The following is a 109,582-nucleotide window of genomic DNA, read 5'->3' as shown; positions in this document are numbered from 1 at the left end:
AGCTTGAGTCCCTGTGCTGTGCCCGCACTGTTAATACCGAAGAAGGATGGTTCTTGGAGGATGTGTGTCGATAGTAGGGCCATTAACAAGATCACAGTGTGTTACAGATTCCCGATCCCTCGAGGGACCTGATGTAGCGCATCCTCGTGCTGGGCTTGTGGCGAATACGTTCTCGGGCCTTCTCGTATTCGTTGGATTTCTAGAGTCGGTTTTATCTCTTTCCATTGGTTTTGTTATGATAACTTTCAATCTTTGTCTTCCTGCATTTTAGGATTCTTTTCATGATTTGAGTCTATCGTTTTCTCCTTTTAAGTACTTGTATTCATCGAGTCTGTGAGTCATTCAGTTTTGCATCAATAAAAAGAAAACCCAAAAAAAGGTAGCTTTAGCTACCACCAAGAGCTTGTGTTCAGGTCCTGAGAGGAGGACTCTCATTCTATCTCGGTTGAATCCGAACCCTTTCGTCTTCAACACTCTTCCTTCACACCCTCTGTTTCTACTCTGCTTACACCCTCTCAACTGCTTGGGGTTTGACTCAGTTCTTCCAGGAAGAAAACCCTCTTGTCGTTTGACAGACCCAGCAGTATAAATAACCTGATTCTCTAACTTCTTGACATGAATAATGCTTCAATCTTTCCATTCAGCTCAGTGTAGACATTTTCAATCTTCCCATTGAATGTCACTGTCAATTGCTCATGTCCTTGCAAAAGCTGCTCAAGCATGGCTTCCATTCTACTCTCTGAAGAATTCTTAGGAGGTGGAGACTGATAGGATGAGTTCCCATAGGTCCTTGTATAGCCATTGTTCTGTTGCTGGTTTTGGTCACCATTGTAAGGTCTGTTGCCTTGCTGATTACCGAATCTTTGTCCTTGATACCCAGCTCCATACACATAGTTGACATTCTCCCCTGTATTCTTTGGCTCTGGCTCAAATGTCTCAACTTCAGCAGCAAATTGGACTGACTTCTTTCCAATAAGAAGACTGTGCACTGAATCCAGCTTAGCATTAACAGAAGCTAGCTGGTTTGAATCGAACTCTCCATGCAGTCTCTTTCTCTCAGCATCAGCTCTTTTAGTGCTATTGCTAGAAGCCAAATTCTCAATCAAAACTTCAGCATCTTCTGGAAATCTTGTCTTGAAATTCCCATGACTTGCAGCATCCAAAGCTATCTGATACTTCCAATCACACCCTCTAAAGAAGATACTCAACAGTTGTACCCTTGAAAAACCATGGTGTGGACAGTCCCTTTGATAAGCTTTGAATCTCACCCAAGCTGCCTTGAAAGCTTCATCATGTCCTTGCTTGAATGAAGAGATCTTGACTCTCAGCTCATCTGACATTGCATCATCATAGAAATGGTTGCGGAAAGCCACCTTTATATCATGCCAATTTGTCAAAGATCCAGCTGGCAACTGCTTCAACCACTGAGATGCCTCTCCTGCAAGTGAGTATAGCTTGCAGAATATGAAGTCCATAGTCACTCCATTAGCCTTGATACTGGTCACAAGATCCTCAAAGTGCTCAATGTGGTACAAAGGCTTCTCATTGGGCAGGTTAGAGAAAGGTCTCTGCCCAACTAGTTGAAAGTAAGCAGGTTTCAACTCAAAATCATTCCTCTGGAATGGAGGAGGAACAATAGCAGACCGGTTCTCATACACCAGATCAGCCTGGTTGTAGTCAGTAATGGTCCTGATCAGATCTCGGTTCTGATCCTGTCTTTGAACTGGGTTCTGGACGTGGTTGGCAGCTCCACGTCCGTCTGCTGCAGGTGGGTGTCGATCGATACCACCTGGTTGGTGTCGATCGGTACCAAGATTCGGATCATCAAAGACACCAGCTTGCTGGTTCACGACAACCTGCTCGTTGACAACAGGTTCGGCAATCACATTGCCTTCTGCATCAATCTTTTGGCCTAGCTCAGTGCGCAAATGGCCCTCTTGATCCCTCAAAGCATCATCCTCATCTCGCATCAGAATGATTGGGTTAACCATCTTCAAGGATTTGGCTGCTTTTCTGTTCTCACGCTCAAGTTTTCCCAACTCTTGGTTTGAAAGCTTCAGAATTGGACCAGTCTTATTGCTCCTTGTGTTAGGCTTATTAGGCATACACCTGAAACACACAAGAGAAAAGAAAAGAAAAAAGCGTGTAAGTTTCAAATAAAAATAAAAATTTTGACAAAATCAAAAACTAAAATCTGATGGTAGATCAAAGAGTCCCCGGCAACGGCGCCAAAATTTGATATGCTCAAATTTACCCTAGAGGTACTCTCTCAAATTAAGAGGTCACTGTAATACTTAGGGGTCGAATTCCACAAGGACTCAAGTCTACACAATAAATTATAGAGTTTTATAATTATGCTAAACATATTAAATTGAATTAAAATAAACAATGCAAAATATTAAATAAAAGGTGTTGTAAATTCAATGGATCAAAAAGCTAGGCCTAGAGAATTTCTCAGGAAATTATGAAATATTAAATCAGGAAAGAAATAGGATTCAAACAATTAAGAATAGATCTAGAACTCTAAACACTTTTGTAAATTAAATCAGTTCTCACCGCAAGTAATATCTAAATTTAAAACCAGAAAATCCAAATCTCTTTGTAAAATTCTGGATTAAAAATCAGCAATAAAATCAGGTTTAGATTGTTCACAAAATTATTAAATCAAATCTCTTTGAAAGAAATAATTTTGCTCATCAAAAGATTTTATCAGAAAAATCAATTATATTCTCATATCAATCAATAATCCTAGGATCTAAATCCAGATGACTAATCAAAGATCTAGCATTAAGAACAACCTATGATGAAGATCTAGAAAGATAAAGAATCCTACATAAACAGATCTAACAATTCATAAAATCCCTGTGAAAAACTCTAAACCTAACAAGCAAACTACTCAGACATATTCAATGAAGAACAAAACTTAATTCTGAATAATAAGCAATTGAAATTAAAAAGAGTAAGAAGGAGTTCAAGAATTCTTCTCTACAAAGCAGATCTCTCTCTCCTAAAAGCTCTCAAAATCTCACAGGGTTGCAGAAAAATAAAACTTGCTAGAATAAAACTTAAGGGTTTGCAAAAACCTAAAAACTATATATATATATGTCCTAAAACACGTCAGTGATTTGTGTTGCAAATATGGAAGACTTTGGGCAAAATTGTAAAACTTCCAAAACTTGGCTCTCTCGTCGGTTTAGACTTGGTGTCGACCGATGCTAAAGAGTGTCGATCGATGCTCTTCATAAAATCAGACTCCAAATTGATTTCCTCCAGGATTAAATGCTCCAGAATCATCCAAATTGCTTCATTTCGCTCCTTTCATGCCAAAATCCTAGAAAACCTGTAAAGACTCAAAACATCCTAGAAAACAAATCAAAAGACTCTAAAAGACTCCTTATATCATGGTTAAAAACCACAAAAACCATGATATATCAACTCCCCCAGACTTAGCCTTTGCTTTCCCTCAAGCAAAACATAAGCTTAGACATGTGAAAGAGGTTTGAAAACAGGGAACTCACTCAACTGGATGATGATTCTTATTCGCACTCTTCATTTACCTGACTCAAGAACTTACTACTTATACTTAACCATGATTAGCATCAATATTCCTTACTCAAATCCCACAATCCTCTGGAATCTCTGGTCTCACCATTGCCATCTCGTTAGTCAATAATAAAGCACAAATAAGGTGAATTCTTACCTTGGGTGTATTCATCAGTGGCATATGGATTCTCTTCAGGCCAAGACATTCTTCTTACATCTCCTTTCCTCTCCCTTTTCTCACTTCCAATTTTTTTTCTTTTTCTCTTTTCTTAATCAAATGTGTAAGCGAATATCAGGGTCATTGGTAATTTACCTACCTCTCGCTTCCAAGCTTTGTGTGATCATTTGACTCAAGAGTAGAATAATGAGGTCACAGGTAATTTACCTACCTCTCTAAACTGATCAAAATCATCTCATCTTTTATTCTCTTTCTTTTCTGATCTTTTTTTTTAAACACTAAAGGGAAGAGAGAGGGGAGACATACTTTGAAAAATTGCACTGTCTTGTATGGCCCGAAGAAGAAGTCTAGTCCACTGATTTCCAACCCCAAAGTAAGAGATTAAGACCGGTTAAAATCCTGATAAAAGTTGAGACAACGTTGGTTGAATCAGATATCCTTTGAATAAGGGCTTTCAGGATTGTTGATAAGGCTCATAGTCTTTCTAAGCTTCAGTTCTGAGATCAAGCATAAACAAGTAATCATTAGAGTGTTAGCCAAATAAGAGAAATCATTAATCAAGATCATAATTCCCAAAGACAAAAAGAAATTTTTTTGAAAAATTTGATTCAAACTTTATGGTTTTGACTCACACAACTGAAACTCAAAAACAAAAACATAGTTACTAGACAACCTCTCCCAGACTTAAACAACACTGTCCCCAGTGTTATCAAGCCTAAGATTGGCAAAAGAAAAATAAATATAAATGAAAAGCAAAGGAAAAAGAAAATCCTACCAGTGGGTTGCCTCCTACTAAGCGCTTGTTTTCAGTCTTTAGCTTGACTTTGCTGGAGCTCAGGCATCCGGTGGATCAGAACATGGCATTGAGGTCCTCTTCATCCAAGGTGGTGTATAAGCTTTAGGTGCATGAGGTCTGCCAAAGATGTGAGGAATAGGACCATGGCGGGATTTAGGGATGGGTTTGCTTCTCTTATGTCCTGCAAAATCATCAACAGAAGAAACAAGCGCTCTACGATAATCTTGTGGCTTGGTTAACTGCAAAACAATTTTTATCTCTTTGAAATTCTTGTTGATGATAGGAGGAGGATTAGGTGCAGAAGAGGTGTACCTTTGCCTTACCTGAGGACTCTGGAGTGTGGAGTGGGAGACTTTCTGTTTAGGAACAGGTTTCTGACTTGAAACATCAGTCTTGGAGCTGTTCTGTCTCGGTCGTGGAGGGGTGTCGATCGATACCCTGTTGTTGATGTCAATCGACACTGCTTCTGCTGCTCGTGAATTTACTTCTCTGCAGTTTATCTGAGCAATCTTCTCAACAGAAAACATCTGTCCATCAATGGTAGGAGCTCTCCTCAGTTTATCCATTTCAAAACTTATACACAAACCATCCACATTCAGTGTTATGTGTCCCTTCTGCACATCAATGATTGCACGAGCTGTACCCAAGAAAGATCTTCCTAAGATGAGAGGATCTTTAGGCTCTTGATCATACTTCAGCACCACAAAGTCAGTGGGAATCATGAAGTTGCCAACCTTAATTGGAATATCCTCTAAAACACCTTCAGGAATTCTTCGGAATCGATCAGCTAGGATTAGAGAAATCTGAGCTGGCTTGAATTCTGTCATCCCAAGTCTCACAGCAACAGAATGTGGCATCAAATTGATACTAGAGCCAAGGTCGCAAAGTGAGTGAGCAAACCTTCCTGTGGAGATAGAGCAATCAAGTACAAAGCTTCCAGGATCTGGTAACTTCTCTACAGTCCTACATTGAATGATTACACTCACTTTCTTAGAGACAACCACCTCCTGCTTCTTTCCCTTCTTTCTCTGTGGAGGCTGGTTTAACAGAATCGCACTGACATCCTTAGTAAGCAGCGCTCCTTCCTCAGGGCTCAAACCATTTGATACCATTCTCTTAACATAGCGCCTAAGGGGTGGTGAAAGCTTAACTGCATCAATCAAAGGCATCTCAATCATCACCTTGTCCATCATAGCCTTGCATCTAGCTTCCTCAAGCTCCTGCTTAGACCTCCTAGGCTTAGGAAAAGGAACTTTAGGTTGGTACACCCTCTCAACTGCTGGAACCTGAGATTTTTCAGGTTCTGGGTTCGTCTGGGATGAGTGTCGACGGACACCCAGGTGGTGTCGATCGACACCATCATCTGAAACCGAGAGATTTGTCGATTTCTCTCCTTTTCCTGTAGAAGCAAATTCACCTTCACCTTCATCTCTCACTGATATGGCATTGCAAGCATGCTTGGGGTTTGACTCAGTTCTTCCAGGAAGAAAACCCTCTTGTCGTTTGACAGACCCAGCAGTCTGAATAACCTGATTCTCTAACTTCTTGACATGAATGTTCAATGCTTCAATCTTTCCATTCAGCTCAGTGTAGACATTGTCAATCTTCCCATTGAATGTCACTGTCAATTGCTCATGTCCTTGCAAAAGCTGCTCAAGCATGGCTTCCATTCTACTCTCTGAAGAATTCTTAGGAGGTGGAGACTGATAGGATGAGTTCCCATAGGTCCTTGTATAGCCATTGTTCTGTTGCTGCTTTTGGTCACCATTGTAAGGTCTGTTGCCTTGCTGATTACCGAATCTTTGTCCTTGATACCCAGCTCCATACACATAGTTGACATTCTCCCCTGTATTCTCTGGCTCTGGCTCAAATGTCTCAACTTCAGCAGCAAATTGGACTGACTTCTTTCCAATAAGAAGACTGTGCACTGAATCCAGCTTAGCATTAACAGAAGCTAGCTGGTTTGAATCGAACTCTCCATGCAGTCTCTTTCTCTCAGCATCAGCTCTTTTAGTGCTATTGCTAGAAGCCAAATTCTCAATCAAAACTTCAGCATCTTCTGGAAATCTTGTCTTGAAATTTCCATGACTTGCAGCATACAAAGCTAACTGATACTTCCAATCACACCCTCTAAAGAAGATACTCAACAGTTGTACCCTTGAAAAACCATGGTGTGGACAGTCCCTTTGATAAGCTTTGAATCTCACCCAAGCTGCCTTGAATGCTTCATCATGTCCTTGCTTGAATGAAGAGATCTTGACTCTCAGCTCATCTGACATTGCATCATCATATAAATGGTTGAGGAAAGCCACCTTGATATCATGCCAATTTGTCAAAGATCCAGCTGGTAACTGCTTCAACCACTGAGATGCCTCTCCTGCAAGTGAGTATGGGAAGAGCTTGCAGAATATGAAGTCCTTAGTCACTCCATTAGCTTTGATACTGGTCACAAGATCCTCAAAGTGCTCAATGTGGTCCAAAGGCTTCTCATTGGGCAGGTTAGAGAAAGGTCTCTGCCCAACTAGTTGAAAGTAAGCAGGTTTCAACTCAAAATCATACCTCTGGAATGGAGGAGGAACAATAGCAGACCGGTTCTCATACACCAGATCAGCCCGGTTGTAGTCAGTAATGGTCCTGATCAGATCTCGGTTCTGTTCCTGTCTTCAAACTGGGTTCTGGACGTGGTTGGCAGCTCCACGTCCGTCTGCTGCAGGTGGGTGTCGATCGATACCAAGATTCGGATCATCAACGACACCAGCTTGCTGGTTCACGACAGCCTGCTCGTTGACAACAGGTTCGGCAATCACATTGCCTTCTGCATAAATCTTTTGGCCTAGCTCATTGCGCAAGTGGCCCTCTTGATCCCTCAAAGCACCATCCTCATCTCACATCAGAATGATTGGGTTAACCATCTTCAAGGATTTGGCTGCTTTTCTGTTCTCACGCTCAAGTTTTCCCAACTCTTGGTTTGAAAGCTTCAGAATTGGACCAGTCTTGTTGCTTCTTGTGTTAGGCTTATTAGGCATACACCTTAAACACACAAGAGAAAAGAAAAGAAAAGCGTGTAAGTTTCAAATAAAAATAAAAATTTAGACAAAATCAACAACTCAAATCTAATGGTAGATCAAAGAGTCCCCGGCAACGGCGCCAAAATTTGATATGCTCAAATTTACCCTAGAGCTACTCTCTCAAATTAAGAGGTCACTGTACTACTTAGGGTTCGAATTCCACAAGGACTCAAGTCTACACAATAAATTATAGAGTTTTAAAATTATGCTAAACAGATTAAATTGAATTAAAATAAACAATGCAAAATATTAAATAAAAGCTGTTGTAAATTCAATGGATCAAAAAGCTAGGCCTAGGGAATTTCTCAGAAAATTATGAAATATTAAATCAGGAAATAAATAGGATTCAAACAATTAAGAACAGATCTAGAACTCTAAACACTTTTGTAAATTAAATCAGTTCTCACTGCAAGTAATATCTAAATTTAAAACCAGAAAATCCAAATATCTTTGTAAAATTCTAGGTTAAAAATCAGCAATAAAATTAGGTTTAGATTGTTCACAAAATTATTAAATCAAATCTCTTTGCAAGAAATAATTTTGCTCATCAAAAGGTTTTATCAGGAAAATCAATTATATTCTCATATCAATCAATAATCCTAAGATCTAAATCCAGATGACTAATCAAAGAACTAGCATTAAGAACAACCTATGATGAAGATCTAGAAAGATAAAGAATCCTACATAAACAGATCTAACAATTCATAAATTCCCTGTGAAAAACCCTAAACCTAACAAGCAAACTACCCAGACATATTCAATGAAGAACAAAACATAATTCTGAATAATAAGCAATTGAAGTTAAAAAGAGTAAGAAGGAGTTCAAGAATTCTTTTCTACAAAGCAGATGTCTCTCTCCCAAAAGCTCTCAAAATCTCACAGGATTGCAGAAAAATAAAACTTGCTAGAATAAAACTTAAGGGTTTGCAAAAACCTAAAAACTATATATATATGTCCTAAAACACGTCAGGGACTTGTGTTGCAAATATGGAAGACTTTGGGCAAAATTGTAAAACTTCCAAAACTTGGCTCTCTCGTCGGTTTAGACTTGGTGTCGATCGATGCTAAAGAGTGTTGATCGATGCTCTTCATAAAATCAGACTCCAAATTGATTTCCTCCAGGATTAAATGCTCCAGAATCATCCAAATTGCTCCATTTCGCTCCTTTCATGCCAAAATCCTAGAAAACCTGTGAAGACTCAAAACATCCTAGAAAACAAATCAAAAGACTCCTTATATCATGGTTAAAACCCACAAAAACCATGATATATCAACTCCCCCAGACTTAGCCTTTGCTTGCCGTCAAGCAAAACATAAGCTTAGACATATGAAAGAGGTTTGAAAACAGGGAACTCACTCAACTGCATGATGATTCTTATTCGCACTCTTCATTTACCTGACTCAAGAACTTACTACTTATACTTAACCATGATTAGCATCAACATTCCTTACTCAAATCCCACAATCCTCTGGAATCTCTGGTCTCACCATTGCCATCTCATTAGTCAATAATAAAGCACAAATAAGGTGAATTCTTACCTTGGGTGTATTCATCAGTGGCATATGGATTCTCTTCAGGCCAAGACATTCTTCTTACATCTCCTTTCTTCTCCCTTTTCTCACTTCCAATTTTTTTTCTTTTTCTCTTTTCTTAATCAAATGTGTAAGCGAATATTAAGGTCATTGGTAATTTACCTACCCCTTGCTTCCAAGTTTTGTGTGATCATTTGACTCAAGAGTAGAATAATGAGGTCACAAGTAATTTAAACAAAGCGTATATTAATAAACTATGTGCCCTTCCTATATTTTCGTTGATTTCCACCTAATGTTTTGAAACATTTATCTTTTTAAAAGGGCACTGATGGTGCCTACGAAAAACTCTGCTTTGTGTAGGTTATGCAATACTCTTACTTTAACCTTAATCCAGAAACCTTGCAGATTTCAGGAAATGACATGACAAATTCTTCAGCATCATTCATTGTCTATCTCTATCATTGTCACAGCTTTTTTAAGTAAAAAATGATGTAGTATGTAATTTTTATATTAAAATAGAGGGTACATTGAACAAATAGTTATTCCACTAAAATCTTAGATGCGTTAAGTCATATCCCGGAGTGGAGTCTAGTTCAAGAAGAAAGAAGTGCTAACATGGGAGCTTTTGTTATAGCTCAAAGTGTTACATTGATTGATCGTTCTCAATCATATACGTAGCTAGTGGCTACCCTTTTTTTTGTAAATTAATAGAATTCATGGTCCCAACATTATTAATTTATAGATATTTTACTGTATAGTGATACAGAGGGAGTAATAATGTAAGATTTTCAATATCATGCTTTGAAAAGTGACAAATAGCATTTTATTCTTTTGACATGTTGCACAAAATATGTTTGATGAAGTAATGTTACTTACATGAATCCAGATCTGAAAATGGCATTCATCAATATAAGTGTAAGGTGATATATGATTAGTTGTCTCAATCATATGAAAAAGATATTAATTGTTTTTAAAGAAGTGAAATGATACATGTTTAAAGATTAGAAATAATGGTGATTAATATCTATTTTGCTAGATTATGAAATTAAAGAAGATAGTTTAGTACATTTGGATACTTTTGTCCATAATATTTTTTAAGCAATTGGAAAACATAACACTTAAAAGTGTGTAATGCAATAAGAAATACTAGAAAATCATTTACCGATAAAAAAAAAAAAAAAAAGAAATGTTACACCTAGAATCATATTCGCTTTGTTCCTTGTTATTCAAATTTATAAGAAAAAAAATTGCTTTAAAAAGATGCAAATACTTATAGTTTAGAGTCATAAATCATAAAAAATATTGCATTTATAATCAATTTTTAATATGTGAATTTGAAAAGATTCCAAAGAGTAATCAAATACTCCACCTGATTTTCTACATGTTTTAATAGCTTTTAATTTCTACTTATTTATTATTCATAAATAACTGAAATGTAAACTTACTATATACAGTATAATAGTATATGTTATGCAACTACAGATAAATATAAGAATATTGATTTCGACGTCAAACTAACTAGTGGTAGCACAATCCAAGTTGAAATAACTTTGATTTAAAGTGGAAAAAAAGACTATGAGTGAAATATAAATTGTTACCAATTGATTTACAGTAATCATGAAACTTAACATGTTATATTCATTATTAATTATAACATTTTATCTAAAGATATATATGTAATTAACAATAGTTTTTTTTGTGAATAAATTATAAACTCATCCAAATAGGAACGAAAAAGAAGAAATTTTATTCATTACCAAAGCTTATTATAATTTTAGAAATTAAACGTAGATTAATTATAATATGACATGAGTAGGAGAAATGTAAAAAAGTAGCATCTCACGAATCATAGAATAGATTCTTTTATTTGAGATAAAGTGGTCCGATGAATGATTATTTGGAGGAATCAGCACCAGCGAATTTGAGAGCGACACTGTTAACGCAGTGACGTTGGTCGGTAGGAGTAGAGTAGCCTTCGCCTTTGAAACAATGGCCAAGATGTCCATCACATACTGCACATGTTATCTCCATTCTTCTTCCACCCATGCCTTCTGGCTATATACATTAACATAACCATTATTTTAGATTATAATATTTATATATATGGATTCAAATAATTAAACTATAGAGAAGAGTCAAATAATTACAGTTTGTTTAATAGCACCGGGGATAGCATCAAAGAACGCCGGCCAGCCACAACCGGAGTCGAACTTAGTGGTGGATTTGTAAATAGCAGATCCACAACCAGCACAACTATAAGTTCCTTCGTCAAACTTTTTCACAAACTCTCCTTTGCCTCTTTTACTAAAATCACAAAAAACCATTACAACATGTTAAGGTAACAACTTACAATGCAAGTAATTGAACCGAATATTAAGATACCTAGCTAGAGGGCTTACTCTGTGGCTCTTTCTCTGAGAACCTTAAACTGGTCAGGAGACAGGATCGCACGCCACTCGTCGTCATTTGCTGGAAGTGCTGCTGCCATGATGGGAATAGGATTTGCTTATGTAATGATGCTTGAGAGATTAATTAAAGAGGAAGTGATTAGCTTTTGAGTGATTGTGATTCAACATGGAAATGGGTTGGGGTATAAATAGGCCTAGACAAGAATAGTATATCTCAGAGAGACAGGAGAATCGTCCAAAGATACTATAAGAAACAAATAATAATAATTTAAGTAATTACAGCTAATCAACGCAGTGGATCTAGATCTAAAATGATAATGAGGAGAGCGATAGAGAGGGAAATTTAAAATACCGAGGTAGTGCATGTGGACCTTTTGACTCGGTTACACCATCATTTGAAATACATTAAAATGACCTTTTGAATCGGTTACACCATCGTTTGAACACGATGCTAATACATTTATTTCATTTTTTTAATGGTATTGGTCACATTTTTCTCCTCTTAAAATTATGGCCCCTCGTTTAAACTGTCAAAAACAAATAAAACTATGGTTCTTTGAATCTTCCAAGTCTTTTGCTGAACAGATTTAAACGTTTGAGTTACGAGCATTTTATGTGTCATGAGAAAACATTATTTTCTTCTCTCCATGATTAATATACCATTTATAAACAGTAAGACTCAAACAAGTTGAGCAAGCGTAACTAAATATAGTCTATATTGGAAGATGAATAATTAGAGTCTTAGAGATCTACCTAAATTGATGGTTGAGATGACAAAGTTGAAATTTGAAAATCTAAAAGATATGATATTAAAAAAAAAATTAAAAGATTATTGATAAATGTTAATATTTATGTTTGTTCTTCTAGTTTAGGAAATTTAGATTGATCAGCTCTCTCTATGTAAGAAGAATGTACGCAAGTTATAATATTATTTTTACAATAATCAGTAATAATTCTTTCTAAACACTTTTGTGTTCTTCACTAGCATCAATTTATAACTCTTGTTTCATTCTTACATGTTACAAAAGAACTACAAATAAACATAGAAGTATCGATTTCTACCAAGACCAATAGTAGCATCACCTAACTTCAAACTCGCAAAAACATGTTAAAATGAGAAAATATCTAAAAGTCGATTAATTAGATAAAATAATATGTATTATGATATTCCTATTTTTCCTGAATCCAAGAAAATATCATGTTTAAATTGGAGATCCATAAATTGAACTAAACTAGAATTATAAAAGTCATCGAATGAAGGCCATTTGACCATTTATGTGAAGTTTCACAATTATATCATGGAGAGAATTATATCAATGAATTTAGATAAGACATGAGTTTGGTGTGGGAAATTTTGGATTTGGGTCAAAGAAAAACTCATATAAGTATATAATAAGTAATATCGATATTTTGTTAATGATACTTTCAACTTTTTCTGAATAATTAATATTGTTTTTCTATAATAGTTGTGGGGTTATGTTCCATTAGAATGCAACAGTAACTACGTCCAAGTGGTTATAGCGTTTGTCTTAACTTTAAGTGAGTGTTTTTTAAGAGAAGGTGGTGGATTATTTTAATTATATCTCTTATTTATATTTGGATTAAACGTTGTATTTTGGATTAATAGAGTAAACAAATGACAAGTTGACAAAAAAAAAATGATTAATTTGAAGACCAATGATTCAATATCTATTACATTGAGATTGTGACAATAATTGTTAATAGTTATCTATAATCACTAAAAACAAAGCTTGCCAACTGTTAACTTATGGAGCCTAATTTTCGTCTCCTGTTCTGGCGTGAAATACATTGATCGAACTTTGGATTATAAAACATGTCTGAGAGAAACCCATTTCATATTTTGGACTGTGTAGTTATATGCTCATTTGTCATAAAGTGTATCCTTATATATAAACCTCATTGTATAATTTGTATCTATGTGTCACGAGAAAGCGAAATGAGGGAAAAAAAAAAGAACTCCCAAAATCGATTATAATGAAATCTGACAGCCTCTTCTATCATCACAGCTTAATTCGTGTTAGATTTCTTAGTATGTCTATTGTCACAGATTCTTAAGTAAATTAAAGGATGGTGTAACCGTGTAATATGTTGGCTTGGAGTTGGCAGAAAAGAACAAAAAAGAGAGTTTTTTTTATTTTCTAATTTTTTTTTGTAGGAAACAGAGTTTATTATCATTATATAGCGTAAACTAGTAGGAAAATTTATGATAATATCACACGAGTAGGAATGTAAACTAGCAAGCGTCTCATGGTCATGGATTGATTCTTTTGATTTCATGAGATAATCTGGTTCGATGAATGATTATAATTATTGGGAGGAATCAGCAGATGCGAATTTGAGAGAGACACTGTTAACGCAGTGACGCTCGTTGGTAGGAGTATCGTAGCCTTCTCCTTTGAAAACATGGCCAAGATGTCCATCACAAACTGCACATGTTATCTCCATTCTTCTTCCATTTAGGCCTTCTGGCTATATGTATACATTAACAAAACCAAAAAAAAAGAAACAAAGTTAATTTAATTATAAACAAAAAAAAAACAAAAAACAAACATCAAAGTTAATTTAATTATAATTAATCTTTTAAATGGTCTGCCGATTGGCTATAAATGTCTATATTATATCTTTTTCCACTTCATTAATGTTTTAATATATAAAAAAATGTAAATCACCCAAAAAAAAATATAGAGAAGAGTCAATTTTTAATTACAGTTTGTTTAATAGCACCGGGGATGGCGTCGAAGAACGCCGGCCAGCCGCAACCGGAGTCGAACTTAGTGGTTGATTTGTAAAGAGCAGTTCCACAACCAGCACAACTATAAGTCCCTTCGTCAAACTTTTTCACAAACTCTCCTTTGCCTCGTTTACTAAATTACAAAATCATTACAACATGTTAAAGTAACTACTTACGTACTACGCAAGTAAACTGACAATTAAAAGACCTAGCTAGAGGACTTACTCAGTGCCTCTTAATCTGAGAACCCTAAACTGCTCAGGAGACAGAACCGCACGCCATTCCTCGTCTTGTTTCTGGACAGAACCAGTTGTTGGAACTTCTGCTGCCATGACAGGAATTGGATTTGCTTATGTAATGATGTGGGAGAGATATCAAAGAGGGAGTGGTTATAGCTTTTGTTCGAAGTTTTGTCCAAAAGATTTGTTTTAATTGTGATATACTAACATTTATGATGATTGGAGGTATAAATAGGCATAGACAAACGAAAGAGCTCAGGAGAATCGTCCAAATTAAAGGAACTATTCTAAATAAATAATAATTATTATGTGTGAATAAAGCAATAGATTTAAAAAAACAGCAACGAAAGTGGGTAGGGGAGGTAGTGCTGATGCGATCATGCGAATACATTTTTTAGTTTTATTCTTTTTGTTGGTCACGTTTATTGTCTTATAAAATTTTGGGTCGTTGAAATGTCATAACATAAATAAACTTATGGCTCGTAGAAATGTCAAAGTCTTTCGTTGAACAGATTAAAAAAAAATAGTTAAAAACATTATTTAGTTTGTGTTCATCATAGCTTACGACAACTTCGTTACTATTTTCTTCTCTCGATGATTAAAAAAAAGTTTGGGAGAAAAGCAAAAATGTTCCTTTTTCCATTTATTTTTTAAAAATGCTTTTGTAAGGATATCCTTTTTTTAGTGAAAAAAACAATTTTACTTTTAATAAAAGAAATCTAATTTTTTTCACTTCGCCGTCATTTTCTCCTTCTTCCTCAATCGACGATTCTCGATCCTTCTTCACGTCGTTCATCGGCGATTTTCGATCCTTCTTCGCGGCAGTTCTGTGCTTTCATCTCTTGTACACGTAATTCCCGACATCGATTCCGGTTCTATCGCAGGCATGTTCTTTTTTACTTTTTTTCTTTCTGGGTTTATTAATTTCGACTATCGCTATCAATTTGGACTATCGCTTTTTAAATTTAGAGCTTTTAAATTTCTTTGATATCGATTTGGAATATGTAAACTCTTTTGGATTTATGTTCTCGTAAAACAGTTTTTAAAAGCCCCTTCAGTTTCTTTGATATGGATCCAGATTCAGATCTGACGCATTCAGATCGATAATTGTGTTTGATATGGATTTGAAATTAGTAAAGTCTTGTAAATTAAGATTTTTGATATCTCTTGTAAAACACTTTTTAAAAAGTCCCTGTTAAACTATTTGATATCAATTTTCAGATCGGTCGTAGTTGAATTATGTCGATAAAGTGTGTTGATAAGACGACTTCAGATCGATAACGTGTGATATTGATTTTAAAAAACCCTTTTAAATCTCTTGTAAATCCGTTGAAAAGTCTAATTAAGTGTGTTTTCTTTAACATATGGCATCAAGTGATTTTGAAGTCCTTGCACTACCAGAACCAATATATGATATGGGTTTTGAACCAATTGTTGGAGCAAACATATGTCAACATTCAGACTTAAGCCTACTTGACAAAGTTAAAGATGCATTAGGAAAAGAATTTTTCACGAAGCTTCAATCTTCCTTTCTTGGGCCTATCATCAATCTTTCGGCCAGAGACATCAAATTTTCTGGGAAATTATTCCACTACTTGATGCTGAGAAGGCTGAAAACAAGAGGGAGAAACTTATGGTTTACAGTCGACATGCAACCTCTTCGGTTCTCCATGAGAGAGTTCTTCCTTACAACAGGTAATTATAAAGTGTTTGCAATGGTTTTTAAAAAACTTTCAATGGTTTTTTAAAAGGGTTTTAAAAGGGTTTAAAACCTTTTAAAACCTTTTAAAACCTTTTAAAACTCTTTTAAAACCTTTTAAAACCCTTTTAAATTTTAAAATTGTTAAAAGCCCGTTAAAACCCTTTTAAAACTCTTTTAAAACTCTTTTAAACTCTTTTAAAACTCTTTTAAAACCCTTTTACAATAGTTTTAAAATTATTGTAAAAGGGGTTTTTCTGTTTTAGAAGTTTTAAAACCCTTTTAAAAGGTTTAAATCCTTTTTAAAAGGGTTTTAAAACATTTTTTAATTAAATAACCTTTTAAAACTCTTTTAAAACAGTTTATTTTAGGCAAGTTTGAACAAACTAACATCATTGTTTTATTAAACATAGAGATTCAATGCGAACCTATTCATAGAGAACCAAGGAATAACGGCAAATATCCAATTAGTGAACCATATTCTTGGGCGGTGAGAGGAGATTACACTTTAACTCAACTTCAATATCGACTATTTAATGAACCAGAAGAGGGTGAAGAACCTTTGGATGTCAAAGAAAAGGAATGCCTCGCTGCAGTAGTATTAACAGAAGGTATTTTGATGACACCATATTCATTAGAGAAGATACTTCTGTCTAGGCTTAAAGCATGCATCAGATTTCGAGATGTATACAACCCAACCATGGGACAAGGAAGTGTATAACATTCTCGCCACATGCATTCAGAAATTCGATAAATATTCTTGGTCAAAAGGTCAGTATAGTGTCAAGGGATTTTCCTTGGCATTATATATATGTGCCTTGAGTGCTGTTCCAATTTTTGGTGATACATTTGGGAGAAGATGTAATTTTTCCAGAACATTCTATCCACTGATTCTCAACTGGCACTCAAGTCGATATGCAAGGTTTGATGATATTGTTGATGCTATTAAGACAACAACTTGTGTAAGTTTTGAATTATATTAAAAGTGTAGTTTTGATTATTCATTGGTTATCTTATTTGATGAGTTTTGTTCTGATGGATTTTGATTATTTTTGTATGTTGAAGTCAAAACAATAATTGGAGATCCACAAGAATATAAGCATTTGGTTGATAAAGATGACAATGATTTTGAAGAAGTTATTAGCTTGGTTATGAAAGGCTATAGGTTGAAGAAAGAAGAATGGTCTTCTAGATTAGTTGATATTTACTATGCTATGGGAGAGTTAGGTGACAAAATGGGGGAAAAATTGCCAGTCTTTGAGAAACATGAGAAAATGGAGAAAAATTTGTCAGATTCTGAAAAACTTGACATAATCCTCTTTATGTTAGAAGACTTCAATAAAAGACTAGAAGCCATTGAAGAAGCTGTCAAAACCACATCAGAGAAAGATAAGGATAAAGGATTAAGATTCTAAGATCGCACCTTTTCGCATATATTGGACACTAAACTCTTTAAACTGAGCTCCTTTTTTTCTTTTCCCTTTGCAGTCTCACGAAGATGAAGATGGACATAATAGAAATAAAGAGGTTATAAATGAAGAGGTCAGTATCTATTTTAAAAGTTTTAAAAGTCCCACATCAAAGTTTTCTGTTTTAAAAGTGTTTTTAACGGATTTACATCATAACACTGATTAATGGATAACCATAATGACTTAAACCTTTTAAACCCCTTTTAAAACAGATTGTAAAACCTTTAAAATGATGTTGTTATATGTTCTTTTGTTTTGTTGCAGGCTGGCAAACAAAATGTTGATGGAGATATTGCTAGAGAAGATTTCGTAGAAAGCCAGTCTGTAGATTCTGTCCGTCCGTCAAACACACAAGATTGGAGCTACGCTGGAGATGATGAAAACACCCAAAAAACTGGTGGTGATTATGGTAATTACTTTGAAGAAACACCAAAGGTACATTTATTTAGTATTTTTATAAGTTTCTGATATATCATGGTTTTTGTGGTTTTTAACCATGATATAAGGAGTCTTTTAGTGTCTTTTCGTTTGTTTCTAGATTGTTTTTGAGTCTTTACAGGTTTTTAGCATGGATGGAGCAAAGTGGAGCAATTTGGATCAGTTTGGAGCAATAATCCGGAAGAAATTAACTTGGAATCGATCAGAGGAGATGGTGTCGATCGACACTGCCTTAGCATCGATCGACACCCTTGTTTGCCTACGAGAGAAGCCAAATTTGGAAGTTTTACAAAGTTGCCCAAAGTTTTCCAAAATTGCAAGACTAGTCCCTGACGTGTTTTAGGACATATATATAGTGTTTTTAGGTTTTCCAAACCCTTAAGTCTTTTTCTATCAAGTTTTATTTTTTCCTGCAACCCTGAGAGATTTTTGAGAGCTATTGGAGAGAGATCTGCTTTGTAGAGAAGAATTTCTAAACTCCTTTACTCTTTTAATCTCTATGCTTATTATTCAGAATCATGTCTTGTTCTTCATTGATTATATCTGAGTAGTTTGCTTGTTAGATTTAGGGTTTTTCATAGGGTTTTTATGATTTATTAGATTTGTGATTTTTAGGGTTCTTAATCTTTTATGATCTTCATCCTTGGTTGTTCTTCACAATAATTCTTGATTGATCACCTAGAATTGTTATCTTAGGAAAATAAATTGATATGAGAATATAATTGATTTTCCTGATAAGACCTTTTGATGAGCAAAATTATTTCTTGCAAAGAGATTTGATTTAATAATTTTGTGAACAATCTAAACATGTTCTTAAAGCTGATTTATTACCTAGAATTTTGCAAAGAGATTTGAATTTTCTGGTTTTAAATTTAGATATTATTTGCAGTGAGAACTGATTTAATTTACAAAAGTGTTTAGAGTTCTCTATCTATTCTTAATTGTTTGAATCCTAATTTATTGATTGATTTAATATTTCATAATTTCCTGAGAAATTCCCTAGGCCTAGCTTTTTGATCTTCTGAATTTACAACAGTTTTATTTAATATTTTGCATTGATTTTATTTTAATTCAAATTAATCTGTTTAGCTTAATTATAAAACTCTATAATTTATTGTGTAGTCTTGAGTCCTAGTGGAATTCGACCCCTAAGTATTACAGTGATCTCTTAATTTGAGAGAGTAGCTCAGGGTTAAATTTGAGCATATCAAAATTTGAGCATATCAAAATTGGTCATCATAGTTTGTAGATGTATAATATGAAATATTTAGATTTGTTTCTGGACTATCTTTTGCACCGTTTCTATAACATTTTGTGTCATGGTTTGCAGGAGGATATGGTGTGCAGCCAGATAAATTGCCAAACTATGTAGTACCTGACCTGACCGGCTTTAAGGTTTGCATTTCACCCTAGACTCTTCTGTTTTCCTTGATTCCTCTATATAAATAGGTGAATACGTAGCTTGCATCCTAATTGGACATTAGTGAATCCCTTGCCTAAGTAGCTTGCATCCTAATTGAACATGCTCCTCAGTTTGTGAACTGATGATCTTAGTCGATGTAAGTTTCGTATTAGGAACCTGAAATGGAAGGCTTATTTCTTGCGTTGAGCTTGTTGTGTGTTTTGCATTTCACCCAGATCCTTTGTTCCTTTTCTTTGATTCCTCTATATAAATATATGGCATGTTGTTCAAGTGAGAACTGATGTCCCTCAAAACTTTTATCACAATGCTTATCTTGATTTTTGGTAGGTTTGCGGCAGCATTAAACGATCTCGGGCTTGACTGTTGGGTAATGAACATTGTTCCTGTTAGTGGATTCAACACCTTGCTAGTTATTTATGACCGTGGGCTTGTTGGAACTATGCATGACTGGTAAAAATTAATCGATATATAACCATCTGCTCTTTTGCTTCTAATCCCACATAACTTAAAATAAGATAACATCTAAAGCTTTTATATGCACTTGCTTTCTCTAGGTGTGAGCCATTTGACACGTACCCAAGAACCTATGACCTGATACATGCTGCATTTCTCTTCTCTGTTGAGAAGAAGAAGTAAAAAGAACTACGCTTTGTATATTCTCGTGTGCTGAATTTAGGTATAAATGTCAGGGTTAATGTAATTGGGTTTCTTGTGGATCATACATAATGTAAACGGATGTGAGAAAGATAAGAAAAAGAAAAAGAAAAAGATAAGAAATCGAATGTATGTTGATAATTGTATGTTGTTCATTGATAATTGATAATTGTATGTTGTTTATTTGTTTTTGATTTGATTGAAGAGTGATTAATACACTTGAGCCATTTTAACACTTAAGAAAGAAACCTCAGACAAAGAAACAGAGAGAAGTTCTTTGAACACACAATCTAGGAATTAATCATTTTCCCCATTTATGAATTGCACTTCTATTTATTGTAATATGTATTAATGTTTTTATTATGTTTTGTATGTTTAAAAATTAATTAAATGCAATATTTTCTATTTTTATAAAATCTTAAATGTTTACACATTTATACCACTTCTATTATATTTAAAAATTTTAAATTTCAAAAAAACAATATTTTCAAAAATAAGAAACCCAAAATTAGAACCTACCAATAAAAGATAAAATTTTATCTAAGAGATCATGAGTTCTTATATTCCAAACAGTACACAATTAATTCATAAAAAAATTAAGAACTCCCCTTATATGAACCCCCCAATAAACTTGCTCTTAGCTTTGGATGCTGCAAGTCATGGGAACTTCAAGACAAAATTTCCAGAAGATGCTGAAGTTTTGATTGAGAATTTGGCTTCTAGCAATAGCACTAAAAGAGCTAATGCTGAAAGAAAGAGACTGCATGGAGAGTTTGATTCAAACCAGCTAGCTTCTGTTAATGCTAAGCTGGATTCAGTGCATAATCTTCTTGTGGGAAAGAAGTCAGTCCAATTTGCTGCTGAAGTTGAGACATTTGAGCCAGAGCCAGAGAATACAGAAGAGAATGTCAACTATGTGTATGGAGCTGGGTATCAGGGACAGAGATTTGGTAATCAGCAAGGTAACAAACCTTACCATGGTGACCAGAAGCAGCAACAGAACAATGGCTATACAAGGACCTATGGGAACTCATCCTATCAGTCTCCACCTCCTAAGAATTCTTCTGAGAGTAGAATGGAGGCCATGCTTGAGCAGCTTTTGCAAGGACAGGAGCAATTGACAGTGATATTCAATTGGAAGATTGACAATGTCTACACTGAGCTGAATGGAAAGATTGAAGCATTGAACATTCATGTCAAGAAGTTGAAGAATCAGGTTATTCAGACTGCTGGGTCTGTCAAACGACAAGAGGGTTTTCTCTCTGGAAGAACTGAGTCAAACCCCAAACATGCTTGTAATGCCATATCTGTGAGGGATGAAGATGCTGTTGAAATTGCTTCTGCAGAACAGGAAGAGAAATCGACCAAATTCTCGGGTTCAGATGATGGTGTCGATCGACACCACCTGGGTGTCGGTCGACACCCTTCTCAGATAGAATCGGAAAACACAAAATCTCAGGTTCCAGCTGTTGTTGCAAGGTCTACAAGCCTAAGGTGCCTTTTCCTAAACCTAGGAGGTCTAAGCAGGAGCTTGAGGAAGCTAAATGCAAGGCAATGATGGACAAGGTGATGATTGAGATGCCATTGATTGATGCAGTAAAGCTTTCACCACCACTAAAACGCTATGTCAAGAGAATGGTATCCAATGGCTTGAGCCATGGAGAAGGAGCCTTGCTAACTAAGGATGTTAGTGCAATTCTGTTGAACCAGCCTGTTCAGAGAAAGAATGAGAGAAAGCAGGAGATGGTTGTCTCTAAGGAAGTGAGTGCAATCATTCAATGTAAGACTGCGGAGAAGTTACCAGATCCTGGAAGCTTTGTACTTGATTGCTCTATCTTCACAGGAAGGTTTGTTCACTCACTTTGTGACCTTGGCTCTAGCATCAACTTGATGCCACATTCTGTTGCTGTGAGACTTGGGATGACAGAATTCAAGCCAACTCAGATTTCTCTTATCTTGGCTGATCGATCCCGAAGAATTCCTGAAGGTGTTTTAGAGGATATTCCAGTTAAGGTTGGCAACTTCTGATTCCCACTGACTTTGTGGTGCTGAAGTATGATACAGAGCCTAAAGATCCTCTCATCTTAGGAAGATCTTTCTTGGCTACAGCTGGTGCAGTCATTAATGTGCAGAAGGGACACATAGAACTGAATGTGGATGGTTTGAGTATAAACTTTGAGATGGATAAGCTGAGGAGAGCTCCTACTATTGATGGACAGACTTTTTCTGTTGAAAAAGTCTCTGTTACGCGAGCAACAGGCTCAGTGTCGATCGACACTACCACTGTGTCGATCGACATCCCTCCACGACCGAGACAGAACAGCTCCAAGACTGATGTTCCAAGCCGGAAACCTGCTCCTAAACAGAAAACTTCTCACTCCACACTCCAGAGTCCTCAGGTAAGGCAAAGGTACACATCTTCTGCACCTAATCATCCTCAAATCATTAACAAGAATTTCATAGGTACAAAGACTGTTTTACAGTTAACCAAGCCACGAGATTATCGTAGAGCGTTTGTTTCTTCTGTTGATGATTTTGCAGGAATGAAAATAAACTCTTCCATCCCTAAATCCCGCCTTGGTCCTGTTCCTCGCATACTTGGCAAGCCTCATGCACCTAAAGCTTATACACCACCTTGGATGAAGAGGACTTCAATGCCATGTTCTGCTCCTCCGGATGCCTGAGCTTCAGCACAGTCAAGCTAATGACTGAAAACAAGCACTTAGTGGGAGACATCCCACTGTTAGGTTTTTCTTTTTCTTTTGATTTTGATTTTTATTTATTTTATTTTTATTTTTGCTTTCCTCTTACTTGATAACACTGGGGACAGTGTTGTTTAAGTCTGGGGGAGGTTAGTTACTAACTATATTTTTTGTTTTTGAGTTTCAGTTGTGTCAGTCAAAACCATAAAGTTTGAGTCAAATTTTTCAAAAAATTTTCTTTTTGTCTTTGGGAATTATGATCTTGATTAATGATTTCTCTTATTTGGCTAACACTCTAATGATTATTTGTTTATGCTTGATCTCAGAACTGAAGCTTAGAAAGACTATGAGCCTTATCAACAATCCTGAAAGCCCTTATTCAATGGATATCTGATTGATCTAACGTTGTCTCAACTTTTATCAGGATTTTAACCGGACTTAATCTCTTACTTTGGAGTTGGAAATCAGTGGACTAGACTTCTTCTTCAGGCCATACAAGACAGTGCAATTTTTCAAAGTATGTCTCCTCTCTCTCTCTTCCCTTCAGTGCTTTTTAAAAAAAAAGAATAAAAGATGAGATGATTTTGATCTGTTTAGAGAGGTAGGTAAATTACCAGTGACCTCATTATTCTACTCTTGAGTCAAATGATCACACAAAGCTTGGAAGCGAGGGGTAGGTAAATTACCGATGACCCCGATATTCGCTTACACCTTTGAAAAAAAAGAAAAAGAGAGAAAAGAAAAAAATTTTGAAGTGAGAAAAGGGAGAGGAAAGGAGATGTAAGAAGAATGTCTTGGCCTGAAGAGAGTCCATATGCCACTGTTTGATACACCCAAGGTAAGAACTCACATGTACTTGCTTTAATTTATATAATGAGATGACAATGGAGATTTCAGAGATTCCAAAGGATTGTGGGATTTGAGTATGGAATGTTGATGCTTATCATGGTTGAGTATAAGAAGTAAGTTCTTGAGTCAGGTAAAGGAAGAGTGTGAATAAAGAATCATCATGCAGTTGAGTTCCCTGTTTTCAAACCTCTTTCACATGTCTAAAGCTTATATTTTGCTTGAGGGCAAGCAAAGGCTAAGTCTGGGGGAGTTGATATATCATGGTTTTTGTGGTTTTTAACCATGATATAAGGAGTCTTTTAGTGTCTTTTCATTTGTTTCTAGATTTTTTTTGAGTCTTTACAGGTTTTTAGCATGGATGGAGCAAAGTGGAGCAATTTGGATCAGTTTGGAGCAATAATCCGGAAGAAATCAACTTGGAATCGATCAGAGGAGATGGTGTCGATCGACACTGCCTTAGCATCGATCGACACCCTTGTTTGCCTACGAGAGAAGCCAAATTTGGAAGTTTTACAAAGTTGCCCAAAGTTTTCCAAAATTGCAAGACTAGTCCCTGACGTGTTTTAGGACATATATATAGTGTTTTTAGGTTTTCCAAACCCTTAAGTCTTTTTCTATCAAGTTTTATTTTTTCCTGCAACCCTGAGAGATTTTTGAGAGCTATTGGAGAGAGATCTGCTTTGTAGAGAAGAATTTCTAAACTCCTTTACTCTTTTAATCTCTATGCTTATTATTCAGAATCATGTCTTGTTCTTCATTGATTATGTCTGAGTAGTTTGCTTGTTAGATTTAGGGTTTTTCATAGGGTTTTTATGATTTATTAGATTTGTGATTTTTAGGGTTCTTAATCTTTTATGATCTTCATCCTTGGTTGTTCTTCACAATAATTCTTGATTGATCACCTAGAATTGTTATCTTAGGAAAATAAATTGATATGAGAATATAATTGATTTTCCTGATAAGACCTTTTGATGAGCAAAATTATTTCTTGCAAAGAGATTTGATTTAATAATTTTGTGAACAATCTAAACATGTTCTTAAAGCTGATTTATTACCTAGAAAATTTTGCAAAGAGATTTGAATTTTCTGGTTTTAAATTTAGATATTATTTGCAGTGAGAACTGATTTAATTTACAAAAGTGTTTAGAGTTCTCTATCTATTCTTAATTGTTTGAATCCTAATTTATTGATTGATTTAATATTTCATAATTTCCTGAGAAATTCCCTAGGCCTAGCTTTTTGATCTTCTGAATTTACAACAGTTTTATTTAATATTTTGCATTGATTTTATTTTAATTCAAATTAATCTGTTTAGCTTAATTATAAAACTCTATAATTTATTGTGTAGTCTTGAGTCCTAGTGGAATTCGACCCCTAAGTATTACAGTGATCTCTTAATTTGAGAGAGTAGCTCAGGGTTAAATTTGAGCATATCAGTTTCTCAAATACCCTTTTAAAAGCCTGTTGTAAACCACAATTGTTATCATCTTTGAAGGATAAATCTCCTTCTCCACGCCCTTCTACACCAAAATTTGATCTTCTTTCTGAAGAAGATGAGGATAGTGGAAAAGATAAAAGCATGGGTAAAGAGAAGGGAGTAAGCAGTAAGAAGAGAGTTTTGAGAGAGAGAAAACAAGTAAATCATTAATTTTTTATATAGTTGTTATGAGTATTTTAAAAGATTTCATCAAGTAAACCAAGCAATGATGAACTGCAGAGAAAGTCTAAGCAAAGCAATGATGGTGATGATGATGTTACAAACAGAAAAGAGGTTAGTATCTAGTTGTATAATGTTTTACATTTTATTAATGTTTACAAAAAATTGTGATTTTCTTGAGGCACTACAGAGGAAGAAGCGTAAACCAAGTGACAATCCCGATGCTGATATTCAAGCTAGAGAAGGGGTATGTATCTAACTTAATAATTTCTATGAGATATTTAAATTGTTTTCCAGTGTATCGATATAAAGTACAAAAAAATTTTGTTTTGTAAAGCCACAGAAAAAGAAGAGTAAATCTGATGATGTTGGTGGTGTGCAAAGAAAAAGTGAACGAAATACAATTCCTTCTATTCACACTCAGCCGCCTTACACGGCCGAGAAGAAGAAGGACCCAATACTTTATCCTTTTTCCAAAGTTGATAAGACCCGGTTAGAAGTATTTAATGACTGGAAGAATTCAAGGAAAACAAAGTATGTTTTAGTTTCTAGCAACAAAAGTAAAAGTTCAATTAGTCTTTTAAAAGATGTATTCATGGTTTCGTAAGTATTCATGGTTTTTCTGTTTATTTTTGGATGTAGGCAACTAACAATTCTGGGTAAAAAAGTTTATGCTAGGTGGTTCACAACACTAGAGACGCCAGGGAAGTCGTTAACAACAATGGTATGATTACAAATCATAAGGTTTTACAATGTGTTGTTAACGTTTCATGGGGTTTTAAAAAGGTTTTAAAGAGTTTTAAAAGGGTTTTTAAAAGTTTTTACAAGAGGTTTAAAAGGAATTAAAATATGTCTTTTAAGCGTTTTCAAAGTTTTACAATGTGTTTAAACTGGTTTACAAGATGATGTGTGACCGGGTCTGAATTTATTTATATGAATTATTTGACAACAAGACTTGTTCTAATCCGTTTTTTGTTGTTGTTTAGCATGTTGATACAGTTGTGAAGTTATTAAGCAAAAGAGAAGAAAGTCATCCGGACTTCTATAAAAGCAAAGCATTGACGTTGGCGGGAACATCTTTTTGAGAGAGATTGATGAATATTACTCCATATTCATTGACAACAAAGATGAATATGAGTTCCCTGAAGAAGGAATCAGTCAAATCTTCAAGGAAGTACCTACAAACAAAATATTGGCGCCAATGTTGGTTAAGGAAAGGCTTTGGATGCCATTGATAATCAATTTGGAGAAGAAGGACTTGACTATCTACGATTTAGGCAGGCGTTTCTACACTAACAAAATTAAAGACAAACAGGTGGGTGCATATGCTGTTGCAATACCGTATTGAAACAACCGACCTTTTTTTTTTTTTAATAAATAAATAATAAATAATAATATAATTAAATAGCTACAACTAGTGGTCCCATATCCACTAGCCACCTAACCACATTCACAATCCAACAGCGGAACCACATACCAATAAATATCCAATAAAACAATCACCAATAACCAAATAAGTAATATCCAGCATTAATCCCAAGCAGCATAAATCAAACAACCAGCAATCCTAACAATGCTCTAAGACTCAATTCTAGCAACCTAACCATGCCAGATAACCATACAATCAAGTCCCTAGAACATCCTCCTCTTCATTGCCTTTGATTCCACGATCACACTTTGCCTTTACCTGCACCACAAACACAAATTGAGATGCATGAGTATTTGATAAACACTCAGTGAGGCAATCCTCCCATCTACTGGGCTATACACACAAGCAATAAGATCTCTACATGCCACAAACAACAATCAATAAAACAAACCAGGCAATATACATAGCATGCAACGTCCATCGTAACTGAACAAGGGGTGTCGACCGACACCAGATGGTGTCGATCGACACTGACTATCTGGTGTCGACCGACACCAAACTGGTGTCGACCGACACCCTGCCCGACATTCCCGAAAACCCTGGTTTGCGTCGACCGACACCTCCACATGGCATCGTTCGACACTCGCTAAAGTCCCGAGCCGTCCTCGCGTTGGTGTCGACCGACACCCCAACTGGTGTCGACCGCCACCGATGCCGAGCAGCGATTTCCCTCGATCAGAAACTCCGAATCTCGCCTCCAAGCTTCTCCAATCCGCTCCTTGCACTCCCAGAAGCCAAACCCAGCCCAGACAGCAACGAAATATCATAGAGAACTCAAAGAAACAACCACATAAGCACCAAATCACATAGAATCTAGAGATCTTAGCTTAGATAAGCCATGGTCATGCACTCACCTCTTCCAAGAAGATTCTGACCAGCAAGAACGAATTCCCTCACTCCTAGCAAGCTTCTAACACCTCCCCAGCCTTAGATCTCCCAAGAACAGCAAGGAATCTCTCAATCTCTTCCCAAAAGCTCAAGAACACTCTCTCTTTTGTTTTTCTATCAAAAACGGCGACTAACTCCAAATAACACGACCCTAGGTCGTTTTCTACCTCTAAAAACTCGATTTGGTCATTCCCTAAACCAACCACGCAAACCAGACAATTAAAATTGAACCGACCAAACCGGCCACAACTGGTGTCGATCGACACTCCCCCTGTGGTGTCGATCGACACCCTTACCAAAATACCAAAAATTGGTTTGCGGGTGTTACAATTCTCCCCCACCAATCTAGATTCGTCCTTGAATCTCGAACAACCATCAGCCAAGGACTCCCGTGCAACCGTCTCCACGGCCCGCACTTCTCCGACCGATATACAGAAGGTCACCTCTAGGCGATAGACTCACGCTCCAGGCGTCATTTGCTCTTGACTTTTTGGACTTCCCTTTACTCATAGGCCTAAACCTTGAGTTTTTATTGGCTCCTCATCAGACCTAAGTCTGCATGCCAAATGATATAAGGAAAAATCCAAACTCGTCTCTCGGGTTGCCACCCTACAGCGCGCCCCCGGATCGTCATCCGGAGTCGATATACCAACCATACTCCCGAGCCACAAAGTCTCTGAAAATGGCAGTACTAGGAGAACCTAAGTCCCCCAAGAGTCGCGAGCAAACAATTCTGAACACGTCTGAGTCCTATCCCTATCCAGGTTCCTTCCCGTGGCTCGCGTAAAACATCTCAATGTCTTACCAACCAAATATCCCCACACCGGGATACCCCATGACCGCACAAGGATCATATATACGCCACAAGGGCCGCCACAAAGGACAACAAAAATGTCCTCACGAGGACCGCCACCAAGGCCAAACAAAATGTCCTAAAAAGGACCGCCACCAAGGCCACTCGTCCCCAAAGGACCGTCACAAAGACCGTCTGTCCCGAAGGACCGTCACAAAGACCATCTGTCCCGAAAGACCGTCACAAAGACCATCTGTCCCGAAGGACCGTCACAAAGACCATCTGTCCCGAAGGACCGTCACAAAGACACTCTGGCTAAACAGCCCGCCACAAAGGCCAACAAATGGCTAAAAGCCCGCCACAAAGGCCACACAATTGGCTAAAAGCCCGCCACAAAGGCCACACAATTGGCTAAAAGACCGCCACAAAGGCCATACAATGTCTAACAATACCGCCACACACAGGCACTCTGACTCTAAAGTCCGCCACAAAGGCACAAAAGCCCCTCCCAAGGCTTCCCACCGCTAAAATGGACAAAATTCTGACTCCCGCAAAACTTTCCATATTTAACACTTTCCAATTTTGGAAACTCCTCTTCACAACCCTGCCTCACGGAAACTTTGTACCCCAAACACCACCTCATCTTGTTACTGAGTCGCACAACCAACCACCCCAAGCGACCGAGTAACAAGAGAGATGGGCTGGAATACTCCATTCCCGCTCCAGCCACGGATTACAGATGAGACCAGGCTAAACAAGCTCAAGTCGCGGCTTGCTTCTCATACCACTTCTTGAACCTTGCCTTCATCTTTGCCTCAGGCTCCCAAGTCTGTTCCTCAACACCATCACAGTCCCACAGGACTCTCATCAAAGGAATCTTCTTCTTCCGAAGTTCCTTGATCCTCCTCTCGAGAACCCTCACTGGTCTCGCCTCCAAAGTCATGTTAGGCTGAAGATCCTCAGAAATCTTAGCCAACACCTCCTCTCCCTCACGGAGACACTTCCGCAACATAGACACATGGAAAACCTTATGGAATGCACGCATCACCTCAGGTAACTCCAATCTATATGCCACTGGTCCAACCCGCTCAATCACCCTGAATGGACCCATATACCTCGGACTCAACTTAGTCTCTGACAATGACCTGTTCAGACCCCGCAACATGGCCATCTTGAGGTACACTCTGTCTCCCACCTGAAACTCAAGATCTCTCCTCCTCCTACCTGCATAACTCCTCTGCCTATCCTGAGCCTCCTTCATGTTCAGCTTGAGAACCCGAATCTTCTCTGAGGTCTCCTGAACAAAACTAGCACCAAACATGCTCCTCTCCCCCACCTGAGTCCAGCATAATGGTGTATGACATGGCCTCCCATACAAAGCCTCATAAGGAGCCATCTTAATACTCGCCTGATAGCTGTTGTTGTAAGCAAACTCTACCAGGTTCAGGTGATCTGCCCAATGGCCACCCCAATCCAACACACACATCCTCAGCAAATCCTCCAGCGTCTGGATCGTCCTCTCTGACTGTCCATCAGTCTGGGGATGATAAGCTGTACTCATATGCACCTTAGTGCCCATCTCTGCCTGAAACGCCTTCCAGAACACCGAAGTGAACTTGGAATCCCTATCAGACACAATGCTCGCTGGCACCCCATGCAACCTGACTATCTCCCTCACATACTTCTTAGCCAAGACCGCTGCTCCATCAGTCTTCTTAATGGCCAGAAAATGTGCTGACTTAGTCAACCGGTCCACAATGACCCAAATAGCATCAAAGGTCCGTGACACTGGCAATCCCACCACAAAATCCATAGTGATCATATCCCACTTCCACTCAGGAATGGGTAAACTCTTCAGTAACCCGCCAGGAACCTGATGCTCAGCCTTCACTAGCTGACACACATCACACCTCGAAACCCAACTAGCTACATCCTTCTTCATCCCGACCCAATGATAGTACCTCTTGAGATCACGGTACATCTTAGTCGCTCCTGGATGAATGGACAACTTGCTCGCATGAGCCTCTTTCAGAATCTCCTGTCTCAACTCCTCATCCTTGGGCACACAAACCCGACCGTGCACCAAGATAGTACCATTATCTGAGACCTGATACTCTGAATCCACATCCTTAGAGGCATTCACCAGCCCCAAATCCTTCTCCTGAGCCAACCGCACTCTACTCAGAAGATTTGCTCTATCTACTGCTTCCAAACCCAACGGTTCCTGTGAAACAGCACATAAGCTCAACGCACTGATCTCCCCTACCAGAGACTCCATCTCCTGCTCCTGAGCCGAAGCTACCCTCTTCCGACTCAGAGCATCTGCAACCGTGTTAGCCTTTCCAGGATGATAGGCTATCTCCAAATCATAATCTGCCACAAGCTCCATCCACCGCCTCTGTCTCAAATTCAGCTCAGGCTGAGTGAATATATACTTCAGGCTCTTATGATCTGTAAACACCTGTACCTTTGCACCATAAAGATAAGACCTCCAAATCTTCAGGGCAAAAACTACCGCACCCATCTCCAAATCATGAGTAGGATAGTTGCCTTCATGCACCCGCAACTGCCGCGAAGCATAAGCAATCACCTTCCCATGCTGCATCAGAACACAACCCAACCCAACTCTAGATGCATCTGTATAAACCACATAGGGTTCTCCCTGCTCAGGCAAAGCCAACACTGGCGCAGTAGTCAACATCTCCTTCAGGCTTGCAAAGCCTTCCTCACACTCTTCTGACCAGACAAAAGGAACATCCTTCCCTGTCAACTTAGTCATAGGACGTGCTCTGCTTGCAAACCCCTGCACAAATCTCCTGTAGTACCCTGCCAATCCAAGGAAACTCCTGATCTCTGTGGCATTCTGCGGTCTAGGCCAATCTCTGATAGCCTGAATCTTCTCTGGATCTACAGAAACCCCCTCTGCAGAAACAATGTGACCCAGAAAGCCCATCTCACGCTGCCAAAAACTACACTTGCTCAACTTGGCAAACAACTTCTGCTCCCGCAGCTTCTCCATAACTGCCCTCAAATGCACTGCATGCTCCTCAGGACTCTTAGAATAGACCAGGATATCGTCGATGAAAATGATGACAGATACATCCAGAAACTCCTGAAACACACTGTTCATCAATCTCATAAACGCTGCTGGCGCGTTAGTCAATCCGAAGGGCATCACCACAAACTCATAGTGCCCATATCCCGTCCTGAAAGCAGTCTTCCTCACATCTGCCTCATCTATCGGTATCTGATGATAACCCGACGCCAGATCTACCTTGGAGAACCAAGTAGCACCCCTCAACTGATCCAACAACTCATCGATCCTAGGAAGAGGATACTTGTTCTTCACAGTGACCCGGTTCAAACCCCGATAATCAATACACAACCTGAAACTCCCATCCTTCTTCTTCACAAACAACACCGGCGCTCCCCACAGTGATACACTAGGACGGATGAATCCCTTACTCAACAAATCTTCTAGCTGCTTCTTCAGCTCTGCCATCTCTGCTGGAGCCATTCTGTAAGGAGCCTTGGATAACGGTGTCGTCCCCGGTTCCAGTTCAATGGTAAAGGGATCCGACCGAGATGGTGGTAATCCCTGCAAAGACTGAAACACATCGTCAAACTCTTCCACTACTGGAATACCGCTAACCGTAGACTTCCCCACTGACTCTGGCATAGATATAGTAACCAGATAAGCCTCACGGCCCTTCTCGATCATCTTCCCAGCCTGAATGGCTGAGATCACGAGACTCCCTGAAGTCGGTCTAATACCCTGAAAAACCAACTTCCCTCCTGAACGCTCAAACTCCACTCTACCTCGATGGCAATCCAAATGCACCCTATGCCGATGCAACCAATCCATCCCGAGAATAACATCATACAGCTCCACTGGACTGATAAGCAAATCTGCTGGCCACGACTCTCCTGCGATATGAATATCAATTCCTCTAGCTCGTCCAATCACTCTCAGGAACTCGCCTCCCGCAACCCTGACAACTCCTGCACGCTCTCCAGGATCCCCGCTGATCCCCGCACACTCTGCACACTCTGGAGTAATGAAGCTATGCGAAGCTCCAGAATCAAACATAACATGGGACTTAAACCCGCCCACCAACAAGGTCCCTACACAAACCTCATGTGTTGAGAACCTAACACTTTATCACAGGAAACATATACAATCTGAACCTACTAAAATTCACAAAGTTTAAGTACCAGAAAATATACCTGTGATCGCCCCGGCACTGGTTCAACCAGTCTCAGCTGTCGTGTAAACCCGAGGCCCCTGCTCAATCCGTGCCACCTGCTGACCACCAGGCTGCACCTGCTGCAACGCTGCCACGGCTGCCGGCTGCAACTTGGGACAAAAAGGCCTGATGTGCCCTGTCTCCCTACAGTGATAACATACCCGAGGTCCTGTCGACGGAACACTCCTCTTGGGACAACTAGCAACCATGTGATCTCTGCTCCCACAACCGAAGCAACCTGCACCACTCGGCTTCTGCGTAGCCTCCCACTTCCTCTTGGTTCCCTGAGCATGCCTACCGCCCCTGCTAGAACCACCCTGCTGCTGAGCCTTACTAGGCTGAACTGCTGGAGTAACCGACACTGACTGTGCCCGGATATCCTCCTCAATCTCTGCTGCAGTCTCAACCAGCTCTGCACGCGTAGCATAGTACCTCCCTCTACAATGAACTCTCAAATCATCCCGTAGAGCTCTCATGAACCTCCTGACCTGAGCCTCCTCAGACTCCATGGCCCGACCCCCATAACATAGAAGTCGACTGAACTCCAAGTCCAGCTCCCGCACTGACCGCGTCCCCTGAGATATCTGAAGGAACTGCACCTCCAACCGGTCCAATGCCTCCCTAGGAAAATACTTGCGGTTGAACTCCAAGACGAAGTCAGCCCAAGTCATCTCCCTCTGCACCCTCCTAGCAACCACGGATCTCCACCACAACTCAGCATCACCACCTAAAAAGTAGACCCCTATGTCCACCCAAAACTCCACAGGACATCTCAGAGTATGGAAGTTACGTTCCACACTCGTCCTCCAAGCATCCGCAGCTGTAGGATCTGTACCACCCAAAAACCTCTCAGTGAACAGACCCTTCATCTCCTTGAGCATAGCCAAATAACGTCCATGCTCTCCCACATCCGCAACCACTGGCTGCCGCTCCTCCGCCACCACTGGTGGCACTACCTGAGCCCGAGCCGGTACCACTGGTGGTAACCGCTCTAACACCTGTGCTAGCAAAGCCGCAACGTCAACACCAGGGACTCCACCCGCTGGGACCCCCACACCCGGGACCCTAGCATCACCGGCCACTGGAGCATCAATACCGCCCCCTCCTGCCACACTCACGGAATCCCCCGGAACATCCTGCGACTCGCCAACACCCTCAGCTGTCACACTCTGGTCCTCGGTCTCACTAACCACTGGGGCTCTACCCCTACCACGACCACGTCCGCGACCACGTCCGCGTCCACGACCTCGACCAGTCACAGCATCCTCTCTAACCATCTGCACTACCATGAACAGAAGGCTAAGCAAACAATTACTATTATAACACAGAAACATAAACTCACCGTGGAATCACACACTCGGCTCGAAGAGGATGTTCTAGGACTTCATGCCACACACAATTGACTAACTCACATAATCAATCAAGACATGCAATCCCAAACATCTACAACAGAAACCTAGTGAACCCAAACCTAGAACCGTAAGGGCTCTGATACCAAAATGAAACAACCGACCTTTTTTTTTTTTAATAAATAAATAATAAATAATAATCTAATTAAATAGCTACAACTAGTGGTCCCATACCCACTAGCCACCTAACCACATTCTCAATCCAACAGCGGAACCACATACCAATAAATATCCAATAAAACAATCACCAATAACCAAATAAGTAATATCCAGCATTAATCCCAAACAGCGTAAATCAAACAACCAGCAATCCTAACAATGCTCTAAGACTCAATTCTAGCAACCTAACCATGCCAGATAACCATACAATCAAGTCCCTAGAACATCCTCCTCTTCATTGCCTTTGATTCCACGATCACACTTTGCCTTTACCTGCACCACAAACACAAATTGAGATGCATGAGTATTTGATAAACACTCAGTGAGGCAATCCTCCCATCTACTGGGCTATACACACAAGCAATAAGATCTCTACATGCCACAAACAACAATCAATAAAACAAACCAGGCAATATACATAGCATGCAACGTCCATCGTAACTGAACAAGGGGTGTCGACCGACACCAGATGGTGTCGATCGACACTGACTATCTGGTGTCGACCGACACCCTGCCCGACACTCCCGAAAACCCTGGTTTGCGTCGACCGACACCTCCACATGGCATCGTTCGACACTCGCTAAAGTCCCGAGCCGTCCTCGCGTTGGTGTCGACCGACACCCCAACTGGTGTCGACCGCCACCGATGCCGAGCAGCGATTTCCCTCGATCAGAAACTCCGAATCTCGCCTCCAAGCTTCTCCAATCCGCTCCTTGCACTCCTAGAAGCCAAACCCAGCCCAGACAGCAACGAAATATCATAGAGAACTCAAAGAAACAACCACATAAGCACCAAATCACATAGAATCTAGAGATCTTAGCTTAGATAAGCCATGGTCATGCACTCACCTCTTCCAAGAAGATTCTGACCAACAAGAACGAATTCCCTCACTCCTAGCAAGCTTCTAACACCTCCCCAGCCTTAGATCTCCCAAGAACAGCAAGGAATCTCTCAATCTCTTCCCAAAAGCTCAAGAACACTCTCTCTTTTGTTTTTCTCTCAAAAACGGCGACTAACTCCAAATAACACGACCCTAGGTCGTTTTCTACCTCTAAAAACTCGATTTAGGGATTCCCTAAACCAACCACGCAAACCGGACAATTAAATTTGAACCGACCAAACCGGCCACAACTGGTGTCGATCGACACTCCCCCTGTGGTGTCGATCGACACCCTTACCAAAATACCAAAAATTGGTTTGCGGGTGTTACACGTATATTGCCCAGAAGAAATTTGGGATGAAAAATGATACAAAGAAATCTCAATTCAGAATCAGTATTATAAATTGCATACCTCAGGTAAATACTGTTGAGCTTGTTTTCTAGTTTTGTGATATGGTCTCTGTAAATATTGTGGACTCTTCACTTTGTTTTTTCTTGATAGGTTGATAAGATTGAAGATAGTGGTGTCTTCATGCTAAAGACAATCGAGTGTTTGGCTATGAGCATAACAACACATGGCAGTCTTACAAATGAGTCAATTGGTGATTTACGGAAGAAAATGGCGGTTGACATCTTTGCAGGTCAGTGTAGGTTTTTACATGGTTATTTAAACTGGTTTTAGATGGGTTAACAAGTTGGTATTGTAATGTATTTTAAATGGTTCTAACATCAATTATATTATCTTTGCAGAATTACAAAATGACTAGGATAATGGAAGTTTGCATCTTGATGGTATATAAACGTGATCGCAGGAATGGTGCTTTAACTTATTGCATCAAGAACAATATTTTAGTGTTTTTACTGTGACACTATTCTAAAAAAATGTTAAGTTACTCCTTTTATATATATACTTCGTTTAAGTTTAGGTATTTACAATGAAGTTTAAAACGTTGTTTATCCTTTCCGAATCCTTTTAAAAACATTTTAATACTCTTGTAAATCCTATAAAATTCATTGAAATACCCAAAAAAACCCCTTTTAAACCTTTTAAAATCCGTTTTAAAACACTTGTAAATCTTTTAAATTCATTGAAATACCCAAAACAAAACCCTTTTCAACCTTTTATAATACGTTTTAAAACGATTGTAATACCTTTTAAATGGTTTTAATACTATAAAATGTAATTTATATTTTAAAAGATTTTACAATGTTTTTGTATAATAAGGGTGAAAGCCCTAGGCCTAGGCCCAATTGTAAAATATAACCCCCTCCCCCCCCCCCCCTCCTGTATCAATTGTCCCTAAAAGTCAAGGGTTCCTCTTTCAAAAAGTACAGTTTTCCGTCTGGGAGGTTGAAAGTCGCGAAATTCACTCAAATCTGTATTTGCTTAATTTGGGTTCTTGATTTCGTCGGATTGCAGACACGAAGTCGTCGGATTGAAAGTAGGAGTCGGCTGATTGGGTACGCGAGGACTTCAAATTGCCATTTTCTTCGTCAAATTATAGACTCTTCTTCTCCCTCGTTTTTCCTCTCAGTCCTCTACTCGAATTCTTCGTCTCTTCTTCTCCCATTTGTAAGTTTGGTTTGGAATTTAATTTTGACTTCAATTTCTATTTCAATATGAATTTTTATGATGTTTTGGTGAACTCGGAATAAGAAGGTTAGAAATTTATCAATGTATTTAAAAGGTTTTATATTGGTTTTAAAATAGGATTTATAAGGGATCTTGGGTGCATGGCATGAATATGTTCTCTGTAAACGATGTTGACAGGTTTTGCGATATGAGTATTTTTGAAGATTCTGCGAAGAAACTGTGCTTCCCAGAAAGAATAATCACGCCAGGCACAGAGGGAAATACATTAAAGAGAGTAACTAAATATTCTTCAGAGGAAGTTGTTTTGGCGACTGTAAAGAAAGCATTAAAAAAAAAAGAGTTCAAGCAGTTAGAGAAGTCTTTCTTGGGTCCAATTATAGAATTTGTTAATCGGGAAAATATCAACTTCTCGAGTCAACTGGTCCACCACTTACTACAGAGGAGGATTTTTTCTGCGAAAAACGAGCTCTGGTTTGCATTTGATGATCAATCTATGAGATTTTCGCTAAGGAAATTTGTCATTACAACAGGCCTTCCAGTAGGTACTGTTCCATCAGGTACTGTTACATCGAAAAAAGATTTGTGGATGAATGATAAAATGACCTGCAAACGTCTTCTTGATACTTTGAAATTGAAAGGAAAAGACATGAAACATGAGGAAAGAATTAGATTAGGTGCTTTATTACTAGTTGAGGGGATATTGATAGCACAAAATCCAGCAGTTCAAATTCTCTTAAAGAATTTGCTGAGAGCCAGTAGTTTTGAGAATTACTGCAAGTATCCTTGGGGTGAAATTGCTTACGAATCATTAGTGAGAGATGTGAAACAAATGATTGTGGGAACGTTGGCAAAGAGACAGTATGGAATGGCTGGCTTTCCATATGCAATCCAAATCTGGTTGGTATCTTCAGTTTGCCAGCTAGGGGAACATTTTGGTGTTAGGGAAAGCATTTCAAGCCAAAATCAACATCTCCCACTGATCTTGCAATGGCAAAAGTCATCTTCCCCAAAATTCAATGAACTAAATTTGTTCTTGAGTCTTGCAAGGTACCATTACTTCTCTAGAACTATTTTTTTTTGTTTTCCAATAGTTTTAAAACACATTGTAAAACCTTTTAAAAAAATGTTAGTAACGTAATTTTGATTTATAATGTGTTTTAAACTGGTTTACAAGACTTTACAACAGATTTACAAGGGATTTCGAGAGTTATAAAAGAGTTTTAAAAGGTTTTACAATATTTGTATAAGACTTTTGAGATATAATATGAATCGATTTATCTTTGCAGTTTGAAGTGAAAACAATTGTCTGTGATCCCAATGAATATAGCCATTTGGTTATGCCACCGAATGATGAAGACAAGGATTTTGATGAAGTTGTTAAACTTGTAATCCAAGGCTATAGGATGACTAAGGAGGAATGGATTCAAAGATTTATTCAAGTTGAAAAAGGAGAACAAAATAAAAAAAAAGCGTGTGAGAGAAGCTGCAGGGCCATTCTTGAATCAAACTAACAAAAAAAAAAGAATATCTTTTAGTGGGAAAATTGACATGATTTTAAAAACATGTCAACTTACTCACAAAATATTAGTGAGACTGGAGAATCATGTGGGGATCATTACTGCTGCTGCAACACCATAGTGGGAATCAAGGGCATTTCAAGAAGAGGAAGTACCAGCCTCTGCAACTGCTTTCCAAGAAGAGGAAGTACCAGCCTCTGCAACTGCATTTCAAGAAGAGGAAGTACCAGCATCTGCAACTGCTTTCCAAGAAGAGGAAGTACCAGCCTCTGCAACTGCATTTCAAGAAGAGGAAGTACCAGCCTCTGCAACTGCTTTCCAAGAAGAGGAAGTACAAGCCTCTGCCACTTCTTTTCAAGAAGAGGAAGTACGAGCCTCTGCCCCCGATTTTGAAGAAGAGGAAGTACCAGCTTCTCCAAGTGAATTTGTAAGTGGAAAAAAACTTAATTCCTTTTAAAATCATTTTAAAAGTGTTTAAAAGAGTTTTTAACAAAATCATATAAACGTTTTCAAAGGTTTTGCTAGTGTTTTAAATAGTATTAAACAAAATTTACAATATTTCTAGGTATCTAAAGAAGAGAATCCAGATTATCAACATGAGAAACAAATTGACTTGAGAGGGGACCCAAGTGTTATTCCTGAAGAAGATACCCAGGATACTAATGAAAATGATCCACAAGAAGAGGATATGAATAATGATAAGGTATGTGTTACTTGAATATGATCGACAAATTTTAAAAACCTTGTAGAAACATAGTTGAAAATAATTTACATATGGTTAATGAAAATATAATTATTTATGCAGGATGAGAAGCCTAACAGTGTTGATGATGTATACTCAAGCCAAGAAGAAGCGTACACTATTATATCGGATGACGAAGAGTGTATTAATATTTCAGATACTGATGAAGACCCAAGACAACCACAAGATCACACCAGCCAGGAAATGGGCAGTTGTAAGTTGTTGAATTCTTTATTATAAATGATTTGCCCTGTTGAAAATGACATATTATATTTTGTTTCTTATGTTTGTATTAGTGCAAACACCTACTACGCAGGAGAACAATATAAGTGACGAAGAAGTGAAACAAATCGAGAAAGTTATAACTTCTTGGACTAAAAGCGGGACATCAAAATTATGCTTTCGTCAATGGATAAAGTAAGTTTGAAAAAATCATATACTTTAAATATTCACAAAATTTGGATGTTCTACATTGTAGTATCTTTGGCAAGGGAATAAGTGGGAAAAAGTCTATGGCATGGATTTGATAACTAAAGAAGATGTAAAAAAAGTAGCAAGGAGGGCAATATTAATTCTTCATCCTGACAAAATTTCTAAAGATGTTACTCCACAAATGAGATACCTTGGTACCAGAATGTTTTAAAAATTAAAGGTTAGTGAACCTCGACTTTTGTTAGATTTTATGCACATTTTACTGTTATTTAATATTAACTTAAATTTTTGTTTTCTTTTGCAGAAGTACAGGGACAAATACTTAGTGGAAAATCCATAATTTGCAGAATTAGCAAATACCTAGGTTAAGGAATTTGGCATCTTGCTGGTCGCATCAAGAAGAATAATGAATGGCAAAGTATTTCAAAGTTTAGTTTGCAAGTAGATTTTTAAAAATTGTCTTTTTAATGTTATGTTATTTCTTTTCGCTTGTAAAACTTTTTAAATGGTGTTAATCCTATAAACAGTTTAGTTATACATGAGTAGTTTGTTCAAAAAAGGGTTTTAAAAGGTTTTAAAAGGGTTTTAAAACCTTTTAAAAGGTTAAATCTTCTAAAACGGGTTAATATTTTTTTAAGTTTTAAGGGTTTAAAAGGTTTTAAGAGAGCTTTAAAAGTTTTAAAACCTTTTTAGAGGGTTTTAAAACCTTTTAAACGGGCTTTTACAACTTTTCAAAGGTTTTAAAAGAGTTTTAGAAGCTTTTGAAAACTTTTTTAACATCTTTTAAAAGCTTTTAAAAACCCTTTTAAAACCATTGAAACCCTTTTAAAAACCATTTAAAAATTATTGCTGGTATATAAACGTGATCACATCAAGAAGAATAATGAATAGAATAGTTTTTCAATGTTTAGTTTGCAAGTAGATTTAAAAAAATTGTCTTTTTAATGTTAAGTTATTTCTTTTCGCTTGTAAAACCTTTTAAATGGTGTTAATCCTATAAATGGTGTTAAACTGTTTATAGGTTTTAAAAGAGTTGTAAAACCTTTTAAAAGGTTAAATCTTCTAAAACGGGTTAATATTCTTTAAAGTTTTAATGGTTTAAAAGGTTTTAAGAGAGCTTTAAAAGTTTTAAAAACCTTTTAAAACCTTTTTAGAGGGTTTTAAAATCTTTTAAACAGGCTTATAAACCTTTTAAACCTTTTAAACCTTTTAAACCTGTAAGAGTTTATCTGGTTTTTAGAAATTTTAAAAGGTTTTACAAATTGTTTATAATGATATATATCAATTTGGTTTGCTTTTTTAAAAGGTTTACAAGTTGTTTCTAATGTTTTAAAACAGTAAACTCTGAATAAAATATTTTTTAAAATGGAGTTTACAATAGCAGAGACTGAAATATTTTATTAAAAAGAACAAATACAAGATAAATTATTCAAGAGTTCTTAAAAATAGATTTGAACTATTTAAGTTTATATTTCAGTTTCCTCTCCCAGCATATTGATTAGTCATCTCTCTAGCTATTGCTTCAAACCTTCTCCTATCAGATTTGTAGAGGTTGGCAAGATATTCAATGGTCTGTTCCTCATCATTGACCTCTGGTTCAATCAACTTCTCCACTAATCCCTTGAAAAGCTTAACAATCGGCATGGGAATCCAATAGTCGGCCCTCAACACTTTTAGGTAAATGTCTCCATTATCTGATACATTTGGGTGGCAAGTTCTTGTGATGAAAACAACCTGCATTATCAAGAAATTTTATTTAAAAAACTATTGAGTTGCTGCAAAAAGAGGAGTCCTAATAAACATGCTTGCTAAAATAAAAAGGAGTATAATCAAAAATAGATACCTTGGAGGGATTTCTTGGGTAATCAGGTGGAAAACTAAGCCTAATTTTAAACACTCCTCCTTCATAAAGGGTGTTCACCGGTCTGATTAGAGTAGCCTCCCAATGGAAAATGTCATCATCAACAGTTACTTACAAAAAGGCAAACACGCAATCTCTTTTATCCTTAACAGTAAAACAAATCTAATCTGAAGATGTATATGTTTACCTGCTGTGATGTTTGGCGAAAGATCCCTGTTCAGATATTTCATATCAGTCCTTATATGGCTTGAAGGAGAACGACGGGCCATTTCTGACGGATTGAAGGATTCTTTCTGGTTTCCCGGATTTCTCTTCGCTGCAGAAATGACAAAAAGAGGGCCCTATGGATTTATTTAATGAATACCCGCTAGGTAAATAGATTTTTTGAATTTGAGAGATGATTTAGGAGTTTTCGTGAGATAAAGGTTAGATGTGTAAGTCAAGAGCAAAAAGTATTTATAATAGGCGAAGCGTCGCTTTGGTTTACAAAAAATACCCCTTCAACGCGTAATTATAACCGAACCAAAGCGACGCTTCGCGTAATACCCCTTCAATCAATTAACCTTTCGAAATCTTACCCCTTAAAATCTTACTCCTTCAAAACTTACCCCTTCGCTGTTTCGAAGTGACTCTTCGCGTATTACCCCTTCAATCGTCTTCCACAAAAAAAACTTAAGCGATTCGAAATCAAAATTCGAAATCGTCTCTATCTCTTCAAATCATCTAAAATCGTTGGAGGGTTTTGCTTGGTGTTTGATTACGAAGCAGTGAAGGAGACTGAAGATGGTGAAATCAGAGGAAAATTAGGGTTTTTGCAGTGAGAGAGAAGAGAGAGAGAGATGAAGAAGGGGAAGGGGAAGGGGAAGGGGAAGGGGAAGGGGAAGGGGAAGGGGAAGAGAGAGAGAGTGTGGCGACTTTTACAAGAGTATATATATATGATTTTTAATCGTTGGAGGGTTTTACAAGAGTATATATTGTTTTTAACATGTTTTAAAAGGTTTTACAAGTTGTTTGTAAATGATTAAAAACAGTACGACTTGCTATTTTAAAAGGCATTACAAGTTGTTTATAATGATTTAAAACAGTAAAATCTGAAAAAAAATTCTAAGAAAATTGAGTTTACAACACCACAGACTGAAATATTTTATTAAAAAGAACAAATTCAAGTTGAATTAAAGAGAGAGAAAGAGAGTTAGATAGCAGCTACACAACTAGATTTGTTATGTCCACTTTGACCGCACCTACTGCATTTGTATTGTTTTGAATTTGTCTTAGCCTTTCCATACTCCCATGAACTAGCTATCTCTTTTTCTTTCGCCTGCCACTAGGTATACGAGTAGAAGGTGGCCGAATAGAAGTACTAACACTCTCTGGAATCTCCCAATACTCCATATCACCTACTGGGTGAATGCTCTCTGAATATCCTAAACGCCATCTGTAAAATAAAAAAAGAGGAAGATAAGACTTATAGAACTTTGATAAACTTTTGAAAAACCTTGTAAAACCTTTTTTAAACTGTTTATAAACCTTATAAATAACTTATAAAACCTTTTAAAACCTTTTAAAACATTGTAAAAACCTGTCGGATCTGTTACTTTAGCAACATTTTAAGAACCTTATTAAAGAAGAGAGTTATAACCTTTCAGTGGAATGATAATCATCAACAAACATGTTTTCATTGAGATTGACATGTTTGGCAGCAGCAATTCCATGTGCACAAGGGAATTTGTCAATATCAAACATACAGCATATGCATTTCCTTGTGTCTAAATTCACCATATTTGTCTTTAAAGCTGCTTTAACCTCGAAGACATTTTCATTTACTTGACTAACTTCAAGCCAGCGGGTAGTATTATTATAAGATTCATTCATCTTATTCCCAACTTTTGGAGTAACAGCATATGGATGTCGACAGCTCTCCTCACGTTGTTCATTAAACCACCTAGTCAAAATAGACCTGATTGTATCAAACAGGCAGACAATTGGATACTCGCGAGTCTCTTTTAACCTGGAGTTAATGGACTCGGCACAATTAGATGTCATGATGTTGTACCGGTTAGAAGGAGAATATGCACGTGACCATTTCCTAATATCAACTTGCCAAAGATATTCTCCAAGATCCGGATCACCATTGGAAATTTGACTGAACAAATAATCAAAATCATACTGAGTGTAAGCTCTTGAAGCATCATGAACAACTGGAAGAAGAGAAGCAGAAGCTCTAAATCGTGTTTCCAGGTTCTTTTGCAAGTGGAAAGTGCAGATCCCATGATGAGCATGTACATAATTTACTGAAAACGCAGTTGCAATTGAAGAAGCCCGATCAGACACAAAAACTAGATCCTTTTCATCAGGAATAATAGTCTTCAACCACCGCAAAAACAAATCCCATGATGCATTATTCTCAGAATCAACAACGGCGAAAGCAATAGGATACAACTGAAAATTACCATCCTGAGCTGATGCAGCAAGCAAAGTCCCTTTATATTTTGATTTCAAATGGGCGCCATCAATAGAAATAACTTTTCTCATCAACTTAAAACCTCTAATTGATGCACCAAAAGCCAGAAAACCATATCTAAACTCATTATCAGAATCAGCTTTGATGTAAATGATAGTACCTGATTCTTCTTTTCTATCATGTGAAACCAACTCGGTAAAACCTCATAACTATCAGCAGGTATACCCCTAGCAAGTTCTGATGCATGTTCTTGAGCTCTCCATGCTTTTGAGTACGAGACACCAACTCCATGGTCATTCCTAAAAATTTCCATGAGCTGTTTGGGTCTGAGAGGAAGCTTTCCTCCTGCAAAATGGTTACTAATCAAACCAGCCAAAGTCCTTGCAGTTGCTTGGCGATGATTAACATTCCTTAAAGCAGAGTCACAGCTGTGCTGACTAATATACTTTCGAACAACAAAGCTATCTGATGCTTTAACTTTAGTTGCACGTAGCCTCCAAGTACATTTTTCATCAATACATTTAAGAACATACCTCTTGTTGTCTGACTGAAAAGTATGAAACTCAAAACTATGCTTGACTGCATACATCCGCATCTGACTTCTCATTTCTGTTTTGTCTTTGAATAACTTTCCACAAAACAGTGAATCAACATCGATTAGACCAGTTGAGTGTGAAGAACCAGATGGATACCCAACAGAGGTTGTCATGTTACGAGGAACACCCTCGACATATGGATTTGGTATTGGTTGACCCTGAAAGTACAAGTTATTTAAAAGGTTTTACAAGTTATTTCAAAGGATTTAATAAGGTTTACAACCGTTTTCAAAAGGTTTTTAAAGTGTTTAAATGTAAGTTACCTGAGTATGAGTAGTAGTAAAATCATCAGAAGTGCCAGTATATTGACTTGAAGAAGCAGCAGGAGAAACACTCTCGACATATGGATTTGGTATTGGTTGACCCTGAAAGTACAAATCAATAGTTTTTTAAAAGATTTTACAAGTGATTTCAGAGGATTTAATAAGGTTTACAACTGTTTTCAAAGGTTTTTAAAACGGGTTGAAAAGGCAATTAAAACATTTATACCATTGTAAGTTACCTGAGTATGAGTATAAACATCAATAGCATTCCCAACTAACAGATTTGAGCTTGTTTGATCCTGAAAGGATTTGTAAAGTATTTAAAACGTTTTACAAGTGTTTTCAAAGAATTTTATAAGGTTTTGTAAGCAAGAAATAATTTAAAATTCTAAAGTAGAAAGTTACCTGAGTAACAGCAGTAACACTCTCAATAAAAGGAGTAGAGCTAGGTTGACCCTGATAAAGAAACATTCCTCAAATCAGTTACTTTTCTAAAACAATATTAGAAAGAACAAGAGAATGAGTTTACTAAAAATACCTGCTCTACAGTCTCACAAAAATCCTCAACAGTAACACATAGATGAAGAACTCCTCCACTTTGTGCATATTTGAGTTTAAAAGCTTCAAGCTGCCTATAATTTCTAATAAAGATAGGAATACTACCTATAGTAGAAGACTTAGCAGGCAATGTATAACTAAGCTTTAAACATTGTGCCTGAATATCAATGTCAAAATCTTATAATAGAATCTTTACCAACTCACTAAAACTAGTATTCTCATCAATGTTAACCAAAGAAGCTCCCCTTTCATTATCCATCTCAAATTTCCAATGAATGTTGTTGTTCAACTTCCACAAACCACATACTGAATACAATTCAATCATTTGTACACCCAAACAAATCCTGAGAAAACAAATCAATAAAACTACATTAAAAGAAGAAAGATCCGAACAACTATATCAAAGAATAACAGTAGATGTCCAAAGACCTAATAAAGAACTTTATTATCACGAACAAAACTAAAAGAGCAAGTGCTTAAGACCTAAAAAAATTCTGACATCAAATTTGAAATCGAAACAACAATCTAATAGCTAACACAAAATTGAAATTGAAATCAAAATAAAAATACAGAAACAAGCTTACACGATGGGAGAAAAGGACTTTATTATCACGAACATATCTAAAAGAGCAAGTGCTTAAGACCTAAAAAAATTCTGACATCAAATTTGAAATCGAAACAACAATCTAATAGCTAACACAAAATTGAAATTGAAATCAAAAATAAAATACAGAAACAAGCTTACACGATGGGAGAAACACTTACACGAAGGGGGTAGAAGAGACGACGAACTAAAAGAGAGAACTAAGAGAACGGGAGAAACAGTGATAACAGCGAAAGAGAGATCCGACCTGGGCCGTTTGAGCATTTATGCTAGGTTGCACAATTATTTTAGAATTTATAATAATGATATTTGGGTAAGACATGACATATGATTATCCATCAGTTTGCTTTTGCAAGATACTTCGCCTAATCTTTTTCAATTATTATTACAAAACCCTTTATCAGAGAAATTTCCTTCAGAATTGAGTTCTATACAACATAATCAAGTACTGTATGATGTTGAAAATTTAATACCATGCCCCATCAAATCTGGTAGTTTTCTATACTTAGTATTTCTCACCAACTCCACAATCTCATTAAGTTGACCTGTTTGGCTTTTGTCATCAACAACGTACAGTACTCTTCCTACTAAATAAAGATTTGATTAAACAAAAGCCAAATTTTATTATAGAGGACTTAGCTTGCATCGAACATATCAACGGTCAATGTAAAGATGACACACAGTATATATAATCAAGCAAAAAAAAATCATACAAGGGACAAACAACAAATGGAGCATATCACACATGCATGACTAGGAACGTGACATAATATAACATAACAATCTCAAACGATCACGCTTGATCTCCAAATTTATCATGAAGGATGGATTGGTCCAACAATAGTGGTCATCGAGATGGATATATCGGTTTACTGAGAAGAAATTTCGGAAAGCTTGAGCGAAACACTGCTGACGCAGTGACGCTCATCGGTAGCTGTGGGAAAACCTTCTCCTTTGACAACATGACCTAAATGTCCATCACATACAGCACACGTGACCTCCATTCTTCTCCCTCCTGCCTCCGGCTGATATGTATAATATACACATAAAACTTGTTTAATTTACAATATTTTTTTACTAAATCAATTGTGAGTCACAAAAGGATATGTCAATTACCGTTTGTTTAATGGCACCAGGGATAGCGTCGAAGAAGGAAGGCCAGCCACAACCAGAGTCGAATTTAGTGGTGGACTTATAAAGAGGAGTTGCACAGCCAGCACAACTGTAGGTTCCGTCGTCGAACAGTTTGGTATACTTTCCTTTACCTCGGCCTCTATATTTATCAAAACCATTAATACAAAAAAAAAAGTCAGAAAGAACATCTAAGAGGAAGTGATCACGTATGCATGCACATTTTGACATATTAACTTTAATTTTTTTTTTATCTTTATTAAGCCGGACACCTAATAGCATGTTATGGTGATTGTAGTTGTTTTTGAGAAAGATGCAATGGATTACGAACTTAAATGTTTAAAGAGTATTCTTACTCTGTGCCCTTTTCCCTGAGAACTCTAAACTGCTCAGGAGACAAAACTGCACGCCACTCTTGATCTGTTTTTTTGACAGATCCAGTACTTGATGGAGCCACCAGTGTTGCGGAAGTTGGCATGATTACGATAGATTACTGTCTGTGAAGGCAACGGAGAGATGGTCGTGTGCTTTGAGATTTTTTAAGAAAATAAAATGAAGAATTGATTTTGTGAGTAATTAGAACTGCAAAGGCGTAACTACGCTATTTATGTAATAATGTTGGAGATCCTACCAAAAAAAATGTAACAATGTTGGAGAGATATCGAAGAGGAAGTGATTAGCTTTTGCTCAAAGTTTTTTTTGCTAAAGAATTGGTTTAATTGTGATTTAACATTTATGATGAGTGGGGGTATTTATAGGCATAGACGAGAGTAATACTTCTCAAAGAGCTCAGGAGAATCGTCCAAAGGATACTGACATACTGTTCTAAGCAAATGATAATAATTTACGTATCAATAACGCAATAGATTTAAAATGACACCAAGAGAGAGTGGGGAGGTATAGTGCTGGTGGACTTGTTGACTCTGTTTGATGGTATACACTATACATAATGTTTCATTTATCACGATGCGAATACATTTTCTTAAATTTTATTCGTTTTGTTGCCCACGTTTAGATATCAAAACATAAATATAATTCTGACTCGTTTGAAATTAAGTCCTTCGTTGAAGAGATTAAAAAAAAACTACTTAAGTAACATATAATTTTTTGTCATGAAAGATTACGAAAACATCATATTTTTTTTCTCTCTTCATGATATTTATTACCAAACGATGCTATACTGTAAAGAAGATTTTTTTAACTCAAGGGTTTTACATTTATTCAAAAAAAACAAGAAAAAGTTATAAACGTTCCACAGAAACTTCGGTCTATAGAAAAAAACAAAGTTGATCATACTCCTAAATATGCATTTAGAACTGTATGCTTCTTTTTATTTTTTTGGTCTCACGATTAAATTAGGGGAGAAAGACTCTTGTCAGTATTTGTAAGGGTTTACTAATTATTAAATTTAAATATATTACGAATGCGTTTGATTTTCTTTGAATCTTTGTTAATTTATACGCAAATGAAAACTAAATTAGGCTGCGTTGGTTGACCGAAGACGTCCTTTGACTCAGACAAGTTGAACACGTCCTATTTGGGGACTACAAATGGTGCTGTCCTTTTTGTTTGGTCCTGAAACTCGAGACTATCTGTTTTCGTATTCTAAAGTTGGTGAAGCTATCTTTGGTCAAAAGCAACGAGAAGATTGGGCCACAATCCGTTTACTTTCCACATTCGGGATGCATTCTCAGCTTGGTTAGATATTAAAGACTCAACTTCATCTCATATTCTTCGAAAGCTCGTTGCAGAGGTAATCATCTATGCCATTTGGAAGGAGGGAAACAACTGGTACCACAACAACATTGCCACGGATGCCTATATGCTTTATTCAACATTCTTGACAAACAACTTTGCGATGAAATTCTGACAAAGAAAAGACGTTAACATTTTAGAAAACTTATGAGAGTATGGCTAAAGTATAGGTTGTTTTCTACTCATAGATTCTTCTTTGTTTTAACTTTTTTTTGGCAAGGAACAGTTTTTTGTATCAAGACGATCGTAACTTTTACAAACTTTTTCATCTAATGAAAACTCACATACTTATAAAAAAAAGTTGAGCAAAACTTAACTAAAACTCCACCCATTTTTACATGTTTTAAAAGCTTTTGTACCTGTTAATCATATTTAGGATGTCTTACTAGTTGACAAAAAATATATTTCGATTTCTAATAAAAATCACATGTTCATTTTGAAGCTCCTAATCTTTGTTCATTTTGAAGCTCCTAATCTTTGTCCATTCGAATCTAAAGATAATTTCACGTCTAAATTAAATACTGGTAATTTGAACAAAACAGAGTTACAATTACATGTACGAGGGCCATTCGAGCATTTATTTGAACTTGAACAATTATTTCAGAAACTGACAATAATAATATTTGAATAAGACCTAGCTTGTGAATACACATCATGAGTTTGATGTGGGAAATTTTTGAATTGGGTGAAAGAAAAACTCATGTATAGTTAAATAGCTTTGGCAAGACATTTCGCCTAATCTTTTTCAAAAATGATTGCGACACAGTTTATCGGAGAAGTTTACTTCAGAATTGAGATTTATACATAATATTTGTTGCAAGTATGATGTTGAAAAATCAATACTATACCCCATCAAATGTGGTAATTTTCTAGACTTAGTCTTTCTTAACAATTCCACAGTCTCATTAATTTGTTTTGTTTGACATTTCCCCATCAACATTACACACTTCCAACTGATTAAACTATTTAACAAAGCATTTCTTTATTATATATATAGAGGACTTGCATTGAACATATTACTATTAACGGTCAATGCATGGAAAGATAACAAGTATTATAATTAAGCAAAAAAAGAAAATCACACAAGTGACAACCAACAATGAGAGCATATATATCACACTCACACATGACTAGGAACGAATCACAATATAACAATCTCAAACGATCAAACACGTGATCTTCAATTTTCTTGAAGGAGATGAATTGGTCGAACAAGAGCGGTCATCAAATATGAATATATATCCATTTATTGGGAAGAAATTTCGGAAAACTTGAGAGAAACGCTGTTGACGCAGTGACGCTCATCGGTCGCTGTGGGAAAACCTTCTCCTTTGACAACATGACCTAAATGTCCATCACATACCGCACACGTGATCTCCATTCTTCTCCCTCCTGCCTCCGGCTGATATATATAATATACACATAAAATTTGTTTAGTTTACAATCTTTTTTTTACTAAAACAATTGTGAGTCACAAAAGGATATGTCAATTACGTACCGTCGGTTTAATGGCACCAGGGATAGCATCGAAAAAGGAAGGCCAGCCACAACCAGAGTCGAACTTAGTGGTGGACTTATAAAGAGGAGTTGCACAGCCAGCACAACTATAGGTTCCGTCGTCGAACAGTTTGGTATACTCTCCTTTACCTCGGCCTCTATATTTATCCAAAAAACAAAAAATCAGGAAGACCGTTTTAAGAGGAGGTGATAAATGATCACTGATCAAGTGATCATGCATGCATGACAGTGACATAATTTTTTTTTGTTTTTTATCTATTTTTATTAAGCCGGACACCTAACACATGTTATGGTGAGGTTTTCTACTCTTTTCATAAGTATTTTGGACTAGAACCGGAATCTCTAACACATTATGGTGATATATTGTAGTTGCTTTTGAGAAAGATGTAATAAATAAAATAAAAGTTATGAAGTTAAATGTTTAAGGAATATTCTCTTACTCTGTGCCCTTTTCCCTGAGAACTCTAAACTGTTCAGGAGACAAAATTGCACGCCACTCTTGATCATTTTTTTGGAAAGATCCAGTTGATGGAGCCACCAATGTTGCGGAAGTTGGCATGATTATGATAGATAAATGCTTGGATAAGTGTCTTGAAGGCAACGGAGATATGATCGTGTGCTTTGAGATCCTTTAAGAAAATGAGTGAAGAATTGATTTTGTGAGTATGTATATAGAACTGCAATGGGGTGAGGTATGACTACGCTGTTTATGTAATAATGTTGGAGATATACTGTTTGAAGTTTTGTGTTAAGGATTTGGTTTGATTGTTATTCAATACTTATGATGAGTGGGGGTATAAATAGGCATAGGACAAGAATATTTCTCAGACAGCTCAGGAGAATCGTCCAAAGGATACTATTATTTTAAACAAATAATAATAATTTTACGTATCAATTATGCAATAAACTTGAAAGGACAGCAATGAGAGTGGTGAGGTAGTGCTTCGTAGACTTGTTGACTCGTTTTGACGTATACTATATATAATTTCATTTGATCACGATGCGAATACACATTTTAAATTTTTTATTCTTTTCTCTAAGTCACGTCGTTTGGCTCATTAGATTTTGGGTCGTTATAATTTAGAAGTACTCGTTCGTTAAACAAGTTAAAAATTAAGTTAAGAGTAAATGAAAAACAAATGTAGCTTAGCTATTGGCTGGATTGGTTGTCAAAAACACGTCCCCTACTACAGTGAAGCTCAGACAAGTTTGAGCAAAGCGTAATTACATTAAACACTAGATACTCCATCTGTTTTTTACACACTACAACAAATATGCACATTGTTAACCAGAGAAAAACGCTATCATAGGTCTTTGATAGCGTTTTCATGAGCGCTGTTTTAGGGCACTGTTATTATATGTACCCCATATACAATAGCACTTATTACGTATGCTATGTTATAAAAATATAACATAGCTTTAAGAAATTGCTATATTATCAAGATCATAATTTTGAAAAAATTTATACAACATTTGTTTTTTCGTGCTATGTTATAGTTTTATAGCATAGCTCTAATAAACTGCTGTATTATCAAGATTATAATTTTGCAAAAATTTATACAATATTTAATTTTTCGTGCTATGTTATACATATCTAATATAGCTGTTGCGAAATGCTGTTTTATCTTGTTTACTGTGCTATGGTATATTCTTTTATCATAACGTTTACCTGTACTTTTATAGCATTTTCTGATATGTGATTATAGCACACATAACCTGTTTTATAAAATCTCATAAAATCTGATTAATAAACGTCTCAGATCCAAAATACATAACAAAAGTCTCAAGAACATCAGTTTACCATCAAAGTCTCAAGAACATCCAAAATAAACAAGCAATCTCAAGTACTTAACATTACACAATAAAACCATCAGTTTAAGACATAATGACCTTGTTCTCTGGCCAAGCAATGCAGGAGCTAAGTGCATCTTCAATAATCTCTATTTCATCGGATGGCCTCCAAACTTTTACATTTTTCACCTTCACAACATCTATCCACACTTTAACTGCATTAGAACCTAAGCGAGTAAAGTGAACCTTATGTTCTGGATCATTTGTTCCCCATCGTCCTTCAGCCACAACCCTATTCTTTTCAGTTAAATCCATCAACTTGCACTTCTTATTCTCCTTGGAAATAACTTTATTAATGCGCTGCCATGTTTACAATATAAACCATCAGTCATCATATAATTAACAAAAACAACTTCATAACATATGAAAACACTTACTGGAGACTTCCTGAGAGGAGACTGTGATGGTAAAGTATTCTTTATTGGTGATATTGGACCCGTTGCATCATCAACAGGAGACTCAGAACCAGATGCAGACTTAGAAGACATAGATGCAGATTTGGCCTGCGATGCAGCCTTTGAAGCTGTTGCTGAAGTTTTGGACTCTGTAGCAGACTTAGAAGCTGTGGCTGCAGACTTGGCCTTTGATGCAGACAAAGAAGCATGTGATGTAGCATTCTGACCAGTTGGAGTTGAGGGATTTTCAAAATCAACCTTACTCAGGGGCCAAGATACGTAAGCCATCAAACAGTCCTCAAGAAATGACATTTCAGCTGTAGGTCTCCATAGTGATGTATCAGGCTGCTTTACTGAATCCACAAATACTTTAACTGCTTTTGGTCCAAGAGGAATTCCGTTAACCAACGCACTTGGTTCTTGTGTCTCCCAACGCCCCTCAGCAACAATGACGTCACCCTTAGACAAATCCAATAGTTTACATTTGTTTCCTTGTATACCCTGTTAAACACAATCAGTAAACAAATCCAATATAATTAATTAGCATTATAGACAGGGGTAATACATTGCTAACACATTGCTAGAAATTATAAATACCATAGGGGCAATGTCTTCCATTTGGATGTTGTTGTCTACCAGTCTACACTTATCAGTTGGCCATGCGATTATATGTCCAACAGCTTCTTTCATATGAAAGATCTTTTGTGCAGGTCTCCATAGAAATGCATCTGGTTTATATGCAGCTTCAACTAACACTTTGAGATCATAAGGGCCAAGACGACAGTCATTCACTATGTCATCCGGATCAGAAGAAAGAATCCGACCCTCACCAACATTTTCATCAATGTCAGACCAATCAACAAACACACACTTAGGATGTGCTCTTTTGTTTACACTCTGCAACAATTTCATGAGCAACTAAGAATCATAAACGACACTAAGAAGAATCACTTAGCTGATATGAAAAGAAGTAAGAATATGTTACTCTTGCAGCTGAGTTTTCATCCATTTCAGCTTCTGGTCTCTGTAACATAAACAAAAATAACATCAATTTATATTACTCTAACTGGCTGATGAATAGTAGAGAACTCTTAAGTATCTAACCTGATTCTTGATTCTGCCAAGTTCACTTTCCAAGGCATTGACCTGTTTTACTAATTTTACTTGCCGCTCTTCCATTTCAGCCATACACTTGCTCTGCATTTGTAAACAAGCTAATTTGGTCTTACTCATGCCTCTACCCATTGCCCTCAGCCTACCAGAATTGTCAGGTCCTAAAAGCTTGGCGAGGTGATCTTCATCTGGATTTGTTAAAAATGCTGGAGCATCACTTCCACCAATTTCAGCTGCTTTTTGCTGAAAAACATAAAGACAGTTTCAGGTTTTACTAGTCGATAACACACTATTTACTGGTGTACAACTCTATTCAGACTTACAATCAAATCAGCTGCATTCGTATCTACTGGTGTACCATCCTTTTTGGTGCGAGACTTGATCCAAACATCTAGTCTTGTCACGCTGGAAGGATCTTCACTTTCAGCTTTCTGTTCCAGAAAACAAAATTTCAGTAACAGTACAAGCACTATGTATAATAATAAACAACATAGTTGTAGTATATATGCTTGCCATTTCTTCTGTTAGTCTGCTGATCCCTTTACGACTAGTGGTGTGAGGTATCTGATTCTTTCTTTTTGCTTTATATTTCTCACTCACGGCCTAATAATGAAACATGTTAATTACTAATCACCAATCAACTTGTTGGTCCTCACCCTCTGCAATCTCACTTAAGTCGCCCACAGGTTGGTCAGCTAAGTCACCTCTAAAAGCCAACTCTTGATCAAAAAATTCAGCAGCTTTATATAACTCAAAAACTTCCTCATTCCACTGAGTTGGTTTACTTTGAAATTCATCTACTGACTTCACATCTCCATGATGATACCAATCACTATGCACCTTGTATGCCTCATCCATCCCTCTTATTACAAGATGCTCAACCACAACACTGTTTAACTGTCGTACTACATTACGACAGTCTTTACAAGGACATATTATCATTTCTATGTCACCTAAAGCCGCAGACACATCCCTTACAAATTTCCAAGCTCCACTTTTATAACCAGGATCAGCTCTTCAATGGATAATTAAAGAAAAAAATCATAACTAAAAGAACATCTTAAAGTATCCAAACCCAAAATAAAACCTAATTATGAAATATAATTCCTTACCTGCATAGATGCACCCATGCCTTGTCCAACATTATATGTTATAATATAAATTTTAACCTTTATAGATAAAATAGAGATACATATTATACAAAGCTCACATTAAGCAACAATTCAGACAATACTGCACTACTTCAGACACATACAGATGCTCTTAAACCAATATCTAACTGTGTAAAATCTCACTAATCTAATCACTATTTATACGAATCAGACTCAAAGGACAAAACATAGCAATCACCAATATTCGTGTGTAATAATAATGTTTAACTATTGGTTGAGTGATACTAACCTGTTGTGTGAGTACAGAGAAATGAGAAGCTTCAGTTCCCCAACATTTCAATCACCAACACTTGGGAAAAAAAAAAAATCGTTCAGTTTATGAAGGCGCAAATACTCAAATCCAAAAGCTATTTTTGAGTCAAATCTGTAAATAATCGAACCCTAACAAAACAGATGGATTCGAAACTCCACATTCTCAAAATCTGTAAATAATCGAACCCTAAAAAACAGATAACGAAATAAATCTAGATAAATCGAACCCTAACAAAACAGATAACTAAATCTGACCCTTATCGAAATCAAAAGCTGTTTGAAATCACAAATAATCGAAACAAATAACGAAATTAGGAGGAAGAAGAAAGACATGCCTCAAAAATGGATTCGAGCTATCAATTGCGATGGATATGGAGATTTAGGGCGAAATTGGGGCTTTTCACAAACGGCGAAATTGGGGCTTTTCACAAACGGCGATAAAACTGAAGAATTGATAAGAAATTTAGAAGAATTTGAGCACACACAGAGAATTTAGAAGAAGAAATCTTCTTAGGTTGAGCTTAGGTTGTAACGAGAGAGAGAGAGAGAGTGTGTCGAGTTTTTGGGTTTTTTTTTTATTTGGCGATTAAGTGAATAATTTCACTAAGTATTGGCGGACAAAAGTCACTTTTGTTTCCCGCTACATAATTTTCCTATCATAGCGTTAATAAGATGCTATTAAAAAGTAAGCGAAAAAAAATCTCATCTTTCATAGCAGTGACGGAAAATGAGCTATATCCGTCTGCTATCAATGTACATATTTGTTGTAGTGACATGTCTTAAACGCTTTTGTTACGCCATATAATAAAACCTAAAATGTCTACTATATAGGACACAAAAATAATATTTAGAATTCTATAAGAAATCATCTATTATGAAGCGCTCGTAATCTTTCTTCTAACCAATTCCAACACGTTTTCATATCTAAAAACTGGAGATTTGTAATATTGAAATAAACCGGAGTTGAAAATTCATTGTATGATGGCCATTTTTGAGCATTTAAATGTGAAGAGGCACACTTATTTCATGCAGAAAATGAAACGATTGATAGAGATATTAGACAAAAAAAATCGACCAGTGAATACACACATTCTTGAGTTTGGTGTGGGAATTTCCGGAAGTGGGTAAAAGAAAAAGCAAATTGCTTTTTACGAAATTAACTACTTCACCGTCTATCATGGGAATTTACTTCAGGAACTTATATCAGTACACTATTTATTTTAAGTATGATGTTGAAAAATCAATATCATGGCTCATCAAATGTGTTAGTTTTATTATGACAACCCGTCCCGCGGACCCCACTAGCCCCCCGCTAGCTGCCCCAACGGACCTCACTGGGCAAATGGAACTATTCATCCAAATCCACAGTAGGTTATTGGTGCGCCAGGCGTTCCTCGAACCCTGGTCCTCACCCTTTAACAACCTTCCCACAGGACAAGTTGCCACCAATTGAGCTGCAGATCAATTGGTGGCAACTTGTCCTGTGGGAAGGTTGTTAAAGGGTGAGGACCAGGGTTCGAGGAACGCCTGGCGCACCAATAACCTACTGTGGATTTGGATGAATAGTTCCATTCCACGGTGATGGGTTAGGATCGATGCCCTGCAGAGCCAGCTTGGGGTCTGTTGGGACGGCTAGCGGGGGGTTAGCAGGGTCCACGGACGGTCCGTTGAGGCAGCTAGCGGGGTGCTAGTGGGGTCCACGGGACGGGTTGTTACATTTATATGCATGGAAAACGTGAAAAGCTGTATACATATATGATTCAAACCCTGTTTGACAAAAAAAAAATAAAAAATAAAAAATAAAAATAAAAATAATATGATTCAAACCCATTATGTTTTGGGCTCCACTATTTTCCATGCATGGTAATTTCACCTTACAAAAAAAAAAAAAAAAAAAAAAAAAAAAAAAAAAAAATTCACCTTATAAATTATTTTGCTCAGTTCTTTTGCTTAACCTTTATTAGTTGCCAGTTGCATGGTAAGCTGGCATATATATCCCCAAGAAACGCATTTTATTAAAATCATCATACTTACTAATTAAACTATTAAACAGAGATATGATACAAAAGCCAAATTTTATTATATCGGATTTACATTTAACATATCAAGGTGGTCAATGGAATCCATATGATATATATATAATTGAGAGAGAAAAAATCACACAAGTGACAAACAACAATGAGAGCATATCACACATGCATGACTAGGAACGAAACACAACATAACAATCTCAAACGATCACACTTGATCTTCACATTTTCTTGAAGGAGATGAATTGGTCGAACAAGAGCGGTCATCAAACATGGATATATCGAATTATTGGGAAGAAATTTCGGAAAACTTGAGAGAAACACTGTTGACGCAGTGACGCTCATCGGTCGCTGTGGGAAAACCTTCTCCTTTGACAACATGACCTAGATGTCCATCACATGTCGCACACGTGAGCTCCATTCGTCTCCCTCCTGCCTCCGGCTGATAGATATAAATAAGCATACAACTTGTTCAATGGACAATTCTTTACTACTAAAATAATTGTTTGTCATAATTAAATAAAAAAAGGATATGTCAATTACCGTTTTTTTAATGGCACCAGGGATAGCATCGAAGAAGGACGGCCAGCCACAACCAGAGTCGAACTTAGTGGTGGACTTATAAAGAGGAGTTGCACAGCCAGCGCAGCTATAGGTTCCGTCGTCGAACAGTTTGGTATACTCTCCTTTACCTCGGGCTCTATACATATCAAAACCATTACAAAATCAAGAAGACCGTCTAAGAGGAAGTGATTATATGTGCATGGCATTTTACATAACTAATTTTTTTTAATCTATTTTCTAGAATTATTAAGCCGGATACCTAAGAATATGTTACGGTGAGTTTTTTTTCTCTTTTAATAAGACTGGCTAAATAAATCTTGGATCAGTATCAGTTATGGCATTGTAGTTGTTTTGAGAAAGATGCAATGAAAATATAAATTAAGAAGTTATATGTGTAAAGACTATTCTTACTCTGTGCCCTTTTCCCTGAGAACTCTGAATTGTTCAGGAGACAAAATCGCACGCCATTCTTGATCTTTTTTGGGGAAAGATCCAGTTGATGGAGCTACCATTGTTGCTGATGTTGGCATGATTGTTTAAGTGCTTATGAAGGCAACGGAGAGATGGTCGTGTGCTTTGAGACCTTTTAAGAAAATGAATGTAGAGTTTGTTTTGTGAGTTGAACTACAAAGGCGTCGGGTATATATACGCATAGACAATCACTTTTTTTTTTTTTTGGGTCTAACGTAAAAGGTGGCTACAAGAATCTTCCTAACAACTAAGATACCATAATAAAAAAAAAATAAGGTTACAACTCATACATAGATCTCGATCTAAGCGCCAGCATGGACACGAGATATGACAAAAAAATTATCGACATTGGGAAAGGAGAGAGGGATATCTTACCAAGGTAAGAGTTGTGGAATTAGTGAAGGTTGTGTGGACTTCGATGGTAGTGTAACATTTATATATAGGATCCCGCTTCTCTCTTTTTCTTATTTGTCTCGTTGCAGGTAGAAGCCTTTGTTGACTAAAGCCTATTTTTCTAATTAATTTCCTTGAGGTTTCGGAAGATGATATAATTTTAACATATAAAAACTTAGTTCACACTCTTTGCGTGAATGAATTCGAGTATAGCAGTATAACTAACATTATACAAAAAATATGTTTTCTTCTATATATTTAATTTGATGTTCTCATCTTTTATCAAAAAATACTTATGTAACACATCTTTTAAGCGTTGAACTTTTCAGTTATTTAGTTCGAGTAATTTTTTGGGTGAAGAATAAAATCGTAAATGCAACTTCGAGTGAGAAACCACAGTTTCAGTCATTTGGAATTAGCTCGGTATTCACTACGATCTCCTTTCTGACCTTAATAGAAATTCTGAGGTCATATCCCATATAGTTGCGACTTGCGAGGTAGCTGAATTTTGTGTGGTATACTGTCATGTATTCTAATTTAGCCATATCATTCGTTTATCGGGGTGATACCTTAGAGCTACATTTGTGATATATACTGTCATGTTTTCTCTTTTTGTCTCTTTAGTTCGCCTCTCCTTTATTAACTTAACTAGGTACTAATCCGCGGAGAACAGCGGGCTGAACATTTTTTAATAAAAATTTATAAAAATTTATTTTATTATTATGTTATTTATAATAATTTGTGATTAAAAATTTAGTTTGCTTATATTATAATTTTTGTATTTTAAAAATGTTTATTGAAAACCTGTCAATAAAACATTTGTATGTAATGAATAAAATTGTTTAAACCTTTGTCAACTAAACACAATCTTTACTAACATGTAAAAAATAGCAACTAAATATAGCTAGTAAAAGTTCTAAAAAGTCTATTTGAAAACAATATTTATTGTTTTTTTCTGTGGTTTATTTTTCTTGTCTGTAATTTTAATCTGTGGTGGAAATTTTTTTTGATAAAATTTGTAGCTGTATATATTTTATTCGATTTGGTTTTTAAAATCTTACTTGTTAACTTTTTCTTAAGTACGAATTCGTTTTGATTCTAATAGATTTTTTTTACTTTTCAACAATTTATTTTATTTGATGTGTCTCCAATTTTTCATTTTTTAAATCAATTTTATTTATTTAATTAATTAATTAATCTCAATTAAGTTTTTTTAATGGCAATTGAATATATTTTTACACATTTTAAGGTTAGTTTCATATTTTTACTTCTCAATTAATATAGTAGGATAAAATTTGTAGTTGTAGATTTTATTTGATTAGATTTTTAAAATCTTAGCAGTTAATTTTTTTAAAATATGGATTAGTTTTGAATCTAATAGTTTTTTTACTTTTCTATAATTTATTTTATTTAATGTATCTCCGATTTTCGTTTTTTTAATTTTTTTTTTGTCAACAAAAAATTAGCTCAGATGAGCCAATTTGAAGAAAAATTGTTTACATACAGAACATGATGGGGAGATATGCGCGCATAGCGTTCCAAAATATCCTCTTTTACATTTGCATTTTTAGGAATAAAAGATAGGGAAAAAGAAGTGACTCCTTCCTGTCTATCTTGATATATTAATTATATTAATTTTCTAATTTTTTTAATTAATTATATTTAATTAATTTATTAATCTTAATTAAGTTTTTCTAATGGTAATTGAATGTAATTTTTTACACATTTAAGGTTAGTTTCATATTTGTACTTCCCAATTAATATATTAGGATTTTAAGGTTAGATTCATATTTGTACTTTTCAATTAATATAGTAGGATAAAATTTGTAGTTGTAAATTTTATTTGATTAGATTTTTGAATCTAATAGTTTTTTTTTTACTTTTCTACAATTTATTTTATTTTGTATTCCTGATTTTTATTTTTTTAAATTAATTATATTAATTTAATTAGTTTATTAATCTTAATTAAGTTTTTCTAATGTCAATTAAATGTAATTTTTTACACATTTAAAGTTAGTTTCATATTTGTACTTCCCGATTAATATAGTATGATTGTTTTTATATGGATAAATTAGTCCATTAAGTTAGAGAACAAATGTTCCACTTACGAACAATAAACTATAGATCAATAAATTAGTCCATTAATTATTACGATTGTTTTACTACTTACTAGACTAATTTATCTATCTATAATTAATCCATTTGTAAGTTTAACATTTGTTCTGCTAGTGATATATGACATGATACAATAGTACAACCTATTTTATGGTATGGTCTTTATTCATATATTATTTCGCTATATGATAATCTATTATTTGACGTAAAAATAAAAAGATAATCTATTAATTATAAATTATTTGAGTATAAGATAATCTGTGTTATTTGTTTGTATAGTACATTTGTTATTTTCATTTGTGAGATATCATATAGTATATATATGAGTATAATAGTAACTGGCATACTATAATTTTAATAACATGTGTTATGACATCTCATATATGTTGTATAATATTCCATTTGTAAAAAACAGTAAATTAACAACATGTCACGAGCTGTGTTCGTCACCAGTGATCAGTTATGTAGCATAACATGTTATATTTTTGCAGCAAAAAAAAAAAAAAACATATCTTTAATATATCATGGTATATGACTATATGAGTATATCATATATGAAAATGCTACAAATTGAATTCTGAAAATCCCATTTTATGGAATTATTGGATATTTTATTTATATGTGATAATGTGAATGATGTATATTTGACAATAATTTCAAACTAAACTCCAAAATTAAATGATGTGAACTCTAAATTCATAGAATTTTGCCAACAAATATATACCAAGTTGTATATGCTACAAAAATAACTAAAATAATAATTTTCAAATAATTATAGGCAGCATGTTGTATATAAATATATTTATAGATTATAAAAAATACTTTATGGAGAGAGAAAATCAATGTATGACACGATGTCTCATCTTTTTACAACCTTAATTATATGATTTTGCTACATTTAAAACTGTATTTTTATCACAAGATGGAATAATTAATGGATGCTTACAGAGTAACACAATAATCTTTTTTCTTAAATATATAATTTGTCGCCTAAAACATGCTATACGGAGCATTTTTTTTTTTTTTGTATCATCTGTTGTGGACTTGTGGGGAATGGGATTGTTGATGCATGAGTCACGTGAACACATGAAAGTTCAATCATATAAATTTTTCCAAAAACTGAGTTGTTCAAAAAAAAAAAAAAAAAAAAAAAAATCCAAAAACTGCAATAATCTTCAGGCAAAAGTCCAATATTAATTTACAAAAAAAAACTATAATAATGCTCCTACTTGACAGGTAGATACACCACGTGAAAACATGAGCGATAATAGTAAAAATAAAACTGGCACGACACCCTTATGGCCCTTAATAATACAAACCGAATAATAACTAACGTATGATTTTGATTAGTATAAGAAAATAATGCAGAAACAAATTGTACAATTGTATAATTATTGTTAGCTATCACATTTTGTGGAGTATAGATTTATTTCCGGTATTCTCACACTTTGTAAAATTATTATCTATAATAATGTTCATAAATTTCATAGTTGAGTTATAGTACTACTTTTACAGTTAATAACTTATACAACTTTTTCTTTAAAAGAAAACAATACTATAACTTTATCATTAGTTTCCATGTATTTCCACTAATTAATCAATCACTATACATTTCACACACACTTGACAAAATAATAGTAACAAAATTATCAGCAACTTGCAAAGTGGAACCAAACTAATCTATTAAAAATTATATCTTCTTTAAAAAAAATTATTATTTCAAAAAAAATTAGTTTATTTGTTGTAGAGAAGAAACCACGTATTTATATTGTAGATTAAATCAATTACAAGATAAGGATTCATTTTAGTGGGATTTGTAACTTTTGTTATTTTGCTTAAAATCTTTAAAATTTGTTATTTTCTTGTATCTGAAAACATAATTTTAAACATGGGTTTATTTGGTTCCAACTTTTTTGAAGGTATAGTTTTTGTTTGTTATTAATTGTGTATTTTATGAAAAAAAGTATTGCCCGAATAAAATCTTAGAAAAAACATAAGAGAGGTCTTAAATGAACAAAATTAAATGTGGCCCTAAGCTAGTTGCAGTAATTATTTACATTGTATATTGGGTGTTGCTCCCAAGGTTGTCATGTACAATGTAAATTGTGTATAGCGTTCAAAATAATGTATTGGAAGAACAAAATTATAATTAGAAAAAAACAAAATTTTGTGAATTCATTGCTTTTAAATCCAATTATTTTGCTGTATCACAATATGCACGTTAGCTACTTGTATCCAAAATATATACATATGATATTTTTAGCGACCATGCATATAGTATATGAAAAAATTTCCACAAAAAGTATATATCTTTTTTTTTTGTCAAAACCTTGTGCCATCTTTCATTCAATATAAGTAGTAATTACAAGTACAGAGAAGAGGTAAGAGGTAAAGTTTGCAACAATACAAGAAGGGCATTCCCCAATGCCAACAAGTGATACAAAGTGTGATAAAAAGAACATCATCGATTGTAGAATCCAAGAGAGCTGTGAGCCACAGGCTTGGGAACCTAATGGTACATGTGAGATCATGGTACATCGAAGGACTATCCTCGAAAGCTTCAAATGACAGTTGAATGGTCACGGTCATCTGACGCTGTGACGTTGACAAAAGTATCAGTGCCTCAATGTCCACCGAGGAGATAGGAGCCCATAGTAACAGGACGGCAAAGAAACTGGAAACTATGGTGATGTAGTCGGTTAGGGATTGCTTTGAGACCCAAAGCATAAGGATTGGATCACTTTGTGAACTCGCGATAAGGACTGTTTGGTACAGGATCCATGATGTGGAGATGGTTGGGGGGCGATGCTTGGAATCATCAAGAAGCCAGCTTTGTTGGTATCCGTCAATGAACAAAATATGTTCAAGATCAAGGGTGCCAAATTTACTAGCGAGTTTACAGAGCGAGGGCCATATAACCGTATACTTTTATAACCAAATCTCAATACCCTAGAAGCAGCTAAAGCCAGGTTCCGTGCAAGAGGAGTGAATAACCAAAGCAATAATGTTATTACCTTTCTCCAATGGAGTCTTCGACCAAGGAGCAAAGGGAAACGAAGCAGAACTTGATAGTGGTGATCCATGAGCGATGAAAGGGCGGGCCTGGGCATACTAGATTGACCAACCTGACAGAAATAGATGGATTTGATTTGATTTTGTACTATGGGCTTGTCTTGAGGCCTAGGTCCACTAAGGGAAACCCTAGGTTTCCAAGAAGGCGCCACACATGAGGGTCTGAAAGTCGGCCACCCGAGACTGACGGAGGGATCTGCACTGCAGAAAGAGTCTCCGATGAGTGGGAGGACAGCGGGTTCAAATACTGGCTGTGGCAGGAGTCATCGTTGGTTACTAAGTCCACTGGCGAGAATCCTAGTATCAAAACCGATTGCCGAGATGAAGTCTGGTTGCAGCGTCTGTCCGAAAATAGCAGAGGCGTTCTCGAAGCACGAAACATCTCCGGTGAAAGGAAGTTCGGCGGAAGCAGTCGGTGACCTCGATTTGAATCGACGACGGAAGATAAGTCCATTGGGGAGAATCCTATCTTCACAATAATCTGCCATGGTGAGGGATGAGCATAACGGTTTCCCGAGATAAGCGAAGAGAAACTCTCCGGTGGAGTGGGGGTTAGCGGGAGCATACAGCGGTTTTGGTTTAGATCGGGGGGAAATTTTATTAGGGTTGGGGTAGGGTTAAACAAAAGGAAAAAACGGGGAAAAAGCTTGAAAAGAGATCTACTAAAAAGAGCAAATAGTAATTGAGCAGGTAAAGAAGCAGATGGATCCCGACGCCGGCGAGCAGGAGTCTCACCGGCGCCGGAAGGATTGGTTGGAAAGGCCTCCTCGATAATCGTGTCTGAGAGAAAGCTAATTGCCTGCTTGTCACGTGTTCTTCGTATCAAAAAGTATATATCTATATATACATTTTTTAAGTACATTTAGCAAATAAAGCTTCAAGTTGCCACCTATTTACAAGACTGCCACTGACATTAATTATTAGTTTATTTTTCATTTAATTAATTAATATTAAGTTTTTATTTTTGAAAACCTATCCTAAATAAATTTCCAAAACAATTGGAACCACTCTCTTTAACATTAAGTATTAAGTTTATAATTGATTTAATTAATATTAAGTTTCTAATTTTACAAAACAATATTTTCTCCATACACAAATTTCCTAAACAATCGGTCTAACCAAGAAACGAATTGATTTTCGATCTTGGAGGAGGATCCGTGGTCAGGATTTTTGATCTCAAACGCATTGATTTCCCCCTAAAATATATGTTCAAAATCAAATATAAAATATATCATTCAAAAAAACTAACGGTATGATTTTAAAACGTAACAAACATATTTACCATTCAATTTGATATCTTATTCCAAAAATAATAATAAAATATAAAAGATATTGCTTGCTCACAGATTTATTTTTGTTTTGTATTAGGTATTTAAAAATAATTTTTACTTTCACGGGTTTCATATGATGAGTTTTTGCGGATTAAATTTTTTTGAATATGTTGTCTGACCCACCTAGCATGACGGGTTTGAATATATAACCAACACTAAAACTATTAGTTTATCTCATATATACTATAGATTTGTAATCATAGTTTTGAAAATTAACTTATAAATTATTTAGTATATGAACTACAAAATATTACACATACTATAACACATTCTTAATATTCCAAAAAAAAAAAACACATAAAAATATACACTAACATACTATATAGGCATATACCTTTGTTTAATTCTAGAGAACAAAATAAATCTAGAATATTATATTCTATCTAATAACAAATTTAATGTAATTAGGTTATAAACTTTATAAAACATAAGAAGAAGAAAAAAAATCTAAACAATATTCTAAATTAATTAGACAAAAAGTTAATTAATTAAAAATTTGAAAACTAAATAAATTAAAAAATAGTATTTAAAATACAATAATTTAAACTTAGTCTCGCGGTGTACCGCGGGTGAAATCCTAGTGTCGTTGATTTCAAACATTTTTTAATTATGATTAACTATATAGTGATCCACGCTGTACGGCGTGAAAAAATATTTACATAAATTTAGATTTGTTTGTTATAAAATAATAGTAGAAATTTTATTTATTCTATAAATTTTATAAAATTATATATTTAATTTACTTAATTTCATACTCCGATTTTGACCCATAGTCGGTACTACTATTTTGGTTTGAGTGCAATATCAAATTCGTTAGTTATAAATTCAGTAAAGTTTAAAAAAAATCCAACAAAATATGTAATGATCTGTGATCTGGTATTACAAATTGATGTGAACGTGTTTATAGATCTTAATATACAAAATTTACAATAATGATTGGTTTTAATATTAACATTAACACCAATGTAGTTATTGGTATAACATGTTAGTATATAATCCTGTTTTAAAAATCCCCGTCTAGCACTGATTACGCCCCGCAAAATCGCTAGGCCCATCCTCTCCGCTTCGATTAATGACTAATCCCCGCCTAGCATCGATTATTCAATTATATCTCTCTATTTTGATTGTAACCCGTCTAATCCAATTATTTTCCGCTTAATTTTGTATATAATGATTATTTTTAGAGCCAGATATACATCAAATATGTATTTTTTTGTTATATAGACATTTAAATTAAAAGTTTATGATGTTTTACAATAACTAATGTACAATTTTTTAATGAAAATCATAAATTTTCTTTTAAAATTACGTTTTTATGTGTTTACCGTAATTTTAAAGACAATACTATAGTTTTATATTTTATTTGATATTTTTGTTTCAATATAAACAGAATTATACATATATTTAATACTATCTATTTTTATTTTATTATTAATTTAATAAAATATCCCTAAAACTAGTCTTCGATTAATCTATGTTTAATCTCTGATTTTCTTGCTAGGCGATAGTCCCACTCCGACCGCCCGACTAGCGCCTAGCGATTTCTAAAACATATGTGAACATTACAATTAGATTATATACACTTAGTATTGTTTATATAGTGAATATTATGTATAAAAAATAAATTTTAGCCAATTAAATAGTTTATTATTGTTTCATAAGATTTCTGAAATAGTACATACAATATGTTAAATAATGTTATTAAATAATTTCAAAAATATTTTTTTATTATTTTGTAAACAAATATAAATTTTTCTTTTGTTAGTTATTAGATTAATTAAAATTCAATAGCATTTTTTGTAATATGCCACATCAAACCTGGTTAAAGTTCTAACAACATTGCTTAAATAAGTATTTAGAGATATTTTTTAAAATATAATCAAAGGTGTTGAAGAAAAAAAAATATAATCAAAGGTGTATCTTAGTTTTAAAATATATATGTCATTATTAAATGATTTAGATATGTAAATATTTAATCTTAATTTTATAAATAAAATTAAGTTTTATAATTGTTCTAAATAGTTTTTTTTTGTTTTCAAAGATTACTGAACAATAAATAGAATCTGTTAAATAATTTTATTAAATAATTTTGAAAATATTATTTTATTATTTTATAAACTAATATAATTTATTTTTGTTAGTTATTAATTAATTAAATGTAATGACATTTTCGTAATATGCCACATAATAGTAGGATTAAACTTTAACAACATTGCTTAAATAAGTATATAGAGATAAAATAATTATTTGTTTGACACAAAATTTTAAATGCGCCTCAAAATTGACCCACGATGTATGCACAATATTTTCGTTGTTCGTATTTTGCATATAAGAAAGTGACATATTGTAGTAAAAAAATTCTAGAAAAATTGTGGGTTTGACAAAATAAATTAAGTAATTGTATAAATTTTCTGCAAAAATCACATATTCAGATTTTTGGCAGAAAGTATTGAATCACGTTTTAGTGACAAGTTGTGGAATTGATTTTCTTCACCAAAATTACATAGTTATGTATGGAATCGAAATTTTGTCCTTTTTATCAAAACTATTTAACTAAAAATTTGAAAGAAAATAATCAAAAATAATATAACTAATATTCTGCTTACTATTTTTAATTAATTTTAAATCGTGTCATCATTAAAATTTATAATTCCATCATTTTTGAACTGCTTCAAACCATAATATAATCATATTACTCGTTATTACTCCCATGGCATGCTAGTTGTTAATATCAGATGTGGGAAATTGTCTTTTATTTTCAGCTTAACCAACTCTGAGTCAAAAATATACAACTATATACTATAATCCGACCTCACTAACCTTTTCTTAAATTAGGTAAATAGCAATGATTTTTTTCAAAATACAATCATTGGGATTGGATGACACACATGAATTTCAGAAAAGTAACATGCTATTTATCTCAAACGACATTATTTTATTCATGTACTGAACTTTTTTGCTATGTAGAGAATCTAATATGCAGTTTGGTCGTTTAATTTTATAAGATAATATGCACTAAGTAATAACAATACCATGATTATGATCAACGTAACAAAACGTATTAAAAGAAATTTTGTGGTTACAACTTTTGCCACTTGATCATTTAGTTCAAATATTACAATGTCAGTCTTTATTTAATTACCAATTAAAATTTAGAAAGAGGTAAAAGAAAGTATATTAATTTTGTACATACGTGTTAATCCACCATTCTGATAAGGTAGATAGGTCATGACGATCGAAAGACACTATAATTTTTTTTTTGTTTATTTCCCTATGAGATAATTTGGAACTATGTGAAATGCTTCTAAAAGGTCTTTGCGAGTGTGCAATAGCCATATTGTATAGTTGTAATATTATTTGCAGAGTGCATGTGAGTTTCAAATTTGATTGTTTATTTATATATCAGTTGTCAGTGGTTGATTACCAAGACACCAATTGAAATATATTTAGAGACGTTAAAAAAAAGAATCAAATCGAATAAGCAGATCTTGGCTGGCCCTCATCAATCGTCAATTTGTCATAGAACACAACAAATTTTAAAGAAGTAATATATTCACTTCAGTCTACATGCATAAAGGTTTAAAAAAACTAAGTAAATCAGACGAGGTGGCTGATTGCCAAAAAAAAAAGGAAAAGAAAAAAACGTGCGAGAATTATTGATTGGCAAAAGAAATACACTTTACATCTTACCAAGTCTACTTTTCGTTGTCTCCAATGATTCACCAAAAAATAATTGGTAAAATTAAAACTACGAAAACATATTAGTCTTTCAGAAATGGAACTTTCGTTTTCCGAAATTATTGAAACTGACCCATATCTTATTATCAAGTTGAAGTAAAAGTCTTATTATATTCTTGTTTGGAAATGGTTTCGTATAAATTGCTCCGACACAAGAACATTACTTGCATGTGACATGTATCACCTTTTGGTGTTACCAAATTGAAATTAATACTACAGTATGTCAGAGTCAAATTCTAGTTGCATTTAATTAGTAAAGTAGAAGTTCTATTTTGGGGGGTCAGTTTTACCAAAATGGAAATGGTAGTATTTCAAACCGGACGAACATTTTGCTCTCATGATCAACTATATTAAAATGTCAGAAAAAAGGTCTACAAACAAATCAACAACAGCATAGTCTAATTAAAATATATAAGACTTTGCTATCATGATCTAATAGTCTTTTTTTTATAGGTCTGGTCTTGACTCTTGATCATTGGTACATGAGAGGAGATGAATCATTTCTTAGATCTCTTTTATTTATTTTTAACAAACAAGTAACTTTTTATTAACCTTTCTTGCTAGCCGTCGAAACAAAACACTAGTTTTACCGACCAAAGGAAAAACACGGTAAGAGAGAGGCATAGAAGCACCACACAACACAACCCTATAGTTTTTACATGTTTTTGTATGATCATATTTATCACAGGTTTGGATTCTTCGGTGTGAACTTGAGAGATATACTGTTCACACAGTGTCGTTCATCCGTAGGTGTAGGGAAACCTTCTCCTTTAAAAACATGACCGAGATGTCCTCCACAAGCTGCACATGTAATCTCAACTCGGCTCCCATCTGGATCGGGCTGAGCAAAAAAAAAAGTCAAAAGATGTTTATTTTAGCAGCTAGTTTCTCAAATCATAATATCCAGTGATAATGATCTTATTGATAGAGAATCTTACAGTTCGTGTTATGGCTCCGGGGAGTCCGTCAAAGAAAGCTGGCCAGCCACAACCAGAGTTGAATTTGGTGGTGGATTTGTAGAGAGGAGTTCCACATCCTGCACAGCAATAGATGCCGTCTTCGAATAGTTTGTTGTATTCTCCTGTTCCTGGATATCTAATTTAACATACGTCCCAATACCATCAGAAAACTGTTAATCGCAAAACTCTACTTCAATTGAGATAATACTCATCAATGCTTAAACCATAGAGAAACTAACTTCTAATCAAACACCATTTGCCTCTTGATATCAAAGTGAAAAGAACCAAGAAAGACCAAAGTAAGACACACGACTAATGGTACATTGTCATGCCACACAAAGCAATCCCTCGTGAGACAATCCTAAGAGTATAAGTTGATAGCAAAATGAGACAGCCTAACAGAACATCATCACAACAGAGATCTAAGAAAATGACTCAACGTCTCTCTACAAGATTTTGGCATGGGTAGTATCTAATGGGACCGAGACCAAACCGAAGTATCAGAACCAAACTTTGTGATCAGTTACATTCCCAATTTTAAAAGTAAAGTTCATATGAAATGAGACAGCCAAGCAGAACATCATCATCAACAGAGATCTAATGTATGTATGGAGTCTTGAATCTTTCAGGTACTAGTAAATTTTATTCCACAAAAGCCTACTAAAACTCAACAGTCATCAATTACAATACTATATAGCAACATACTTGTGTGCACATCATGATTCAATGTCAGGACAATACTTCTAAAGACAACAAGACTCTCACATGTAAACATCTTAAACTAGTTCTTCTAGCTAAAATTCACTGAACATACATTGATAATCTAACTCTCGTCTCTAGATAACCAATCTGAAACCAACACATGCAAGAACATTACACTATCCTGAATCCAAAAACACTCTAAAAAAGATTCCCAAAATTTGGGAAACGAAAACACTTACTCAGTGCCTTTCTGCCTGAGAATCCTAAATTGTTCAGGGGATAGAATCGCACGCCACTCGTCCTCTGGCTTATTGACAGATCCTGGAGGAGAAGAAGAAGCCGCCATAGCTACAACACGACCGCCGTGGAAGCCTCGACGGGGAGAAGAAAATGACGAAGAGAAAGCTAATCGGATGGTGGTGGTTCTGAGAGAGGAGGGTGAAGGAGGTTTAACAAAGGCTGATTTAATGGTGGAAACGAAGGTGAGAGACGTGGCTGAAGATAGACGCCCAGGTCCTGCTGCTATGACGTTCAACGCCATTGTTAGCTTAGCTTTGTTCCTTCTTCTTCTTTTTTTGTGGATTTCTATTCTTCTTTTTCTATTTTTTGTTTTCGGTTGTCACTAAGACTATTACTTTGGGCCTCATTTTAAGGCCTTTTAGCCCAACTTATTAGTTTAATTAACGATTCCTAAGACACTATGGTCAAGTGGGCGATTTGCACCTCGTCCGTCCTTAGTGCACCCAACCTCCAAATAAAGTGGTGGGACTGACACTAAAGTAAGGCACATGAGCCGAGGTGAGGTGAGCCCTGACAAAAGATAGATCAGAAGTTTAATAGATTCACATGGAAAAAGGTAGATCAACTAACGGCTGGTAAGGTAATAATAATAAGTAAGAGTCGTATTTAAAACATGAGCATGCAAATTTTGACCTCAATGACTAGAAAAGGAATCCCTTTTTTAACTTTCTTTTATATATGATTGTCAACTCCGTGCATATTCCTCTTCTTCCAACCTTACGCAATTGTACAGACCGATCAATTAGACGGTTCTAACCCAACAAAACGAAAATTTGGATCGAGATTGGAACAAAAATTAGTAAGTGGGGTTTTGCTTGGATTTTTCTTTTAGGTTTCCCTCATCGATTTTGATTCTATTGTTTATTTTGTGACGAATGAACCAAGTTTAAGGTCAGAGTATGTTTCTCTAATTTTTTTTTTTCCCTTTTTTCTTGGGGATTTTGTAGTGTACCCGAAAGTGAAAGCTAACAACGAAGCTGGTAAGTACAAGCAGAGGGGTTCTTGTCTGAACTCGAACTATCTCCAAACTCGTTCCTCTGTTTTTTTTTTTCCTTTGAGTTTAACTCTCTGTTAGTGTTACATTAGATCTTTGAGTTTGAGGTTGACTAGGTTATACTTATATGCTTAGGAACATTCACTTGGTTTTTTTTATGAAGATCAATTATATGTGTAAAAGATATGTTTTTTTGTGCTTGTTACCATTTCAATCAAATGTACATTTTGAGTAGAGAATCTGTTTTTATATTGTATCTTTGCTCATTTGAACAGAGAAAAGCCAAGAAGATGATTTGCAGATATATGTGGCTAAGATTCCAAAGATTTACATACCAAGTGTCCTCATCTCTGAATCTGAATCCACAGAAACGAATAATAAGCCTATCAGAGTAGGAGCTGACATTGAAGTTAAACACAAACCTAAAGCCAGTCCGATCTTACGCCCACGCGCTGTTGTATCAAGTCCCGGTATGGCTTTTCGATCTTTATTGTCACCCAACCTTGGAATTCAATATATCGAAAACAATGACTCTTCTTTCGGGTTCTCTTCTTTAGACAATGATGCAATGATCGGCGACATAAACAAGATTGAAGAAAGGAAAGCTAAGAAGGTTTTAAAGAGTGATGATCATATCAAGACCAGAGCTTCTCAGCGTAAGAATGTTAATACTACCAACGTGAAGATTCCTCATCGTATAGTCAATATTAATACTACCAATGTGGAGATTCCTAATCGTATAGTCGCTAAGCAATCTGGAGTCAGTTCAAAGGGATGATCACAAATGATCTAATTTTTTTATATTGATGGTATATCAATGGTATACTACTTATTACTTTCGGTTGATCAATGGTATACTACTTATTCAAATTGTACGTTTTGAAAACGTGATTCCGCTAGGTTTTTACCATTCTCAACAATCAACATTTCTTTCCACGTTTTGTATAGTGGTTATATATATATATATATATATATATACGATGCTCATGTTAATTGAAAACATAAGTCTACAAATTTAGTCTTTAATGATTACGAAGATGTATTCATAATATAAAGAAGGAGGATTCTCTGTTTTTTTTTTTTTTTTGTCAACAAGAAGGAGGATTCTCGTAACAGAAACCCTATTACTGCGTTAGCTCAGCCTCCACAGTTCAGCTTCATCACAGTGCTTATTTTGTTTTCCTCCAAGCGTATCAACATTGTAAATGCAAAGGATGGCTTCATCAAAGGGGAAGAAAGGGCTTCACGAGATCTTTCGCCACGTGATGAGAAACCATCAGAATACTTTAGAGAAAACTGAAAACGCAACTATGTCAATAGGTGCATCTTCAAAAACAGTATCATCGTCGAGTGTAATGCCGCAGATTCTGTCATCGCATAAGTTTTCCAACGTTGATTCATCCAACACTGGTCAAGGTACCTCTCTATGTCTCTCTCTCTCTGCTAGTGGAATTATCCATGTCACTTAGGATCGAATCAAATCTGCTTCAGGTGTCTTTTTTTTTTTTTTATCAGTATTCTTTTTTTGCTCTCTGAAAATGTTATGATTGCTCCAGGTAAACTTAGTTGTAGTAACCATCTTTTAACAATACGGGAGTCACATTGTAAGGTGCAAACAGATGATTACAAGAAAAAAGAGTCATATGCTATGAAGAAGCTTCTGAGAAGATCTGATCAGAAGTTTTGCGGTGAGACTATGTTTGGTTGGTGGGCTATAATGGGAAAAGAAGTTGGTGTACATGAATACAGCACACTGATTCAAATTTGCAGACAACGAGCGAGGAGAAGGAATGATGTAGAGTCTGTTCTTGGTCATATTGGGAAGGCTATTGAGTACCTTAAAGAAATGAGAAAATGTGGATTCACTATAGAGAAAAGAACTTATGAACCTTTTCTAAAGTTATTAGTTGATAAAGGAATGGTAGAGAAATTCCAAATTTCCAAGGATGTTATTAGAGATGCAAATCCTGATGCTCTTGGGAAGATTGGATACTATGAAATGCTTCTTTGGATCCAAGTAGGCGACGATGAGAAGGTCCACGAACTTTGCAGTACGATTGGGGATAGTGAGACTAGTTTATCAATCCTACAAGGTGAGCACTAAGTGTATTATTCTTTTGTTTCATTTGCATATATTACTCCCAAAGTAATCTTTTAGCCCTTATAACAGAAAATTACCTGGTTGCACTCTTTGAGAAAGACAGAAGTGAAAATCTTCAGAGGCTGTTTGAGATTATGGACATTACCAAAGTTTCATCGCCACACCTATTGACGAAGATATTTGGATATCTTGGAAGGTCGCTATTGGAGTCTATTGCAATCAAGTTCTTTAGGGAACTAAGAAAGTGTGGTAAAGGTGATTGTATAGAGATTATATAGTAGCATGTTAAATACCCTGCAATCATTCTTAGCATGGTAAACATGGTTTCATTAACATTTACAGATGGAGGGAAGACAGTGTCAAATCTTATGTTTAGCTATGCAACCTGCATCCCAAATTTAACGGTGAGAACTTTCTATATAATATGCTTCAAGGCCTTTTCCTTGTTTTAGTTCTAGAACATCCGGATTTGGTTTTACCACTTTAATATATATTGATAGGGATTGACAATATTGCTTCTGACACCTAAGTCTTGTCCTCGATCTTGTTTGGTTAGTATATCCTTGGATACATAGGTAATGATAATAGTCTCAATTAGCAGCAAGTTGTAAAACTCTTCCTTCTACACCTCCTAACAGTCCATGTTCTCTTATGACTTTGGTGGTTTAAAGGCAGACGATGCTGTTTTGAAGCACGAAAAGTTGCACAAAGAACTAGATATCAAGCCTTCATCTACATCTTATACTAAGCTTATTACTTATCTTTATGAATCGAATGAGGTACTTGCTCGCTTCTGTTGATTCTTTTGTTCTTTCTGGTCACCTCTCTGTAATTGACTCATGATTATTCCTCTGTATCGTAGGTAGCCACTGCTCTGGGTGTAGCTGACAAAATGCGTGAAGCAGGCCAGCCATTGTTACATACTATTGATTTAACCAAAATTTTCTAAGTTTTGACATGGTACACTATCTCCTTTAACTACTTTCAAGAAAGTTAGATTTAGATTCCAATCTTTTCATTGATAATGAAAGGTTCTTTGAGAGATCATAAAGATTGTCTTTTTTACATAATGTTAAAACAGGAGTTTGATCATTGTCTTTAGTTACACTTTTGTCTGTTTCAGGTGAGATTGTCTCTAATAAAGACTTCTTTAATGGAGGAAACGAAGGTCATGGACCATTCTTTAAAGCCAATAATGAGAAGATCGAATCACTATCATATAACCATTGTTTTTTAATTCGTTTTGAAACATAAACATCGGATCTTGATTAATATACAAACTACACAAATTGTTCGTTACCAAGGAAAAATATTACACATTCTTTTTTATGTAAGAGATTTTAAAACAAAGATCAAACTCGTGAGGTACAAGGAAGAACACAATACGTACGGCGTTCTTTTTAAGCAGCTCTTGCAAGAAGTTGAAGAGTTTCAGGAACATCAGAAGGATCAATGAATCTCCTAGTCATAATCCTCTTTGGTACAACCACAGTCAACACACCATCTTCATAACCAGCTGATATCCCGATCATATCTATCGATTCCGGTAACCGGAATTTCCTCTTGAAACTCTTCACCGGTGGATCCGGTGATCCAGCCGTCGCCTCCGTTCGTATGATTAAATATATTGAATCTTCGATCTCAACTTTTATTTCTTCTTTCCTTAACCCTGATTAAGCAAACATAACAACAAAATATGAAAAAGACTACAAGATAATCTTTTACAATGTGTGGTGGCGAATGGCGATAAAATATACTTAAGAGATAAGCTAAGTAGTAGTACCAGGGAGATCAACAGAGAAAGTGTGAGAATCTGGAGACTGAGACCAACGAACATGATTCTCTTGGTAGCTATTAAACGATTGAGAAGATAAAACATATTCCCACGGCATCACTTGAACTGTCTGAAAATCCATTCTTTTTATTCTATGTATATTTGCTTCTTCTTCTTTTTTTCTTGTGGATTACATCATTTTAGTTGGCTATTTATAGTTAACAAAAAAAAAGATGACCCCAGCTGAACCATTTGAGCAAGTTGTTGTCTGTAACTAACTTGAAAAAAAGTCGATAGTAAATGAGACAATAAATATAGATCAATTGAAAAGTCGATAATTGGGTTTGGAGAGTTTGATTTGTGAGAAGAAACAAAAAAACACTCTTGTCGACTCACTCACAAGTGGAGCATTTTTGATGGGGAAAAATGTCAATTAAATCATGAACTTACATAAAAACACCAATTAAACCATGAACTTTCCCTAAGGCCATTTAAATCATGTAATTTCGTTGCCAAATCTAATTAAACATCACATTTTATTTTAAATGCCGAAATACACATCGCGTAAAATTGGGTAACAGAGCAACTAACCTCCGTTTAACACCCGTTAACATCTGTTAGATTAACCCGTTAGAATTAAAAAAAAAGGGGAAAAATGTCAATTAAATCATGAACTTACACAAAAACGCCAATTAAACCTTGAACTTTCCCTAACGCCAATTAAACCTTGAACTTTCCCTAAGGCCATTTAAATCATGTAATTTCGTTGCCAAATCTTGTTAAACATCACATTTTAATTTAAACGCCGAAATACACATCGCGTAAGATTGGGTAACAGAGCAACTAACCTCCGTTTAACACCCGTTAACATCTGTTAGATTAACCCGTTAGAATAAAACGACATCGTTTTGTTCATCTACACATCAAGTACGAAGCAAAACCCAAGAAGACCTTACTTTCGTTGTCCAACCAGAGAAGATGTAAGTAACTAATTTTTGTTATAAATTTGTGTTTTCGAGATTTGTCGATAATAGTTTATCAATTTACGATGGTAGGAGCATTTGTTTAAGTGGGTGGAAGAAGGTGTGTACGAAGAGGTTGTAGAAGCATTACCGAAAATCTCCATAATTAACAATGAGATAAGCAATGCAAGATCTGAGGTTGTTGTCGAAATTGATGGGTTAAAGACTCGGATTGAAGAATTGAAGGAAGATGCAATGTGGAGCAAAAGAGAACTTAAGAAATGGAAATTGATGATATTGTGCTTGGTATGCCTTTGTGTTACTGTAATTGTCATTGTAATTCTAATGTGTAAAACCTCAAAAGGAACATTTGTTCTTGGTTACTAGTGTCTTTGGGTTCTGTCTTTGGTGTTGGATCATCGGTTGTGTCTTTGTTGTGTCTTTGTCGTTTGAATAAGATGAACAAAACGACGTCGTTTTATTCAAACAGGTTAATCTAACATATGTTAACGGGTGTTAAACGGAGGTTAGTTGCTCTGTTACCCAATCTTACGCGATGTGTATTTCGGCGTTTAAAATAAAATGTGATGTTTAATTAGATTTGACAACGAAATTACATGATTTAAATGGCCTTAGGGAAAGTTCAGGGTTTAATTGGTTTTTTTTGTGTAAGTTTATGATTTAATTGACATTTTTTCTCATTTTTTTTTTATTCTAACGGGTCAATCTAACAGATGTTAATGGATATTAAACGGAGGTTAGTTGTTCTGTTACCCAATTTTACGCAATATGTATTTCGGCGTTTAAAATAAAATGTGATGTTTAATTAGATTTGGCAACAAAATTACATGATTTAAATGGCCTTAGAGAAAGTTCACGATTTAATTGGTGTTTTTGTGTAAGTTCATGATTTAATTGACATTTCTGTTCTTGAATATGAAATAAACTTGCCAAAAATACATTTTTTGCCGACAAGCTTCTACTTTAAAGTTTGACTAGATAACAACGTTACTATGTGCGGTATAAAATAATTATTAAATATTTTTACTATAATTTTTATTTACAAAATCTATAATATTTATTGGTAATTAGAATCTAAAATTCGATTGTGTAGTATATATATATTGATATCTATTTTTTTAAAGTATATATACATATATAAGAATTTTGTATAATAACTAAAAATTAACCCGTGAGAATTATTATAATATCAACATTATATCATCATATCATATGAACAAAGAGTTCATAAAATTTATTTTAAAGATTTTATGAAAATGTAAGTAAAGGATATAATTAAGTTAAAAGGAGAATATAAGAATTTAATTTTGATTGTTAATTATATTTTTGGAAAACTGATGTAAATATTATTAAAAACTAATGATAAATAAAATAAATAGTGTCTGGAGTTATGTGAGTGCGACACGTCATTTTGTGCGAGAATGCTTTCTTTTAATATATATTATTAAAAGAGATGCAAATTTGATTGGATGGATGATAAAGTTTTATAGTTATTAACCACTAAATAATAATATGGTTCCCTTCAAAAATAAAGAGTTTAAATTTAGGTACCTACTTATTAATATTTTTTGGTTTTTTTCATATTACTATCATCAATAACATTGAACTTATATTTCCAACCACTCATTTTGTTCCAACTTGTACGATAAAATAGCCCACTTGCCTAGAATATTAACTTTATCGCGGTTAATTTTCTCAAAGAGGAAATTTTACAGAACGGTAAGAGAAAAAGAGAGAAAATCACAGGACCCATTTACATATATGTTTACTTACTCAATTACCCTCAATTACATAGTTTAATTACATTAATGCCACTACACTCTAAACACGAAACCTTTGCTGGGGTTTATCGCCGGGTTTATGATTCACCTTCTCCGATCTCATCATCTTAAACCCTTTGATACGAGAGTGTGAGTTCGATTTCTAGGTCTTGATTCGATTTTTGTAAATGTGAAGAGAGAGAGAGATAATGGTTTTAAAGGCGAAGAAAAGCTTAAACGCTGTGTTCCGCCTTGCGATGAGAAACTCCACCAAGTCTGCTAAACCCAAACCCGTAGATTCACCAATTCCAGAAACTGGATTAGGTAAAATACGTCTCTTGCTTGTATCTGATTGGCCCATTTCATAAAAATTGAGACTTTCTTGTTGAAACCCTTCTGTTTTGTTGGAACAGTGTCAACGAGTTTTATGCCGGAGATTCTCTCAACGCTTAAGTCTTCCGACGATTCGTCAAATACTATTCAAGGTACCTTCTTTTACGTCTCTCTGTTAGTGGGATGGAGTGGGATGGTAGAATCTAATTTCAAAAATTGATTTTTTTTCCAATTTTGGTTCTTGTTTGTAGATCTTGCTGAACCGGCACTTGCTGGTCAGGTCTCTTCTGCTTTAGATGGTATGTGTGTTTGTACACTTCATTTGGTACTTCCTTTTGAGGCAGTGTGTAATGTGATGATTTGTTTTCAGTTAGATTTAGTGATTTTAGTCTTCTTCAAGAAAGGAATGGTTCGAAGAACGCGTTGGAAAGCTCTAGTTTACTGTCTAGGACCATTTGTTCGTCTCAAAGGCCAAAACTTGCTTCACGTGGTAGGATGCAGACAGAGAATTACCAGAAGAAACAGTCAGAGATTATGGAGAGGCTTGCCAAGGGATGTGTTCGGAAGCTAGGTACTGAGACTATGGTTGCTGTGTTGAATAAAATGGGGAAAGAAGCGGGTGAGAAAGAATACAATGCAGTGACTAAACTTTGCATATCACAAGCGAGGAGAAGCAATGATGCGGAGTATGCTCTTGATCAGATTGGGAAAGCTATTGAACATCTTAAAGAAATGAAACAACTTGGATTCGCTATCAGAGAAGGAGCTTATGGACCCTTTTTTAAGTACTTGGTTGATATGGAAATGGTGGAGGAGTTTATGATACTTAAGGAGTTTATTAAGGAGGCAAGTCCTGAGTCTCGTGGGAGACTTGTCTACTATGAAATGCTTCTTTGGATCCAAGTGGGAGATGAAGAGAAGATCTACAAACTTTGCAATACAGTTGATGATAGTGGGCTAAGTTTATCAACCTTGCAAGGTATGCCACACACTGTACATGTATCATTATATTCATTTAGAATTCTGAGTTTTTAATTTGCTCCAACTCTCAAAAAGCAACCTTTTGGTCTTTAAACAGAATATTATTTGGTGGCACTTTGTGAGAAAGACAGTAAGGAGAATCTTCAGAAGCTGTTAGAGATTGTCGACATAACAAAAGTATCTTCACCAGAGTCATTGAAAAGCATATTTGGATACCTTGGAAAATTGGTGTCGGAGTCTGTTGCAGTGAAGCTACTTTGGGACCTAAGAGACTGTGGTAAAGGTGGGATATAAATCAATCGAAATAACATGGTGCTGTTTATCGTATTGGTATTATGGAATTTTAAAGGCGGATGAATACTTCATTATATAGTTGCAGAGACCGATTCATATATGATGCAAACTAAGTTTTTTTTACTGATGACTCATTTTATAGCATTGTAACATGGTTTCTTGATATGTTCAGATGGAGTGGAGACAGTTTCAAATCTCATATCCAACTATGCAACTTGCATCCCAAATTTAACGGTGAGGACTTGTTATATATAGTGCTTGCAAATTTATTGAGGCAGTTGGTAACTCTGGTATTTTCCTTGTTTTCTTCTTTTGCATCTGATTAGCATGGTGATTTTTGTTCATTGACAATGTTTCTTGTACCCAAGTCTTGTCCTAGATCTTTTTGGGTATTGAAGTAGATATAACTAGAGTGTTAAATCACTTTAACTCCAAGTTTTCTGTCAATCCTTGATCCATTAAGATCTTCAATCTTAATTTCTTAACTTAGTGTAGAACACATATACATTGGCAATTGTTCTTTCTCCCAATGATAAATGATATATCGATTAGTGTCTCCCAAAATGTTTACATGATGTGAGGTCTTAACATGCTTTCATGTTCTGACTCTTATGCCATTTTTCAATCTACAAACTAAAGTAAGTAACTAATTAACTTATCATTGTTATTGTTTGGAAATGGTAGCAGACTCCATTTACAGAAACTAAGATTGAAGTCACTTACATCTCCTAAGTAGCGTTAAGTTGTTAAAGCTTCTTTTTAAGATAGCCTATGGGTCCTAACCGTCCATGTTCTTACGTATTTTGGTGACTAAAGGTAGAGGATGCCATTTTCAAGTTTAACAAGTTGCATGAAGAACTAGATGTCGTGCCGTCATCTACGTCGTATGAGAATCTTGTTAGTTATCTTTGTGGCTCAAATGAGGTATTTGTACGCTTCTATCATTTTCAACTTTCATTTCCGTTACTCTCCTGGCTTTTCGACTCATGATAATTCCTTTGTGTTGTAGGTGGTCACTGCTCTTGATATAGTTGAAAATATGTGTGAAGTAGGTCTGGTAATATCGGCAAACATCCTGCACTCTTTGTTACAGGCCATTGAGCAGATTCTTGAGTTTAATTTGGTACGGACCTTTTTTTGTTGATTGACTTCACTATATGTTCTACATCCAATAAAACAGCTAACTGGTCATTGACATGCTCTTGATATATCACCAACATCGTCTTTCTCATACTCATGTTAACCCAGAGTTGTGTTTGATCATACTATTTTCTGTTTCAGGTGCAAAGAATCTATTCAATAATGAGCAACAAGAATGTGAAGCCAAATAGTGAGACTTTCAGGAGATCGATACACTTGTGCATACGAATAAAAGATGTAACGTATTTCGTCTTCTATCAGCTTAAGTTCCTTTCCGTCGTGAACAATTTGCTCTCAACCTATTGATTCCGTGCAGTTTGAAGGTGCATATAATATGCTTGGTAGTTTGAAGAATTTTAATTTGGCACCGAACTCTAGCATGTACAATCCTATACTGGCAGGATATTTCCGGGAGGTAATATCTTAAGCTCTCTTTTTAATTTTCCTTTAATCACTAATATTGAAATATGCATGATAATAAGATTGTTGAACATGCAAAGAAACATATCTCGTCTAAATTTATACTGTAGCATAAATGTGTATCGCATAGGCAAGTAGCTGTTGACAAACAATTGGTATAGCTTAAGACCATATCTCTGAAATTATTTGCAGATTTTAGACCGATGGATAGTTTCATCTCTGTGTCTTTGGTATAGCTTAAGACCGATGTCGTTTTTACTGACATTTTTGTATGGTTTTGAAGAAAAAAGTGAGCAGTGCCTTAAAGGTCCTCAAGGAAATGAGAGAAGCTGATGTTAAACCTGATTCCATGACTTTTAGCTATCTAATAAACTATTGCGACGAGGAGGAGGCTATTGCGGAGGTAATCAACCTGTATTCTACTGATATTTTACCTCGTCCAAGTCTTTTCTTCTTCTTCTTCTTCTTCTTCTTCTTCTTCTTCTTCTTCTTCTTCTTCTTCTTCTAATCTTGAAACTGGGTACCTAATGACACTATCTCTCTTGTTGTGTTGTCAGTCGATACATACTTAAAAATGCTAGAGTATGAGAGAAATTTCATGAGGAGATGATATACATACATAATCTGTGTTTTTTTTTGTTTTTGCTATTTTTAAGTATTATGAGGAGATGAAGCAAGCAGGACTTGAAGCTAATAAGCACGTTTACATGTCCCTTATTAAAGCATATGCATCATGCGGACAGTTTGAGAAGGCAAAACAAGTAAGCATGCGTATTATATGTTCTTTTAAAAGTTCTAGAATAATTTTATTCATGATGCATGATACGCATGCTTACTTGTTTTTACTTTAGGTACTCATGCTTAAAGCATCTGTTAGAATAATTTTATTCATGATGCATGATACGCATGCTTACATGAGTACCTAAAGTGTTAAGAGCTCAAGCTTTTTTTTTACTTTAGGTACTCATGGACCGGGGAGTTCCGACTAAGGATCGCAATGAGCTGAAAAGTGTGCTTATATCTGCTCTGGCAACAAATGGAAATATAACAGATGCTTTAAGTATTTATGAAGAAATGAAGATATCTGGCTGCACCGTAGAGCCAAAAGCTATTATATCTCTTATAGTAAGTTTAAAGTTTGTACTTTAGTCATATAGTTTTTCTCATTAATTAGCCGACTAATAGTGACTTAGAGATACCATAACGTATTGCAATGATCTCAAATGATTTTTCCTGTAGGATAACTCTGATTCAAACGCAGAGTTGAGTACGTTGGTTCAACTCACTCATGAGCTGCGTGATTGCAAATTTTGGATTGATGGTTTCTTCAAAACGATCGTGTTTTCTGTTCGCAACAATAAAACAAGGTACAGTGGATTTTACGCGTTCTTTGCTTAGTTCACACCCTATCGTTGTTAATTATCCTGTGATTTATTCAACCTCTTTTTTGTAGCTCTATTCTTGATTTGCTAGAGCAGACCAAAAACCACTTGTCTAAGGATGACGTCGCTGTGGAATATTGGTTTGAAGAGGTCCGATTCCATTTTTCTCATACGTTTTCACAAAGTTTACATGTCAACTGATTTATTATAACCTCGAGATTTCTCATATGTAGACTCAACGAAATCTTGGAAACTTCTGATGTGTATTATTTTCTGAACTCTTGGCATCTTATTGTTGAAATCAGGTGTTTAGGTCAATAGCGGAAACAGAGTCTAGTGATGTGAAGCTAGGACTGGACTTGGTGAGCTTTATGAAGGAAGAGCTTGAGTTATGTCCATCAAGAAAATGTCTAGATTTTCTTCTACATGCTTGTGTCAATGCCAAAGATAAGCAGAGCGCTCTACTGGTATGGAAAGAGTACCAATTTTCAGAACTTCCTTACAATGTCCTCAACTATTTAAGGCAAGCGCTCTTTAATCTCCTACATTCAAAACAATGATTTTGAACTTGGCTTTTTGCTTAGTAGAAAGTTGTCTTCCGGTGAGAGAGATGTATAATGATTTCTTGGTTATTTGTGGTTCCACAGGATGTATCAGGTTCTAGTAGCTGCAGGAGATTCGAAAGGTGCAAAGGCAATAGTATCAAAGATTCCAAATGATGATGTAGATGCCAAATGTATAATTAACGAAAGTCGTATTGTATTTACTCCAAAAGTGAAAAGCAAAAAGTCTAAAAAGAAACAATTAGCCCTCCAAGCAAAGTAGGATGATTGGTTAAAATCCCACATTGTATGAGATTTTTGTACAGAAGTGAACACTATTGCCACTATAATGGCTAAGTTGTCTTTAATTCGAACGGTTATTACAACATTAAGACAAGTCTTTTATGTATTCACCCCAAGAATGAAGCCGTTGCTGTAACAGGGAAGATTGCTGGACTTTGCGCAAGTCCTCACAGGTGAGCGGAAAGGGTTAGGAGCAACAGGATGAGATATATTCAGCCCTGCATTACGCAAAACTGCCTTTGTGTTTCCACAAGCTTCTTCTGTCTTATCAGTGAAGAAACCAGGGTTTCCCATATTGTTCATTGTCTCAACCGCTCCTCCCCAGCTCGAGTACCCATCAAGGTCACAGTTCAAAGCTACAATGATATCCGGTGAAGTCAGGTATGTTACCTCTTCTTGGTACAAACCTCTCACAAAGCTCACCTTAACTCTGCTGTTTGTCGTTGACGTTGTTGCTATTGTACCAGATAAGTCAGGTGGAACTTCAGGTCCGATCATTATGATCTGCACGGTTCCTAAACCATTAAGCAAGTGGTTGATCTCTGCAAAGGCTTTGATCCAGTCAAGTTCTCGTTCTGGACCTAAGTAATGGACAGTTACTTCTTTCCCTTTCAGCAACAGATTCTTTGAATGGGTGCTTACTGATGTTAATATGTGGTAAAGGGTTAAAGGGTAACAGAGAATGTCAGCAATCGGGCTTGACCGTGGTAGACACCGTAAATCATAGTAATCTGACCAATCTGACATGAGTATTAGACCTGGTGAACGCCCGTTGTTCAGACTCTGAATAGGTAAATCTTGTGGAGAGTCTCCTTCCTCTAGCCCTCCCCATGATTCAGATTGTGCATCTGAGGAGAAACAGTGTAAGAGTCCAAAAGGTTGGTGAGAATAGCAACTGCATTGTCTTCTCCACATTCCCTTTTTATGGATGCCTAAAGATCCAAGCCATTCACATGTGTTTTCAGCATAACACGAGAAAGTGAAGATCTTTAGCTTGAGCTCTTCTTCTCTACTCATCATAGCTTCATAGAGACTACAAACACTCCGGTGCATTTCTCGCCAGTGACGTTTCTCGCAGTCTGAATCACAGTAGATGGTTGCACGGCAATGGCTACAACAAACACACTCATCTCTATAAACAGCTTTCTCACACATTGTGCACCGGCTTAAACCTGCTTCTGCACCATTATTACCAACGCGCAAATTGGCCATTCCTGAAACTAAGTCCAACGCTTCATCTTCGTGTGCCAACACAGCTTTCTTGGACTTCTGTTCATATGATTGTCCAGGAGGATGTGAAACTGTAACAGCAACAAAATCATGGCCCTTGAACATCTCTGGTGGCCACTGAACATCAACAGTCTCAATAAAAGGCGAAAACTTTATCATCCTTGGCAATCCCCTGACTTGCATCTCCTCTTCAAGCAGCAAAGGATGAACCAAAGAAAGAGCTTTCATTACTGCAAACACAAGCCTAAGCTCTTCGAGTGTCGGGCTTCTAAACTTTAGCTCACCAGAGGTCGTGCACCGCGCAACATCAATGACCGGAAACCGATCAGTTCCAGAAACCTCTAAAGACAAAGACTTAATCATCCTCTTGTTAGAAGGAAACATCAATGATTCAAGCTCATAAGTAACCCTCAAAACCTCAACATTAGGAACTCTAGCCATTTCCCATGAATCATCAGTCATTTTCAGTGCATAGCTCATGGACCTATACATATACATCGCTATATCACCACCGTCCCCTCCTATGAACTGAACACACTGGAAAGGCTGTCTCTTTCCTGACCAATCTGAGTCTTTCCCTACCCGAACACCAAACAAATGACCTGGTCTGAGCCTCTTCCATGGCTCACTTCTGAATAAACAAGCTGAAGCTCTAAATATTGATTGAACAATATTGGAAGATATACCTTCAACTTTCATAAGACAAACCCCGGATCCAGGTCCTAGACCCGGACCTGACCCGAATTGATCCTGAAACCTACCAAATAAGTTCTTCAAATGCAAATCCATTCTTCAAACTAAAACCCCAAAAGAGTCAGATCTGAGTAAAACAAGAAACCTGGAATCCCACAGTTTGCAGCAAGAAATATATAGTAGTAACAGAGAAAGATCAAATCTTTAGGTTCAATCTGTAATACCCAAGCAAAGAAAAAAGAAAAGCTCAGATGAGTTATTGTGCATTGGGTACTGTAATTTGAATTCTAGTAGATACGCAAACTCTGGTTTCACAGTTAAACGGTCGTGACCGACAAAAGTCAGAAAAGCATAAAACAACTTTCTTTAACTGATAGATTGTTACGGCCTACGTTAATTTGAACGGTCACGACACATATTCGTATTTATTGCCGTATCGGTTTATAATTTGATTATCGCATTTACTAACTAAATTTAATGTTAATTATGATGCTATGATATAGAAATTATACTAATCATACTAAATACCTCTCGGTTGGTTGGTTGAGATTTCGGACACATATATAGAAGAAGAGGGCTAGAGTAATAAATGTTTGCCTAACCAGAATAACAAACTGTGTTACAATAGACAACACTCAAGTCTGCAAGATAAGAACTGAAAGAAAAGACAACAGAGTATAATGTGGTCTGTTGATACACATAAACAACCGAATAGAGAGAGTTTTAATAACTACTGCACTGATGGAGTACCTTCTTCATCCATGTTGATATCATCCGTCTTCTTCTCTCCTCCAAACAAGTTTGCTATCATTGTTGTTGTCTTGTTTCCAAGCTCTAGCTGAAGCTCCTCTGGCACTTTCTCTCCTTGAGAAACCGGTTCCTCCATAAGATTGAATCCACGAGCCTCACCTTTCTGAACCACGACAGGACTCCGTGCTTGAGCATTCACACTGTTCCTCACTGGATTTGAAAAGAACTCCACTAACCTATTAGCGGCTTCTTCCATCACTTCATCTTTCTCAGGCGTTGCTTCTTTAGCTTGAACCGCGCCATTGCTCATTTGTTGCATTAATGTCAAAGCTTGAGCATATTCATTAATCTCCGCGTCAGTAGTGACGACAGCAGCTTCCTTCATTGGTTGATCAACAGGAAGAGGTTCATCAGTTTGCTTATTCTTGATCTCTTCTCTTACATACATTTTAACAAGAGGAGCCACGTCGTTTTCTGGAGTAACCGGTATGACTCTGTCCGGTATGAACACAAGACCTCTGAGTTTGATGTCACTGTCTTTAACCTTAACGTTCAGGAGATAGCCTGCCTCAAAGGTTCCTTCCACCACACCAGAAACCTCCTTTCCCACCAAATCAGTGTTAGGTTTTGGAGTTGAGGTTTCTTTCGTGCGCGGACGACCTCTTTTTCTCTTCGCCAAGCCATCATTACCAGCAGGAGGAGGCGAGTTGATGGTGTCTTGGTTCTGATGATTCATCCTTCTACATAAGATTAAACGCATCAAAAAAACATAACATTGTGATAAGTTTCATATTGTCATGTCATAATCAGAAGATATATAAAGTCTACTAACAAAAACAATAAATGAAGATTATAATTACATTCCTAATCTACAAAACATTCTAGGTTTCACACTGGCCCTATCTAATTGTTGTTTTGATCTGAAACGAAGTTAATACAGAAACACCAAAACTAAAAATTGAATTATGGAACTGATTTTAAGACCAAAGCAGAACATGGTAAAAACCTAAGTATCAAGTGACTCGAATAGGGTTTCAATTCAAAATAATATAAAAAATCAATCTCATCACATTAAAGTTAATCCACCTTCGAAAACAAACATATTTACCCTAGATTTATCAAAACCTAGTGTCGTCTAAATAGAGAAGATTTTCAAATCCATAAACCGAGGAAAAACGGATCAAACCTCTATTATTTGATTAAATAAGAGAGAATACTAGGATAATTTTTTTCGAAAACTACAGAAAACAAATCGAAAATAATCAAAAAACCAAACCTGAATCTAATTAAACGTGGATTCAGAATTATCAAGACCTAGAAATTATCATATGTAAAAGAACTTAATTAGTCTAATGTTAAATCGAAAAAAAGTGGTAAAATAATGGTTTACCTCTAGGCCACGCGACGCAACAAAACCACACGAAATGGTTCTTTATAAACTCAGAAGCGTGAACATGTGAGTGTGCGAGAGAGTTGTTTATATAAACTTCTTCGGCTATCTTTGTTCAAGTTTTGCAGTTTCTCTCTCGCGTCTCTTCATTTCATACCTTTTCAAGTTAGCAGCCGCCTAATATAGGCTTTTAATGGGCTTTTTGTTAATTAGCATTAAAGATTTTTCTTTACTTTTTATTTTTGTTTGTTTGTATATTCAAAACCAAAAGTCTCATTTTTATTAGTGCTGTCTAGATCGGGCCATGATAAATTCTGAATGGTCTGCGTCATTCCCTAACTCTGAAGCAGAATTTTTGGATTTTGCGGGCTCTGACCACAAACCAGTTTTAGTCAGAGTGGCTCGTACGGATGTTATTAACACAAAACCGTTCCTGTTCGATAAACGTCTTCTTGACGAACCAAACTTTAAAAAAGTGGTAACAGATGGTTGGAACATTAACAACAGAAGACTGTGGTCAATTATAGACAGAATACGAAGTTGTCGAAGATCAATGTCTCGACTCAAACATGTGTCCAAACTAAATGCGGCTAAGCGGATAAATGGACTTCAAGATGGTCTAAACAGAGCTATGTCCAGTGTAATACGAACAAAGAGAATGAAAATCCCCACACTTCAAGATCAATTAGCAAAAGCTTATAAGGATGAAGAAGTCTATTGGAAGCAAAAGAGCAGTAATCAATGGATGGCAGAAGGCGATAGAAATACCTGTTATTTCCATGCGTGCACAAAAACAAGATATGCTAGGAACAGGATAGTCTCAATTTTAGATGCAAATGAGAAAAGATACAGAGGCGATGATGAAGTTGGTGATCATGCACAAGTGTTTTTCACGGACATATACACTTCAAAGGGACGTCAGGTTCCTGTTATGGAATTTGCAGATTTTATTCCAAAGGTTACACCACTCATTAATGAGGACTTATCACGGCGGTTTAGTGATGAAGAAATCTACAAGGGAATATGTCAAATTGGTGATGACAAGGCACCAGGTCCTGATGGTGTTACAGCCCGTTTCTACAAAAATTGTTGGGACATTGTAGGTCGAGATGTCATCAATGAAGTACAGCTCTTTTGAAACTTCTGAGATGAAACCAGAGATAAATCATACAAATATATGTATGATACCGAAGATCGATCATCCGACTACACTTTCTGATTATCGTCCAATAGCCCTTGGTAATGTCATATACAAAATCATCTCAAAGTGTTTAGTGACGCGTTTAAAAACACACCTTGATGCCATTGTCTCTGATGCACAAGCCGCTTTTATACCGGGAAGACAAATAACGGACAATGTATTGATTGTTCATGAAGTAATGCACTCCCTTAAGGTTAGAAAAAGAGTCTCTAAATCTTATATGGCAATTAAAACAGACGTCACTAAAGCATATGATCGGATAGAATGGAATTTTTTGGAGACCACTATGAGACTTTTTGGATTCAATGATAAATGGATCAGCTGGATTATGGCTATCATTAAATCTGTTCGTTATTCAGTCCTGATTAATGGATCACCAAGAGGATCCATCATTCCACAGCGGGGAATACGTCAAGGAGATCCCTTGTCACCTTACCTTTTCATACTTTGTGCTGATGTATTAAGTTATCTTTTTCAGTCAAGGGTTGTTGCTGGTGATATATGTGGTATACGTATTGGTAATGGTGTCCCTGCCATAACACATTTACAATTTGCGGATGATTCCTTATTCTTTTGCCAAGCTAATTATCGTAACTGCCAAGCTCTGAAAGAAGTCTTTGAGGTTTACGAATATTATTCTGGCCAAAAAATAAGCGCATCAAAATCTTTGATCACTTTTGGATCAAGAGTTTATGGAAGCACACAAAACAGACTGAAACAACTCTTAGGAATTCCAAATCATGGTGGGAAAGGAAAATACTTAGGGTTACCAGAGCAGTTTAGTAGGAAAAAAGTTGAAATGATTGAATACATAATAGAGCGAGTTAAAAGCAGAACATATACTTGGAGTGCTAAATATTTATCACAAGCTGGGAAAGAAATTTTAATCAAATCTGTTGCTTTATCATTGCCAGTATATGCTATGTCTTGTTTCAAAATTTCTCTTTCTATTATTTCTGAAATAGAAGCTGTATTGATGCGATTCTGGTGGGAGAAGTCTACTCATGCTAGGGGAATACCATGGATAGCATGGAAAAAATTACAATATTCTAAAAAGGAAGGAGGGTTAGGATTTAAAGATTTGGAAAAATTCAATGATGCTCTTTTGGCCAAATTAGCATGGCGATTAATCAATTTCCCTCATTCATTATTTGCACGAGTGATGAAAGCTCGATATTACAATAACGAATCTATCCTCGAAGCAAACACAAGAGCTTATCAGTCATATGGATGGTCCTCTATCCTTCGCGGTGTTGAAGTTTTAAAGAAAGGAACAAGATATATAGTTGGAGATGGATCAACAATATGCCTTAACAGAGATAATTTTATTCCATCTGATCCACCTAGGCCTATCAGGACAGTGAATCCAGAATCATCCTTATCTCTGCATAATTTTATATCTTCAGTGGAACATTATCGGACCTGGAATTCATCGATGGTAAAGACTCACATTGATCAGGCTGATAGGAATTCTATTTATCAAACATATCTCTCAATGGATAACACAATGGCTAATAAACTAATTTGGCACTATTCTAAAAATGGGGAATTGAAACAACCCTTCCCGTTTTTTTTTTTTTTTTTTAATACCTTAATTTACTAGTGGTCCCATACCCACTAACATCCTAACAACAATCAATAACCACGGATAACCAAATAAAACAGTTTCCATTAATCCAATAAGAATACCAACAGCAATAATCCAATAACCAATAACGAAATAGCAAAGTTCCAACATCCTACAATACTCTATCAACTCAATACTAGCAACCTAACAATAGCTAGACCACAATCAATCAAGCCTCTAGAACATCCTCCTCCTCATTGCCTTTGATTCCACGATCACACTTTTCCTTTACCTGCACACCACAAACAACAATTGAGATGCGTAAGTATTATCATAAATACTTAGTGAGGCCGTCCTCCCATCTACTAGGTTATACACACAAGCATATGAGACCCTCATGCTTAAGCAAAACAAACAACACACAACAATACATCAAACCAGGAAAACAAGTCTTGGCTGAGACCAGTGTCGACCGATGCCTCACGGTGTCGATCGATGCTACAAATAATGGTGTCGACCGATGCTAAACAGTGTCGACCGATGCCCCTCAAAGTGGTGTCGACCAATGCTTCCTAGTGTCGATCGATGCCTCTTCTGCAGACACGATCTGCGCGAATCCGAACATCGAACTCTCCTTCCAAATCGTCTCGAATCCGTCTCAAACTCACCCAAATACCACGGAAATCACTAGGAATCACAAAAGCAACGAACCCAAACAACAAAACAACACAAACAACAAAGAAAACACCCAAACAAGAGAGATCTCATGCTTAGATCAACCATGGTCAAGCACTCACCTCAAGAACAGGAGATTGGATTGAGAAACGTGGGAACCAACACCTCCAGAAGCTCCCCCTTCGTTTCCAGCAACAGCTAACACTTCTACAGCCTCAGATCTCTCCAAAATCTCCAAGAACAAGCCCAGAAAATCTCAGAAACGTTTTTCTCTCTTTTCTCTCTTTTCTCTCTTTCTTTTCACTCAACGGCGACAACAATGAGACTTCCCCAAAACCCTTAATTCGTCTCTTAACACCTTAAATGCGATTTAGGAATTTTAATTGAACCAAACCGAACCAATCAGCAATTAAAACAAACCCGACTAAACCGGAAACACATGGTGTCGATCGATGCCCACAAGGGTGTCGATCAACACCCACACCAAAATTACAAAATTGGTTCGCGGATTTTACAGGAATACACAGTTCGGTCAGGCTATTGGATGTTAACTCATTTACCAGAAAATCAGATGGATCGTCAGTCACCTCCTCACGGAAACACAGAGTTAAAAAACAGAATTTGGAAAACGAAAACTATGCCAAAAATTAGACATTTCCTATGGCGTGCTCTCTCCAAAGCTTTAGGTACTTCGACGCGTCTCATTACGAGGGGAATGATTATTGATCCTTTGTGTCAAAGATGTGGCCTTTCAGATGAGACAATCAATCATGTACTTTTCACATGTCCTTTTGCCATTATGACATTGCGTTTATCTGCAACACCTCTTCTTATATTACAAAATCCAAGTGATGATTTCGAAACAAATATCAAGGCTATTTTGGATTTACAACAAAATCACTTACTCACTGCTATGCAACAATTTCTACCTTTATGGCTTCTGTGGAGACTCTGGAAGGCTAGAAACAATTTCATCTTCAATAACAGAAACAATTTACCTCTACAAGTAGTCAAGTTAGCAAAGGCGGAAACAAAGGAATGGATAGATTTACATTCCATACATAATAACTCATATTCAGGAATTTTACAACCTACTCGAACGCAAACAAGATGGATTCGACCATTAACAAACAGATTGAAATGCAACTTCGATGGAGGTTATAATAGTTCTACTTCCAAAACAACAGCTGGATGGATTATTAGAGATCATCTTGGAGATTCGATATTTTGGGGAGCAGCTGAACTACATGAATCATCATCAGCCTTAGAAGCCGAAGCTAAAGCATTATTGGTGGCAATGCAACACGTCTGGATCCGGGGCATAAAAGCAATATTATTTTGAAGGGGACTGCCAAGTTCTGATTAAACTTATCAATACTAATACAACTGATATTACAATTACAAGTATTCTTCATGACATTCGTTTCTGGGCATCAAAATTTCAAGAATTTAAAATTAGTTTTACTCAGAGGTCAAACAATGAAGCTGCTCACAAACTCGCAAAGTTTGGTTTACAAAATTCTATTTTTTTATTCAGATCATTGTAACCCTCCTGTATAGCTCTCTGAACAATTGTATTTAGATGCTTCAATTTAAATAAATATATTTTCGATGAAAAAAAAAAGTCTCATTTTTATTAATTTTGTTCCTAAGTTTTGACATGTATTTTTTGTATAATATGAAAGAATTAAATTTTCAATGTTAACGCGATGGTAATAATATAAATGGAAATTCTATAAAAAATAGTGCTAAAAGTTTTGGTACGACCAGAAATATTGATTCAATTGTTGTTTCATGATTTTACTAAAATAATCTTCCATTTCTTTGGAACTGTCATAACTTAGTCGTGTAGTCGGATAACTGACTAAAATTTGGGTTGTCCATTATCCTAGCATTATTATTTATTTTTATAGTTTTAATGTGTTATTTGATGTATTACTTCAATCATTATTTACTTTCAATAGCTTTCGTTTTTTACTTTCAACCATTTCTTTACTTCTTTATTATTATTGAAAAACAAATTTGTTACTTTAGTAATGTCACATATTAGTTGTTTAGTCGAGAATAGTATCCATGTGAGAACTACACCGAATAAGAAAAAAAACCGGATCAACGGTTCTCCAAAATGTCAGATCTCACCAGAGAGGGGAATAAGGTAGGGTAACCCCCTATCTCCATATCTCTTTATCTTATGTGCTGAAGTCCTAAGTCATCAACTATCACAAGCAGCTGAGGAAAACAAGCTCAAAGGGATGAAGATAAGCAATACTGGCCCATCTATTAACCATCTATTATTTGCTGATGATGCTCTGTTCTTTTGTCATGCACATCCAAAATCCTGTTCCACAATCATGAAGATTCTAACAGATTATGAAAGAGTATCAGGTCAAGCTGTCAATCTCTCAAAATCAGCTATCACTTTTGGCGCTCGAGTTCAACCTCATATCAAAACGAGACTACGAAGAATCCTAAATATTCATAATGATGTAGGCTGTGGTAAATATTTGGGTTTACCAAAACATATTGGCAGGAAAAAGAAGGAGAACTTCCAGTATGTGATTGACAAGGTTAAACAACGAACTCAAGGATGGTCACATCGGTATCTATCAGAAGCAGGTAAAGAAATTCTCCTAAAAACAGTGGCAATGGCTCTCCCAGTCTATACAATGAATTGCTTTAAGCTCCCTAAAGGCATTTGTGAAGAAATAAATCGTATTTTGGCAAACTATTGGTGGAGCAAAACACCATGCAAACGGTCGATGCACTGGGTTTCTTGGGAAAGATTGGGTTTACCAAAGAAAGAAGGAGGATTGGGTTTTCGAGACTTAGAGAAGTTTAATCTGGCACTTCTTGGAAAACAGATATGGCGAATAATACATGCTCCAACAAGTCTTCTTACACGCTTCCTCAAAGCAAGATATTATCCGACTGGTAACATTTTTTCTGCTGGATCTGCTAACCATCCTTCGTTTATATGGAAATCTTTGCTCGAGGGTCGAGATATGATTCAACAGGGTATGCGTTTTTTGATTGGAGATGGCGCAAGTACTAATGTCTGGGTTGATCCTTGGCTACCAACCAATCCGCCAAGACCTCCACAAAGTATCGAAGGGATAGAAATGAACTATTTACAGATTAAAGATCTTATCATGGCAGAACGGCGAACCTGGAACATGGATCTCATACAAAGCATTATCGTTGCTGAAGATGTGTCACTAATCCAAAGAATTCACTTAAGCCCATTACCTACTCCAGATCTTCTTGGCTGGCACTACAACGATTCAGGTCTATATACAGTAAAATCTGGTTACTGGTTGGCTACACATATGTATGAAGTTGAGGCAGTACGTCCACCTCCAGGACTCCAAAGGTTCAAGACGGCTGTATGGAAAATGGATATAGCTCCCAAACTACGACACTTTTTATGGCGACTGCTTTCAAGGGCACTACCAACGGGTACGGAGTTAAGGCACAAAAGAATAATTACAGATCCTCAATGTAAACGCTGCTGTCAAGAAGAAGAGTCAACAGAGCACTTATTTTTCAACTGTCACTACGTCCAATCGATTTGGAGAGGAAGTCAAAATCTTAACAGCAACATTATTAGTTTGTCAACTAGCTTTGAGGACAAATTCCAAGGTATAGTGGATTGCTACAACAATCAGAATCTTACTACGCTTGAACGACAACTACCTATCTGGACTTTATGGAGAATATGGAAGAGTAGGAATATGTTGGTTTACCAACAAAAAGGAAGTACTTGGCACCAGGATCTTTCTAAAGCGGTCAATGAAGCAAAAGAATGGGTTAACTGCTGGTCTGAAGATACCGAAACATATTAGAACCATCGACAACAACGATCACAACATTCTCAATGGACAAGACCACAAGGGAACTTTGTTAAGTGTAATTATGATAGCTAGTTCCGACAGAATACTACACCACAAGCAGGCTGGATAATTAGAGACTCTGAAGGTTTTTATGTAACTTCTGGACATAGCAAAGGCATGATATGTGATAGTGTTTTGGAGGCAGAACTTCAAGCCCTGCTCATTGCAATGCAACAAGCTTGGATACTCGGTTTTGAGAGAGTAACCTTTGAAGAAGATAATGCAACAGTCACAAAACTAATCACTGGAGATCAACACAACTTTCATGTACACAATTGGGTTCGTGAGATCAATTATTGGAAACAAAATTTCAAGGAAGTTACATTTGCTTGGACACGAAGACACGACAACAAAGCTGCAGATCGTTTGGCTAAAGAACCTTTACCGAACAATATCTATTGTAACAGCTATTTTTACATTTATGGTTTTCTTGTAAATATCCTCAAAGAGGACCACTCTTTCAAGCAATAAAAGCTTATCAGATGTTAAAAACAAAAAAAACCGGATCAAAACTGTTTTTTGTGTAACTAAACTAAAATCAGAATTATAGAAATTATATTTTAGTTATTTATATGTTTTAATCAGATATAAATAAACACTAAGGGGGATGTATCGAAACAATGATTTTGGAGGATTTGATGGGATTTAAGAAATTTGGAATTTTTGTAGATTTTAGGGAAGTTGATATGATTTATAGGAAAATTCTTTCAAATCCCACCTAAAACCATGAGATTTGGATTTCTGTATTTTTAACTAAACAAATCCTCTCAAATCCTCTAGAATCCTTAAAATTTATTAAAATCCAAATCCACAAACTGTTTTGAATAACAGTAGATTTTAAAGTAGATTTTTAAATCATCAGTTCAATAACATTGGATTTCAGGAGACTTTTTAAAATCCATGATTGAATAACGTAGGATTTGTAACTTTTACACAAATCACTTAAAATGTCAATTTGAATACACCCCCCTAAATCAATCATTATATGCTTTTTTTTTTAATTTCAAATTTTTAGGTCCGACAAGGAAGCGGACGAGTTGACAACTGCAGGCATGGCATCTGATGTAACTTGTTGTGTTGAACCAAATTTTACGAAAAGAAGATCCAAAACCTTTATAAAACATTCTTTCTGAGTTCTAAAACTAAAACTGTTCTGACTTCTAACATCGTACGGTGGAGACTTTACTCCTTCAACATAATCTTCAAAAATTGGTCAAATGATGATGATGACTTCGACAAATAGAGTGATTCAATCTATACACTCTGCCTTGTAATGCAAATCCAGCTTCTCAAAGATTCCTCATCGTTTAGGCACGTTATTGGAACGTGCCATGATCCTTTCTCGGATTCCTGAATTTTATCCCAAGAAAAAAAACATTGATTCAGGTATTGATTTCAACAGGAAAAGAAAAACAGAAGACAAAGATTTGATATAAGATTGTGAAAAAACCTGGATCACAACTGAAAAGGGAGGAGGCATTTCAAGTTTCAGGCAACCTTTGACAAAGGTAAACCGAACTTGATGTCTTTCTTTCCATTTTTGGAAAAAACTGTTACTTAATAGTTCAAAAATGTGATCTCTCATCTCATCGTTAGTCACAAGTAAACACTTCAGTTTAGCGGCAGCATAGAGCCAATACCTGAAATCAAAAAGCCAAAAAATAAAGAAACCAAAGATTGAGTAAAACCAAACCATGTTAGTGGGATTATAAAAGAAGCTTTAAGTCAGTTCATACCAATCATCATTGGAACCTGGTGGAGTCGCGTATAGGACATTGTTATTAATCCATTCTTCCACCAAATTCCGGTGATTCGGGCTATCTAAAAGCGCATTGACCCGTTTCTTGTGCAACAGAATTAGCGGCTGCTTTTTGTTACCACTTTGATTGTAAAGCTCCTTCACTACCGCTTCAAGCTGCACATGTGCAATTGTGTTAGTTATTCGCAGGCATGTATGCATTCAAAAATGGAAAGGAAGAAAAAACAATGAGAACCTGTGGTAGACTGAAACCACCATCTGCAAAATTTTGTTGGTAGAGTCCAATATTTGCTCCATCTACTATAGCTTCGTAATCTCCATTCTTTTCAAGCCACTCCTGTCAAATAGTTAAAATGATTGGAATTTTGAATGATAAATAGATACTGTAATAATCAACATGCTTCTGTTTTCAATAAATTTGTTGATTAAAGTACTGAACTTATTAGAGCTCCAGCAGGAATAAAAGATATGCCTACATTACATCCAAGGAGATCTAAAAAAATATAAGCTACACTGGAGCATTCACTATTCTTTCTAGATATGATTCCCAGTTGGAACTATACAGAAGTTAAATATGATTCCCAGTTGATATCAACTCATGCTAAACGTGTATGCAGCGTTTAAACAACAATGCAGAAACAAAAAAAGGGCAGCGTAAGTCGTTTTTGCATTAAGAGAAATCATCCATTATTTCTTTCTAACCTGAAACTCGCTGAAGTCCGCCATTGGCTCACATGAATTCATCTTCGCCTTCCTCTCCACAGCCAAAGCCACCAAAGAATCCACAAAATTTTCAGTCTCTAACTCATTCGTATCTACACAATCCAAATGCTCGTCACAGCTCAAGCATTTCCCGGCTGGACTAACACTACCTTTCTTCACAGTCCATTTGCCTTCCCCTACCCACCCAAGACCATGCCACCCACCCCCATTCTTCAAAACAGCGGCTCTAAGCAGCTCAATATCAGAACCAATCCCATTAGCACAAACCTCACTAGCTTTCTCTCCACAGAACCATTCCTCGATAATTTTTGAAGTCTCTTCACTAACGCAGCCAACACATTCTCTTAATTTATGCAAATACTTATAAACCTTCTTTTCTCTCCCCGTGGCAGCGCTTACCTTCAGCAAAGCCGCGATCTCTGCCTCCTCCAACACAATACCTGAAGCATCCATGTGGTCTTCCACTTCATAAGCCTTTTCAGCCTCCATACTCTCACAGAAACAGAGCAAAGATGGAGAATAAGTTCTCAGACGAGGGACAGATACACCGCCGACAGCAACAATGTCCTTGACAAGCTTGAAAGCATAATCACCGTCACCTTTGGCAGCAGCTAGTCGTGCCACTGCAGTGACGCAAGACTCATTAGGACTTACCCCGGAACTAACCATACGATCAAAAATTTGGAAGCCACGATCGATGGCAAGGGTTTGAAGAGACGGGTCACTAATGGACGCAGAGCAGAGGTAAAGAAGGCTTTGAAAGTGTTGCTGGCTGAGGCGGATGTCACTTGAAGTGATAGCTGCATCATATAGAGCCAACGCAGCTGAGAAGTTCTTGGACTTGGAACAAGAATGAAGATTGATAAGGAGATTCTTCTCTGGATTACGACCTCCCTTCTTCTTCTTGTTTGGTTTTGTAGGGCTTTCGTCGTGGTGGCAAGAGCGGCGTTTATCAGTACCAGCCATAGAACAGTATATGTGCAAATTAACAGGTCGGTTTCTTAATGTTACAAGCTTTGTATTAACGAATGTGGATGATGAAACCCTTACCCTGAGCCAAAAAAAATATCATAATACCCCAAAATTAGATCGAGCAGAAACAAACCAGTTAACAACATTCCAAAAACAATCTTTTTCACAGAGATTGAGGCACTAGAAGGAATAAAATTGTCTGATGCTTAAGGCCAAAAGCTTAAGGCCAATTCTTCAAAACAAAGATCTGATGCTTTCATTGATACCAGTTCACTTCTTTCGTAAAAACAACAAACTACTACAGGGATTAAACAAAAGGAATGTAATTTTGTATAGTTTCATCAATCTATACTCCTATTGATCAGTTTTGCAACTGCCTGGCAAACTCAGGATCCAATTGAAGGCTGATCCAACCAAACTGTTATCTATTATTCCCAGAACCCACGCAAAACATAAATTGGATCATATAGACCCAGAAAACAAAGTTTAAAACAGAGATTTTATCTTCGAATTAGCTCAACACCACACTAAATTGTAAAACTCAGCATCTAAAGGCAAATATATACCATTAGATTCATCAGAACCTAGCGAGTAAGGAACATGCATGAATCCTAAACACTCAATACTGCTATCAGTCCTGACTAATCTAGGTTAAAAAGCTTCTACATTGAATAGAAACAACTAGGGGTTTATAAATCTCTGTACTTTAGAAACCTTAGAATAAAGGCAGAAACTTTAAGGTATAGAAACGAACCCAGAAGGAAAGGTCAAAGCAGTATTGGCCGAAGAAGCTAACCTGCGAGGAATGGCTCGATAGGGTAAGCGAGTTTGAGAGAGACAAGGCGGCACGGCGTAGAGCAAAGAAGAAGGCAGTGAAGGTTTTTTTAATTTCATAGCTTTTCCATATTTTTTTTATCAACCTTATTCAATTTTTGGGTTTCTTCCAAAAATCCAAATAAATAAATATATAAAGAAGCTATTTCAACTTATTTTAATACAAAAAATAATGTTGTATTTTTTTTTGTCGTTTTAAAAAAAAATAATGTTGTATAGTAAAGAAAAAATTCAAAAAAAAATGTATTTATTTATCCATTAAAAAAAATTATATGAATGTATGGCCTCCGGCTATCTATCTGTGTGATGGAACGTTTGGTACATCGGGGAGTTCGGTGCGCGACGCTCTGTTGTAGATGTGGTTTGGAGGTTGAGTGTCCTCGATCACGTCGTATTTGGGATTTGTCCCCATTAGGCTCTGGTATTGAGGGATTTCCCTTTGCCTCTATTTTTCCGAATTTGGATTTTCTGTTTTGGCGGGCGCCGATAACTTCAGATCTTCGGTTGAAATTGCCTTGGGTAGTTTGGTCAATCTGGAAGGACAGGAATAAAAGAGTTTTTCAGGGTTATGAAGCTGAACCGGTTGAGGTTATAAACCAGGCGAACGTGGATATGCTTCTTTGGGAGGAGGTCAGGTCTTTCAATGCGGCACCTCGAATTCCCTTACCTTCGGACGTTCGGGATTCTGGTCGTCGGTGTCAGATAGATGGATCTTGGAAAGTTTCAGACCCATTGGAAGGTTTAGGTTGGTGGCTTTGTAATAGTGAGGATAAAACGATGTTATTAGGAGCACGAAGTCAGCGGCGCGGTCCTTCACCCTTACATTCGGAATTACAGGCGCTGTTATGGGCGATGACCTCCCTTTCGGATTCAGGTGTTAATTGTCAGCTCTTCGAGTCCGATTGTGCCAAACTAGTATCAATGGTGCAATGCCCAAATGAGTGGCCCGCGTTCTCCAATTTGCTGGATGAGTTCACTCTGCTTCGCTCTTCCTTTCCTTCCTTCCAGCTTTTGAAGATTCCACGCACGACCAATGTTCGGGCAGATTGCCTTGCTCGCTCCTCCAGATCTTTAATTTCCGCAACTTCTTTTGTAAACTCTTTTCCTCCAGTTTGGGCAACCAATCTTGGAGTCTTATTTTAAATTAATGTTTGGTTGACAAAAAAAAAAAAATTATATGAATGTTGATTGTTGAAAACTATAACCTTAATGAATATACTACATACGATAAATATTTGGAATGTAGTCTACAATATCTTTAGAATTGGGTTAATGATTCTTTGGAAGACTTCAGATTTGGAGTACAAAAATTTTGTGAGGTGATTAGATGAAGCAATTGTATGTATAGGGAGCAAAAGTCAAAAACTAGAAAATGTTAGACACCTAATTAACATATCACATTGCTATTAGTTAATTCTATTATTAACCAAATTTTCACTTGATAAAAATTAACAATATATTCATTAAAATCTTGTATTGTCAATTAACAATTAAAGATTTTGTCATGTGTCACGATCAAATGAGTTACTAACTTTGAAAACCAAGGTTTATATAATAACATAATACTGAATACGCTATCAAATCATTAACCGATTGAAAAACTTAAGAAAATTACATTAATTTCTTATTTTGATTATCTTGTTTTTCTTATATTATGTTAATCACTAATTTTAATACATTAAATCTTTTTATACTTTAATCACTTTTCTGTATAAAGTTCTTTTTACTATATGATTATAATAAATAATACTTAAATAAATAATACTTGCAATTAAATTGCAAATATTTTCCTTATTAATTGCACATATTTTCCTATTGAAATTAGTAATTTAATATATAACTTTTCTAATAGAATTAGTGATATAATAGATTACTTTTGGTTTTCTGTATTTTTTAAAAATATTAATTGTAATTCTTTTATTTTTAGGATTTTTTAATTTTCCTATAATTGTTAAATAAAAATTCTTTTCATACATGTCAAAGTATTATCGATATACTTTGATATATGTCGTGATTATATGAATTACTAACTTTGAAAACTAAAGTTTATATAATAAAATATCAAATTTATTATTTTTTGTTTTCATTGAGTTGATTAATTACCTACTAGTTATATATACATGTGCGTGAACCACGAGGAATAATGGATAGTCCACATGTTATTCAACATTACATGAACCGTGTAAGCTTTGACTAAACCTGTTGTTTTCTTTGACTAAGTGTTTGAACTGAAATTTTAGTTTGTTTGTTCTGCAGCATGTATCCTTTTGATAAAGGAAAAAGAACAAGGTGTGTGTTATTCTACTCTTGACAAGCTATAGCCTCCATTGATGGATGTTAAATACAGTTTTTGATATTTTTGTGAGGTTTTTTTTTGTATTTTAGTTTCTTATATTGAAGCTGCAAAGACGCCAAAGAAGGAGGCTATAACCAATGCCGATTGTAATTTGTGATCTCCTCTCTTGATTAGAAGTGTTTTGGTTTTTTATATCCCCTGAGTCCTTTTTTTTTTTGTTTTTTTTGTCAACAAAATACACTATCAACTCAAACGAGCCAATTGGAAGGAAAAACATTTACATAGTTTACTAAATGCAAAACTGTACGAACATGGCGAGCCAGCTTATTCGCCGTTTTTGGTCTCTCCTTATTGGTTGATTTTCATTTAATGCTTTCTAATTTTTTATATATATTTTTTTTAATTGTTTAATTGCTTTAAACAATATTTAAGACCCAATTAACATAATACATTTAGTCACACATTAAAATAAAATTATAACTGAAAATAAAATAAATTATGCATTAATCATATTCCACTACTTAATTTTATTCAAAAACAATAAATTATAATTGTAACTCTCATAATCATATATATAAAAGTAAGATTTTGGTCTCCCCTTATTGGTTGATTTTCATTTAATGCTTTCTAATTTTTTTAATTTTTTAATTTGTTTTCTAATTGTTTAATTGAAATAAATTTTTTTTAACTCACACATTAAATAAAATTATAACTGAAAATAAAATAAATTATGCATTAGTCATATTCCACCCCTCAATTTTATTCAAACACAATAAATTATAATTATAACTTCCATAATTCTAAATGTAACTTCCATCAATTCTCATCATATAAATAAACATTCTCTCATTCTCCCATATTGGCTTTCTTTACTTTCTCATTTTCACATTCTCCACTTCTCTCATTCTCTTCCACGATACCTCTAATCATTTTTTCGTTTTGTTTTGTTTTCAATTTCATATTTTTTGTTGTATGGGTTACAAAAAAAACAGATGAATATCATTGTAAATTTTTAATGCTAAATTTTAATATTATAGACTACATGATATATATTGAAACGACCGACCCTTTTTTTTTCTTTTTAATAATAAATACAACATATAATTAAGCATCCCATACTACTTAATTGAACCACCCAAACCACCATTTCCTCATTAAACCAATAACAACCAATATGCACAGCGGAAACATACCAATAATACAGAAACGATACATCATCAATACAATAACATTCCTATCCAATCTATCCAGCAACCTAACACAACTCTAACCAAGGTTCCAACATAAATAATATAACCAACACCACACAAACGAGACCCTAGATCATCCTCCTCCTCATCGCCATGATTCCACGCTACACAATTTGCCTTTACCTGCACCACAAACACAAATTGAGATGCATGAGTATTTGATAAACACTCAGTGAGGCAATCCTCCCATCTACTGGGCTATACACACAAGCAATAAGATCTCTACATGCCACAAACAACAATCAATAAAACAAACCAGGCAATATACATAGCATGCAACATCCATCGTAACTGAACAAGGGGTGTCGACCGACACCAGATGGTGTCGATCGACACTGACTATCTGGTGTCGACCGACACCAAACTGGTGTCGACCGACACCCTGCCCGACACTCCCGAAAACCCTAGTTTGTGTCGACCGACACCTCCACATGGCATCGATCGACACTCGCCAAAGTCCCGAGCCGTCCTCGCGTTGGTGTCGACCGACACCCCAACTGGTGTCGACTGACACCGATGCCGAGCAGCGATTTCCCTCGATCAGAAACTCCGAATCTCGCCTCCAATCTTCTCCAATCCGCTCCTTGCACTCCCAGAAGCCAAACCCAGCCCAGACAGCAACAAAATATCATAGAGAACTCAAAGAAGCAACCACATAAGCACCAAAACACATAGAATCTAGAGATCTTAGCTTAGATAAGCCATGGTCATGCACTCACCTCTTTGCAGGAAGGTTCTGACCAACAAGAACGAATTCCCTCACTCCTAGCAAGCTTCTAGCACCTTCCCAGCCTTGGATCTCCCAAGAACAGCAAGGAATCTCTCAATCTCTTCCCAAAAGCTCAAGAACACTCTCTCTTTGCGTTTTCTCTCAAAAACGGCGAATAAGACCAAAACAACACGACCCTAGGTCGTTTTCTTCCTTTAAAACTTGATTTATGGATTCCCTAAACCAACCACGCAAACCGGACAATTAAAATTGAACCGACCAAACCGACCACAATTGGTGTCGATCGATGCCTCACTAGGAGGTGTCGATCGACACCCTTACCAAAATACCAAAATTTGGTTTGCGGGTGTTACAATTCTCCCCCTCTAACAGAAGATTCGTCCTCGAATCTGAACACACCGCCACTCATCCGCAAACTAACCAAATCACCGTCGCAACGGTTCGTACCATCCACCCATTTGGTCTGCCGCAACAAGGACACCACTGGTCCAAACCACCCTGAACCCACTGGTCTTCACCACTCTGGTCCCCCCGACCAGCATACACCTGACCCTCCCGGTCAACGTATAGAAAACCCCGAGACTGAACCCCCATCAATCCCGAGATCCGCTTCCGATCTCAACCGTAACCCTGAGATTGAACCCCCATCAGTCTCATAAATCCACATCCGGTTACCATGCTTATCTCCACGTCCTTGACACTTTGCCACCAACTCATCTGCTCTTAGGTCGCAACCTTCAAGCCATACCGATCACACTCTCAGACCCCCCGTCTTTGAGCCATACCGTCTCACCCTCGGGTCGTCACCCTTAAGATTACGGTACAAGGAGAACCCCCATCTCCTCAGGAGAACCCCCATCTCCTCTGCCACCCTCAGGACCACAGTCCCTCGAGCTATCGGTATCTAGGGGACCCCCCGTCCCCTCAGGAGAACCCCCATCTCCTCATGAGTTGTTCAGGACCCCCCGTCCCTCTAGCAAACGGTCATAACGTCTATAAGCATTTCCCAACCTGGACCACCCCCGTGATCCACGTAGAACATCTCAATGTCCTACCAACCCCATATCCTCTCTGAGAATATCACCACAGCCATGGCCACCCCCAGGTCTCACTACTAACATCTGAACTCCTCTGTGTTTACAAACACCCTCCCCACTAAAAACAAGTTCTAACTATTCATAGAACTTTATGTTTTTAGAAACTTTCTATGCATTGCAACTTTCCATTCATAGAATTCCCGAGCGATTTTCTTTTCCACAAGATCCACAAATTCCAAAAACCAAATAACTGCATTTTATTAAAACCTCAAGTGCAATAAACGTTTACAACTCCAAACGAAAATACGTAGCTGAAATAAAAAGAATCAGAAGCCAAACTAATCTCCGAGTTGAGCACCCGGTCCTCCCTTCGGTTGTGCCGCACCCCCCATCATCTGTCTCAACTTAGGACAGAAAGGCCTGATGTGCCCCTCCTCTCCACAATGGTAACACGATCGACGATATTCTTGTGAATCACCTTTCTTGGGACAGTCTGCCAACCTGTGGTTCTTGCTCCCACATCCGAAGCACCCTCGCCCACCTTGCTGCATACCTGACGTGTCTTCCCGCTTCCTCTTATGCCTTTGCTCCGACTTGTTACCCTTGTTTGGATTGTTCTGCTCCGAAGTCTCCTCTGTCTGAACCGCTGGACTGACCACCACTGACTGTGCCCGGATATCCTCCTCAATCTCTGCTGCAGTCTCAACCAGCTCTGCACGCGTAGCATAACTCCTCCCTCTACAGTGAACTCTCAAGTCATCACGTAGAGCCCTCAAGAACCTCCTGATCTGAGCCTCCTCAGGCTCCATAGCCCGACCCCCATAACAAAGAAGTCGACTGAACTCCAAGTCCAGCTCCCGCACTGACCGTGTCCCCTGAGACAACTGAAGGAACTGCACCTCCAAACGATCCAATGCCTCTCTAGGAAAATACTTGCGGTTGAACTCCAAAACGAAGTCAGCCCAAGTCATCTCCCGCTGCACTCTCCTAGCAGCCACCGATCTCCACCACACCTCAGCATCACCACTCAAATGATGGACCCCTATGTCCACCCAAAACTCCTCAGGACATCTCAGAGTATGGAAGTTACGTTCCACACTCGTCCTCCACGCATCCGCAATAGTAGGGTCTGTACCACCCGAAAACCTCTCAGTATAAAGTTTATGCATCTCCTTCAGCATAGACAAATAACGAGCATGAGCTCTCACATCCGCAGCCACTGGCTGCTGCTCCTCCACCACCACTGGTGGCACTACCTGAGCCTGAGCCGGGCCCAAACCTGGTATCCGCTCCAACAGCTGTGTCAACAAGCCCGCCAGGTCCACACCTCCCACAGGAGCCCCACCTGCTGGGATTCCCACACCCGGAACCCTAGCACCACCGGCCACTCGAGCACCGACACCGCCCGCACCGACCCCCTAAGCGCCTACGGTCCTATCAGTACCACCACCGGCCACACTCATGGACCCCTCCTGGAAATCCTGCGACTCGCCGACACCCTCAGCTGTCACACTCTGCTCAATAGACTCACTCACTGCTGGGACTCTGCCCCTACCACGACCACGACCACGACCACGACCGCGACCCCCACCACGTCCGCGTCCACGACCAGCAACAGCTCCACCCTTAACCATCTGCACTACCCAGAACAGAAAGCTAAGTACACAAATCAAAACCGCACACAAACACACATCTTACCGTGGAATCTCATTGAAGGCTCGAAGAGGATGATACTAGGACTCCATACCACATGCAAATTGACTAACTACTCATAATCAATTCCATCACACAACATCATGCATCAAGCAAAAAGAAAATAATTCACCCAATTAAATTCCTAACCGCTCTAACCATCCACTTAACCATCCTAGAACCGTAAAGGCTCTGATACCAAAATGAAACGACCGACCCTTTTTTTTTTTCTTTTTAATAATAAATACAACATATAATTAAGCATCCCATACTACTTAATTGAACCACCCAAACCACCATTTCCTCATTAAACCAATAACAACCAATATGCACAGCGGAAACATACCAATAATACAGAAACGATACATCATCAATACAATAACATTCCTATCCAATCTATCCAGCAACCTAACACAACTCTAACCAAGGTTCCAACATAAATAATATAACCAACACCACACAAACGAGACCCTAGATCATCCTCCTCCTCATCGCCATGATTCCACGCTACACAATTTGCCTTTACCTGCACCACAAACACAAATTGAGATGCATGAGTATTTGATAAACACTCAGTGAGGCAATCCTCCCATCTACTGGGCTATACACACAAGCAATAAGATCTCTACATGCCACAAACAACAATCAATAAAACAAACCAGGCAATATACATAGCATGCAACATCCATCGTAACTGAACAAGGGGTGTCGACCGACACCAGATGGTGTCGATCGACACTGACTATCTGGTGTCGACCGACACCAAACTGGTGTCGACCGACACCCTGCCCGACACTCCCGAAAACCCTAGTTTGTGTCGACCGACACCTCCACATGGCATCGATCGACACTCGCCAAAGTCCCGAGCCGTCCTCGCGTTGGTGTCGACCGACACCCCAACTGGTGTCGACCGACACCGATGCTGAGCAGCGATTTCCCTCGATCAGAAACTCCGAATCTCGCCTCCAATCTTCTCCAATCCGCTCCTTGCACTCCCAGAAGCCAAACCCAGCCCAGACAGCAACAAAATATCATAGAGAACTCAAAGAAGCAACCACATAAGCACCAAAACACATAATATCTAGAGATCTTAGCTTAGATAAGCCATGGTCATGCACTCACCTCTTTGCAGGAAGGTTCTGACCAACAAGAACGAATTCCCTCACTCCTAGCAAGCTTCTAGCACCTTCCCAGCCTTGGATCTCCCAAGAACAGCAAGGAATCTCTCAATCTCTTCCCAAAAGCTCAAGAACACTCTCTCTTTGCGTTTTCTCTAAAAAACGGCGAATAAGAACAAAACAACACGACCCTAGGTCGTTTTCTTCCTTTAAAACTTGATTTATGGATTCCCTAAACCAACCACGCAAACCGGACAATTAAAATTGAACCGACCAAACCGACCACAATTGGTGTCGATCGATGCCTCACTAGGAGGTGTCGATCGACACCCTTACCAAAATACCAAAATTTGGTTTGCGGGTGTTACATATATATTTTACATTGTTTTTATTTTTAAAGATTCATCTCCAATATCTAATTTGGATTATCATCTTATAAGTAATCATTCTCTCCTCCTCTCCCACCAATATCAAATGTTATTATATCTCATATGTGTTGTAAGAGTTTAATTCTATATTTTAATTTAGAAAATATTATATATATTTAACATTGTTTTCAATTTTTATTTTATTTATATAAAAATAAATATTCCTTTTATATTTCTTGTTTTTCTAATCTATTCATATTTATTTTTAAAATTTACATAGATAAATTAATTTCATATATGTTGGTTTTAACAAAAAAAAAATCAAGTTTATTTGAGAAATAGATATTCATATTCCTTTAAACGATTAATGTGTAACATATTATACTTTTGAATCAAATTATGGACCCACCAACACTCACTTTTAAATTAAATGGGTTTTAATTTTAAGAGTTGGAAAAGTAAAAAAAATTGTTTGTAACTCCCATAATAATATCATAGTAGTATTCTCAATGAATTTAATTTAATATAATAGAACATGTTAAAAATGTATTAATATGCACTTAATTGCAACTCTCATAGCCTCATATTTCAAATCTCACATAATTTTATAAATTCTACAACATCATTATTTTCCCCTTGATTTAACCAATGATATCTTAACTTAATCAAAGTTTCATTTTATTTGAATATGATATACATGTAATATATGATATATAATTTACTTATTTTTTTCTATATGAAACACTATAGTTTCATATAAATCAAAGTCCATACACAATTAAAGACTTTAAGATAATAACCTAATAAAATAGTTGATGTTTTTTTTTATTTTAGCTTAATAACATTTTTCAAAATGTATTAGTCTATTGTTAGACTCACTTATTTATATATGTATGAGACACTGCAAACCTACTGTTTATTTTTTTGATTTTTTCTTAATTGAAATATTTTAAATCTCTTTAAGCTATCACAATAAAAAAAATATATATATATATATATATATATATATATATATATATGCATAACTAACACCACAAAATCAATTTTATGAAAATATCACAATGATTTTGAAAATGACTACAACTACAAAAATATATGGCATATGGCATGTAAGATAAAATATGACTTAATTGCTCTAAATATATTATTATCAATAATTGCTCTAAATATATTATTATCAAAAGAAAATTTGATTTCTTTACTTTATTAAATTCATACTATGTAGTCTTTAAATTTTGATGTACATTGAAAAAATAATAATAATAACATGTTAATTTATATAATTTTTTCAAAATAGAATAACGATTATGTAAGAACTCACGCGTAGCGTGAGCTAACACCTAGTTCTATTCTAAATGTAACTTACACTAATTCTTATCATATAAATAAGCATTCTCTCATTCTCTCATTTTCTCATATTGGTTTACTTTTTCATTTTCACATTCTCTCATTCTATTCCACTTCTCTCATTCTCTTCCACAATACCTCAAATTATTTTTCCTTTTTTTCGATTTCTTATTTTTGTTGTATGGGTTACAAAAAACCAAATGAAATATCATTGTAAAATTTTAACGCTAAATTATAATTTTAGAGACTACATGATATATATTTACATTATTCTAATTTTATAAGATTCATCTCCATTATCTAATTTGGATTATCATCTTATAAGTAATCATTCTCTCCTCCTCCCCCAC

General features: G+C 36.1%; 15 protein-coding genes, 1 long non-coding RNA gene, 2 other non-coding genes and 2 pseudogenes across 25 annotated transcripts; 6 read left to right on the top strand and 14 right to left on the bottom strand.

Moving 5' to 3' along the window:
• Positions 1 to 1,224: 1,224 nt before the first annotated feature.
• LOC147930396 (small nucleolar RNA R71) lies at positions 1,225 to 1,331 on the top strand. The gene has a single exon (XR_015576906.1). It is a non-coding gene; the product is annotated as a small nucleolar RNA R71 (small nucleolar RNA).
• A 5,349-nt stretch (positions 1,332 to 6,680) lies between these two features.
• Positions 6,681 to 6,787, top strand: LOC147930395 (small nucleolar RNA R71). The gene has a single exon (XR_015576893.1). It is a non-coding gene; the product is annotated as a small nucleolar RNA R71 (small nucleolar RNA).
• Positions 6,788 to 10,842: 4,055 nt separating this feature from the next.
• LOC104731348 (peptide methionine sulfoxide reductase B8) lies at positions 10,843 to 11,913 on the bottom strand. The gene is made up of 3 exons (XM_010450691.3): positions 11,518 to 11,913; positions 11,266 to 11,422; positions 10,843 to 11,173 (listed from the first exon to the last, which is right to left on the bottom strand). Exons 1-3 carry the CDS (start codon positions 11,604 to 11,606, stop codon positions 11,012 to 11,014), a joined length of 408 nt encoding a protein of 135 aa, XP_010448993.1. The 5' UTR covers positions 11,607 to 11,913; the 3' UTR covers positions 10,843 to 11,011.
• A 1,742-nt stretch (positions 11,914 to 13,655) lies between these two features.
• LOC104731349 (peptide methionine sulfoxide reductase B8) lies at positions 13,656 to 14,719 on the bottom strand. The gene is made up of 3 exons (XM_010450692.2): positions 14,504 to 14,719; positions 14,255 to 14,411; positions 13,656 to 14,016 (listed from the first exon to the last, which is right to left on the bottom strand). The coding sequence occupies exons 1-3, from the start codon at positions 14,608 to 14,610 to the stop codon at positions 13,855 to 13,857; spliced, it is 426 nt and encodes a 141-aa protein (XP_010448994.1). The 5' UTR covers positions 14,611 to 14,719; the 3' UTR covers positions 13,656 to 13,854.
• A 26,252-nt stretch (positions 14,720 to 40,971) lies between these two features.
• Positions 40,972 to 41,628, bottom strand: LOC104733417 (ubiquitin-conjugating enzyme E2-16 kDa pseudogene; annotated as a pseudogene).
• Positions 41,629 to 42,377: 749 nt separating this feature from the next.
• On the bottom strand, positions 42,378 to 45,415 carry LOC104731347 (uncharacterized; annotated as a pseudogene). Its single transcript, XR_015575368.1, has 6 exons — positions 45,218 to 45,415; positions 45,085 to 45,135; positions 44,919 to 44,978; positions 44,680 to 44,781; positions 42,999 to 44,574; positions 42,378 to 42,794 (listed from the first exon to the last, which is right to left on the bottom strand). The product of XR_015575368.1 is annotated as an uncharacterized LOC104731347 (transcript).
• A 1,029-nt stretch (positions 45,416 to 46,444) lies between these two features.
• LOC104731346 (peptide methionine sulfoxide reductase B9-like) lies at positions 46,445 to 47,695 on the bottom strand. Its single transcript, XM_087479430.1, has 4 exons — positions 47,604 to 47,695; positions 47,329 to 47,499; positions 46,958 to 47,114; positions 46,445 to 46,866 (listed from the first exon to the last, which is right to left on the bottom strand). The coding sequence occupies exons 2-4, from the start codon at positions 47,448 to 47,450 to the stop codon at positions 46,711 to 46,713; spliced, it is 435 nt and encodes a 144-aa protein (XP_087335556.1). The 5' UTR covers positions 47,451 to 47,499; positions 47,604 to 47,695; the 3' UTR covers positions 46,445 to 46,710.
• Positions 47,696 to 49,692: 1,997 nt separating this feature from the next.
• On the bottom strand, positions 49,693 to 51,019 carry LOC104731345 (peptide methionine sulfoxide reductase B9). Its single transcript, XM_010450686.3, has 3 exons — positions 50,686 to 51,019; positions 50,226 to 50,382; positions 49,693 to 50,129 (listed from the first exon to the last, which is right to left on the bottom strand). The coding sequence occupies exons 1-3, from the start codon at positions 50,802 to 50,804 to the stop codon at positions 49,974 to 49,976; spliced, it is 432 nt and encodes a 143-aa protein (XP_010448988.1). The 5' UTR covers positions 50,805 to 51,019; the 3' UTR covers positions 49,693 to 49,973.
• A 733-nt stretch (positions 51,020 to 51,752) lies between these two features.
• LOC147930393 (uncharacterized) lies at positions 51,753 to 55,065 on the bottom strand. The gene is made up of 3 exons (XR_015575626.1): positions 54,717 to 55,065; positions 54,289 to 54,619; positions 51,753 to 51,883 (listed from the first exon to the last, which is right to left on the bottom strand). It is a non-coding gene; the product is annotated as an uncharacterized LOC147930393 (long non-coding RNA).
• LOC147930394 (uncharacterized) lies at positions 51,965 to 54,203 on the bottom strand. Its single transcript, XM_087479701.1, has 7 exons — positions 54,118 to 54,203; positions 53,928 to 54,035; positions 53,596 to 53,847; positions 53,477 to 53,515; positions 53,089 to 53,388; positions 52,474 to 52,992; positions 51,965 to 52,396 (listed from the first exon to the last, which is right to left on the bottom strand). Exons 1-7 carry the CDS (start codon positions 54,118 to 54,120, stop codon positions 52,121 to 52,123), a joined length of 1,497 nt encoding a protein of 498 aa, XP_087335827.1. The 5' UTR covers positions 54,121 to 54,203; the 3' UTR covers positions 51,965 to 52,120.
• A 2,021-nt stretch (positions 55,066 to 57,086) lies between the features above and the next one.
• LOC104731344 (peptide methionine sulfoxide reductase B9) lies at positions 57,087 to 58,608 on the bottom strand. Of its 2 annotated transcripts, XM_010450685.3 has the most exons (4): positions 58,469 to 58,608; positions 58,034 to 58,205; positions 57,602 to 57,758; positions 57,087 to 57,500 (listed from the first exon to the last, which is right to left on the bottom strand). In XM_010450685.3, exons 2-4 carry the CDS (start codon positions 58,150 to 58,152, stop codon positions 57,345 to 57,347), a joined length of 432 nt encoding a protein of 143 aa, XP_010448987.1. In that variant the 5' UTR covers positions 58,153 to 58,205; positions 58,469 to 58,608; the 3' UTR covers positions 57,087 to 57,344. The 2 variants fall into 2 exon arrangements, with proteins under 2 accessions (XP_010448987.1, XP_010448986.1); XM_010450684.3 differs by lacking the exon at positions 58,469 to 58,608 and having other exon boundaries at positions 58,034 to 58,294.
• Positions 58,609 to 69,255: 10,647 nt separating this feature from the next.
• On the bottom strand, positions 69,256 to 71,036 carry LOC104731343 (peptide methionine sulfoxide reductase B2, chloroplastic). Of its 2 annotated transcripts, none has more exons than XM_010450682.3 (3): positions 70,643 to 71,036; positions 69,681 to 69,837; positions 69,256 to 69,583 (listed from the first exon to the last, which is right to left on the bottom strand). In XM_010450682.3, the coding sequence occupies exons 1-3, from the start codon at positions 70,942 to 70,944 to the stop codon at positions 69,425 to 69,427; spliced, it is 618 nt and encodes a 205-aa protein (XP_010448984.1). In that variant the 5' UTR covers positions 70,945 to 71,036; the 3' UTR covers positions 69,256 to 69,424. The 2 variants fall into 2 exon arrangements, with proteins under 2 accessions (XP_010448984.1, XP_010448985.1); XM_010450683.3 differs by having other exon boundaries at positions 69,256 to 69,573; positions 70,643 to 71,001.
• Positions 71,037 to 71,231: 195 nt separating this feature from the next.
• On the top strand, positions 71,232 to 72,697 carry LOC147930392 (uncharacterized). The gene is made up of 4 exons (XM_087478429.1): positions 71,232 to 71,502; positions 71,651 to 71,683; positions 71,973 to 72,167; positions 72,255 to 72,697. Coding segments are annotated over exons 1-4 (450 nt in total). The 5' UTR covers positions 71,232 to 71,501; the 3' UTR covers positions 72,476 to 72,697.
• Positions 72,698 to 72,769: 72 nt separating this feature from the next.
• LOC104731340 (pentatricopeptide repeat-containing protein At4g21880, mitochondrial-like) lies at positions 72,770 to 75,108 on the top strand. Its single transcript, XM_087478428.1, has 7 exons — positions 72,770 to 73,113; positions 73,254 to 73,790; positions 73,868 to 74,047; positions 74,141 to 74,202; positions 74,470 to 74,577; positions 74,661 to 74,758; positions 74,922 to 75,108. Exons 1-6 carry the CDS (start codon positions 72,903 to 72,905, stop codon positions 74,745 to 74,747), a joined length of 1,185 nt encoding a protein of 394 aa, XP_087334554.1. The 5' UTR covers positions 72,770 to 72,902; the 3' UTR covers positions 74,748 to 74,758; positions 74,922 to 75,108.
• On the bottom strand, positions 75,040 to 75,860 carry LOC104731342 (15.4 kDa class V heat shock protein). Its single transcript, XM_010450681.3, has 2 exons — positions 75,582 to 75,860; positions 75,040 to 75,467 (listed from the first exon to the last, which is right to left on the bottom strand). The coding sequence occupies exons 1-2, from the start codon at positions 75,712 to 75,714 to the stop codon at positions 75,199 to 75,201; spliced, it is 402 nt and encodes a 133-aa protein (XP_010448983.1). The 5' UTR covers positions 75,715 to 75,860; the 3' UTR covers positions 75,040 to 75,198.
• Positions 75,861 to 78,252: 2,392 nt separating this feature from the next.
• On the top strand, positions 78,253 to 83,799 carry LOC104731338 (pentatricopeptide repeat-containing protein At4g21880, mitochondrial). 4 transcript variants are annotated; one of them, XM_010450673.2, is made up of 17 exons: positions 78,253 to 78,639; positions 78,729 to 78,800; positions 78,900 to 78,947; positions 79,019 to 79,627; positions 79,727 to 79,912; positions 80,096 to 80,157; positions 80,740 to 80,847; positions 80,933 to 81,046; positions 81,205 to 81,300; positions 81,380 to 81,478; positions 81,767 to 81,886; positions 82,140 to 82,244; positions 82,444 to 82,608; positions 82,723 to 82,850; positions 82,937 to 83,015; positions 83,171 to 83,388; positions 83,513 to 83,799. In XM_010450673.2, exons 1-17 carry the CDS (start codon positions 78,525 to 78,527, stop codon positions 83,688 to 83,690), a joined length of 2,502 nt encoding a protein of 833 aa, XP_010448975.1. In that variant the 5' UTR covers positions 78,253 to 78,524; the 3' UTR covers positions 83,691 to 83,799. The 4 variants fall into 4 exon arrangements, 1 of the variants encoding a protein (XP_010448975.1); XR_015574523.1 differs by having other exon boundaries at positions 78,347 to 78,639; positions 82,335 to 82,608; XR_015574524.1 differs by having other exon boundaries at positions 78,383 to 78,639; positions 81,774 to 81,886.
• LOC104731339 (uncharacterized) lies at positions 83,608 to 85,729 on the bottom strand. Its single transcript, XM_010450674.3, has one exon. It carries the CDS (start codon positions 85,727 to 85,729, stop codon positions 83,810 to 83,812), a length of 1,920 nt encoding a protein of 639 aa, XP_010448976.2. The 3' UTR covers positions 83,608 to 83,809.
• Positions 85,730 to 86,211: 482 nt separating this feature from the next.
• LOC104731337 (uncharacterized) lies at positions 86,212 to 87,918 on the bottom strand. Its single transcript, XM_010450672.3, has 2 exons — positions 87,774 to 87,918; positions 86,212 to 87,123 (listed from the first exon to the last, which is right to left on the bottom strand). The coding sequence occupies exon 2, from the start codon at positions 87,117 to 87,119 to the stop codon at positions 86,364 to 86,366; it is 756 nt and encodes a 251-aa protein (XP_010448974.1). The 5' UTR covers positions 87,120 to 87,123; positions 87,774 to 87,918; the 3' UTR covers positions 86,212 to 86,363.
• Positions 87,919 to 88,077: 159 nt separating this feature from the next.
• On the top strand, positions 88,078 to 88,911 carry LOC147930391 (uncharacterized). Its single transcript, XM_087476849.1, has one exon. It carries the CDS (start codon positions 88,078 to 88,080, stop codon positions 88,909 to 88,911), a length of 834 nt encoding a protein of 277 aa, XP_087332975.1.
• Positions 88,912 to 96,193: 7,282 nt separating this feature from the next.
• LOC104731336 (proteinaceous RNase P 3) lies at positions 96,194 to 99,501 on the bottom strand. 2 transcript variants are annotated; one of them, XM_010450671.3, is made up of 6 exons: positions 99,357 to 99,501; positions 97,568 to 98,639; positions 97,101 to 97,202; positions 96,843 to 97,021; positions 96,557 to 96,746; positions 96,194 to 96,456 (listed from the first exon to the last, which is right to left on the bottom strand). In XM_010450671.3, exons 1-6 carry the CDS (start codon positions 99,452 to 99,454, stop codon positions 96,361 to 96,363), a joined length of 1,737 nt encoding a protein of 578 aa, XP_010448973.1. In that variant the 5' UTR covers positions 99,455 to 99,501; the 3' UTR covers positions 96,194 to 96,360. The 2 variants fall into 2 exon arrangements, with proteins under 2 accessions (XP_010448973.1, XP_010448972.1); XM_010450670.3 differs by having other exon boundaries at positions 99,315 to 99,487.
• Between the last annotated feature and the right edge of the window lie 10,081 nt (positions 99,502 to 109,582).

This window comes from Camelina sativa, chromosome 12 (genome assembly GCF_030686135.1).
Source record: "Camelina sativa cultivar CO46 ecotype springtype chromosome 12, ASM3068613v1".
In the NCBI taxonomy this organism is placed as follows: Eukaryota; Viridiplantae; Streptophyta; class Magnoliopsida; order Brassicales; family Brassicaceae; genus Camelina; species Camelina sativa.
Note: the sequence above shows the minus strand (reverse complement) of the source record. Positions and strands in the feature narration are given on the sequence as shown.

Bases quoted from the DNA above. Each gene is read 5' to 3' on its own strand.
- LOC104731348 (XM_010450691.3), bottom strand. From the start codon at position 11,606: ATGGCAGCAGCACTTCCAGCAAATGACGACGAGTGGCGTGCGATCCTG. The intron at 11,423-11,517 runs GTAAGCCCTCTA...TTGTGATTTTAG, and splicing joins CTCAGAGAAAGAGCCACAGA to TAAAAGAGGCAAAGGAGAGT. The intron at 11,174-11,265 runs GTAATTATTTGA...TAATGTATATAG, and splicing joins CCGGTGCTATTAAACAAACT to CCAGAAGGCATGGGTGGAAG.
- LOC104731349 (XM_010450692.2), bottom strand. From the start codon at position 14,610: ATGGCAGCAGAAGTTCCAACAACTGGTTCTGTCCAGAAACAAGACGAG. The intron at 14,412-14,503 runs GTAAGTCCTCTA...TTTGTAATTTAG, and splicing joins CTCAGATTAAGAGGCACTGA to TAAACGAGGCAAAGGAGAGT. The intron at 14,017-14,254 runs GTAATTAAAAAT...GTATACATATAG, and splicing joins CCGGTGCTATTAAACAAACT to CCAGAAGGCCTAAATGGAAG.
- LOC104731346 (XM_087479430.1), bottom strand. From the start codon at position 47,450: ATGCCAACTTCCGCAACACTGGTGGCTCCATCAAGTACTGGATCTGTC. The intron at 47,115-47,328 runs GTAAGAATACTC...TGATAAATATAG, and splicing joins CTCAGGGAAAAGGGCACAGA to AGGCCGAGGTAAAGGAAAGT. The intron at 46,867-46,957 runs GTAATTGACATA...TATACATATCAG, and splicing joins CTGGTGCCATTAAACAAACG to CCGGAGGCAGGAGGGAGAAG.
- LOC104731345 (XM_010450686.3), bottom strand. From the start codon at position 50,804: ATGCCAACTTCCGCAACATTGGTGGCTCCATCAACTGGATCTTTCCAA. The intron at 50,383-50,685 runs GTAAGAGAATAT...GGATAAATATAG, and splicing joins CTCAGGGAAAAGGGCACAGA to AGGCCGAGGTAAAGGAGAGT. The intron at 50,130-50,225 runs GTACGTAATTGA...TATATATATCAG, and splicing joins CTGGTGCCATTAAACCGACG to CCGGAGGCAGGAGGGAGAAG.
- LOC147930394 (XM_087479701.1), bottom strand. The intron at 53,848-53,927 runs GTAAGTCTGAAT...TATGTTTTTCAG, and splicing joins CGAATGCAGCTGATTTGATT to CAAAAAGCAGCTGAAATTGG. The intron at 53,516-53,595 runs GTTAGATACTTA...TTTATGTTACAG, and splicing joins TTGGCAGAATCAAGAATCAG to AGACCAGAAGCTGAAATGGA.
- LOC104731344 (XM_010450685.3), bottom strand. From the start codon at position 58,152: ATGCCAACATCAGCAACAATGGTAGCTCCATCAACTGGATCTTTCCCC. The intron at 57,759-58,033 runs GTAAGAATAGTC...TGATATGTATAG, and splicing joins CTCAGGGAAAAGGGCACAGA to AGCCCGAGGTAAAGGAGAGT. The intron at 57,501-57,601 runs GTAATTGACATA...TATATCTATCAG, and splicing joins CTGGTGCCATTAAAAAAACG to CCGGAGGCAGGAGGGAGACG.
- LOC104731343 (XM_010450682.3), bottom strand. From the start codon at position 70,944: ATGGCGTTGAACGTCATAGCAGCAGGACCTGGGCGTCTATCTTCAGCC. The intron at 69,838-70,642 runs GTAAGTGTTTTC...ATGTTAAATTAG, and splicing joins CTCAGGCAGAAAGGCACTGA to ATATCCAGGAACAGGAGAAT. The intron at 69,584-69,680 runs GTAAGATTCTCT...TTTTTTGCTCAG, and splicing joins CCGGAGCCATAACACGAACT to CCCGATCCAGATGGGAGCCG.
- LOC147930392 (XM_087478429.1), top strand. The intron at 71,684-71,972 runs GTAAGTACAAGC...TCATTTGAACAG, and splicing joins GAAAGCTAACAACGAAGCTG to AGAAAAGCCAAGAAGATGAT. The intron at 72,168-72,254 runs GTATGGCTTTTC...TCTCTTCTTTAG, and splicing joins CGCTGTTGTATCAAGTCCCG to ACAATGATGCAATGATCGGC.
- LOC104731340 (XM_087478428.1), top strand. From the start codon at position 72,903: ATGCAAAGGATGGCTTCATCAAAGGGGAAGAAAGGGCTTCACGAGATC. The intron at 74,048-74,140 runs GTAAAGGTGATT...TAACATTTACAG, and splicing joins TAGGGAACTAAGAAAGTGTG to ATGGAGGGAAGACAGTGTCA. The intron at 74,203-74,469 runs GTGAGAACTTTC...GGTGGTTTAAAG, and splicing joins CCTGCATCCCAAATTTAACG to GCAGACGATGCTGTTTTGAA.
- LOC104731342 (XM_010450681.3), bottom strand. From the start codon at position 75,714: ATGGATTTTCAGACAGTTCAAGTGATGCCGTGGGAATATGTTTTATCT. The intron at 75,468-75,581 runs GTACTACTACTT...TTGCTTAATCAG, and splicing joins TTTCTCTGTTGATCTCCCTG to GGTTAAGGAAAGAAGAAATA.
- LOC104731338 (XM_010450673.2), top strand. From the start codon at position 78,525: ATGGTTTTAAAGGCGAAGAAAAGCTTAAACGCTGTGTTCCGCCTTGCG. The intron at 79,913-80,095 runs GTGGGATATAAA...TGATATGTTCAG, and splicing joins CCTAAGAGACTGTGGTAAAG to ATGGAGTGGAGACAGTTTCA. The intron at 81,301-81,379 runs GTAACGTATTTC...GATTCCGTGCAG, and splicing joins TGTGCATACGAATAAAAGAT to TTTGAAGGTGCATATAATAT.
- LOC104731339 (XM_010450674.3), bottom strand. From the start codon at position 85,729: ATGGATTTGCATTTGAAGAACTTATTTGGTAGGTTTCAGGATCAATTC.
- LOC104731337 (XM_010450672.3), bottom strand. From the start codon at position 87,119: ATGAATCATCAGAACCAAGACACCATCAACTCGCCTCCTCCTGCTGGT.
- LOC147930391 (XM_087476849.1), top strand. From the start codon at position 88,078: ATGATAAATTCTGAATGGTCTGCGTCATTCCCTAACTCTGAAGCAGAA.
- LOC104731336 (XM_010450670.3), bottom strand. From the start codon at position 99,454: ATGAAATTAAAAAAACCTTCACTGCCTTCTTCTTTGCTCTACGCCGTG. The intron at 98,640-99,314 runs GTTCGTTTCTAT...TTTTTGGCTCAG, and splicing joins GCTTTGACCTTTCCTTCTGG to GGTAAGGGTTTCATCATCCA. The intron at 97,022-97,100 runs GTTCTCATTGTT...GCACATGTGCAG, and splicing joins GTGGTTTCAGTCTACCACAG to CTTGAAGCGGTAGTGAAGGA.